We start from the raw sequence: 144,179 nt of genomic DNA, 5'->3' as shown, positions 1-144,179 counted from the left end.
GTGGTTGCCAAACTCTACTTGTATATCCTCAAGAGCAGCAATGTGCTCCTGTCATGCGACCCCCTGAAGCCTTGGTGAGCCTCTTCACAATAAGTGTCCAAAACTGACACTCTCTTACAATGACTACAGATCTGAATGAATGAGGGATCCATTTGAAGTTCTGATCAATTTATGGAATTGTCAAGGAGAAAACTGGCCTAAAGAGGTTGCTGAAAACACCATAGATGCTGGAAAGAAGTCTTAAAGAAGAAGAAGAAGAAGAAGAAAAGTTTGCTCTCTAAAGCCTCTTCACAGCCTTCAATAATGGTGCTCCACTTGTTAAGGATGAAGAGTAAAGAAAGTTTCCAGCATGAAATGCCTGTAAAAACCCCATGGCTGAAAGCTAAGAGAAGATCTCTGCTGCAAACTCCATGAAAGCTTGGCCAAAGCTTGGAGAAAGAGGAAAGGAATACCTCTTTTGAAAAGTAACCACAGTTTAACCCCAAACTAAGCCCGATTAACTCTGGTTTACTCTAGTTACCTCCAATTTTGCATGAAATTTGATGATTGGCGACATGTCACTTAAGCCATCCTCCGCCATATATGACCTTGGATATCTCTAGATGTAGTCTCTTACTAACTGTAGATGATCTATAGCACTCCACTAGTCACACTGTCTTGTACAATTTTTGTCTGAAATTGATTTTGATAGAGGAAAATAGGACTGAAAATAGAAGAAAAAGAATGGATCAAAGACCAATGCTCTAATACCACTTGTCAAAGAGTGAACTAGGGAGAGAGAAAGAGGAGAGAGAAGACTGTAGAAGAGAGAGAAAAACTGCAGGAAGAGAGAAGAAGAGTGACGAGGAGAGAGAAAGACTAGATTTTGAGTGAGAAAGACAAGAAAGAGGGAGAAGCCATAGAAGCTGTGAGCAAGATGGGAGAGGACTGTAATTGTATTAATGTGTCAAAAAGATATCTGAAAAATTACATATTCTCTTCTTTATACCAATATCAGTGTGACATGGCAATACACACTAAATTCCTATTCTTGCTAGCTTCTTACAAAGATATAGGTCTTATACCAACGTTAAAAGTAAGGAAAATGGTAGTAAAGAAATTTGCCCCCGTCGTCGCAAAAAGCGTCGTTATTGGCGACGCCATAGAACAGTCAGTATTAGCATTGTTATCAGCGTCGCTATTTGCATCGATATCGACACAAATAATGACACTGATAACGATATTTTGTGATGCTAATAATGACGCTAATATCGACGTGTGCAGTAAATTTGCGACGCTAATAGCAACGGTAACAAGGGGAAAAAAAATTGTCTTGCTGCCCTGTCACATATAGAACTCTGCTATGTAGTCTGAGCTTGACTCATTGCATAAGAATCAGACTTGGGATTTGGTTTCCTTGCCTCAGGGTAAGAAGGCTTTGCCATGCAAGTGGGTGTACAAGCTAAAAAGTACCCCTAGACACCCTAAGCCGGCATATAAGGCTAGATTGGTTGCTAAGGGTTTTAAGTAGGAGCATGGTGTTGACTTTGATGAAGTCTCTTCTCCTGTGGTCAAGATGACCACCCTACGCTTAGTCTTGGCCTTGGTTGCACAGCTTGACCTAGACTTGTACCATATGGATGTCAAGATGACTTTTTTACATGGGGACTTGCATGATGAGATTTACATGGAGCAGCCTATGGGTTTTGCCGACCTTGGCAGGGAACATCTAGTGTGCAAACTAAAGAAGAGTATATATGGCTTGAACCAAGAACCTAGGGAATGGTACCATAATTTTGATGCATTCATACAGTCACAGTGCTATGGATCCGTGCTTGTACACGAAGAAAGCCCATGACGGTTCTTTACTGATTTTGGTACTCTATATGGATGACATGCTTTTACCAAGGACGGATCATAAAGAGCTAGATGCTCTTAAGGCTCAGCTCAAGAAGATCTTTGAGATGAAAGATCTGGGACATGCCTCTCATATACTTGGTATGTGCATTATGCGCGATAGATCTTAGGGACTACTCTATCTATCACAGAGGGAGTACATTCATAAAGTCCTTGAGCGCTTCCGTATGCAAGATGTTAAGCCTATTAGTTGTCCATTACCTTCTCATGTAAAGGTTTCACAGGCCAATTGTCTACAAACAAATGAGCAGAGGGCCAAGATAGCCAAGATTCCCTATGCATCAGCCATGGCAGTCTTATGTATATCATGATAGCCACCCGTCCAGATATTGCTTTTGCAGTTGGGGTTGTGGCACATTATATGGCTTAACCTGGCAAGAAACATTGGGATGCCGTGAAGGGAATCATGAGGTACCTAAAGGGCACAGTAGATATGTGTATTTGCTAAGGCAGCCAGGATACAGGAGTTGCAGGGTACACTGACTCTGATTATGCAGGACATGCAGATAGTAGGAAGTCTACTTCTAGCTATGTGTTCACTTATGCTGGAGGGGCTATCCCTTGGATATCCAGGGCACAGAAGTGTACAGCTCTTTCTACTACACAAAGGTCGAGTAAATTGCAGCCCACAGAGGCTTGCAAGGAGGCTATTTAGTTAGGTCGTTTGATTGCAAACCTTGGTATGACAGATGTTATGCCTACACTGCATTCGGATTCTATGAGTGCCATTCAGTTGGCCAAGAATCCAGTCTTCCATACGAAGATGAAACATATTGAGGTGACGCATCACTTCATTCGCGAGGTCATTGAGGACAAGTCTGTTGACCTTGTCAAGATTCTGACTCCGTAGAATCCTGGAGACTTGCTCACGAAGAGCCTCACTACAGAGTGCTTTGCCTTCCTCAGGAGATTGATGGGCGTTGGATGAGATTATATCTTTTTCCTCATCCTGTTGTACATATCTACATGTTGTACTGTCTTTTATTTTCTTTTATCTCTCACTGGGGCAGATTTGCCTTTAAGTGGAAGGCTGTTGGGGGTAAAGGCGCCTCCACCTAGCCACTCATGTATTACTACACTGACAGTACCCGCCACTGCACACTGCAGATGGCAGGCACCTGTCAGTCACTTATTCTCTATTCTTTTAGTGACAGTTTGAATAAAGGAAGGCCTGGCCACATATTGTGGTTGTTGGAGCTCCCACTTTTGAGTTTTGCTCTCTCTTGCTCTTGCTCTCCATCCGCCATAGCTCTCACCGCCAAGCTTATTCCTCCTAGGTTGTACTTCCCTTTCAACTGGATCGGGTGAATAAATGCACCCATAAACCCAAAGGTCCATGTTTTTTTTCCCTACATTTCTTTCTTGTTGCATCCTGTATCTTATTGCATCATCCCTTTCTACAATTCTTTTCAACATTGGTGCATATTCATCCTCCAATTGAAAGTGAATATCTCTCTTTCTCTTGGTACATCCTACACCTGCATCCTATAAAGAAAAATATATGCCAATTTTAACATTACACAATTACACCCCTTTGATTAATAGTAGCTAAGAAGTCGATGCCAATTTTCTTATCAATAGCAAGAACGTCCAAATATCTGGGAGCAGCAAGTCAGCATCAATCCAGCAGCATGCAACTAATTCTGGATTGGCTCAAATCACACAATTACACCACATTTAAAGAAAACTCCAATAGGATTAAGAGAGAGAAATAGACCATTAAAAAATACAACTAGCTTGTGTGAGAGAGCAAAGAAAAGAAGATTGAATCTTGCAAAAAAATATGTCTCTAACATGTCGGGTATTAATATTCGAGAGAGTGAGGAGAGAATCAGTTTTTTAAAAGAGACCATGAATAAGAATGATATTTTGAGGATTCTACGTCACCTCAGAATATGGATTTGAGAGACCCAACTCTCAAAGAATTAGTAAAGGACTTAAAGGACACAGTAAAACCAAAGGAAATTGTAGAGACATGTGATACTGTGGGCATTAGTCGAAAAGGTTATCGGACTATCTCAAGATTATGGTTTAAAAATCTAAAATGTAATAGAATAACTGCATTTGGGTTACCTCGAGCCCTAAGAGTATCGGTTGCAAGGACTTCCATGAGTCATAAGATTCCACAATTTTTTGAGGAATACATTCATATTGAAGCATCTATGCCATATTAAAAGACAAAAAGAAAATCTAGTTTTGAATACAATATATTTAACAATATATGGGTTGATCTAAGAAGAGTGTAGATTACAATGGTTCACATGTATAGATTCATGTTAGAGGAATGTCACGATGTTTTGAAGTTTTCCTTGAAGTTAGATGAAGCACAGTTTCAAAAAGGAAAAAAGATGAAAAGAGTTTGCATTTGCATCATGAACAGGGCATTGGAATACAGCAATGGTGGGGGTCAAGCACTAGTGCATAAGTTCCAATATGAGATAGGGATTTGGTGGGTTGGTGCAGCTTAGGTGCCAATTGAGAATCATCAAACACTAAAATGGTTGTTTACTCATACAGGTATTCCAAACATTATTAAGTCTCAAAGTGAAGGAGAAATGTTGGTTGTTCATGGGGTTGGTAATTTTAATGTGGAATGGCACATGAGCGCTGACTTGAAAACTATCAAATGTATGCTTAGAATATGTAATGGGACAAATGCAAAATATCCTTGTATTTATTGCATGGAAAGTGTTGGGTCTAAATATTGAAGCAACTTGCGCCCTGTAAGAAGAGCCCCAACTAGAGACTCTATAGATCTAAGTTTTTAAAAAACAAGGAAGATATATGGGATCCAACTCTTTCAATTCCTCTTGCCAATGTTCATATATGTACTTTGCATGCAAAGATTAGAATTTTTGATAAACTTCTCAGGTTGCATCTTGACTGTGCATACTCAATTAAGCCTTTGTCTTTATCAAATGTGTGTATTGACAAATGTGAGGCATTTCTCCAAAATGGGTTTTCATGGAGATCAAGTTCATTTAAAAAAAGATCCAACACTTTTAGGGAAAACAAGAGATGTCTTGGTGGCTGATGTCTCAATGGGAGGCTCAAAAGCTAGACATTTTTTAGATAACCATACAGGAAAACAAGTGAGCGTTACTTGGGAGCATTGGAGAGAGTTGTGTGGGATAACAACAAACATTGCAACCACACCATGACTTGCATTTCTAAGGATGGAGATTTGGAGACACCTCGATGTCTTCCTAAAGCTCCTCAAGCAACAAACAAAAACCTAGACGTATTCAAAAGAGTTAAAATGTTCGATTACAAATCTTGTTTAGGCAATAAAGTAGGCATGGGGAGAAAAAGATATCACTTTTTATTTGGTAAGAGAGAATGTTTAATCCAAGCTTTCTTCGATAAAATTTCCATTGGCATAAAATGATCGTTACTCTTATGAATTTGCAGCATATCCTTCATATCCATGGGCCTTACTTTGTGGAGGAGCAAGGCCCCCTCGCAACTTATAGCGGCCAAGGCATGGAAAAATCTCACTATCAAGCACATACAAGTTTTTTTCGAAGCACAAGACATGGAGGTGGAGTTACAAAAAGCAATGCTCTTGAGGAGCTATTCAATTGGTTTTTTTTATTATAGCTTCAAAGAATGAATACTTCAACTTGAGAATTCAAGGAAAAAAAGTACAAAGCTAGCTCTCAGGAGCCTTTATATCATCCTCCCTTTTTGGGATATTTCCTCTATAACGCAGAAATTTTCTTCTCTTGTAGCCAACTCTTGATTTTATATCAGTTCGCTTTGCTGCCAAAGCATAAGATGAGAGGGCCAGAAAGTATCCTACTCTAGAAGCAAAGAAACCAGGACCATAACCAAAAATCCTAATTGACGCAGTCTTCTCCAAAAACATCACCTTGCGTGCATTGTATTGTAACCTGGAGAAACCAAGTAGCCTTGTAAGTGCCTTGATACACAGTATAGGCCATGTTGCTTCCTCTGAGAAGATGTTATGAAATACCAAGAAAACGTGCGGATCAATCCTTGGTAAGTAATGGCCAAGTGCAACATCTTTTAGTGAACTAATACCAACTCTTGTCCCTTTACCCCGTCCCAAGAAGTTATCAAAATCTTCAATCTCCAACTATAAAAAAAGATAAATATCAAATGAATGTTGAAATCAAACACATTAATGTATATACATCTTACAAAATTCAAGATAATAGTACAAATTGATTTTCATCATTCTCTAGCTTAGTTGGATTCCATATGTTAATTGATGATTGTGCCTCATTGGTATCTTCCAATTCTTTAACATATTGCAACTTTTCTCTTCCAAAATGGAAAATTCCAAGTCGGTCTTGAAGGACATGGAACTCCTCTTCAGTAATCCCATACTCTTCCTCAGCATTATTTGCCTTACGAAAACAAAGAGAAACGGCACCCCCTACTTCAATAAACTTGTTGTTTGTAATTTCGGTGTCAAGTTTAAGTAACTCTTCTTTTGATTCATTTTCGACGTCAACAATGCCACTTGCAACATCAGAAGCCTCTGCAATGATGGCTAAACAATAATCCTCCCTAAGATTGAAGAGCCTTTGGATGTCTACTAGCAGTATGTATTCCTTGTCCTTGATAGGGAAAGTTGGAAGTGAAGCAACGGTATAAAAAGAAGAGTCACATACAAGATCTGCATTTGCATGGTTTTCTTCAATAATGGTCTCAGCTTTGAATTGGGCAACATCTAGTTTGCCATCAATATTTGCTTCTTGCTCAGGTCCAAACATTCCTCTGCATCCTTGTCATTTGCTACCTCGTCCAAAAGGCAAAAGTTGGAACATTTTGGACCTTCTAATTGTTGTTCATCGAATTTCTCAGGATATTTAACAAGAGTAAACGCAATGAATGCAGTTGTTTTGGACATAAGCCTACATTTCCTAGAATGAGAAGAACAAAACAAATCTGAGGTACAAGACCGGTCAAGAGAATGAGACGTACACTTTCTTGAAAACAAAGCCTTCTCTGAAGGTGGGCTCCCAATAAGTATGTGAACATATTCCTTTGCATTCTTTTCAACTACCGAAAATGCAAGACTTTCAAACTCAACAAACTCCTCCATGAAAAACTTCTTACATGAGTTCAATACATGGTCAATATCCCAATTAGGGTTAAAAATATCTTTTGCAGTTTCGTAATAAGATAACTCCATGCCATTCTGAAGAAGAAAGTCTAAGAGCCTTTCTGATGGAGAAACCTCTGTAATCTGAGACAATCCAGAAACCCTCAATGGTGACTTGCCTTAATTGGAGACTTCTTAGGAATTCCCACACTTGTTGCTGAACAAGGGGAGGAAGCTATGGGAATTTTAGGGGAGAAGTCTGCACAACCAAAAGCCCTTGTTGACCCTGATGACAATCTTCTTCTTTTTTTAGAAGGGGTTACCTGCTCTTGGGAGCCTGCAACATCCTTAGGTTCAAACATGAGTGAAAGTACGATACGGTGCGAAAAAGTGTGCATCGGACTTCACGAGCAATGCCTTCTCGCTTCATATTTACTGATCTACGATATGGCACGAAAGTGGCCAAACAACCTCAAGAAAAATATCTCATCGCTTCATATCAAGGGGTACACGAAATGGCGCAAATTCACATAAGAAACACTAAAAGGGAACCTCAACTCTAAACAGGCTTGTAAATTTGCAAAAAAAGTCATAAATGCCTAACCATAGTGTTTATATACACTGAAAAATATTTTCCACGTGCAAAGCCACATGTAGATAGCCATGTGGATGGCCCATGCAAAACCTAGTCAATTAAACACTGCCACATGTTGCATAGTCCGCAGGTATAAAAGATCGATGGTAGCTTACGTGGCTCACTTTTCAAATCCATGAGCACGAATACACTGCCACATCGAGATCAACTTCGCCCTATATCGGTCATCACAATTATGGCGCGAGCAAGTGCTTTTTAAACCTATGCCTCAACACATTCACGTCGTATCAGTCACTGCACATACGGTGCAAGCATATGCTTTTTTAACATGTGCTTCACTATATTCGTGTAGTATCAGTCACTGCAAATACAGCGCGGGCAAGTGCTTTTTAAATCTGCACTTCACTGTTTTCGTGTTGTATCGGTCACCGCAAATACAGTGCGAGAAGGTACTTTTTAAACATGCGCTTCACTATATTTGCACCGTATCGGTCTACGGCGCGAGAAGTAGAACCATGCTTTAGTCCTATCGCAAATACTACGCGAGGAGTTAAACCGTATCGGTCACCACAAATACGATGTGAGGAGTAACATTTTAGACCCACGGTTTTCTCATATCGTGATGTATTAGTCATCCGCAAATACGGCACGAGGAGCTTCATTTCAAACCCGCACTTTTTCTCCTATCGCACTGTATTTATCATTTCTGTTTGGGGTTTAGGGTTACTTATGGTTTTAAAATGTTCTAACTAGTCTCATTTTTTACTTATGGTTTTTAAATGTTCTAACTATTCTCATTTTTACTTATGGTTTTTAAATGTTCTAACAAGTCTCATTTTTATGTAGGTTCATGGCTAGGACAAAGCAAATTGCAAGAAAGGTGTATATAGACATCAAAGAGAGCGAGGAGGAGACAAGGCCATTAGCTCCTCAATCTTTCCATCCTGAGATCCCACCTACCCCTGGTTGCCCTCAGTCTCTTGCCATGGAATCTAAGCAATCTAGTGCAGAGACAGTGTCTTCTCCTGCCCAGAGTAAGCTTCATCATGTACAATCCCCTACAACTGCTAAGTTTCCAACCTCCCTTAGAGCCCCTATTCAATAGACAGAGCAACCTGGACCCTCTTATGCCCATGGAGAAGAAGGCCCTTCCAAGTCCAAGAGAAAGAGAAAGTCTAGATCTTTTTATGTTCAGAAATGTTTTAGTGAGATAAGGAAGGCACAAAGAGCTACACAACATGTGATTCCATAGACAGCATTTATCAAAGTTGTTAAAGATATTTCTTTTAGATTATCAAGGGTGTCCACTGAAGTTGGCACGCAAAAAAAATGGCAGCCTCCAAAATTGTCTAGGAGAGCGAAATGGCGAGTGATTGAGGACGTGACACATTTATACCCTGCAAAGACCACCTCCGAACAAGTGTCTGCCTATCAAGAACCTGAACAAGACCCCCATCAAGAACGACCACAAGAGACCATAGAGTCAGAGAATGAAGTTTGCAAGAGAAGAATCGATGTCCTTGGTCTTGTCAATCTAAAGAGAATGGGGGAGGTATATGGGCAAATGGTTGTGAACGTCTCTTGCACTTCTTCAAAAGACTATCTTAGTATTTCCCCTGAGGACAAAGGAATGTTTGTTAAGAAAGATATTCAATTGTCAGATTCAGTAGTCTTTTGTTGCATAAGGTAAGGCTTTTTGGCTCACTTTTTTGTAATGGAATGATAGTGTTTTTTTGTTCATTGCAATTGACATTCATTTGGTTTTGGTATTGGTTTTAGGGCATTGATTGCTTCTCTTAGCCAAGAAATCTCTAAAACTATATTTGTCGTTGATCCACTGTTATCAGTGGAATTGTTTTCAAGATCTCATTCGAATATAGAATTATTTTTCAGATCGTTTGATCCAATTACAAACTTCCTTGTTTTTTTCCTTACATCGAAAGGTATGCAATTTTGCAAAGAGTTTAATGTATACTTCTTTATAGTATGCATTTCTTACTAACATTTTACTTTGCAGAGGACATTGGAGCTTAATATATATTGATATTCTCACTCGAGAAATTATCCTTATGAACTCTCTTAGGGGTATCCATGGTCAACCAAAAATGTGCATTGAATACAAATCCTCACTTTTTTGTTTATTGTTTATTTATTTATTGTCCTTTTTTTATAATATGTTTCCATTTACAGTGTTAGAAGGTTGGTGGTAACCTTTTTGGACACTACATATGAGGATATTACTGATCCTTAAAAACCATATAGCTTTCTCGTACAAGAAGTGCCTTGCAAAATTATGTGTATTCTTGTGGATGGAGAGTAATTTCAAATGTTTGTAGGACAATAGATTCAAAGATTCTCAATATAGATAGGGTTAATGTAAGTATCTTTCACATTCTATTTTGAGCAATGTTATTAGTTTTTTGAGAAACAACATTATAATCAAATTTTATAACCATTCCATTTCTTTGTTTTTACTCCCTACAAGTACGAACTATCACTGCCCTAACAACTTATTACAATTTTCCTTGCAGTGCCAAGATTACCCCGATTCATACACATGGTGGATAAGAGAGAGATGTATTGAGTTAATTTTGGACAGGGCAATCACGCCAGTTGACCCCGACTCTCCTTCACTTAAATCCTTAACTAAGAGTAAGGCAAAAGGCAATTCATCTGGAAAGACAAGTAAGGCAAGCTCCAAAAAGATAGAAATGCCAACACTTTCTCATCCATCTTCTCATCTACCCCCTCAAGAGAAGAGGGCCCCTGTCCAAGTTAAATTCTTCAACCAACCAAAAAAAAAAGCCACTACAACTGCAAGATCTATCTTTTCAAAGAGTGAGAAGAAGTTACAACGTCAAAAGAAGACAAATAGATACAGATGGCAAGATCTTTATATATCTACACTTCAATTTTGTAACTCTTCATTCAATGAAAAGCTTTTTGTCCAGTATAATGTCATCAATGTTTTCATTTTTATGGCTCCTCGAAGCTTACAATTGAAGGAGGCAAGCAACTCGTACAAGAGAAAGAGCGTTCAGCTCTTTTCCCTACTATTTACCATTTACTTTGAACTTATATACTGGGGATGTACAGTCTAGCATCTCCAAGGTATCCCTTACATCTTTAAGATTCCAATTGGAAGTGATATTTACCTCCTTTTTTATAACTTGCACCTTGATATTGAAGGGTGTGCAATCTGTATCTAAATCCAAGGGAATCCAGATGCCTAGTTTAAGTTTGTATCTCCTATAATCAAAACCCAAAGCAAGAGTTTGTCATGCTATATTATAACACAGAGACAAGGATTGGGGGCATACAATACACCTCATGGTGTCGCACTTATGGTCAACCTCTCTAGATTTCCAAAGCTTCCCTATAATATTATCTAGTTCTGTGCTTGCAAAATTTCTACTTAGCCAATATAGTTTTGTTCTTTATAAGTTTGCTATTTTGAAGCAACCCACAAAGATATGTAAGGGGATAAACCATGACAAGCGTATTCTTCTTGAGATCCTTCCAGCTGTCATGGACTTTTGAATATCTTAAAATATTTTGAATTTAAAACTATGCATGGTTGCCTTATTAGGAACCTCCCAAATAAGAGATGAGAGACTTGGCAATGGCAAATCCTCGATATGTCCATATGTACCCTCTTTAGACAGAACCACATATCGTGTGTAATATATAAAAATTCTTCTCTCACTGAAAGAACCGACGGTCTCATCAGCATATATAATGTCTGCTAATGCCTTATGAATCGCATTCAAAGTTCCACTCAAACTCTCCACAGGTTGCCATTCAGTACTTGTTGATGGAAATATATCTACAACAAAGAATTCAATATTAATACTTGCTTAAATGAAAAAAAAATCATATATGTTATCAACTTAAGACTTACAATGTGTCTGCTGGCAAACACGTTCGTTAGGAGACAAGTGCATATCCTTGGCCATGTAAACATGTTGCACTTTGACTAACCACCCTTCATGCGTAATTTTGAAAGCAATGATACGCCCTTTCCAATGATGTTTTATATCCTCTCTTTTTCTTCTTTTGACCTTGTGAGAGCCTTTGCAAGAGGGAAACATGTCACCCAATCGTTTATGCAAAAGGTTTTTGGCTCCCAATTTCCGTCTACTCCTTGGCCATAGACAATGCAGGAGTTTATTAACTGAGATGGGTACCTTTTGGATGCCATACTTAGATTGAAATCATAGAGAAAAGCACTCACTAAGAAAGGAAAATGAGCAAAGAAAGAAGCTCACCAAGAAAGACGAATGAACAAAGAAGAAATACGGAAAAGACCAATGAAAATATAGTGGGGGCACCAAAAGCTCTCGACTTTCAAAAAAGTTATTATTAACTTCACAACATCGTTATCATTACCGGTTTTGTCATATTTTATAAGAAAATAAGGACATCGGGACCATGAAAACATGTCAGAGTTTGGAGATTTTGGCTAAAAGAGAGGAGAGAATCACGAAGTGGACTTTACTATCTCCAAAAAGGATGAGACAAGAATACCATATTCTTGCACACGTGGCAAACTCTCTTTGGCCTTTCCTTAATCCGTGGTTAACAAAAGTGCATTTTTTAAGCATTTTTTGCCCTAATAAGTTTTTGGGGATACAATTTTCATCCTTGGACTTTTGAAGATTTGGTTCAATTACAACATTACCTCCATGCAAACCAATTGTAGATAAAACTTGCTCGATCTTTGTTATAGCATCTTGTGTAGCTAATAAGGGTTTTAGCTTCCAAGCAAACCCTGTGTAAAGATGAACAAGCTTTTGAATTATTCTGCAAAGTGCATGAAGTGTACATATATGAGAATTGACCAAAGGAATATCTAAAATTTGCTTGAATTGTGGGTCTTTGACATACCTGGGAGGGCGCTCTATTTCAATTGCTTAAGCTCAACTACACAACTAGAGATATGCAATATAGGCAGGGACATCTAGAGTTTGCTCCTTTAGACACATTATACATGCATTTGAGTGACTTTAAGTCACCAACTATGTGCTATTTGGCCTTGTAGTTTCCAAATCCATTTATAAATAGCTCTTATCCTACTAGTTGGCTCTTAATCACATTAGGTATTGAAGTTTAATGGAAAACCCAATACAATAGATCAAAATATTCTATGTCTACTTCGAAAGCTCCTAACCACCAGATATTGTGTTCAGATTGAACACTAAATAACATTGAATCATTGCAATGACTTTATAAAAGTGCTCTATTCATCAAAGTAATGGAGACCCTCTCTAATTTTATACACTTTAAAATCTTAATTTCATCAAGTTTAATCACAAACCTAGCTACTTATGCCTCTTCTAAAGACAAATCATAGAATCTAATCATCAAACATTGTAGGGTAGGCAAATCAAGGAAAATGTTATTAAATTCATTATAAACAATCTCTTTCTTCTTACTCTTGAAGTTGGCCTTCATATGGAAAGGCTCACACAAAACTTCCATCACCTTGCCATTGACTATTTGTCTAGTAGTCTTCGCCATAGATGGTCTTGTGGAAGTAAACAATTTCATATATAACCATGTTTTATATTTGATTGCATTAGCTGGAAGATTTATGTATATGCATAATACCAATACTATCTAAAGTCTTTTGCACTAGCTCAAAAACTAAAGAATGATGCCTAATAAAAGAATCCAAGCATTGGCTCTTTACTTTTTTCAACTTCTTTTTCTCAAGAATATCCTTTGGCATTGTTGAGGGTAACATATGATAATAAAACTCGGATGCCTTTGAAGCATCTCTCTCACTTAAATTTGATTGAAGAAGAGACCTAAAAAAGATCAATATCATGACTCAAATACTATTAGAAGCAAAGTTATATTCAACATTTCTTAGGTGAAAAGATATACCTTGCTGCTTTTATTCTTTTACTACAACCATCTCCTCCTCTCGTTTGAGATGCTCAATATTCTTAGGACATCTCTGTCGATTTCGAAGGCCTAAACTAGTTTATTTTCTTTTGTATGCTTTGATGCATTTCTCCAATGAATAATTATTCTCTTGACAATCATGTAGTTTTTGCAACAACTCATCTCTATGTTTTATTAGCAAGTAATTCTCCAAATGAACATCATTCTCTGTAATAAAATTTAAAGTATAGCCCAAAAATCCATTACAACCATCACCAATAAACCACATTAGTGAAGAGCTATTATAAGAAAGAGGAGTACTAATTTTGATAGTATCTTTGGGGTATAATCTTCCATCCAACCAAAGATCAATAATTTTTTTCCCTTCAAATCGAAACACATGTTTTATAGACTTTGAAACGATGTTTTGTTTTGTTCTTTTTTTGTTGCTTCATACTCACATTCTAGCTCAACATGAAGGCAATACAAAGCACTTTTACCTATGTTACAAGGATCATTAGATGATTGATCCATAGCTAAAGATGTGATTTGCAACTCTGAATAACAATACTATGTAAACTCACAAAAGTCAAAAAATGAGTAAGTAACCAACAATAAGAAAAAGAAGGAAAAGAGATAATGAGAATGGAGAAAGGTAACCAGATGTTTAAAAAAATTCAAATTGAATATATGCTTTCACTTCTATCAAGACAAGGTAGGATTCTTATTAAATCAGTCATCATTATCTTTACAGTAGGCTACATTTCTAGGTTTGATGCAAGTCACGATAATATTATGATAATGATCTTTTAACAATTTTAGATATGTTTATTTATCAAAATATAAACTTTTTTTAAAATCCAAAATATTTTTTATTTTCCTAAATATTTTCTCTCTCTCTAAGATCTCTTACATGGCATTTTTAACACCTCAAATCTCCCCTAATGTAAGATATCACTATTATCATCGCTACACATATAGCAACATAAATAGCAACATGAGGGGAAAAAAAATTTGTTACTGATTTTCATCACTATATTGCCAATCCCTTGTAGTGATCCAATAGTTGTGGACATTCAAATCAAGCTTCTCTCAACCTACCACTAAGAAGAGCTCCATCTTTTGTCTCTTCTAGACTAAATTCCATTACTTTAATTATATATGCATGTTAAAAGACTCTCAAAAAAAGACTAAAAATGTGTATTTAATTTGAACTATTTTTTGGTAACTAAATCATACATTACGAATATAATGGTACATTATAGGATATTAAAACTTATGCAATTTCAATCTCTTGAAGAGCCTTAGATGTCATGAAGAGAAAGCATTGAGTTGGTACATTTGTAGCCAAATATCAAAAATGGAAATACTTATATTAGTGCCATAAAATATCTAAGTTGATTGATGACAATGTTTAGTGTTATACTACGAAAGGATGTTTAATAAACTTGACATGATTTGACATTAAGAATCTAAATCATGGATAAGATTAAATTTTTTGTGATAGGTTTAATCAAAAATTTAAATCATGGATAGTAGCCAAAAAGCTAAAGCAATGTGTATCTATTCTTCTTGGTGTATAAACAATTATTGCAACTTATATTGAGACCCTTTGAGAATGCAATTACTTCTATGGCTCAACATACTCTTTATTAATGAAAAAAATAATTTGATGACACAAAAAAAATTTGTGTGTGTGTGCGTGCATGCGTGCATATAGCCAGGAAGAAGTCCACGGAAGAGAGCGTGTGTGAGTGAGATACCACTTCTTAATGTTTTAGGGCATGACACAATGGAGGTTCAAGTTCATTAACATCAAGGAGTAGCCTCTGTGTGTGTGTGTGTGTGTGTGTGTGTGTGTGTGTGTGTGTGTGTGTGTGTGTGTGTGTGTGTGTGTGTGTGTGTGTGTGTGTGTGTGTGTGTGTGTGTGTGTGTGTGTGTGTGTGTGTGTGTGTGTGTGTGTGTGTGTGTGTGTGTGTGTGTGTGTGTGTGTGTGTGTGTGTGTGTGTGTGTGTGTGTGTGTTATATAAGCTAGCAAACAAAGGAGAAGATACTGGGCCTCATAAGAAGTTCCACTCTTAAAGGCACCCTAGGATAAGCTACAAGGATTTTATATATATTGCAAGAAGAAAAATCACACATTTCTTGACTTTTTGGCTAGTAGTTTCTTCATACTAATTATTGTAAAGTGTCATGCTCACTACAAAGAAAAGTGTAATTATGTGCGAGTAAAGCTATCATCATGTTTGTAAATTTAATTATATATGTATATTGGATTGAACATCATGTTTGTAAGATAGGAAGGCTTACAAGCACCACAAATACTTAGATTTTAGAAAAAAGAAACACAACCACATAGCCATGCATCTTGGGTATTTAGAACTTGAAATCAATGAAAAACCTCATTTCTCATGCGTGTAATTTCATGAGTCCTTAAGTCTTATCTTCTTTTTCTCGATCCTCCATAGCAACAAAGCTTGAGAGATTGAGAGTGTGAAAGAAGCACCTCTTCTTCTCTTCTTTTTTATTGTGCCTACCTTTCTTTTTCTTCTCTATGTCTCATCCTTTTATTTCACGATGGATCCTATGGACTAAGGAGGTTGCTATGGATCAAGAAGGGCACTCTTGGTTTGTACCTAAGGATCATTGGACTGCCATTGTATTGTTTATAAGATGATTGGAGCCCAATAAGAAAATTAAAAGCTATTGTGAGTTCTCTTATTTGCATGTGAGTTGTTCTTACTTTCTTTGTGCATTAGGAAAAGAGATAGCATAGAGAGCTTGGAGAGCTTGGAGCTAGGATTCAAACAATCCATGTGAGAGGTAGGTGACATGCTCAAGTGCAGAGAGCACATGAAGCAATATGTATTTGTCTTGTCCCATCCATTGAGCTTCTTATTTAGGCATAACATTTTGGTTCTATTTTCAAGACCAAGATGCAACTTTGAAAGAAATTGACATAAATGCTAGTGGAAGAGTGTATTTCCCTCTCCCTTGACAATGAGCCTCGGGGGGTTCACTATCTATATATCCTCTACACCATGTGCATTCAAGGCCTACTTATAAATATCCTTATTTGTGAATTTTTCTTGAATAAAGCATAGCCCTTTTCTATTCAATATGTAAATAAAACCCCTTCTATATGTAAAAAATATATTAAAATACTATTTTAAAAATACCTTATTTTGAACTCACATTATGCACACATATATTTGTTGGGGGTAAAGGCGCCTCTGCCTAGCCGCCCGTGTATTACTACACTGACAGGCACCGCCACTGCACACTGCAGGTGGCGGCGGATGCCCGTCACTGTCCCTTTATTCTTTATTCTTTATTCTTTTAGTGACAGTTTGAATAAAGGAAGGCCAGGACACACATTGTGATTGTTGGAGTTCCCATTTCTTGTCTCTCTCTTTCTTGCTCTTGCTCTCTCGCCATAGCTCTCGAGTGCAAGCTTCAATCCTTCTTACCTTTCAACTGGTATCAGAGCATGGCTTCCCGACTCTTGAGCTTGGCTCGTGGCATTCTCAGCTTCCCATTGACTCCTCACTCGCATTAGGTCTCCTTTCCGGCAGCCATAGCTTATTCTCTTGAGCTTTCGTCACTCCCCGACTTCTCGAGCTTCTTCCTGGCCTATTGAGGCACCATCAGGGCATTGACATTGAGGTATTGCTTCATTATTTCAGAGTTTTACTTCAGTCCACAGGTCTAGGTAAACAGGGTTTTCACAGGTTATGGGCAGCCATACCTCACACCTCTTGGAGCTTCCTTCACCTGGATCTTGCTTCCAGCCTATCAAGGCTTGCTGAGGCTTGGTGTAGGCCTTCTTTGGCCCCCATTTGTGCCCCCTTTGGGCCCCATTGTTGACACGTGGGATAGCAGACCCTCCCAGCTAGCTCACGTTTTTTGTGCCCATGTTTCAAAATCTGGCCCAGAAATTACTTTTTTTGTCATATCTCGGGCATTCGGAACCCGATTCAAGCAAGCTAAGAGTCTAAGTTGGAGTTTTGGCACGCTTTAGACGCGATGGTGATGTCGGATTTGTCAATTCTAATGACAGAATATTCTGCAAAAATTTTCAGGTCTGAGACGGCATGTATTTGCATGCCTATGGCTTATGTGATGCTTCTATTGATGTCTATTGATACCGGATCACTTGTGGATATTATGCCTCTTATGTGAGACACATTTGGAGCTGATTTAGCTCAGCCATTGACTGTTTTGAACAATCCCAGATCTGTCCAAAACAGAGCAACCACCTGTTACTTCAATTTTATGCTTACAGGTCTTGGCATTTGATGCCCAATTATGCCCGGTTGGTGCCTATACATACAGGAATGTATGCCTATGGTTTGCCTATGGATTTGAGCTTAGATTGAGCAATGATTTACTCACTTTACAGAGGTTATATGCCGCTGGAAAATTTAGGGCTGAAGCTATTTATGCTACAGTTGGGTTATGCCTATTGGTCTCAGGGGTGCTCCTAGCTACTCAGTATGATGTCTTGATGTATTTGGACTATGCCACATGTCTTGTTTATACTCCGGAATGCTTTTGAGCTGAGATTAGAGCTCGATTTGGCTTTGACTGTCACTTCTTTGCAGCTAGCATTTCATCTATGACATGGTTTATGCCTAGGCTACCCAGTACGGGTTATGATGTCTTGGCGAATGCTTTATGCTTTGGCTGTGGATGGCAGTTGTTTGAGCTCGTCTCGACATTCATTTGAGCATTCCCTTGAGCAGTTGGACATTGACTTTGGATTTTTCCGGTACGACTTGGCTTTTTCCATTACGACCTTGGATGCTATTGTTGAGGCATTGTCTTGGTTACCTATCTTTGGTACTCTTACTTGGTTTGATTGAGCTGTTGAGCTCGTTTATCTACCTTTTGTGCCAATGGGAGCATCTTGTATGCTTGACCGACATTGAGCAGGAGATTTATGCTATTTGAGCATTTTGCAGATACTTGAGACTTTGGGATCTCTTGCACTTACATGTTGCATGGTTCATGCACTGATATCTTGGAATTGCTTTTGACCTGAGCTTGGGCTTTGCACTCTTGTGAGCATGCACCTACTGGTGTCAAGTCTTGCCAGTGTTATGTATACTTTGCCCTATTGTCCAGGGGGTATGCCTACTCACTAACGGATGCTTTGGTGACATGTTTGGGTGTTTGCTCAGGGTCTTGATGATTTTTTGGTATTGATTTATGCCCGTTTATGGCCAGTCATGTCTTGGCTATCATTTCTTGACTTGGTGCAGTGATTTGGTCAACAATTGCCTCTCACAGTACCCTGATGTCATTTATTACAGCAAACATATAACTCCGGACTGACATGGATTTTTCACACTGAAATATTCTAAAATGATGTACTTTCACTAGTACTTGGTGGACAGCAACTTTGGTTACACTTTTCTCACCATTTTCTCTTGATTTTTGTGATTTTCTTATCATTTTCTGCAGTAAACAGCAAGCAGTTTTGAATTGTCTACAGTTTTCCAGCCTGCATTATGGCGAGTTCGTCCACTAATCACGCTATTTTCAACCACCAAGCTTGATGGTATGAATTACTCTTATTAGAAGAGCCAGATTTGGTAGGTATTGGTGCAGAAATCGCAGATCAGACCATTGAGGTTCAGCGGGGCGGGCAGTCGCCTGCAACTATACCAAATGAGAAATGGTTTGAGCTTGATGAGTTATGCAAGTCCACTATTGTATTATCTCTCATAGAACAAGTTCATTACAATGTATTTGAGGAAGAACAGAGTGCATGGCAGTTGTGGGATAACATCAAGAATCTCTATGACAAGAAAAGTCCAATGAGTCAAATGTATTGGTGGCTGAAGCAGCTTATGGATCTGCGCATGAAGGAGAATGTGACCATGTCGGCTCACTTGAGCCAGTTCCATGCTATACTCAAGAACTTGACTTCGCAGGACATCACTTTTACAGAGGATGTCACTCCTCTTTTCTTGCTTGGTACTCTTAATGAGTCATGGGATGTATTCCACATTGCATTATGTGCCTCTGCTACTACCCTGAAATTATCTAATGTTGAGAGTGCTCTTCTGCAAATCGTAAGAATTTGGATGCCTCTCATGTGTCGCATGCTATGACAGTTAGAGGCAGGAATGATGGATATGGAAAGCATGGCTGTGGCTGTGGCTGTGGATGGGATTCTCGGAAATTTTGATCCAAGTCTCGTGAGAAGTCACGTAGCGAATCCCGTGGCAGGAATGCAGGTGTTACTTGTCACCATTGTGGGAAAAAGGGCCATATTAGGCCACAATGCCATGAACTATGCAATGAAAGATGCAAAAATAAGGGGAAAGACAAAGTGCAGGATAAGTCTTCTGATCGCAGCATAGTGCCTGCAAAGTCCAGTGTTAAAATTGAAGAGATCAATGTTATGCAACCTGAGGATGTTGATGATGATTATATCCTTGCAGCTTCTTCTAGTGCTTCGTAGATGACAGAGATACTCTATATATGCACAGTGTTGGCTCTTGGACTCAGGTGCGTCCTTTCATGTGACACCTTGCCGAGAGTGGTTTCATTCATACCGTACTGTTTCAGGTTTTGTGCGCTTGGGTGATGACAGCTCTCTTGATATTGTGGGCATTGGTGATGTTAGGTTGCAGTTTCCTTATGGCAGCAGTTTTATTATGCAGGATGTACGTCATGTACCTTCTTTGACACGCAGTCTCATGTCAGCTGGACAGCTTGATGACGGAAGTTATCATGTATCTTTTGGAGACTTTGCATGGAAGATCACTCGTGGCAGACTTGTGATTGTGAGAGGTGCCAAGGTTGGCAACCTCTATCTCTTGATTGTATCCGCTTCTTCCCTTGATCATGTTTTGTTTGTGGGTTCTATCCCACATGTATCTCTTTGGCATGCCTGTTTGGGCCATATATCTTTGAAGGGAATGAAAATGCTTTTTGGTTTGCAGTACTTACCGCCCCTTGATTATACATGTTTTAATTCATGTGAGCATTGTCTTTATGGCAGGCAAACTAGGTCTATGCATAAGAAGTCTGGTAGGCCACGCACCACGTATGAGTGAGCCCTTGGCATTGGTACATTCGAATGTCTGTGGGCCCATGCCTTGTCAGTCTATGGGTGGTGCAAAGTATTTTGTTACTTTCATAGATAATTTTTCACGGAAATTTTGGGCTTATCCCATTAAGCTAAAATCCGATGTCTTGGCTATGTTTCAGAGATGGCTTGCATTGGTTGAGAACCAGTCTGGGTATCAAAATGCCTAAGGACAGATAATGGGGGTGAGTATGTCTCACGTGTTTTTTAGCAGTTATGTGATGAGAGGGGTATTAAGCATCAGTTGACCGCCCCCTACACCCCCCCCCCTCAGAATGGTTTGGCTGAGCGGATGAATCGAACCATCCAGGAGTGTATACGTAGTATGCTTAGCCATGCAGGCCTACCACAGAGCTTTTGGGCTGAGGCAGTTAGTACAGCTGTGCATGTCATAAACAGATCACCTTCTAGTGGTTTGGATTTCCAGGTTCCAGAGGAGGTATGGACTAGAAAACCTCCCTCTTATGTACATCTCCGTGTCTTTGGATGTGAGGCATTTTGCCATGTGCCCAGGGACAAGAGAAGTAAGCCGGATCCTAAGAGTGTCAAATGAATTTTCCTTGGTTATGGGGATGCAGGCGAGATGGGTTACCATCTCTAGGATTCGCAGGCGCGAAAATTCATCCGCAGTCATGACGTAGTCTTCCATGAAGACAAGATGTATCGGCAGCCTGAGAGAGTTGTTGAGATCTGCAGGGTCATATTTCAGGAGGAGCCGAGAGCTCCCGCACAGCCAGTTGGACAGCCTACAACTGCAGAGTAGATGCTCATGGTCAGGGTGTTGGACAGTTAGCTGGGTAGGCAGCAGATCCTACCGTGAGACGGTCTACTAGAGACAGACATCCACTTGATAGATTTCAGCCCTCGATGCATTATGTCTTGGTTACAGATGCAGGAGAACCTTTCACTTATGATGAGGCTATGCGCAGGGGTGACAGTCACTCCTGGGAGAGGGCTATGTAGTCTGAGATAGACTCCTTGCATAAGAATGATACTTGGGATTTGGTTTCCTTGCCTATGGACAAGAAGGCTTTGCCATGCAAGTGGGTGTACAAGCTGAAAAGTACCCCTGGATGCCCCAAGTCGGCATACAAGGCTATACTGGTAGTAAAGGGTTTTAAGCAGGAGCATGGTGTAGACTTTGATGAGGTCTTTTCTCCTATGGTTAAGATGACCACCCTGCGCTTAGTCTTGGCTTTGGTTGCTCAACTTGACTTGGATTTATACTAGATGGATGTCAAGACTGCTTTTTTACATGGGGACTTGCATGATGAGATTTATATGGAGCAGCCTAAGGGCTTTGCGAAACCTGGCAGGGAGCACCTAGTGTGCAAATTGAAGAAAAGTCTTTATGGCTTGAAGCAAGCACCTAGGGAGTGGTATCATAAAGTTGATGCCTTTATGCAGTCACAGGGCTATAGCAAAAGTACTATGGATCCGTGTCTTTACAGAAGAAATCCTGTGATGATTCTTTACTGATTTTGGTACTCTATGTGGATGATATGGTGATAGCAAGGAAAGCTCATGATGAGCTAGATGCTCTTAAGGCTCAGCTCAAGAAGAGCTTTGAGATGAAAGATCTGGGATAGGCCGCTCACATACTTGGTATGCGCATTAGACACAACAGGCATCAGGGACTCCTCTACTTGTCACAGAGAGAGTACATTCATAAAATCCATGAGCACTTTCGCATGGACGTAAAGCCTATTGGCTGTCCATTACCTTCTTATGTGAAGGTATCACAGGCTGATTGTCCGCAGACAGATGAGCAGAGGGTCGAGATGGCTAAGATTCCCTATGCATCCGTAGTGGGCAGTCTTATGTATGCCATGATCACCACTCGTCTAGATATTTCCTTTACAGTTGGTTTTGTGGCATGCTATATGGCTACACCTAGCAAGAAGCATTGGGATGCCGTGAAGGGTATCATGAGGTACTTGAAGGGCATTGCATATATGTGCATATGCTATGGCAGCCAGGATACAGGAGTCGTGGGGTACACTGGCTCTGCTTATGCAGGACATGCAGATAGTAGGAAGTCCACTTCTGGCTATGTATTCACCTATGCTGGAGGTGTTGTTTCTTGGATGTCCATAGTGCAAAAATGCATGGCCCTTTCTACTACAGAGGCCAAGTATGTTGTAGCCCACTGAGGCTTGCAAGGAGGCCATTTGGTTGGGTCATTTGGTTGCTGACCTTGGTATTGATGCTATCCCTACATTGCATTCGAATTTTATGAGTGATATTTAGTTAGCCAAGAATCTAGTCTTCCATGCGAAGACGAAACACATTGAGGTGAGGTATCACTTCATACGTGGGGTCGTTGAGGACAAGTCTATTAATCTTGCAAGATCTCGACTGACCAAAATCCTACAGATCTGCTCACGAAAAGCCTCTCTACAGAGCGCTTTGCCTTCCTCAGGAGGTTGATGGGCGTGGGATGAGATGATGTCTTTCCTCATCCTGTTGTGCATGTGTACATGTGGTACTGTCTTTTTTTTTCTTTTTCTTTTCACTCCTCACTAGGGCAGATTCGCCTTTAAGTGGGAGGTTGTTGGGGGTAAAGGCGCCTCCGCCTAGCTGCTCGTGTATTACTACACTGACAATCACCGCCACTACATACTGCAGGTGGCGGGCACCCACCACCGTCACTTTATTCTTTTCCTTTTAGTGACAGTTTGAATAAAGGAAGGCCCGGTCACACATTGTGACTGTTGGAGTTCCCATTTCTTGTCTCTCTTTCTTGCTCTTGCTCTCCCGCCATAGCTCTCGAGTGCAAGCTTCGATCCTTCTCACCTTTCAATATTCATGAGTGACCTCCCCAAGACAATGAGCATAGCCTACATGAGATCCATATGAATAGAAAAGGGAGTAATCAATTCAATAGATTATGTGAAAAGAAGAATATGTCAAAGTAGGGCTAGAGTAGAATTATCAAAAACCAATGAAAAATATCAAAGACCATAAATAAAATATTGTTGTTTACGCAACTTTCATTGCTTAAGCTTCACAATCTATTCCCTATGCATGAACTACATCTTAACAAGATGTGGGAAGAAGAATGTATAAATCCCATGAAATTTGCTCTTGATCATGTCATCAACCTCATCTAGACTAGATCTTATCTTCTACTCCTCATTTGGATTTATCTATTGCGTAATGAATTGAACTATGTTTAGTATTCAACTTATAGTTAATCCGTAGCATTGACATGCATAGTTGGATGCAAAAGAAAGGGATCGCACAAGATTTGACATTGACCCTAGTCTTGTAATTGGCACAAAAGTCGATTCAAGCCACTTAAGTGGCTCATGTCCTATTTAACAATATTTGGAACATGTGCATATGATATCAAAATTAGATGAGACTTTACCAATATTATTAGATAGTAGAACAAAATTTTCAAAATAAGTTTGGGTGAAAATTCATTATCTATAAAAATTGGACTTCCAAAAGTGCATCAAAATTGGTGAAAATAGCATTCGCCAATGCTAAGCTAATTGCTTTTTGTTAATTGCAATTCTCTTAATGGGAATGCATGCATACATGCCAAAGTATTTTTCATGAATGTGTTAGCCTAATAAAAAGTGTTTTGAGATGGTATTGATTAGAAGCACTAAAAAATTTTTAATTTTCTATTGAAATTGTCCCGAAGATGGATATCTAAATAAACACCCTCTATCATTTCTTGACCCCTTCTATTTTATGTCAACTACTATCTTGTGTTGACCACATTTTCCCAAAACCGTTTCTTGTTTAACCTTATCATCGAAAAGAAATCGAGTTTCCTGTAGAGGGTCCAAATTGCCACAAAAATGCCCTTTTTGCAACAAGAATACTCTTTTAAGAAAAGAATCAAATATGAAACTTCTTGCAATTTGTCTTTTCTTAGTCATGTGACAATGTATTTTGGTTGTCTATCTTGCATTAGAGGCTTCTCTTGAGTAGTACCGATCACACCAAAGGCAAGTAGAGTAAATAGAGTAGCTTGAATTTTGCATAAGCATCTTAGGAGTGACTTTCAAGATCCTCAAAGGTATAATTTTATGCACTTTTTTCGTTGGATTAATTCTTGATGACTTTTGAGCTTTGAGATGCGAGTACTCTAGAATTTAACTAATTATGACTACTTCGCTTTTGATAGCATAGTCGTGTCTAAATTTGAGTATTGTGGGCTTAAATGGACTTGTTTTTTATATTTACAGTCAAAAAAATTTCTTTGATCAATTATTGATGGATTTTGAGCTCCAAGTAAGATGGGAATGCTCTAGAATTTGACTACTTATGACTAGTTGCCTTTTGATAGCATAATCATATCTAAATTTGAGTATTGTGGGCTTAAATAGAATTTTTGTTGGATATTTATAGTCAAAACATACTCATGAACTTCTCTCAAAGTTTAAGAACCATCTCTTGCTTGAAGCTTTAGAGCTTGATTCCAAGTACTTTGATTGAGCACCTAGTAGACCTTTAGACATGCACTAGGATTTCTGAAGTATTGTCTTGCTTACTAGATGAGTCATGCAAATATTTCTTTCCAATTAGATTTGATCTATTTTAGACCTTTTAAACCTATTATAGGAGATCTATGAGTTATTCATTGATCCAACAAGTAAGAATTTTGGGTTCTTAAGCTGTCGTGTAGGTTGTTGGAGAGAGAAGGTAGATTGACTCTTGTATTGCTCTCACAAAAGACATGTTTCCTTAAACACTAGATTTGATCCCTTCATTCTCATTTGGATTCATATCTTGCATAAGTGGATTGACCTATCTCTAGCTTTCAACTTAGAGTCAATTGCTAGCATTGTCAAGCATAGTTGGACACATAGAAGAGAGGTTGCACAAGATTTGACATCAGAAGAGACTAGAATATGCAATGCTTTGTAATTTATCTTTTCTTAGTCATGTGAAAATGCATTTTGGTTGTCTAGCTTGTATTGGAGGATTCTCTTGAATAGTATTGATCACAGATAGCAGGTACATAGAGAATTTCGCATAAGCATCATAGAACCAACTACCAAGAGCCTCAAAACCTACGACCTTATCATATTTTTGCTCCTAGGATCAATTCTTAACAATTTATTAGTATGAAATTTGACTAACTATGACTAGCTGGCTTTCAGTAGCATAGTCATGTCTAGGTTTGAGCATGTGGGCTTAAAATGGACTTAATTTTGGTTTTAGAGTCAAGCATACAATGACTTGCTCTTGAAGTCTAAGAACTACCCTTGGCTTGAAGGTTTAGAGCTTGATTGTCTTGTGTACATTTCTCTTTCCAATTAGATCTAGTTTAAGTCATACTTTTACCTATTGCATGAGGTCTTGGAGTCATTCCTTGCACCAAAATGGAAAAAAAAATTGGAGCCTTAAGCTCCCACGTAAATGCATCAACTCATAGGTAGGTTATTCGAGACAAGCTATATCTTGACTAGAAGTCAATTCTTATATTGCTCTCAAAAAAGTGCAATTTCCCTTAAAGAAATACCCTTAAGGTATTTTACCTCAATGATGTATACCATAGCATTGGGCTCTTAGCCCCTCTTCCAAAGCAAGTTGAATCTCATGGCATTAGCCATATAAATACTAGACTTGTGTCGATGATTTATTGGCTTCAATGCATCAAGTGACTTGACATTGTCCCTACAATCCTTGAAAAGACTCGTATTTGGCCTCAAGTGTACCCTCAAGGTGCGACCTTTTTTAGCTTGGGAGTTCCATCCTCAACCAAAATCTTCATTCTTCCCCTCAAGCAAATTGCCCTTGAACCAAGGAGGATTCTTGATGGCTAGAAGCCAATTTGGTTCCACAAGGGCCATTCAAAAAGTTCACTACTCAACAAAGAAATACCCCTTGAGGTGTTTTACCTTGAGCGGAAGCGTGCATCATCTTTTGACTTGTAGGCTTCACACTACTCAAACTAACTAGCTCCATCTCTAAAAGCTATCATATTTTGGACTTGTGAGACTCCTTTGTGACTCAAACCGTGATGCTCCCTCAAAAAAAACTTCCTAAAAAGTTGAACCTAGACCAAGGGATACACTCCACATATTTTACATCAAGCATGTTTTACCATTTGTATCCATTTTCTTAATCTACCACCTTAGCAAACAAGACAACTTGGGCTTCTCAAGGCATTACCTACAAAAGAATTGGGAAGACTATATGAATTTGTCAAAGAACACTTTGAAGCTCATTTGCATCTCACAAACTACCCTCAAGGATAAGTTTTTTAGTGGAATTTTTTGGCTTGTCCACCCTTCAAAGCAAGCACCTTAGCAAAGTGATCACCTTGGTAAGCTTGAAGTGTATCCCCTTGACTTTGGCCTTCAAGGATGAAGTGTATCCCCTTGGCTTTGGTCTTCAAGGATCCTTGAAAACCTATCAATGCATCCAAATTACTGTCAAGGCATAATACTTGGAGAGTAAATTTCAAGCCACTAAACATGTCTACTTGCTTTCCTTGGATTTTAGCACCCACCGCTACTATCCCAATAACCTCTCACTTGAATAGTGTGGTGATCCTATCCTTGCTTGTGCCTTAAGACCAACTTAAGTATCATATTTTCTTCAAGTAGCTACCCTCCAAGCAAGATACCTTGCAAATAAGCTCACTAACATGTGCTTCTCTCATACTCTCTTTGAACTTGGATGCCAATTTGAGGACTTCAAGTTTTCCATTGAACCCTCTACTTTGCTTAGAGCTTGCTTGAGTTGTGTAAAAACCCTCCAACATAACTTAACTTGTAACTACCTATTCAAAAATGGGCTTACTATATATTGCCCTTAAAGAAGGCGTAAATGTACCTCTTATGCTCCATAAAAAATGCTCACTTTCTTTCTAAACTCTGACCATATCAATGGCTAGCATGAATACAACATATAGTTCAAGCAAGAGGCTAGACATGGCAAAGTTACTTGGTAGACCCACTTGACCTTGCTACAAAAACCTGATGACCAAAACTGAACCAACATTCAAGGAGTGGCTAGAGTTGATAGAGCATTGTCAAAGATGCAAACCAAAACATCAAGACTAAAGCTAACAAGTATTCATGTCTCTTGTTCCTATGTGCATAAACCCTCATATAGACCTTACCATTTGTATGGTTAATTTATATTTTCTCAAGAAAATGGCTTTATTAACGAAAACTTCAATATGCTTACAAATATCTTCTCAAATGTAGAAGACACTTGGATATCATTATGCAAAATATAAGCAAAGTCACAACCCACCAAAATTTAGCTCATGTGTTAAGAGCCTCTAAAACAAACCAATGTATGAGAACTGTTATGTTACAAAACAAACATCAACTTCAAGTTGTATGACTTCCAAGCAGCAGCTTTATTACTTAACCTGTTAGCTTTGGACTCCATTAAGGACCCGAGTTTCTTTTTGTAGATAGATCTCTATTTGGTATAGCCTTCTTACTACTCACCCAATAAGGAGATCAATTATCTCATTTGTTGAGTTAACAAATTAACTAAAAATACATCAAGAAAACCCAAATTGTTAACCCAAACTTGGTCATTATTATCAAGCATCTATCTCATTGATCCAACTTAGCATGATGGCTTGTTGCTTCTAAGGCTCCACTCTTTACCTGTTCCCAACCACCAGTAAATATTGGTAATAATGAGATGATCACAATCTTCTGGGCAGAATCATACACAAAGGTAGAGTCTTACATGTCAACATTCCCCTATTTCTATTACTTCCATGTTAATAATTGTCACATCCTAAGATTCAGAACTTAAGAGACAGCCCAAAAATTTTGAATGTTCTGTATGTTCCCAAGGAGAGAACATAAACCCAAATTTCTGGAAGTTCTGTATGTTCCCCCTATCAATGCCACTTCATATAATGCTGGTTGCCTTGACCTTTCAGAGGAATTATATCTAAACACATCATTGGGAAGCTGCAAAAATATACAGAAATAAAGGAACTACATGAGAGAGATTTCTTGTGCATCTGACTGGAGTTCCTTTCTAGTCAACATGACAATTTACTTCCTACAAGCTCACGACCATTTCAAGAACCTCCGGTACTTATCTGTTCTCCACTCCCCTATGAAGGGGTTTGTAAAGCACAACAGTAGTGTATTTTGCTCGAAAACGATGGGTTAATCCCAAAGCAAGGACTGATTGTGGAGCTCTCCCCTTTTCAACATACAGATGGTTCAGAAGCACATGCTGTGGGCGTGATAGGGATCCCTGACCATCAGCATTCTCAAGTGAGTCAAGAAGAGCATAGTGTAACTGAGGGGGCAACGTTGGTGGTTCTTTACTGAAATCCTCAACAGTTGGAAAAGGGCTATCATAGCTTGCACCAGGCGACCTGGGAGGCTCAAAGCCAGAGATACTGTCCACATTTTCAGGAACATGTTCCTATCATAGACGGAAAAAAAGTGAATAACTTACCAAAACAGCATTCAATTTTTTGGTCAAAACATAAACAAACTTAATAATTGAGAACTGAAGATAGAGGCTTTTTGAACTGCATAAAAGGCAGGAAAGTCTTGGATACAATGAAGTTGTAATGGGTTGAATAAAATTTTAAGAGCATCAACAATGCATCAAGATTTTCTGGAAATTACCTGCAAATCCAAGATGTTTCTGACATATCCCCTTTTGTCAGAAGTGAATGGGAAGTCCGGTGAACACCTTGGCTCCCCATTCACTATAAATCTGAATTGATATACTCCTGGCGGAAGGACTTTCACAGTAGAAAACTCATTACCCACTTTTTGCAGGCGGACTCTGCACACCACAAACTCCAAGTTCAGCTTGGGAGGAACTAACACGAGCCTACTATAGATTTTTCACAAGCAGAAAGGTTCCTGTACCTGTTAGACCAACCATCCCAAGAGCCTTCTATGTAAACATCATCCCCATCGTAAGCCCACTGAAACAAAGCAGGAATGCCTTGTTCCAATGTGCTACCATTTTGGTTCTGTGATTCATAGTCCCGTCCAAATAAACCATACCCAATTTCATTTGCTTTGGATATTGGTATCATGGGAACCTGTACAAAAAGGATTATTTTTCATCTTCGTTTCTTTCTATCCTTCCCTCACACTCTTGTTAAATAAAACAGGCATATTGTATAATCTTTTTTAGGTTCCGAGAACATAGTATAGAGTGGTTTCAGTCCAGTATATACTGAATACCAAATCAAAATATCCATATGCCTGTAGCTATCATTCGCTGCACAAGGAACTAACCCATATACAAGAATAACAAAGAAATAAACAGCCATTTTGGTTTTGGTGGTCTTTCTTTTCTTTTTTTCCTCTTTTTTTTTTTGGTTTGGGGGGGACGCACTTGTTTTGGGTGGTGGTGCCTATGAATTTTGGAAACAGGGGGTTTTGTATGTAGGAAACCGTTTTGTACATGTTATGACACAGCAAGAAACAAGTCATTTAAAATTTAACGTGCACTAAATCTTAAAATATGTTAATAAATCATATTCCATACAAGGAACCAATCCATATAACAAGAATAACCAAGAGATAAACAGCTTGATTGTTCCGCGAGTAGAAGCTACACCTTCCCGTGGAACAAGAGGCCAAAGCAGTGCCAAGATTCAGGTACGGGGATTTCGTATGTACGAAATACTTTTCTACAATTTATGACACAGCAAGAATTAAGTTTAATACAATTTCACGTGTACTAAATCTCAAAAATCCTATTTCATACAAGGAACTAATCCACACGCGAGAAAAACAAAGAAACAAACACGTTGACTGTTTTTAAATAGTTGCAGAAAGTTAGGTCTTTCCCCTTGGAACAAGAGGTCAAATGTCTAAGAAACTTGTTTCATGCACAAGAAAAGTTTAGAAACATTCGGTAGATTTGGAATCATATGGTGTTAGGGGATAGTCAGTCGGTGGGTCAGTGGTGTGTGCACACATGATGAAAGGTGGACAATGAAAAGGCTTTTGGATCAGTTAATTGGGATTACATTACACAAACCTTGGCAAAATTGACTTTCGATCCCAGATTACAAAACGTTGTGTTCTAGCTTTATTCAAATAGTAAAGCCCCCATAATTTCCTGAGATAATTAGGAGACTGAGTTTTGCTCTTACACTTACCACTTATGCCAACAATCCATGCTTGCACTTGCCCTTAAAGGCAAGAAAGGATTGCCTCCTCATACCCACATGGTTAAAACAAGATATCTCCTCTTAGAGCACCTAGTGACACCAACTCATCAAGATTCAAAAGAATACAAGTTGGGATTGCTTTTTGCAACCAAGAGAATGGTGGTAGCAACGTTATGGAAAGAATATAGCCCGCCAAGCACAATAGAGACAAGTGATGCATCAAGCATAACCTCACCAATACTAACATCTGACCCAAGTACACCTAATACAAAAAGCAAGTACGCCCGATATAAGCTTTGGCTACAATACATGACCGAACATGTAATGTATCTTTTGCATGAGAAGGCAATCAATGCATATACCCACGCATCCCTTTGTCCAATCGCATTTGCTTCACTAGGGGAGAAGCAAGTGGAGTAAGAGCAACCAATGAACTAGACACATTTGTATTTGTGCCAAAGCTTGACAACTAAGCAATCAAAGACACTAGAATAAATCTCCCCCCATCCATATAACCTCATAATCTTGTAGTCACAAGTTCATGCCTTATTATGTAAGCCCACATCAAATAGTTGGTCACAAGCAACAAGTCATTGTTGATAGCAAGTTGAGCAAAATCACTATTGTTTGGAGCAATTATTCCAACTACTTATGCACAAAAACCAACCCAACAGCTGCCAAAAAGATCCCCTTTTTTTTGTTAGACAATAAATACACACACCCAAATGCCCACAAGGGGGAGGCACCTCCCCTCAAGTGCATTCGATGTACCTGAAAGTAAAAACATGATGGAAAAAAGAGCAACATGGTGGAAGGAGAGCATGAGGGTGAGGCGAAAGTGGAAAGAGTGCAATTCTTAAAGCCATTAATAATGTGTGGCGGAGCAGATCTTCCCATGCAATACACTACATAAGACTTGGCCAACGAGCTCCTGAGAAGGGCAAACCAAGAAATAAGAAATGAGGAAATGTTCGAATACAGTATTAACCAAGAAACACGGTTTCCCAGCACTGGCAAAGACACCAAAAACACACACAAAAGAAAGAGAGAGGGGGAAGTAGCTGATAAAGACAAAATTAAATATATAGAGCCACTTCTGTTAGTGCAGGTTATTCCCAATGGACATGGTGATGTTCATATATCAAAGGTCTTATATGTCCCCAATCTTGGCTACCATTTACTCTTGATGAGCAAGATGTGCAGACTAGGCCTTATAGTAGAATTTGAAGCTACTTCCTTCAAGATTCTAGATAGTCAGACTAGACATGTGGTTTGTCAAGGGAAGAAGGACATGTTAGAGATCAGTGATCATAGCCTGCACAGTCGGACCAGCAGCTGCACAGTCGGACTGTGCAGTCGGACTGCCACGTGGCAGTCCGACTGTCTGCAGCCCAGTCGGCTGCATTTAATGCAGGCGACTTATTCCAGGCTGCGCCCTATTTTCTGGCGCCCCAGTTCGTGGCAGTTTTCGACTATTTATAGTCGACATTTCCAGCAGTCTGGCCAGTCTTCTTTGTCGCAGATTACAGACCGGTGCCGTGCAGTTTTCTGTCTCTGTTCACAGATTTCAGACAGCAGACAGTGCAGACTGCAGCAGACTTCGAGGTGGACAGCAGGTCGCATCGTCGAGGTGGAGACACGCAGTCCAGCGCACTGCGCCCGTGTATATCTTTGTATTCAGCATTCTTTATACAGCAGATCTTCATTGTCCACTGTCTCTTTCTCTCCCTTCTCTCTCTGCGTTCTCTCTCTCTCAGTCCTACGCTTCCGCACCGCTGCACTCTGACATGGTATCAGAGCAGTGTTTGAGGGCTGACTGAGCGCAGAATCAACCTGAAGTGGAGTTTCCATCGCGACACAAATTTGCGTTTTTTGCGTTTAAGGGCAGACAAGAGGGCTGCGCCTTGGAACAAGGCTGAAATGAGTGTGGGCGCACAGGAAAGGAGTACAGGTGGTGGATTTGCTGCTGTTTACTACTGTTTGACACGGAGGAAGTTTGAGTTTTCAACCTAAAAGTGCAGGTTTTGCTTTTTCATCGCCTCCGGCGGGTGAAGAAGCTTTGGGACGCGGAAGAGCCTTAGCAGGCTGAGTTTACCCAGTCAGAGGGGGCTGCTTTTGCGTTTGAGAAGGCATTGCAGGTGAAGATGTCTACAGAGATGGATCTGGAGTTCCAAGCGATTATGGACCGGAAGGTGCCTATCTTACCGGCTCTTCCTACAGATCAGAAGCTAGACGGCGACAACTACCGCATTTGGCGCGTTATGATGTTGGCTATCCTTGAGTCCTATGATTTGGCGGAGTTGGTACAGGAGGATATTGACCGGCCTTCGGTAAGAGATGAGTCCAAACTCTCTTCCGATGCTCGTACGGAGTTGGCCAGGGCCCAGTCTCATTGGGACAAACTGAATGCCAGGATTCGATCCTTTCTCTTTCTATCATGCACTACAGCCGTGATCGCTCACATCGAGCACTTGACGGTGGCTCGTGAGATATGGCTGGAGCTTGATCAAATGTACAATCGGATGACCCTGATGAAGAGGGTTTCTTTGGAGGTACAGATGCGGACCTTGTCCGTAAATAAGTCTTCTTCGCTAAGGGAACACATTAACAAGCTAAGGCAGCTACAGATGCAGGTTCAGAATGCGAGGAAGCCGATTTCCTCCGAAGACTTGGCGATCACACTATTGTCCCAGTTGCCGCCACGATTCGGTACATTTTACTCTGCCCTTATTGCTTCGGGGCGAGAGTCTACTCTTCGCTGGGAAGAGTTGGTTCCTATGGTCTTGGACCAAGAGGAACAGTTAAAGGGACAGAATGCTTCCAAGACGGAGGCGTTGACAGGTCAAGCCTCTCAGAAGAAGGGGAAGGACCAAAAGAAGAAGAAGGGGGATAACAAGTCCAAGAAGGACAAGGACAAGGACAAGGACAAAGACTCCACATGTCATATTTGTGGAAAGACTGGCCATTGGAAGAAGGATTGCCCTGACAAAGACACGAAGGACACCAAGAAGAAGGATACCAAGGATTCTGGAGCGGTGGCTGCACCCTCATCAGCTGCATTTCTACATCTAGTTGTCATTGAGGACGCTTCACCGAATGCTTCTGATGCTGCGATGACGGCTCCCCAAGCTCGAGAGTGGATTGTTGATAGTGGTGCCTCACGGCACATGACTCCATCAGATGGTGTTGCCCAGCTGCGACCTTCGCGTGGGCAGGTTCTCATTGGCGACAGCTCTTCAGTTTCTGTTGCAGGTCGGGGTAAGATGCAGCTTATTCCGGATGGACGAGGTGGCACCCATACCTCAAAGGTTTTGCATGTACCAGGATTAGGGTACCATCTCCTTTCAGTTCATAAGATTTGCTCCCTTGGTCTTTTGGTGGAGTTTGACAGTTCTACTGTGCGAGTCCTTGATCGTGGATCGAGGAAGGTTCTCTTATCCGGATATGAGGAGAACGGCATTTACAAACTGAAGTCTTCCACTGCCCTCTCTACTCTTCTTCTTACCTCACAGTCACAGTCTGAGTTATGGCATGCTCAGTTTGGTCACCTGAACTATCACTATCTTCGGAGGGCATCACGTGAACAGCTTGTTCGAGGGTTGCCGGGTATAGTGGTGAGCCAGCAGCCATGTGTCTCCTGCATACGGGGGAAGCAGCATAGAGATGCCATTCCCCACACCGCTTCGCGGCGGTCTACTTCACCGATGGAGCTAGTATCTACGGATCTATGTGGCCCTATGAGGAATGAGTCCCTGCGTGGGAGCTCGTACTTCATGTTGATCGTGGATGACTACAGCAGGATGACATGGGCCTATTTTTTGGCACTAAAGTCAGAAGCTTTCTCGCACTTCAAGGATTGGCTTCTCTTTGAGGAGAACCGATCAGGCCGGAAGTTGAAGACCTTGCGATCCGACAAGGGAGATGAATTTGTGTCTAATGAATTTGCTCGGTTTTGTGCAGATAGAGGAATTCACCAGGAGTTTGCCAATACCAATACTACCGACTGTATGATCCCGACTGTATGATCCCGTCAAGCGGGATGTGTACACTAGCCGTGGTGCGGTTTGTGGAGGTTCCGGCTACTTCAACGGGTGAGGAGCATCCCGTTCTTGGAGATCCAGGGGAGAGTTGGACTCCTTCTACAGTTCCACTGGAGCCCGTGCCTTTTGATTATGATTTTGTTTCTGACACAGAGTCTACTGTTCCACCGGACACCTCTGAGGAGTTACCACCGGTGGATATTCCAGAGTCTTCTGCTGATGGAGAACGACGAGGGGAGGTTCGGCCTCCTCCTCGCTGGGCCCGTGACACACTCCGTGATTCAGGGATCGAGCGGGTTCCTGAGGAGTGGGGACCGCAGGATGGTCCACGGCGGTCACGGAGGCACCAGGCGCATTCTTCGGAGCTTGTTTGCTCCAATTATTGTTTGATGTCCCGTGTTATGCAGGATTGAGAGCCCACCTCCGTGAAGGAGGCTTTACAATCCGCCCCATGGAAGAAAGCTATGAAAGCTGAGTTGGAGGCTATTGAGAGGAATGGCACTTGGTCACTTGTGCCACGCCCCCCGAAGAAGAAGGTGATTGGGGTCAAGTGGGTCTTCAAGACCAAATATCTCAGTGATGGTACTTTGGATAAGCACAAGGCTCGCCTTGTTGCTAAGGGTTTTGCCCAGCGCCCAGGGATTGACTGTCATGACACCTTTGCCCCCACAGCTCGTATGGCAACCATTAGAGCTGTTCTTGCTTTGGCTGGCCATAGGAGATGGCCTGTTTATCAGTTGGATGTGAAGTCGGCCTTCTTGAATGGTGATTTGAAGGAGGAGATCTACGTTGAGCAGCCTCCTAGCTTTGGTTCTTCAGATGGGCAAGTCTACAGGTTGAAGAAGGCCCTGTATGGCCTCAAGCAGGCCCCGCGAGCTTGGAACGAGAAGATTGATTCGTTCCTCCAGTCTCAGTTGGGATATCGGCGGTCCAAGGCCGATCCGCAGCTGTATGTTCACACTTCCGAGGATGGTTGTGTGCTGTTTGTATTATATGTTGATGATTTGATTGTCATAGGTGATGATGCACAGCAAGTCCAGGAGACAAAGTTAGCTTTACATCGGACGTTCGAGATGACGGATTTGGGGCTACTCCATTTTTTTTTAGGCCATGAGATTTATCAGTCTCAGAGGGGGATCTTTCTCTCCCAACAGAGATATGTACAGGAGCTCTTGATGTCTTTTGAGATGGAAGATTGTCGGGCCCTCTCTACTCCTATGGATCCAAACTGGAAGGCCACTTGCCATTCAGCTTCTCCTTTGGCGGATGCGTCCCGCTATCGACAGTTGATAGAGTCCTTGATTTGGCTTCTCAACACCAGGGTTGATCTATGTTTTGCTGTTGGGCTCTTGGCAGGGTTCATGAGTGAACCTAAGACGGTGCATTGGCAGGCTGCTCAGAGGATACTTCGGTATCTGAGGGGGACGTCTGATTTGGGGATTCATTACCCCGCAGGGACAGATGGGTCAGATCTTGTACTTGCAGGTTGGAGCGACTCGGATTGGGCCGGTGACGTGGACCACAGGCGGTCTACAACAGGTTACTGCTTTACTTTGGGTGCAGGTGTTATTTCATGGAGTAGCAAGAAGCAGCCCACGGTAGCCCTTTCGTCTACTGAGGCGGAGTATCGGGCCGCGTCTTCCACCACATGCGAGGTTGTGTGGCTTCGGAGATTGTTGGAGGAGCTTGGGTCCCCCCAGACTCGTCCTACATTGCTGCGGTGTGACAATGAGAGTTGCATTGCCTTGGCAAGGAACCCTGTTTTTCATGCCCGGACGAAGCACATTGAGATTCAGTACCACTTCATCCGAGAAAAGCTTCTGGATGAGACCATCACTGTGGAGTATTGCAAGACGGAGGACAATCTTGCGGATTTGTTTACGAAGGCGCTTCCTCAGGCTCTACTTCGGCAACATTCCAGATCCCTCAGGCTTCTGCCCTGTCCAGGCTCTGAGAGGGGGTGTTAGAGATCAGTGATCATAGCCTGCACAGTCAAACCAGCAGCTGCACAGTCGGACTGTGCAGTCGGACTGCCACGTGGCAGTCCAACTGTCTGCAGCCCAGTCGGCTGCATTTAATGCAGCCGACTTATTCCAGGCTGCGCCCTATTTTCTGGCGCCCCAGTTCGTGGCAGTTTTCGACTATTTATAGTCGACATTTCCAGCAGTCTGGCCACTCTTCTCTATCGCAGATTACAGACCGGTGCCGTGCAGTTTTCTGTCTCTGTTCACAGATTTCAGACAGCAGACAGTGCAGACTGCAGCAGACTTCGAGGTGGACAGCAGGTCGCATCGTCGAGGTAGAGACACGCAGTCCAGCGCACTGTGCCCGTGTATATCTTTGTATTCAGCATTCTTTATACAGCAGATCTTCATTGTCCACTGTCTCTTTCTCTCCCTTCTCTCTCTGCGTTCTCTCTCTCTCAGTCCTACGCTTCCGCACCGCTGCACTCTGACAGGACAATGGTGTCTATAAGCTTCAAAGTGCAAAAGCTCTTACTTCTTATCTCCTCTCTTCTCAATCACGAAATGAGCTATGGCATGCTTAGTTTGGTCACCCATCAATCTCATATATGCATTACATGCTGATAAGCCTCTTGAACAGACGGAAAAATGCTTATTTAATGTAAAAACCCTAAAAGGGAGAGTGGTTTGAGAGAGGTAAAATGGGAAGTTGTTCTAAACTGTTGAGGATATGAAACTTTCTATAGATAGACATGCTACCCTCCATTAAGCCTCAATCTTGTTTTTGTAGATCGCATATGATAGAGCTTTGATGTCTACACCCCATTCGCGAAGGATACCTCAATTGGAGCCGCCCATCATCATTTTCTATCATTATGTGCCTACTATCTAGTCTTTCCTCACTATTCGACACTATTTCCAGCCCTCTTTTTGATGTTGTCGACCAAGCAATGAAACCAACCTTCCTTCTCAGAGAGGGTGGTAAAACATGATCAAGCACTTAATTACAATAATTAATAAAAGAGCATAAACTGAAATACACACTTTAACTGAATATTCTTGGGAAAACATGTGAGAGTGCGCTGCGGAAGAGGAAATACGAACACGGAGGGGGAGAGAGAGAGCAGAAAATAAGGAAGAGAAATTTGTACTGACTAAAATGAATGCTGAATACAAACGGGAAGGCAGAAAGAGACTGATCAGTCCCTGCACGCAGCCCACAGCGTCAGTGAGGGCACCAGATCAGGCTGATGATGATGGCAGCACCACCACGGGGGAGAAGGAGTGTCGGAATCTACAAGAAGACAAGTGATCAAGTGGGGAGGGGGGCTGCCTATAAATAGGCAAAAGGACAAACCCTAACCCTAACCCTAAAATGGGTGCAAACCCTAAAAATGCCCTAAAATGGGCGCCCCACATCAGTGACCAAAAAAGTGGCCGGGCAGCCAGTGGCTGCCCACTAAAAGAGGCCAAAAAGAAATACACGTCCTAAGACAGCCAGTCAAGAGTGACTAGCCTCCCCCATCATAACATATGACAGACATGTCAGAGCTCCTAATGTCCTCGTTTGACTCAGACTGAGGCTCACAGGCAGGAGATGACAAGGCATGACAAACATGACTGCTAACACCCCCTCTCATATCCTGGATGTGGCTGAAGGCCGAAGAAGAAATAGATCCTGGGGTGGCAAGAGGAATGCCAATGTCGATGAAGTCCGTCGATGTAGACTGCCGCTGAAGGAGCTCCTCACGATCCTGGGAATCCCCCTCTAAAACACTAGGGGCCAGGAAATCCACAACCGCATCACCGAGATCGTCCCCCTCTGAAAGGGATGGAGGGTACGAGGGAACCACCGGAGGAGAAGGTGGGGGATGGGAAGGAACCTGTGGAATAGAAGGTGCACAAGCGGGAACGGGTGTAGCAATAGACTGCCGCGGAATCAAAGAAGGGGAATGGAGCCCGTAAAGCGCGCTCTCTTGCCAACCGGTAGATAAGACAGCTCCGGTAAAAGAATCCTCAATAACAACGCCATACTCGGTGAAGATCACTTGTGTGCCAAGCCTCGTAAGGCCATAAACTGAGAGGAGGGGAAGGCCCAAATCTCGAACATGTAGGGCCTGTGAAAAGGAGCTCGAAGGTCGGTCGGCAAACAAAGGCAATGTGCCAACACCACTAATAGGCACCGATAAAATGTCACCAACAGTGACTGAATCCTCTGATGGACGGAGATCCTGTAACAAATCACCTCGGGGAGTCATATGACTCGAAGCACCACTGTCCACTAACCAAGGCTGCGCAGAAGACACTGCAGCCACGGAAGAAGGATCCTTCTCCAAAGCATGGATATGAAGGAACACTGACTCATGGGTAACAACTGGTGTAGAGGTAGAAGAAGGCTCCGATGTAGATCCACCCTTCGCTCCCGGACGAAGGTGAGGGTACTTCTTCCAGCATTTCTCCTCGGGATGTGTCCCTTTCCCAGAGTGTGGGCACTTCGGTCTCTCTGAATTTGAGTCAGAGCCTGAAGAACTATCCTTCTTCTTAGCCTTTGACTTCTTCTTCTTCTTCTTCTTCTTCTTCTGTCCTCCCGAACCTGTGACAAAGGCGCTAGTGGAGTTGGATGCACATCATGCTCCAAGACAAGCGGGGATAGCTCCTCCCATAGAAGCTTGGCACAGGTTCTCGAAGTAAGAAGGCTAGTGTAGAAGACATCAAACCGAGGCGATGGTAGCTAAGTCAAGAGAATCATAGCCATGTCTTCAAAAGATATCATTCGACCGAGGGATGCAAGCTCATCCCTCATATCCTATAATCTGTCGATGTGGTCCTTCATGGAAGGACTATCATCAATAGCGAGCATCCGCAACTTCTTTTCGAGAGATATCATGTGGGCAAACGTCTTTTGTTGATAGAGAGACGCGAGCTTTCTCCACACGTCTGCTGTGGTCTTCAACCTGTGAACATGAACAAGGACAGAATCCTGCAAACTCAGAAAGAGGAAAGATCTGGCTCTAGAATTGAGCCGATCCCATAAGGTTGCACGATCCATAGATGTCCCATCTGCGGGATCCACTTGAGGCCAGGGAATAGGAACAGAAACAAGCTCCCAAAGATCGAAGGAGTCCAAGATACACTCCACCTTGCAGGACCATAGAGAAAAGTTGGAGCCATCCAACCGGTCCTCTTTGGGCAGCTGAGGAAGTACGGATACCTGTACAAGGGATACCAAAGGCCGCATCTTTGGCCCACTGGAAGGGGCTCGCCGAGATACATGAATAAAAGGGGGACGGCAAAGAGGAATAGACTCCTGACGACGGTCCTCGTGATAGAAATCACGCCTCCGTTCAAATGAGTATCGAGACAAAAGTGTCAGAGTGCAGCGGTGCGGAAGCGTAGGACTGAGAGAGAGAGAACGCAGAGAGAGAAGGGAGAGAAAGAGACAGTGGACGATGAAGATCTGCTGTATATAGAATGCTGAATACAAAGATATACACGGGCGCAGTGCGCTGGACTGCGTGTCTCCACCTCGACGATGCGACCTGCTGTCCACCTCGAAGTCTGCTGCAGTCTGCACTGTCTGCTGTCTGAAATCTGTGAACAGAGACAGAAATCTGCACGGCACCGGTATGTAATCCGGCTGCATTAAATGCAGCCGACTGACTGTACAGGTCGGACTGCCACGTGGCAGTCCGACTGTGCAGTCCGACTGCTGCACAGCGATCTGATCTCTAACACCCCCTCTCAGAGCCTGGGCAAGGCAGAAGCCTGAGGGATCTGGAATGTTGCAGAAGTAGAGCCTGAGGAAGCGCCTTCGTAAACAAATCCGCAAGATTGTCGTCCGTCTTGCAATACTCCACAGTGATGGTCTCATCCAGAAGCTTTTCTCGGATGAAGTGGTACTGGATCTCAATGTGCTTCGTCCGGGCATGAAAAACAGGGTTCCTTGCCAAGGCAATGCAACTCTCATTGGCACATCGCAGCAATATAGGACAAGTCTGGGGGCACCCAAGCTCCTCCAACAATCTCCGAAGCCACACAACCTCGCATGTGGTGGAAGACGCGGCCCGATACTCCGCCTCAGTAGACGAAAGGGCTACCGTGGGCTGCTTCTTGCTACTCCAAGAAATAACACCTGCACCCAAAGTAAAGCAGTAACCTGTTGTAGACCGTCTGTGGTCCACGTCACCGGCCCAATCCGAGTCGCTCCAACCTGCAAGTACAAGATCTGACCCATCTGTCCCTGCGGGGTAATGAATCCCCAAATCAGACGTCCCCCTTAGATACCGAAGTATCCTCTGAGCAGCCTGCCAATGCACCGTCTTAGATTCACTCATGAACCCTGTCAAGATCCCAACAGCAAAACATAGATCAACCCTGGTGTTGAGAAGCCAAATCAAGGACCCTATCAACTGTCGATAGCGGGACGCATCCGCCAAAGGAGAAGCTGAATGGGAAGTGGCCTTTCAGTTCGGATCCATAGGAGTAGAGAGGGCCCGACAATCTTCCATCTCAAAAGACACCAAGAGCTCCTGTACATATCTCTGTTGGGAGAGAAAGATCCCCCTCTGAGACTGATAAATCTCATGGCCTAAAAAGAAATGGAGTAGCCCCAAATCCGTCATCTCGAACGTTCGATGTAAAGCTGACTTTGTCTCCTGGACCTGCTGTGCATCATCACCTGTGACAATCAAATCATCAACATATAATACAAACAGCACACAACCATCCTCGGAAGTGTGAACATACAGCTGCGGATCGGCCTTGGACCGCCGATATCCCAACTGAGACTGGAGGAACGAATCAATCTTCTCGTTCCAAGCTCGCGGGGCCTGCTTGAGGCCATACAGGGCCTTCTTCAACCTGTAGACTTTCCCATCTGAAGAACCAAAGCCAGAAGACTACTCAACGTAGATCTCCTCCTTCAAATCACCATTCAGGAAGGCCGACTTCACATCCAACTGATAAACAGGCCATCTCCTATGGCCAGCCAAAGCAAGAACAACTCTAATGGTTGCCATACGAGCTGTGGGGGCAAAGGTGTCATGACAGTCAATCCTTGGGCGCTGGGCAAAACCCTTAGCAACAAGGCAAGCCTTGTGCTTATCCAAAGTACCATCACTGAGATATTTGGTCTTGAAGACCCACTTGACTCCAATCACCTTCTTCTTCGGGGGGCGTGGCACAAGTAACCAAGTGCCATTCCTCTCAATAGCCTCCAACTCAGCTTCCATAGCTTTCTTCCATGGGGCGGATTGTAAAGCCTCCTTTACGGAGGTGGGCTCTCGGTCCTGCATAACACGGAACATCAAACAATAATTGGAGCAAACAAGCTCCGAAGAATGCGCCTGGTGCCTCCGTGACCGCCGCGGACCATCATGCGGTCCCCACTCCTCAGGAACCCCCTCGATCCCTGAATCACGGAGTGTGTCACGGGCCCAGCGAGGAGGAGGCCGAACCTCCCCTCGTCATTCTCCATCAGCAGAAGACTCTAGAATGTCCACCGGGGGTAACTCCTCAGAAGGGTCCGGTGGAACAGTAGACTCTGTGTTAGAAACAGAATCATAATCAAAAGGCACGGGCTCCAGTGGAACTGTAGAAGGAGCCCAACTCTCCCCTGGATCTCTAAGAACGGGGTGCTCCTCACCCGTTGAAGAAGCCGGAACCTCCACAAACCGCACATCACGGCTAGTGTACACATCCCGCTTGACGGGATCATACAGTCGGTAGCCTTGGGACTGGGAGCTGTAGCCAACAAATACCTATTTGCGGGAAGCCGCTTCAAATTTATCACGGTGAGCCTTGGGAATGTGAACATAGGCATCACACCCAAAGACTCGAAAGTAAGAAACATCTGGCTTCGTCCCAAAATAAGCCTCAAATGGAGTCATCCCTTCCACGGCCGAAGTAGGGGATCGATTAAGAATGTGGACTGCAGTAGCCATAGCCTCGGCCCACAGAACCTGAGGGGTCTGTCGGTGCTCTATCATGGTGCGCGCCATCTCGATCACACTGCGGTTCTTCCGTTCTAGAATACCATTTTCTTGAGGAGTATTGGTATTGGCAAACTCCTGGTGAATTCCTCTATCTGCACAAAACCGAGCAAATTCATTAGACACAAATTCACCTCCCTTGTCGGATCGCAAGGTCTTCAACTTCCGGCCTCATCGGTTCTCCTCAAAGAGAAGCCAATCCTTGAAGTGCGAGAAAGCTTCTGACTTTAGTGCCAAAAAATAGGCCCATGTCATCCTGCTGTAGTCATCCACGATCAACATGAAGTACGAGCTCCCACGCAGGGACTCATTCCTCATAGGGCCACATAGATCCGTAGATACTAGCTCCATCGGTGAAGTAGACCGCCGCGAAGCTGTGTGGGGAATGGCATCCCTATGCTGCTTCCCCCGTATGCAGGAGACACATGGCTGCTGGCTCACCACTATATCCGGCAACCCTCGAACAAGCTGTCCACGTGACGCCCTCCGAAGATAGTCATAGTTCAGGTGACCAAACCGAGCATGCCATAACTCAGACTGTGACTGTGAGGTAAGAAGAAGAGTAGAGAGGGCAGTGGAAGACTTCAGTTTGTAAATGCCGTTCTCCTCATATCCAGATGATAGAACCTTCCTCGATTCACGATCAAGGACTCGCACTGTAGAACTATCAAACTCCACCAAAAGACCAAGGGAGCAAATCTTATGAACTGAAAGGAGATAGTACCCTAATCCTGGTACATGCAAAACCTCTGAGGTATAGGTGCCACCTCGTCCATCCGGAATAAGCTGCATCTTACCCCGACCTGCAATAGAAACTGAAGAGCTGTCCCCGATGAGAACCTGCCCACGCGAAGGTCGCAGCTGGGCAACACCATCTGATGAAGGAGTCATGTGCCGTGAGGCACCACTATCAACAATCCACTCTCGAGCTTGGGGAGCCGTCATCGCAGCATCAGAAGCATTTGGTGAAGCGTCCTCAATGACAACTAGATGTAGAAATGCAGCTGATGAGGGTGCAGCCACCGCTCCAGAATCCTTGGTATCCTTCTTCTTGGTGTCCTTCGTGTCTTTGTCAGGGCAATCCTTCTTCCAATGGCCAGTCTTTCCACAAATATGCCATGTGGAGTCTTTGTCCTTGTCCTTCTTGGACTTGTTATCCCCCTTCTTCTTCTTTTGGTCCTTCCCCTTCTTTTGAGAGGCTTGACCTGTCAACGCCTCCGTCTTGGAAGCATTCTATCCCTTTAACTGTTCCTCTTGGTCCAAGACCATAGGAACCAACTCTTCCCAGCGAAGAGTAGACTCTCGCCCCGAAGCAATAAGGGCAGAGTAAAATGTACCGAATCGTGGCGGCAACTGGGACAATAGTGTGATCGCCAAGTCTTCGGAGGAAATCGGCTTCCCCGCATTCTGAACCTGCATCTGTAGCTGCCTTAGCTTGTTAATGTGTTCCCTTAGCGAAGAAGACTTATTGACGGACAAGGTCCGTATCTGTACCTCCAAAGAAACCCTCTTCATCAGGGTCATCCGATTATACATTTGATCAAGCTCCAGCCATATCTCACGAGCCACCGTCAAGTGCTCGATGTGAGCGATCACGGCTGTAGTGCATGATAGAAAGAGAAAGGATCGAATCCTGGCATTCAGTTTGTCCCAATGAGACTGGGCCCTGGCTAACTCCGCACGAGCATCGGAAGAGAGTTTGGACTCATCTCTTACCGAAGGCCGGTCAATATCCTCCTGTACCGACTCTGCTAGATCATAGGACTCCAGGATGGCCAACATCATAACGCGCCAAATGCGGTAGTTGTCGCCGTCGAGCTTCTGATCTGTAGGAAGAGCCGGTAAGACAGGCACCTTCCGGTCCATTATCGCCTGGAACTCCAAGTCCATCTCTGTAGACATCTTTACCTGCAATGCCTTCTCAAACGCAAAAGCAACCCCCTTTGACTGGGTAAACTCAGCCTACTAAGGCTCTTCCGTGTCCCGAAGCTTCTTCACCCGCCGGAGGCGATGAAAAAGCAAAACCTGCACTTTTAGGTTGAAAACTCAAACTTCCTCAGCGTCAAACAACAGTAAACAGCAGCAAATCCACCACCTGTACTCCTTTCCTGTGCGCCCACACTCGTTTCAGCCTTGTTCCAAGGCGGAGCCCTCCTGTCTACCCTTAAACGCAAAAAACACAAATTTGTGTCGCGATGGAAACTCCACTTTAGGTTGATTCTGCGCTCAGTCAGCCCTCAAACACTGCTCTGATACCATGTCAGAGTGCAGCGGTGCAGAAGCGTAGGACTGAGAGAGAGAGAACGCAGAGAGAGAAGGGAGAGAAAGAGATAGTGGACGATGAAGATCTGCTGTATATAGAATGCTGAATACAAAGATATACACGGGCGCAGTGCGCTGGACTGCGTGTCTCCACCTCGACGATGCGACCTGCTGTCCACCTCGAAGTCTGCTGCAGTCTGCACTGTCTGCTGTCTGAAATCTATGAACAGAGACAGAAATCTGCACGGCACCGGTCTGTAATCTGCGACAGAGAAGAGTGTCCAGACTGCTGGAAAAATCGACTATAAATAGTCGAAAAACTGTCTAAACTAGGGCGCCAGAAAATACCCTGTCGGCTGCATTAAATGCAGCCGACTGACTGTACAGGTCGGACTGCCACGTGGCAGTCCGACTGTGCAGTCCCACTGCTGCATAGCGATCTGATCTCTAACAAAAAGCTCGTCATCTAAGTCATCAAAGCCCGTAAACTAATGATAAGACATCTTCGATATCTGCAAACACCAAAACACAACAAGGGAAGGTTGCCGGTGCCAAAGCACAAACACCAAAAGCTCCTGAGCTGGACGCCTTGCACAGAACGCAAGGATGATGTCAAACGCAAGTGCTAGCGATGCAATCACCACAAAAAAACAGCCTCCTGCCTCAAAACGGAAGTAGGAATGAGGTCGCCAGCTTGGAAGAGTGCCGCCAGAGGTTAAACGCAGCCACAAAAGCTGAAAACGCAGCTTGGTGGAGTGTCGCCCAGTTAGAGGAGGGCCGCCCAAGCTGAAAACGCAAATAGGAAGAGGTGGTTGATGACGTGGCAGCCACTGGAGAAGGCGCCAGCAGCAAACGCAAATTTGGGGATGACACCAGCAGCAAACGCAAGTAGGTTGACACCAAAACAAGCCGCCTTGATCAAGGAGATGGTGCAAAAGGTGACACCTCAGCTGTTGGAGACGTCTTGACCAGCAAACGCAAGGTTATGGGTGTTCTCCCGTGTAGATCTTAGCTCCGTGTACTCTCCTTTGGCTCTGATACCATGTGAGAGTGCGCTACAGAAGAGGGAATACGAACACGGAGGGAGAGAGAGAGAGAGAAAGTAGAAAATAAGGAAGAGAAATTTGTACTGACTGAAATGAATGCTGAATACAAACGAGAAGGCGGAAGGAGACTGATCAGTCCCTGCACGCAGCCCACAACGTCAGTGAGGGCACCAGATCAGGCTGATGATGATGGCAGCACCACCACGGGGGAGGAGTATCGGAATCTGCAAGAAGACAAGTGATCAAGTGGGAAGGGGGGCTGCCTATAAATAGGCAGAAGGACAAACCCTAACCCTAACCCTAAAATGGACGCAAACCCTAAAAATGCCCTAAAATGGACACCCCACATCACAAAAAAGTGGCCGAGCAGCCAGTGGCTGCCCACTAAAAGAGGCCAAAAAGAAATACACATCCTGAGACAGCCAGTCAAGAGTGACTAGTCTCCCCCATCATAACATATGACAGATATGTCAGAGCTCCTAATGTCCTCGTCTGACTCAGACTGAGGCTCACAGGCAGGAGATGACAAGGCATGACAAACATGACTGCTAACAAAACAAACACCTTGTTGGCCCTAAAATTGGCACCCCTTTCGGTATTTCTTTAACTTGAATTGCCAATCTCCTTTGTTGATCCAAAAGCCCCTTGTTGTACAAACAATCAATAAGCAATTTGGGCCAATTGACCCTTGAATTTTACCTAGGACTTGCTCTAATTGAACAACCAATTGGCCAAATGCGACCCCAATTCACAATGGATGAGTTGGCATCTGAAATCCTTGACAATTCCTTGACTTTCAAATACTGACTTCAATGTGCGATGCCCTTGACTAAAATGGCACAAGTACCAATGTGACTGCTAAACCCTAATTTCTACAAAAATTTAGAGTTTACCGCAGAATTCTCCTTGTTGTCCACCAAATTTGGCTGAAATTTGCTCTAAATGACTAAGAATTGCTGAGAATGGCTGAGCACAAGCTGGAGAAGGTGAGAGAATGCTAAGATGAGAGAGAAATCGAAGATTCTTTGCGAGGAAATGCCCAAAACTGATAGCTGGTCTGTCAATTCTACAATTAATGCAGTCACCTGCTGTCCTGAGGCCTCATAAATGCCATCACTTGATCATTCATGCTATCACCAGCCCCTTGAGAGAGTCTCTTTGCTGTCGCCTACCTCCTAGAGCACTTTCATGGCTATTGCCTATAGCAAAAGCTGATTTCTGCATAGGAAAATGGACCAGCAGCGCCTCCCCCCCCCCCCCCTCCTCTCTCTCTCTCTGCCTGCAAACATTCAATGGCTCCCTCTCACCCCCCAAACAACCTTCTTCACCATTGAATGGGTAATTTTGCCAAGTGGCAGCCTTCTAATCCCATTTTCCAGCATTTTCAGCCATTAAATTAATTTTTAAAATTAATTAATTTGAAAATTAATTTCAGCCCATTTGACCCTGCCCAAAATTAAATGTGCCCATCCAAGATTAAATTGGCTAGGTCATTTGCAACTTGGAGTGATCCCCAACCTCAATTGACCCTTAGACTGGCATTAATTAATTAATTTAATTAATTAATCTCCCACCCATCCCTCCCTCATCTTCTGTTGACAGTTGCACACTCCTTTCCACCTCCATTAAGTGCATCTCATTACACTCTATGCACCACATCAGGGATTCCTTACACTTAGGCACAACCTTTAGGATCTCTCATTTCTCATATTAGAGTATATCTGTGATGGAGGCTCATCCTCCCACCATAGTCACAGGGAACAAGCGGGACGGACCCTTGGGACGCCAAAACACCATCCTCGAGACGGATCCGTGACGAGATGCGTCACTTTCAGATGTGACGTCACTTTTCTATTTGTCACAAAGTGACGGAGTGAGACGCAAGATGTAACGCCAGGTCATGTGATGGAAGGTTGGGACGGATTTGTGATGGCAGGCAATTGGCTCACGAAAGTTTATCAATAAACTTAAAAGGCTTAAGCCTTATCCAAATGAAACATGACGAACATTTGCGATTAAAATATTTTGTATGAAGGCAAGATGATACATCGGATTAAAAAACGAGGGCTTTGGCAGCTAGTTGACTCACCTTGTGACACATGGCCCATCAAGTTAGAAACCAACCGACTCCCTTCTCTCTCTCTCTCTCTCTCTCTCTCTCTCTCTCTCTCTCTCTCTCTCTCTCTCTCTCTCTCACACACACACAACCTATTATAATCTTCCTCGTCATCTCAAATTCTCATGGCATCAACATCCTGAGCACGCGCTAACCACTCTCGTCGAGGTGGTCATCATGGAGGAAGTAGGAGGACTGACACATGGTCTTAGTTGGATGAAGTGCATGCATCCCAAAAGTGAGTTTAAACAACAAATTTAAAATTTTATGGTTAAGTGATTACTTGCTTTGGACTACCCATGCTTATCATAGACCTCATCATGCGTAAGTTAGTGCAACAATAGACTAGCCACTCTAATTGCCGTGTGCTAAGTTGATAACGAATCTTCGTGTGAATGAGAGAATAGGCACTCCAATTCCTCTCACATGCACCCCACGAGTAATCCTGAGCAAGGACTCTCATAGCTAGGGACCGAAAGGTCTTCAATGTGTATCCAAAGTTTTGCCACTAAAATAAAGGCTTCACAAGTGACTCTCTCCTCCAACAAGTGGAAGAAGCAAAAGCCACATGCCTTCTCTGATTCGTATAGCACCCTAGCTCCCCCAGCACTGCATTGTGGACATCCACAGGGACCACACAAGTCAAATAAGCAAGCTAGTTAGAACCTAGCTCTCTATCATCCATGACCGCCAGCGACTTCCAAGCCAGATGTACCAATGCAATAAAACCATGGATGGGCTTATGCATCCATGTCCATCTCTTCTCTACTATCTCTAGAACATGTGTATCTTGTGTCTCTATGATCACCGTGCAAGCACGCGCCTCCACCAATGTCGCTCTAAAGAAGTGAACGAGAAGACCCAAGGAGGACCCCTCGCAATCACTCATATGTAACACCCTATAAAAGAGAGTCATGACAATGACAATAGAATGGACATTCTATCCTAAATGCTCATTAAGGCATCAGTGTTGCATGGCTTTGGCCTCCTCTGTCTCATGCTCATCCCACTCATTCCATAGAGTGGATACCACTATCTAATGCAAGGCGGACCGCACCTCATAAAGACGCTCAAGCAACAACCACATGTAAGCAAGCCAAGTCGAAGAAGCAACAACCACATGTAAGCAAGCCAAGTCGAAGAAGACTTCTTCGACTTGAGCGTGCTACACTCACGATACATCACAAGCACCTTTATCTTTACCATGAAGAAGGTGACAACTAATGTAGCTTTGCAGACCGCCCTCTTCACCCACATGAGCTTCCCAATGTCATCCATAAGCAAGTTCAAACAATGACTTACACATGGAATCCACACAATCATGGGAAACTCGGAATCAAGCAAAATGGCCCATAGACTAACAATTCAATGCATTATCGATAACAACTTGCACCACATTCGAGGGACCCACCTATAACCACGGATTACAAGTAACAATACTTGGAGGTTAGAGAGAGAAAGAGAGAGTTGAATCTTTCAAGTTTCAACTTTCAAGATTCAAGAATGAAGAGAAATGGAGGTTGGAGGGAAAGAGAGAATCCAAATAGATATTAGAGAGAATAGGGAGAAAGATAGTTACACATAAATTATAATGAAAGAAAGTGAAACAAATTTAAAAGACAATGTATACCTCAATGATAACTTGTCAAATGTGGTGATAGATAAATGCACCCATCATTTTCTCCCCCTCTTGGTGGTATCTAAAGCCCACAAAAAGTAAGTGCCAAGTGGGCATAAGACAAGTATGTTGATAATGCCCCGTTTCTTACGATCACTCCATTTGTCTGTGAAAATAGAGCAACTATATTTTATCCATGCGGCCCGAATACAATCAAGGGCTCTATCAATCCTCTCCTCTTCACCAATCTTTTTTGTCCTCATGTCGTTGTATGTGACACCGGTCCATCCTTCACATGGACCAACATTGGCAATAGCTTTTATCATCTTCTTTCATTGCTCTTGCTTTGAGAAATTGAATGCAAGATTACACTCAATCACTGTGTGTGCAATTTCAATGTCCGAAAGTTGTTGCCTTTCTCTAAGAAAGACAACTGATCCACGCACATGACCGGAAGCTTAAGAGAGAGAGGATTGTCTCTCCAGTGCCACATGAGTCTCTACTCTGTCTTTTGCTGGAGCTGGATGCGGATATGGAGCCCCCACCACCAATGATAGAGACCTCTCCCACACTGATTGAAGATACGCCCACATTCGATACTTTCTCATTAGTAGATATAAGAGTTGGTGCTAATACGCCACTTCCTCCTCTCATGGATCCCCCTCTCATCTTGGTGAGAATCTCATCCATGATATTTTAAGGGATTTCCTTGCATAGAGCAACTTGCCCCCGCTCCCCCCCTACCCCGTCTTGGAAATATGTTGTAAAGCCGAGTTGTATACTTGTATGACGCTTCCCGCAATACTTGCACATCCAATGGTGGAAGTTGGACTTCTTTGTGTCCCTCTCAACATGGATCACATGCAAATTGAAGGCCTCGTGCATCTCACGATTCATGATACCAATGACGGATAGACACGCCTAAGGGAGAGAAAGTGAGTGAGTGAGTGAGTGAGTGAAATGCTTAAGTCTTGATCCTTGAAACTTGAAACTTGAAACTTGAAAGAGAGAGTGTTGAGGTAAAGTTGAAAGAGCAAGAGTGAGAGAGGGGGATGGGAGAGGCTTAAGCCTTGAGCCTTGATAGGGTGCAGGAAAGAGAAGAGAGTGAGAGGCTAGAGCTTCACGAATCACAAATCAATTCAAAATCCAAGAGAGGTAGATAAGAATGGCAAATACTTGCTGAATTGCTATGGAAGCATGGAGAAGAGAAGCATCTTTTGTAGATGAGAGAAGGATCAAACAGTCAAAGAGGGGTCAAGAGTCAAACATGGCTACTAGCTAGATGGTGTTGATGTAAAGTTCCTTCTATTGAGCTAAAATTGCATTAACTTTACTTAAACAGCCCCAAAACATGCTTAATTAATGAAGAAACCTTGTTTTAAAAGAAACATGATCCTAGAGAGTTTCTGTGTCCCATAAGCACAAACCCACTTAGGAGGGCCCAAACTTTCTATAAATACGTATGCTGCCCTCCATTCAACCCTTCATCTCGTTTTCGCAGATTTCAAGTGTTTCAACTTACTGCCCATGTAGGGACTGGTTAGACACAGAGATCGAGAAAAAATGTCGCTGCGTGCAGTGAGAGAGAGAGAAAGTGAGAGAGAGCAGAGTAGAGTGTGAGCACGTTTTCAAGTACAATGACGAGAGTGTACCTTTAGGTTTTTAGATAGATATATATGTGTAAGTACAAGTGCTAAGGGTGTGTTCACACCCGAGCACATTTAAAAGGCACGAAGGCTTTATTCCCAATAACCTCCCACCTAAAGGCAATGTGCCTTAAAGAGGAGAAAAGAATCAGCTAAGTCTAGGTATGTACAAAGCTGAAATACATATATCTATCCAACTCCCATCATCTGTCGGCAATGAGCAAACCGCTCTGTTGAAAGACCCTTTGTGAGAAGGACAACAGGGTTATCATCTATATGCACTTTGACAAGCTCAATGCTTTTGTTGTCAAGTACATCTCTAATGAAGTGATACTTCACTTGTATGTGCTTTGTCTTTGCATGAAAGACAGGATTCCATGCTAGCATGATAGCACTTTGACTATCACAATGGAGAACAGGTAACTCTATGATGCCAAGCTCTCCCACCAGACGTGAAAGCCATAAAGCCTCCTTGCATGCCTCAGTGGCAGCCACATACTCTGCCTCTGTAGTAGACAATGCAACACACTTTTGTAGCCTGGAGATCCAAGAGACTGCTCCTCCTGTGATAGTAAACACATACCTGGAAGTGGACTTCCAGTAGTCCGCATGACCAGCATAGTCTGCATCCGCAAAGCCAACAACAGATGCCTTCTGCTTTCCAAAGCAGATGCACAACTCCTTTGTGCCTTTGAGGTATCTCATAATACATTTCACTGCATCCCAATGCTTCTTGCCAAGGGTTGCCATGTATCTGCTAACCACTCCCACTGCAAAGGCAATGTCAGGACGTGTAGCAACCATAGCATACATCAAACTGCCAACAGTTGAATCATATGGTACCTTGGCCATTTCAGCCTTCTCATCATCAGATGTAGGGCTATCCTCTGCACTAAGTTTCACATATGGAGGCAACGGAACCCCAATTGTTTTCCCCCCCTCCATATTGAAACGCATAGAGTAAGCCTTTCGATCTATCTCTGAGTATTCGCATGCCAATAATGTGATTTGCATCACCAAGATCCTTCATGTCAAAGCTACCATGAAGACTTTGCTTCAATGAATCCAAGGCACGAGTATCCCTGTCAACCTTCAGCATGTCATCAACATACAAAACCAAGATAGTCAGGCTACCATTTGCTACCTTCTTGGTATACAAGCAGTGATCCACTTGACTTCTATGAAACCTTGGGACTGCATGAATGTATCAAACTTATGATACCGTTCTCTTGGTACTTGTTTCAGCCCATACAAACTCCTTTTGAGTTTACATACCATTTTTTCATTCCCTTGTTCAACAAACCCTTCAGGTTGCTGCATATATATGTCTTCATGCAGATCACCATGTAAAAATGCAGTCTTTACATCCATTTGTATGAGCTCCATATCCTCAACTGCAACCAAGCCCAAAATGGTTCTCAATGTAGTCATCTTGACTACAGGAGAGAAAATCTCATCAAAATCAATTCCATGCTCCTGCTTATACCCCTTTGCAACCAATCTTGCTTTGTACTTTGGCGAGGAACCAGAAGTGACCTTCATCTTGTAAACCCATTTGCATGGAAGGATTTTCTGCCCTTTAGGCAAATGCACCAAGTCCCAAGTGCCATTTTTTTCAAGAGATTCCATCTCTAACAACATGGTTTTATATCATTTCTTGTTGTCATGTCTGTCCATTGCTTCCTTGAAGCAAGACGGTTCACCACAGTCTGTCAACATGACATAATCAACCACATTAATTGCACCAGGAACAAACCTATCAGGTTATCTAGTAGCCCTAGACGATCTCCTAACCAATGGTCATTGTTTGTTGGCTGTTCCTGCAAATTTCCATTTTCAGCATGCTGTCCTGGCAATTCAGCCTGCAAATCAACATTAACAACTTGCTGTCCTGGCTGTTCCTCCACATGTAATGGCTCATTTTCATGGGCAATAGCTGGCTGATCATTTCCAGCATCATTTCTTGCATTTATAGTTTCATTTGCAGCAGGTATTTGCTGCTGTACAGCGAGCACATTTTGCTGTCCAAAAGGTATTTCTTCCTGGAATACAACCCTACGGACCTCCTCAGTCTTTTCAGACTGTTTGTGCATGCGATCTTCCCGGAAGATAACGTCATTACCGCGTACTTTCCTTTTCTTGGGATTCCACAATCTATACCCCATTTCACCTTCGTTACCATATCCTAGAAAAATGCATTTACAAGACTTTGGCTCAAGTTTGTTGCGTTTTTCTTTACGAATGTGCACAAAAGCCTCGCAACCAAACACTTTCAGATGAGCATATGAAGGCGGCTTGCCTGACCACGCTTCTTGGGAAACTCCCCTCCCCCCCCAAAAAAAGGAACTATTTGGTGACCGATTAATCAAGTGAACCGCTGTCATAACAGCCTCCGCCCAAAAACCATAGGGTAATGCAGCATAAGACAACATCGTACAGGCCTTGTCCTCTACGATCCAATTCATACGCTCTGCACCTCCATTTTGGGACAGATTATGAGGGGCAATGAGCTCCCTCTTTATCCCTTTGCTGTCACAAAATGCCTGAAAGGCCTTGGACACATATTCCCCACCATTGTCAAAGCGAAGACACTTAAGTGTCTTATCTGTCTGATTTTTAGCCAATGCCAAGAATTTTTTAAACTTATCAAGCACTTCATCCTTGCTACGAATGGGATAAACCCATACCTTCCGTGTAGCATCGTCGACAAAGATGACAAAATATTTCTTTCCACCTAAAGATAATCCTGGCATTTGACATACATCCGAATGTACTAACTCCAGGGGAGAAGATTTCAAAGAAAGAGACTTTTTGTGAGACGTCTATGCATGTTTGCCATAAATGCACTGATCACAATGCTCAAAATCAGCATAACGAAGACAAGGCAAGTAACCCAAACGAGAAAGCACTTTCATTCCTATTTGACTCATGTGTCCCAACCGGCCATGCCACAAAGAAACGCTTGGCTGCTCGGTCACGGCAACAACATAGTCACGCACACTAGATACATGAAGTGGATACAAAGTATCACTCTTGCAACCTCTGGTAATAACCCTAGGTCCCTTACAGATCTTCCATTTTCCATCACCAAAGGTGGTATGAAAACCATCATCATCTAGCTGCCATGCATGACGAAGTGTAAAGACAGAGCCATGCTGAAACTGTAACTGCACACTGCCAATACCTGCAATCTCACATACATAGTTATCCCCAATATGGAAAAGACCATGTCGACCCCCTGTATAGACGGAAAACCACTCACGATGAGGGGTGACATGAAAGGAAGCACCTGAATAAAGAATCCAAGTATGCATGTCATCATCTGTATCTGCAAGTAAAACATGTGCACCAAAGTGTGAAGAGACAAAGAGTACATCACTCCCACTGTCACTGTCATGAGTGACTACATTCACCTCTTCAAATTTTACACTGCTCTTCTTAGGCTGATTGTCCTTCTTTCCCTTGCTATCATCAGTCTTCTTGCCTTTTCCTTTCTCTTTCTTCCATTTGTAGCAGTCACGTTCAAAGTGACCCTTCTTGCCACAATGATGGCATTCAACATCTTTGCCACGTGATTTAATGCGTCCCTTGCCATCATATTTTCCCTTTTGCTATGATCTACCCCTAGTATGCAAAGCACTAGAAGACTTACTGGATGCATTGTTTTGCCGATTCATCTCTTCCATAAGTAGACCACTCTCTACATCAGCATACAAAAGGATTACATTAGAATTGCTCATAGCAGTCCTGAATGTATCCCAACTCTCTAGTAGAGTGCAAAGCAAGAAAGTAGCCTTAAATTCCTCATCAATCATGAACTTCAAGGCAACCAATTGGCTGAAAATTGAGTTAGACTCACTCAAGTGAGTAGGCATTGTTGTACCCTCTTTCATACGCAAATCCATAAGCTTTTTCAGCCAATACACTTTGCTTGCAGCACTCTTTTGTGCATACAGTTCTTCCAGTCTAGTCCATATAGCATATACAGAATCCAAACCTTCAATGTTGAAGAGCAAGGCATCAAAAATCGATAGCTCTATGGTTGAGGGTGCAAGCTCATTTAACTCATCCCAATCGTCCTGATCCATGTCCGCGGGCTTTTCCCCTTTGGTTTTGATCGACTTTGCCTGCTTCTTTTGTAACAAGACATTGTAGCACAGCTTTTGCCAAACTGCAAAATTATGTGCGCCTTCAAGCTTCTTTATATGCATCAGATTACTGCTCTCATTGCTGCCAGCCATGATTTTCAGCCCAAATGTGACCAAAAAACCAGCAAATGCAAGCCCAAATTGTCACCCAAGTGACCAAGGTACAAACAAGTACCAATCAGCAACAAATGACCATGCAGAAGCACAAATTTCAGATCTGTAATTAAATTTTCAGGAGCACCAAACCATGTGCTACAGCATTATCCAACTGATTACAGCTGTTCCAAGGGCATGTGCATCACATTACATGAGGAATCCCAAAATTTCAGCTGCAATTTCTGTTGTACATGTACCCACGGGCATAAAATTTGACACGAACGGTCAAAAGCCCCAAAATTTTGTGCTCAAAACATCAAACACACATCTGCATTTTCTCTATCATGCATAGAACAGTCCAATTTTGCCAAAATAGAGCAATTTTACAAAGTCTTGATGTCCGAATTGAGTGGAATTCAACCTGCATGTACATAAAATGACCAAATGCCGCACAAATTTTGCCCAAACTGCAAAAGCCCCAAATTGCACGGGGTCCAATGTGCATCAATGTCGAGAAATTGGGTAAATTTCAGCCCAATTTGTGCATGTACATTAAAAGCCCCAAATCTCAGGGACAATGTGTCACAAATTCCTGCAATTTCTGAGACAAATTTGTTTGTCCTACATCACATTCGTCAAATCTGGAAAAAGCCCCAAAATTTTCTGGCCAAATTATGCACAAATCTGAATTTTGTGCTTATGCGCACAAACCTTGGTTAGAAGGGAGAGGACTTTTCCAAAAAAAAAAAAAGGGAAAAAAGGAATAGATAACAGGTCCGTTGACCCGTCAGTCGAGCGCCGTGAGCCCCACTGCTGGTTCCGTCCATGCTAGTCGCGCTCGTTGCCCGTGCAGCCTGGCACCCTATCCCTGTTTCGCACGAGCCTGCCGTCGTGTCACGCAGCAGCAGCCTCCTCGTTCATCAGCACTGCAGTCGTCAGCTCGTTTGTAGCGTCGCCTGGTGTTTGTCAACTTGCTGCCCGTCACACGCCTGGTCCATGCCTGCTGCAGTCGACTGCTGCTCCCGCTACCCACTGCATGCACGTCACGTCTGCTCGAGACACCTGTCAACTGGTCGCTAGTCCGCCACACTCTCCTCGCTAGAGCCTGGCCCTCTCACCTATGAGAGGCAACACGAAGCCTACAACTCACGCCTGTGACTTTCCTACTCACCTTTGAGTTGTCTCGTCACCACGCTGGTCTTCTGCCTCAGTCTGACGATCATCTGCAGCACCTTACGCTCTGATACCAGTTTGTAGGGACCGGTTAGGCATGGAGATCGAGGCAGAATGTCGCTGCGCGTAGTGAGAGAGAAAGAGAGTGAGAGAGAGCAAAGTAGAGTGTGAGCACGTTTTCAGGTACAATGACGAGAGTGTACCTTTAGGTTTTTAGATAGATATATATGTCTAAGTACAAGTGCTAAGGGTGTGTTCACACCCGAGCACATTTAAAAGGCACGAGGCCTTTATTGCCAACAGCCCACACCCTATTTGCAGAGGACATCTCAACCGAACCTGTCCATTGCTATCTCCATCAGTTCACACCTAATTTCCAGCCGTCTTCACGCAGTTTGGAGCTGATTCTAACCAGGTGATTATTGTTCCTGTGCAGACCTGCTGTCGTACAGCCTGCCACATCATCACAGCCCTACATCTGGCAATTCTCTCTCCTACAAGCTGTCCTGTCTACATTTTTAGTTTTTCTCTCTCCTACAAGCTGTCATGCCTGCATTTTTAGCCTTTCTCTCCTGCAGCCTACGTTTTTAGTCTTTCTCTCACCTGATGTCTGTGTTTTTAGTCTTTCTTTCTTCTCACTATTGTCTGCATCAAACCCAACTTCTCACTACTATGTTTGTTGGTATTCGGCATCCGAAGGTTGCCTTGCTATGATTCGAGATCCGTTCAAAGTACGACACGCTCTCTAGCTCATTACCCCTGCCTTGATCCTTGAGATACAAGAGTTCAAGGTACAATATTCATTCACTGCATACTTTGTTTGCTACATGAGCATCGTATATTCAGTAGTCATATCACTTCATTCATTCACTGTGTTCATTGTCTCTAAGCTACCCTAACCCTAAATGTGTTCCTTTATCAGACTATGCTTTGTCATACGGTTTCTGTTTATGTTTTTGTGTTAGGGTATTTTCTTTACATGGTATCAGAGCCTGGTACTCTCGGAGAAACCTAGGCCTTTGATCTAAAAGCTCTACACAAGAAGCAAGAAAAACAATAGGTTCAAATGACTTCGAACACAACAACACCAATTCAGTCTTCAAAACCAACTATGCCAAGAACTGAGCGAGAGTGGACCGATCAGCTTGCTCCACAAAGTTCTGGCATGGTGGAAGACACTTCTGATTACATGGAAGAAAAGCTAGGCAAGCTGACCTCTAAAGAATACAAACTGATCATAGCTTATAGATGAAAGAAGATTGAGGAGCTCAATTGAAGGATTGCCCTTCAAGAAAAGCTTCTAAATGAAGGTATGCATGAATTTCTCTCTTCAGATGTTATGCGTAAATCTGATGATGTTGCAGGGCCGTGGAGACCTCCATCAGGAATGGGCCCCCCTCTTAGAGAACAAGACCCAGAGTATATTCCTTTCTTTCATCCTCTTCCGTCCACTCCGGTGCAAGGTACTTTAGATTCGTCTTTTGTTCCTTCTTTTTTTACCTATTCTGCTTTGCAATATTCTACTAGAGATCATGTGAAAGAAAGAATCCAATCTGTTGACTGTGGAAAAGGTCTTCTTGAGGAGCAATTCTTATATGTTAACACATGTCGTGGGGATTATAAGAAAAAGTCAAGTATCTCTTCTTCTAACCTTCCTTCTTTTCTACTTCACAAAATCAAAATGAATTTGGTGTTTCTTTTTCTTCATTGCATGGTGCATCATCATCTTTACATTTTCATTTCCAATCAGTAAATGATAAAATTGAGCAAAATGCATCTACACCTCACACACCACATTTTCAAAACCCACCTATCCCACCACATTCTTCCGCTACTTCTCCAATTCCATTCACACCATTTACATTTCCATTTTAGACACCTCATGTCGCACCACACATCACACCGAGGGGTTATGGAAACATAGACACATCCTTTAGGAGCTCATCCTTCCCTCAGTCCGGTGGTATTCCACCTTCTTCACATACATTTTCAGAATCATTGCAGCTTGGGTATCCCCCCAAGTCCCTCCCAAGTGTGGATCAGTTGAATCCACAGTTTGCCTCCATGGGTTTACCTAGTGGACCTTCTAGTCATACTATTGTGCCCCAGCCTCACTTTGGACAAGGCTTCCGGGTCCTAGTGCCTCCACCTACACCGACACCTTATGAAAACATTCATGTTCCAATGCCTCCGCCTCAATTAGCACTCATTGGACACTCAGCCTACTTCTACCTACCCACCTCTACCCCTCCTACCTATTAGACATATCCACCTCCACCATCTTATCCCTCACATCCATCTTACCCCACCTACCTGACACCTCATGGTTCTAGCTCATCTTCTGTCAAGCATGCATTTAATGACAAGACACATTTTAACGGGTCAAACTTTACCACTTGGTCGAACTTGATGAGACATGTCCTTGACTCCCAGAACCTATGGAATCTTGTGCAAGGGTTGGAACCCCAACCCAATCCCGCACTTGTCCCATACGAGGTTGTCTGCTCATGGAAGGCTAGGAATGCCTCCGCTATTGTTGAGTTGATGCAAGGCTTATTGCCTGAGTTTCATTCTCAGCTTCAGCATTTTGACTAAGTGTCTAAGCGATGGGCACATTTGACTAACCGCTATGCAGCTCGAGATAGGACCTATCATATCAATCTTGACCATGAGCTCCAACTTTTCAAAATCACTGACCAAGATGACTTGAAAGTCAAGTTGGCTGAGTATCGACGTCTTCTCACTGAATTTTCCACTACGTGGACTCCCAAGTCCTCTGACAATCAAGTCACATTGTTCCTAAATAAACTCCCCATGAAATATTTCAATTTTGTGGAAGGTATAGTTTCAAAGCCTACCATGCCTACATTCTATAAATTTGAGTGTCAGCTATTGCGTTACGCACAGTTGTTCGATCTGTTTCATATGAATTTCTCTTTAGAGGGGGCTCTTGTTGCTCATTCTCAGAAAGGGCACGGTGACGGCAAGGGACAATTTAAAGGTCAGACTCATACTGACACCACTCAACCATCTTAGTAGACAACATTCTCAACTCCAAAGGGCTTGTCTGATTGGTCTGCAGAGGCCCACATCGTTTCCATAGAGACATCCGATGTGAGTCTCATCCACATCTATGAGTTGCCTCCTGATGAGGTTACCGCAGAGGCCCACTCGTCACAGCCGAGCACTTCAGCTCCTGTTTAAATTGTGGACAATGGAGCTACACATCATATGACTCCTATAGCGGACATTTTCCATTCCAAGCCCCTGCAACTGAACGGGTCCGCATCGGAAACAACTCCTCAATCAAGATTTAGGCTCAAGGTTGCATTAGTTTTGCTACTGACAAGGGTCCGGATCTGGCTTCGCTGGACAATGTATATCATGTCCCTCAGCTTGGGGTGACCTTGTTATCTGTTCAGCAGCTTTGCTGGTTGGGGCAAGCAGTCTTCTTTACAGCGATCACAGTCAAGGTCCTTGACTCTCAGACTGGTTTAGTGATTGCTTGCGGTAAGGCATAGCCTAATGGCCTATACCACATGACACATTTTTTGACCGAGCCGACAATTGCAGGCTCCATGCTCCATAGCTTCCACGCCTTAGCCACATCTCACGAGCCTATGAACAATGAGCGCCTTTGGCATTTTCGCTTAGGGCATCTTGGTTATGACTCTCTTTATGAGTTGTCACGCCGTGAGCTGGTTAAGGGCCTTTCACGCCTGAAGCTAGCTCAAGATGTCTATAAAGCATGTCAATTCGGGAAGCAACATCGTATCACATTCCCTTAGCAAACTCACATTGTGCTGAGACACCTCTTAGATTGATTCATGTTGATCTTTATGGGCCGACATCCACTACCGCCTTGAACGGCGTGTTGTACCTCTTTTTGATAGTGGATCATCATTCCAAATACACGTGGGTGTGTTTTCTCAAGCATAAGTTAAATGCTTTCACATATTTTTATGCTTGGGTGCTGCTAGTTCACAACCAGACCGGTCGTCGTGCCGGTTGAATGAGTAATAGCGGTGGTGAGTTCATCTCCCACGAGTTTTCTGAGTTTCTATAGCAACATGGCATCTCCTATCAGCTCACCTCTATCAACTCCCCTTCTCAAAATGGAGTCATAGAGCATAGCAACCAGACAGTCATGGAAATGGCACACTCTATGACATTCCCAGCAAAGCTCCCTAAGCGTCTTTGGGTCGAGGTTGTTAACACTTCAATGTACATCCTCAAACAGTGTCCGACTGCGGGTCTTTCTCAGAAGACCCCCCATGAGGCGTTTTTTGGCTCTGGGCCTATCATTTCCCACTTCAGAGTCTTCGGGTGCTGTGCATACACACACAAGCCTGATGACAAGATAGGCAAGCTCACTCCTTGAGCTGATCTCCTTATTTTTGTGGGATATTCCTCTGAAGCAAAAACCTATCATTTGTTTGATTCTCGGACAAACAAGGTGATCATTAGACGGGATGTCGTCTTTGGCGAGAGGGATATCATTGAGCCTCGTCTACTTCCCACTCCTGACATTTCCGCAAATTCTTCCGCTCCCAAGTCCCCCTCCTCGAGACCCGTTACCTCGCTGGTCCCAACAAACCATGCGGATTTAGGGATCCTACCACTAAATTCCACTCCAGAGGGACCTAGAATATCTGCCTAGCTTGCTCCTCGGCATCATTTGCATTACTATTTACGGTTGATTATATAGCACATTCTGAGCCGGATACATGGCAAGAAGCTCTTCAGCACCCTCAACGTGGTGAAAGGCCATGGAGAGGAGCTAGAGAGTATTGACCAAAATGAGACTTGGACATTGGTGGATTGTCTGAGTAACAAGAAAGTCATCGAGACAAAGTGGATTTTTAGGACCAAGCTAAAAGTTGATGGGACTTTAGACAAGAACAAGGCTCGCCTTGTCATGCAAGGGTTTTGACAGAAGCATGGCATTGATTATGAAGAGACCTTTGCCCCTACTGCACAGTTGACTTCCTTTCGATGGCTACTCATGCTAGCCGCTCACCACAGTTGACTGATACATTAGTTGGATGTCAAGAGTGCCTTCCTGAACGGTTTCTTGGAGGATGAAGTCTATGTGGAGCAATGTTATGCCTTGAAAATCAAGAGTATCATCAAAGCTCTTGGATCTATCAGTGTGGTAGTTGATGATGATAATGTTGTGCATGCATGCTTAAATGGACTTGGAGATGAATATAAGAGCTTCAAGTCATCTATAAATATGAGGAATGATATCCCTAATTTTACAGACTTGATTTCTATGATGACATAGGATGGATGAGTTCTTGCAGACACATGAATACAATTATATCCCTTATGACCCGAACTTATATGTTCGATCTACTACAGAGGGGATTAGCTATATCCTGCTATACGTTGATGACTTACTTATCACAGGCTTAGATTCTGCTGCCATAGCAGAAATCAAGGCTAAGCTTAAAGCTACATTTCAGATGACAGACCTTGGTTTATTGTCCTATTTCTTGGAGATGGAGGTAGTTCATTCTAGGGGCTATATTTTCGTGTCACTAGGACACTGTCCCGGCGGCACCATTGCATAGTATATTGCATGAGCATGATATCTTGCATCTCCCTTTGCATTACCCCATGCATTGGCATTTTATTCATGTAAACATGCATTTGTGCGCATTTATCCCTTTTCGGTCGTTTGGAGTGGTCGACTCTAGGATCCACTATATTCGTACCATTGCACATGGCAGTCTCCAAGGCAGTCTTTCCTAGCTTGCTTGCTTGCTTTGCTTGTCTTGCTTGCTTGACATATTTGCTATACACACACTTTAGCCATTTTCTTCGTCACCGCCACCCAGTAATGGTAGGGATAGTATGCTTGTTTTGTAAAGGTCGTGGGTCTGACCATCCCTTATCACTCTGCCGTTTGGGGCACGGATACTCAATAGGATGAAACCTGATTTGAAACCCTCAGTTAATTCTTAATCTATCAAACCTAAAAAGCCCTATATTAAAAAAAAACAAAAACAAAAAAAACCCATAGCTGATTCCATCCGCCTTTGTAGGCCTTGGTAGACCATTGGGCAGCCGACATGCACCCTTTGTCTGATGCCCTGTCGTCTCTGGGGTGATCACTTGGGCTTCCTTGGTAAGATAACCATAGCCTCTGTAGTCTTAGTGGCCACTGGGCAGCCAATGCGCACCCTTTGTTTGATGCTCTGGCTACTTTGGGGTGGGACGCCTTGGGGTAAAAGATAAACCAAGAAAGGGATTGGCTGTCCTCTATTCTCGTGGCACCATTGTTGGTGCCTCAGAGGGGGCGTTGAGCTAAAAATGCATTAGCTTTACTTAAACAGCCCCAAAACATGCTTAATTAATAAAGAAACCTTGTTTATTTAAAAGAAACGCGATCCTAGAGAGTTTCTGTGTCCCATAAGCACAAACCCACTTGGGAGGGCCCAAACTTTCTATAAATACGTATGTTGCCCTCCATTCAGCCCTTCATCTCGTTTTGTAGATTTCAGGTGTTTCAGCTTGTTGCCCACACCCTGTTCGCGGAGGACATCTCAGTCAAAGCTATCCATAGCTGTCTCCATCAGTTGGCGCCTGATTTCAGGCCCTCTTCACACAGTTTGGAGTTGATTCCAGCCAACCAACCGCTGTTCCTGTGCAGACCTATTGCCGTACAACCTACCACGTCATCACAGCCTTGCATCTAGCAGTTCTCTCCTGCAAGCTGTCCTGCCTGTGTTTTTAGCCTTTCTCTCTCCTGCAGTCTGCGTTTTTAGTCTTTCTCTCCTGCAGGCCGTCCTACCTATGTTTTTAGTCTTTCCCTCTCTTGCAATCTGCGTTTGAAGTCTTTCTCTCTCTTGCAAGCTATCTCGCTTGCGTTTTTAGTCTTTCTTACCTTCTGCTTGCGTTTTTACTCTCTCTCTCTCTCCCTCTCTCTCTCTCTCTCTCTCCTCACTGCTGTCTGCATCAAATCCAACTTCTCACTACTGTGTTTGCTGGTGTTCGGAATCCGGAGGCTGCCTTGCTATGATTCGGGATCCGTTCAAAGTACGACACACTCTCCAACTCATTACCCCTATCAAAAGATGACATACCAACGAGACAATAGGGTTTGCAGCGAGGAACACAAAGTGAACTCGGCAAACACTGAGAATGGAAGGGAAGAGAGAAGAAACTCTAATGAATGGAATGATGAAGACCTAAATCATGGAGTGAATGTGATACAAGGAAACAAGGGTGCCGTAGCACAAGGAAGATGATAAAGACAACCACGAACCACGAACCACAAACCGCAATGTCCTCCTGAAGGGATGTGTTATATTACATGGAATGTAATCTATGGGAAACACTCGAGGGATGACCGTCCAAGGTCCTTGGGTGCCTAAACAGGGTCAAGGGGAGCCTAGAAAGCTACTTTATATTACAAAAAGTAAAAATGTTCTGTACAGAAAGGGACCATAACATATATACCTCACAAGCTTCCTTCTTTATCAGCTTCTGAACTTCAAGGAAACACATCAAAGGATTATCAGATACTTCATGTTCACCTTGAATCACAAAAGTCTTACCATCCCTTTCAAATTCCAGTGTATTATGATGATAACTACGCTTTAAGGATGGTTCTAATCCCCATAGCCACTCCATTGCTAATGCAATATCGACTCTTTTCATATTCATAATTTGGAAATCAAGCTTATCTTTATATCCTTGGATCTCAATTTCGAAATTGGATACCATTGTATCCCATATCTTATTATCCTGACCTTGCATCATACGAACAATATATTGATGCTCACTCTTTTGTTGGGGAAGTTACAACTTTTTGACAAGTGCATAACTTATGAAGTTGTGGGTGGCAGAGTCATCAATCATGACTCTAACCCTCTCCCCACCTATCGATCCATGCACTCTAACTAAATCATGTGGCCCAAATGTAGATTGCCGCATAGAAGTTGACATACAACACCTGTGTTGTACATCCTTGTGCAAGACCTCTAAAGATTTATATTTTTCATGCTCCTTTAATTCCAGGGTCTACACTACATGGATTTGTTTCTCTTTTCCCTTGCCCTTGTCCTTATCCTTTCCTTTATCTTCCCCCTTTTTCCTTTGAGGGCAATTCCAAGCAGCATGGTTAGGGGATAGGCAATTGAAACACAGTCTCTCTTTTTTTGCCGTATCAAAGTCATCTTGACTTAACTTCGGCCTTATATACTGTTTCTTTTCAAAGGATTGTTTCTTACCCTTAAGGAATGGCATTTTCCTTTTAAATTTCCCTACAAATTTTGAGGCTTCAAATTCCTTAGTCTTGGGCTCCGTATCAGTGAGACTAGTGAGTGCACCTGGACGCGTATTATCTTCATTGATTAATGCAAATTTAATTGCCGCTTCAAGCGTCTTGGGTGAACTCTTTTTCACTTCCTTTTTACAGGCCTTATCTACTCCCCTTATGAATCCTCTTGTCTTTGAAATCCATCTATTCCTTCCAATTTGAGGATTATCTCACGATACTCCTCGAGATATGTCAACAAAGGTCTTCCCTTTTGTCTGACAAAATCCCAATCTTCCCAATTTCTTTCCATTTCATTTTCAAGAAGGAATTCTTTCAAAAAGACTGATTCAAATTGAGCCCAAGTTTCAGGCATTTTATTTGCCTCCTTTAAAGTTCTCCAATTTATATGCCTTTGGCCCCAAGGTTAAACTAGCCTCCAGCGCTTGAAGATGTGTTGGAGTATTCTTTAATTTGTGCAAGTCTTCCCATTTTTGGAGGAAATTAAAGATAGTGTCTTTATTTCTGTCTTTTTCCTCCCCATGAAACTGAGGGGGTTTCATATCTTTTAACACTGGGTTATCCCTCAGCTTTTGGTGGGGTTCCCTAGGGTCTCGCATAGTCACATCTAGATCTTTCGATGAAGATGGAATATCTGAGGTCTCTACCTTACCTTTATCCCTTTCTAGTAATAAGGCTAATTGAGATTTTATTTCTGTGAGTGCTTGAGTTAGCAACTCCATTCGAACCCCCTGTACTTGCACACGAGCAGTTACATCATCAAATTGTTCTCCTGTAGCAGAAAATTCTTCCCATTGTTCTTCTTGTATTTCAGTTTCATGGGGATCCACCATAGGGTGGTCCCCGGAACTAGAGCCTTCGGTTACCCCCTCTCTCTCTTTCCCCTCCATCTATATACTGGAATTGGAAAGCAAATATAAGAAATTTGCATACAAAGATGAGGTACTTCCCTAATTACAAAGGTAGGACAAACGTCGATGGCCTTTATATCTCAGTGGTAGAGACAGCGCAAAGATCGATGCAGTTTTCCTCAGATCTGCATTGGTTGCGTGCAGGTTGCCTGGCACACAAAACAATGCCTGTCAGGTAGTGACAAAACAAGTCCTGTTTTCCCTGTGTATAGCTCAGCAGTAGAGCAATCGGCTGCAGTCCAATAGATCACCAGATCCTGGCTGGAGTAGTTGCTAGTGTAATCGGTCTTAAAGTGGGACATAGCCAGCATGGTGATTAGTGTCGGCCATATTCGGAGCGTCATGCATGTCAGCTCTAGCTCGTCCCTACGGAGAAACATTGGGTCAAGTCCGCATGAGTGCAAGCGACAGCTTCCATGCAATCAATAGATCAATGCAAGCAACGACAGGTCAGCACAGTTCACACCGGTCAGTTGCAGGCAGCACAGGTCATGCACAAGCAGAATCAGCGCAAACAAATCAGGTGACAGGTCTAGCGCAGGTCACACCGGCGCAGGTCCGCGACGCAGGTTCGGCGCAGGTCATGCACCAGCGCTCAGCACAGGTCACATCAGACAGATATAGACAGCACAGGTCATGCACAAGTAGAATCGGCACAGACAAATCAGGTGATAGTTCAACGGTTGCTCATGTCACGTTTTTCAAGCCAGATTTGTCAATTTTTTTAATATATTGGCAAGCAAGCCCCTGCTCACTGACAAAGGCATGCGTATAAGCATGGTTTAAAGATTTATGCAGATTTGTGTCTGAAATTCGGGGGTTTTCCCAAAGTTGTTACTATTCATGTATAACAATGACATTTGACCCGAAAATTGCAAAGATTGTGCACCTTCCTAGGCAAGGTACAAAGCCCACTTCTACTTGATTCTCGACATAGAAAGTATCGGACATTGAAGTGGTATGGAAGTATTTGAAGTCATCTTCCCTCTGATAGTTCCTATTTCTAGTGACGAGCTTTGCAATCAAGGTCGTAGGTTTCTTCACAAAGTACTTAGCTCTGATACCATGTAAAGAAATACTCTTCTACAAATAACAAACACCATTATACTACAAAGCACAAACTAATTTGAAAAACTTAGTAGGGTTATAATAACTCAAAGATAATGAACACTAAAGATGAATGAAAAATAGTTAATAAATACAATGCTCAATGCAACAAATACACTATGCAAGGTGAATATTGAACATTAAACTCCCATGCCTCTTAAGACCAAGCATTGAGGCAAAGAGTATGAGCTGGAGAGTATATCATACTCTAACAAATCCCGAACAAGCAGCCTCTAAATGAGATCAGCAACAAAAAACCCAGATCTACAAAGTCTAGATGAGATTGAACACACAGCTGCAGCTCCAAATAGTGGGTGGGAAGATGGAGATGATATGTAGGATCAAGGCAACAATAGCTCACTGAAAAATGCAGCTATCAGCTATCCTTGGAGAAGTGGGCGACTAGTAAAAACTGTCAAACACAAGCTGGAAGTGCATACACGCTGGAAAGCTGTCGCTTGTAGCAAACACAAGGTGTCGAGGGCAGTAGGCTGATCACCAAGTGTTGAAGAAGGCTCGTCACTAATACAAACTAAGGTATCCACCAAGGGGTGTAAAGAGCAATGGAGAAGTTGGCGCCAACAAATGGAGGACCTAAAAATACCACATGGGGTTAGAGTGGTGGACAATCTGTCTATTTATAGATGAGTGGATCCTTCCAAATTAGGGTTTTGGCTTATGGGACACACTCTCTAGGACCGTGCACCATTTAATGAAACTTAGGTTAATTTTAGATTTGGGGCTATAATAAGGAGCTAATCAATCTATAATGCATTTTTTACCTCAACAACTCCTAGGAGAAGAAGTTTCCTAGTGAAAAGGCTGCAGACAATCATTTCCTATGACTATGGATCCAACAAATCAACACTAGATCTTAAGTAAGTTTTTATTTCAACTTGAATTCTGCAATTTCCTTATCAGCCCATGAAAAAAAACTCCATTCTCCAACAATGCATGAAGAGGTGAAGCAATTTTAACAAAATAGCATATAAACTTTTAATTGTATGAACACAACCCTAAAAGGCTGTATACATTATGCAAGATTCTTAAATGAGGTCAGCCACATATTGCTTCAACTTGTGTTGGATCCATACATCTTTTCAAATGATGTGGCCCAAAAAATAAATCTCTTGCATAAATAACTCAATCTTTTTTGCATTAATGACCAAACCATGCTTTTTGAGCTTTGCAAACAAGGCGGCCAAATACTTCTCATACTCTTTGAATGCATAATCATGTCATCAAAGATGGTGCCTAGTGAAAGTAGCAAGAGCATTTGTAAGTCCAAACAGCATAGAACTCATATAGACCAAAGGTAGTCCTGAAAGCTATCTTGTGCAAGTCTTCAAAGCCTTATGTGAATCTAATGATACCCACTCTTAAGGTCTATCCGGCTTAAACTTAACACTTCTCTCTAATTGATCAAGGATATCATCAATCCCCGATATAGGAAAAAATTATTAACGGTGTTACACAATAATCAATACAAATGCACTATAAACCATCCTTTTTTGGAAGCAAGAGTAGAAGTGAGCAAAATCAAAAAAGGGTGATGAACTTGGCTAAATCAGCCTCCCTTCTACCAGCTCATTAGCCTGACTAATGATTTCTTGCTATTGGGTAGCACTTACTCAAGACGATGGCTAATGCAACAGTCCACTAGCACGCATTGGGCCAATAGCATGACCCCTTGGCCCCTTAGGCTATAATTCAAAAAGAAGCAGCATTATCCTCCATGTCAAGAGGATATCACCTTAGACTCTCCAAAGAGACAAAAGCAATATAAGAATTGGAGAAGATCAAAATACAATTTTGCCAAAAAGGATGAGGCCTACTAGAATGAGATGGTTGACTACAATAGAGGTGAGTCTGAAAGCTAAAACAGACACCATAGGTGGCTGGAAAAGCTAACACAACTCTACACAATCCTAGCAACAAAGCCTGGAGGGAAGGAGCGATGAGAGAAGCCAAAACACAAAAGAAGTGATGCTAGCAATAGGCAAAAACAAGGAATGGCAGCAAAAGTAGGTGCAAATGGAGAGGGAGGAAGTTGGCTATGATGGAGATGAGAAGATGATGACAATGATGGCAATGATCATATGAGATGGCAACAAGCAAAGGTTGGAAAGTTGGCACTAAGTGAGACAAGATGAAAATGGCACAGACAATGCAAAAATGGCGCAAACAATGCTTCCCTTTGAGCCAATTGTTCTATCAAAGTTCTAGAAACTTGAATTCAATGAAATGATTATTTTTGGGATTGTTTCGGGAGCCAAGGTAGTGTGATATATTCATAGCAATTTCTAGGTCACTTAATACATCCTTGGACTATCTAACTTTTAGTAACTAAATGCTTAGTCTCAATGGCCAATGTTGTGGCTGCCTATCTAGGACATCCAAGGATATAACAAATAGAAGGTTTGACAAAGGAATAGTGACTTGGGCAATCGGCAATTTTACATAGGTAGATCACCTTCAAGACTGCTTGTTTCATCACTCTTCCTCTTTGAAGAAAGTGCATTTAAAAAAGTCATAAACCTCCATACGTTGGACACAAAGAAAATCATTTAATAGCAGTTGAAGACTTTTTTTATTGGCCAAACCCCCTCCCCACAAGCTTCTGCCCTCCACTCTTTCCCTTTAGCGCACTAAGCCCTGCTATACCCCGCTGACTATGTATGGATCCATAGAGAGATTCATAAAAGAGCTGCTTTCTAGTGATCAATTGAGGCAAGCCTTCTTCATACAAAACCTTGTATCATTGGAGAAGACTTCTAAAACTTGAAACCTTGCAAGACCACAAGGTAGGGGGGTGTGCAATTTCCAACAAAAAAGCTTTTACCTACCAACTCCTTTGAGTAACGAATGTTTCACGTTTCCACCTTTTGCTCTTAACCCTTGGCCATTAAGGTGAGCTGGGTTTGTATTCCTTGTATTTCATGGTGAGTTTTCACTCAACGAGATCAAATATCAAGGGAAAATAAGAAAATTTGTGGGAGAGCCACACACGCATGATTTAGGTAAAGATTAATCTCGCTTTTACCAACTCATCTCTTTTTACCTACTTGCAAAAGCTTCCGTCACCGGTTTGATTGTAAATCATATAAATAGCTCCAAGTGCACATGATTAGCAAAACGGTTGAACGGATTAAGCTGTAATTTGTATGTGACTAAGTCACTTGCCTGTGGGGCGAACATCAATGGCATCCGGGCAGAACCATTGGGCGACTCTGGAGGGGTGTTGCCCATGGACTCGGACGAATCAGCATGGCTAAGCCTCCTCCCACCTCCAGCAGGTGTTCCTCTGCCGTCCACGTCCTTCTCATGCGGGAAAGGGGTATCGAAGTTCCCAAAATGTTGCTGGAGCTCGGATCTCACAACATTACCATATCCATCTAGAGAGGTTCCTTGGGCGCCTGCACCTGCATCTCTGGCACTTACATTCCCCATGGCTCACACTGTGCCCCCGCAAACAAAGAACCAGTACAATATGTACCAATATGAATATGTACTAAAAACAGAGAGAAGGGCTCTGATTGCACAAATTTGGGAATCTAAAAACTGCCCATGACTTCACTGGACCGCGGATCCATGGCTTCCAGGAAAAAGAAAGCTGTTGCTGAGCAGACATCTGAGAATCGCCCAAAACCCCACTTAAGACGAGGGTGGTCCATGGCTGTTGTCTCGATCAATGGGACAAAAGAACTGCTGATACCACTTGGGCCGTCGAAAACCAGCTGTTCTACCGCAGAGAAATGCTCTGTGCTTTCAAAGGCATCAAAAAAACCTGCACAATTCTGATCAGAGCCTTGATTGAAGTGGACGGATCGCACACATCGAGGCTCTATTTGAGGTGTAAATTATGGAAACAGGGGATTTTGGGGCGCCGGGGGGGGAAGGAGGAGGAGAGAGAGAGACACCAGGGGGGCGGGGGGGTTGGCTTGGGAGGTTGGGTTTAGGGGTGGAACAGGGGGCTAGGAGTGGGCGAGAAATATTTCCCTAGTCTACAGGTTTATTGGCTTGAACCCTCTCTCTGTCAGCGATGGGTTCCTCCTGTTCACCTGCCCCGTGTGGTATATCCTTGCTCTTTTGAAGTCCGGTTTCGCTTTTGCCTGGACAAACCTGTGGGCAAATCTTTGTATCCTCCTTTTGAATGTGCCCCCCCACCCCCCCTTTCTTCTTGTTTGGGGAAGTAAACCAGTCATGTAAATATTAGAAAGACAAAAGAATTAGAGGGTAGAACTTAGGCTGGTTTCACATATGAACAATTTCCGTGTGCACAAACACATATGTTGACATGTTGCAACATGAGACATCCAGAAAGTTGTCCGCATGAGTAAAAACTCATCTGGCATATTCCTACTGCCTAGCTTGATTTCAAAGCACTGCATGCACTGAGGGAGATTTGAACTCGATCACTATCCGCCACGTGCCAAGCCCAATTTCTTATAAGCCCCAATTGTCGTTTCATAATATAATTGTGAATGTAAAAATAGAAAATAAGGTGGTTCCGATGGTGTGAAACCATATGACACCTTTTTTTAAGGTGCACCTGGTCCATCTAGATTAGTGTGCATTGGGCTTGAGGATTAGCCAATACAAAAACTTAAGTGTGACTTGGAAATTCTCACGTCATGTTATTGAATGTGAATGATATCTCATGCCATCTCATATTAATCATAATAATTATCTCCAATAGTGTAATCTACCTATGTAACATGCATGTGTAGTTATGTAACCATAAATCAAAACTCAAATACATCTTCGTTATGACAGGTGGTTTTCAACTTTCTAATAATTAAAATGTTATGCATGCTTTACAAGGGCAAATTTGGATACCCACAGCAATATATTATTTGGATGTAGTAAGATACAATGTTTAAAAATCAACTTCTGCACACGTTCATCACAAATATACACTGAGCAACTTACGAAACAAATAGTTATGTACGTACAAGAGAAATATCACCAATCTATGCAAGGCAAGAAACATAAATTGCTTTGTGATTGGAGCCAAAAAAAAGTGGTGATCTTCTATCAAGATGATGTTTTACCTTGCTCATTGACTCACTCATTGAATGCACACTTTCATCACTAACATTGCAAATATAAGATGCTTTTTCCAAAACTTGCTCGATTTCTTTTGTGCGCTTGAAACACATTGCTCGGATAGTCAAATTTGCCAATTATCATATTCTGTCTATATCCCGTGTAGCCTACTACTTATGAACTCGGTCCTAGAATCAATCTTGAGCCATGTAATTATCAAACAAGCTTTGCCTAAGGTGTCGCAAATAGCGTCTCTCTACTCTATGTGGTGCAATCAAAGTCATTCCACTTCATCCACCAAATCTTTAGAGATCTAAATACAAACAAAAGAGAAACATCTCTATTTTATTTTTTAAAGTATCAAATGGTATTCAAATTTAATGGAATGGATGATCTAGATCAAGTGCTATGTAACAAGGATTGTGGCACATAATCTTGTGATATACAGAAAACAAGATAATGTAAGATTTAAAGGAGGAGCTCATAAGACTTACACATTCTCTTTTTCTTTTATAAAAGTGGTGTTGTGTAGATCTAGCAAGGGTTATCATCCTTCCTTAAAAAAGATGTTGTGCCTCCTTTAGGTGCAAAGGATGCATTGTCTAGAGTCTTATTAGTGGTGGCCAAAGTTTTCATGGAGTTGATCCCAATGTTGCTAAGGTGACTGCACAGAGATGCTATAAGAGACTCTTCACGTGTGAGCCCATTGTCACATTTAGCATCTTCCCTCACTACATACCGATCATGATTCCGATCATGCCCACCTATGACATACAAGGAATAGCGAGTACAAGATGAAGCATGTACTAGATATTTTTCTTGGTCATACAGCTACTAATGATTATTGAAACTATTCTCCCACATCACTCGAAAAGACTATGCACTTGTGTCAAAAATACAACTTGGATTTTTTCAAAATTGGCACGTGTCACAAGTTTAGAGACCATGATTGAATTGTCAACTACCCTCATTACTACAAACTTAGGACTCACTCTTTCTAGCTTGAGTTTTCTAAAATCTAGAAGGTAGAGCTCCCACAGCTTGTGAATAACATAAAGTCAATAGTGTTGTTTCTTTGTGATTATATTATCAAGCTAGTTACGGGTCTGTAAATTTATTAGCCCTTCAAGAAGATCGGGGTCCTTTAACTTCACCAAAAAGTTGTTCGTAAGTATCAATGTATGAAGCTTTACCTAAAAGGCTCCAAAACTTTAACATGATGGAGCTATCCTGTTGTTGTTAACTAGCTCATTATTAGAGAGTTTAATAGTGTCAAATTGGTCCTCAATAGCTCCCAAGTTTTCCACCGCAACAATCTTGTTCCTTGAAGGTCTACTTCTCTCTCTCCCCCTTGACGATCTACTTCCCTTAAAGGTCTATTCGGTTGAAGAATTGAGGAGCGATTTTTATAGACCTCTCAAAGTAGCTACATATGCCCAAAAAATGGGCACCTTTGCTAGCATCAAGCCAAGATCATGTTCCTCACATAACACATGCAAGATCCCTCCAAAAATATTTCAAGCTGCATAGCCTAGTGTTTCCTTGGGTGGTAGTGCCATCCAAGCTTTACTAGGGAAGTATCAAGCATAGGTTTGAAGAGAACATTTGCATTGGAAGAATCTACCAAGGAAGGGGCATCTAAGAAGGAAGGGACTTTCAGAAAGCTCTTTAACAAAATATGAGTTAATTCTAGTATCAAAGTGGTAGTATCCACTAGTTCATGGTTTTATAATTTGCATATTAGAAGAGCTTGATGAAGCCTTTTGATGATCTCACAATGAATTGGCATGAAATTCGTTCAGTTTTACCTTCGTCTAGTTCTAACTCCCAAGTTTTGATCATTGTCATTCTTAATCCCACATTTGCTTGAAAGTGGTCAGGCATGTATATACATACTTGTATCGATATTCTTTCAAGGCAAATAATAAATCTCATTTATTTTAGGGATTCATATATACTAAATTGTTTTAGTAGTTTTTTGTTCCACAAACAATAGCAAATGTGCCAAATCTATCAAGAGAGCATTGTCATCAATTTGTTTATTTTTTTGAGCTTGCTTGGGACCGTTCTCTTCTTTTCTCATACCCACAAAGGCATAACATAGTAATAAAGTGTCCTCACTTGGTGAGAACCCCTTATGACTTCCTTTACGACAATAATAAGCAAGTCCCCCTTGCTTGGAAGATCAAGCAGTAGCACATATATGGCATCACAATGCAAATTTCCAATTGGATTGCACCATGCCCGAGAGAGAGAGAGAGAGAGAGAGAGAGAGAGAGAGAGAGAGAGAGAGAGAGAGAGAGAGAGAGAGTAGAGAGTAACCATGATGTTAAGAATTTCCATTCTTGCCGGCATCTCTCCTACTCTTGAGCTCACACACTTCCTTCAGAGACCAATAAGACAAGGAGTACGCATGAATTGAGAATAATTGGATAACATTGTACATCTTATATACATGTCATCTTGACAACAAATATTTATTGAATAAGTTTAAAAATATATCTCTAATTTATCATCATTACATACATGTGATCTATAAGGTAGATTACTTCTCTCTTCACACCCAATTCCTTCTCAAGGTCTGTTGATCCAAAAGTCCTAATTTGACTACGAATGTTACCATTGAATGATCTAGCTTTGCTATGTGGTGCTAATATCAACCTTATAGAGTCAAAGAGAGTGGATTGATTTATTTTTGTGATATGAGACAGAGATCATGTGATATTGACCATCTTGGAAACTCTTATATGTTGTGTAAGTCTCAGGAGTAGGGTGTATTTAGGAATAGTAGAGAGAAAGACAAGTGTGAGGCATCTCTCTCTCTCTCTCTCTCTCTCTCTCTCTCTCTCTCTCTCTCTCTCTCTCTCTCTCTCTCTCTCTCTCTCTCTCTCTCTCTCTCTCTCTCTCTCTCTCTCTCTCTCTCTCTCTCTCTCTCTCTCTCTCTCTCTCTCTCTCTCTCTCTCATATTTGCCCAAATAAGGGCAAAGATTGGACCATTGCGTCTCGTTGTGTGTGGACATCTCTACTAAGGCATTGGATGCCTGAGTAGGAGATAGCAATCGAGGCTGCACATCAGATCATCGACCGACGAGTTAGCTGATGTAGGATGCGAACTTGGCGTCCTTCATGACTACTTGGACGGAGCCCCAGGTGTCCATTCTCTCCTCCCTCAACAACAACTACATCAACATGCACGAATGGGCCCCGTCGCCACACCCAATTCTAGAATCAATGTGTAAACATGATTGCTAGGCTTTTCAATGCTCCATTGGACAATGGAGAGCATGCCATTTCACTTGCTCCTACAAGTTCTTTAGAAGCTTTAATGCTTGCAGGTCTCACTTTCAAAAGAAAACGATCAAACAAGTGCAAAACAAAATGCACACCTTATGACAAGCTCAACATTGTTACATAAGTCTATCTTGCTGGTGGACAAGAACATTATCTCCGTGCACACCATTTTGGGTTTCACATATAATGGAGAGCTTATGTGCGAGCTTATGTGAAGCATCTCTTGGAAGCAAAAAACAAAGAAACTAGATAGGAACTCCAATTTATGTAGTTACTGCTAGCGAGGATTTCGAAGCACCATTTATGTACCTAGACATTGAGTGGGATTTTTGGCTATCGTGTGGAAGGAACATCAATGCTAGTGGACACAAATACAAACTAGTGTATTCAAATATTGAGTGGGTCATCTTGAAGAGCAAGTAGGGCTTGCCAAAGGAGCTTATATTTAATGTGAGCTACTTTCATAGATGATCAGCCTACCTTCACCCTTAATTTCTTGAAGGGAGCTTACAAGATTGTAGCTCAATATTATCAACTTATCAAGTGCGGGTTTCCAAGGAACAAGCACATGATGGAGAATTGCCATCCACATGCCAAGAATCTCTCTCTCTCTCTCTCAAAAATAGGGCACAACATTGTGCCCTGTTTTGGGCAAGAGACAAAGATAAGGAAAGAGAGCCCTCTCCATCCTGACTATGGCTGAGTGCTACCCTTGGCATAAGCACCCATTGTCTTGCCTTTCACCCCAAATTTCTCAAGAGGAGCTAGCTAGACCATAGCTCAATACTTAGGAGCTAATCAGTTTACCTTCATCTTGAATTTCTCGAAAGGAGCTAGCCACATCATAGCTCAATATTATCAAATTATTAGGCATGGGTTTGAAGGGAAGAAGATCATAATGGAGAATTGCCACGTGAATACCCAGACTCTCTCTCTCTCTCTCTCTCTCTCTCTCTCTCTCTCTCTCTCTCTAAATAAGGCATGGCACCATGTCCTATTTTGGAGAGAGAGAGAGAGAGAGCTTCATCTTGACTTTGGCTAAATTGTCTATCCCCACGACCTAAGCACCCATTGTCCTACCTTCATCCTGAATTTCTCAAAATGACCTAGCTAGACCATAGCTCAACGTTATTAAGTTATTAGGCATGGGTTTGAAGGGAATAAGATCATAATGGAGAATTGCCACTTGATGCCAAGAATCTCTTTGTCTCTTTGTCTCTCTGTCTCTCTATCTCTCTCTTTCTCAAAATAAGAAACGATGTCGTTTCTTATTGTGTGTGTGTGTGTGTGTGCGCGCGCGTGCATGCGTGCGTGCGTGCGTGCGTGCGTGCGTGCGTGTGTGTGTGTGTGTGTGCGCGCGCGTGTGTGTGTGTGTGTGTGTGAGGAAGCTCTCCATCATCCTAACTATGGTTGAATGATGTCCCCCATAGCCTAAGCACCCATCGTATATGCCCCACTATGCTATAGAGAGAGAAAGAAAGAAAGAAAGAAAGTTATATTAACGTCTTCTAAAGACCAAAATTGGCCTATGAGACAAACTGTGATACAACTGATGAGGTCCAGCTATCCAAAATAAAAGTGCTGAATGAAAAGCTAAAAACTGGAAATTGAAAATACGGTGCTGTGAGTGTGATAAGTGTCGTGTATGTGTATGTGCGTATGTAGCTCTAGTACTCCAGATAATGGCTACAAAAGGGGAGCAAATATCGGCTGTGATAGGGGAACAACTGTCGGCTGTGATAAAGTGGTGTGATGTGTATATGTAACAGATGCAGGGAGATATACTATCTTGGGATGTAGTAGCAGTTGTCGAAGTCGCTAATAGCAGGTGATCCCTCCTGGATGTAGGATGTGGTACATCGGCGGTGGAGAAAGAGCAAACTGGAGGTCTGAGATCCAATGTGTCGAGTGTCGTCGGATCTCAGTCTGCTGTCGAGAGAGAGAGAGAGAGAGAGAGAGAGAGAGAGAGAGAGAGAGAGAGAGAGAGAGAAGCTCTCCATTATCCTAACTGTGGTTGAATGATGTCCCCCATAGCCTAAGCACCCATCGTATGTGCCCCACTATGCTAGAGAGAGAGAGAGAGAGAGAGAGAGAGAGAGAGAGAGAGAGAGAGAGAGAGAGAGAGAGAGAGAGAGAGAGAGAGAGAGAGAGAGAGAGAGTGTGTGTGTGTGTGTGTGTGTTGAGTGTTGAAATGACTTGTTTTTTGGTTGATTTTTGTTGTTTTTGAGAGCTGAATGGTTGATTTTATGAGATGATTGATTGGTTTAGAAGTGGTTTGAGAGTGTTTTGGATGATATTGATTGTGTTTTGGAAGTTCATGATGTTTATCAGTGGAGATATATGGTTCTGTGATGTTCTGATAGGTTCTGATTGGTTCTGTATACCTTCTGGTTTTGTTCTGATTGTCTTCTGTAAGGAGGGATAGAGTATTGATTGATGAAGATTGAGATATTGTGAAAAGCTTATTGAATGGTTTGTGAGAGTATGGAATGGTTTGAGTATAAGTTATGTGGTTTTGATGACCTTCTGTAACCTTTTGTAGGTCTTCTATAGAGCCTCTGTCTCTGTTCTGTTCTATTCTATTCTGTACTGTAGCTGTTCTGGTACTATTCTGTAAGCTTCTGTATGTGTTCTAATGGATGAGAGTGTAGCTTGGGAAAGTTTTCTAGCCTTGGAAAGAGGTGAATACAAGTGCAAAAGAGCTGAAAGAAGTGAAAGAAGTAGCTGCTGAAGACTCAAGTAAAGACTGGAGTGAAGTAACAGTAGTGAGCTATGAAAGGACACTGTAGTGGCTCTGGTGACTCTTCATATCAGACATACCTCTTGGGAGGGGTATCCACGACCTAAGAAGGATTATTGAGAGTGATTTTTGAGAGATTGTAGTGAGGATATGATGTATTATTGATAGAGAGAGAGAGAGAGAGAGAGAGAGAGAGAGAGAGAGAGAGAGTCAGAGATAGCCAATTCTACTAAAACAGAGTGATTGTATATGAGAGATTGAGAGAGAAGACTATGAAGATATTGAAGATGAATACTATGTGATGTATTTCCATTCAAAGATGGTGTATTCCTTTGCTTTCTTTGTTCTATTGATGGATTTTGTGAAGATATTGAAGAATATGGTTGATTCTATCAAATCCGTGGGAGATCTACATGATGCTGTATGAAGATTTGTTGTGCCTGGTGTTCTTTTCTTCATTGTGATCATATGAAACATGATAAACAAGCTTGTTGATGTTACAAGATAGATTTTCTTGCAAGAGAATTCCCTTTTCCTTGGTGTTCCTCTTGGGGCTCCATGTTTTTGGTGCGCAATTGGGGAAACTTGCCATCAACAAGCACCAAAAGAGGCTGAAAATGAAGAAAATGGCATTGCCAAGAAGAGAAGAATTCAATGGATGTTTGTAAAGTTCCTTCTTCCACTGAAGAGTTGGAATTTCTCATAATCAAAGCCACTTTCTACAAGAAGTTCATCCCACAATGGCGGAAACACATCACCATCATGATGCATGCTCTATGTGGTGGACAGTTTCCTCTTCCTGTTGAAGCAGCAGAAACTTGCATCTTGGTGGCAAACTATATGGGAATAAACTGAAGAGCAGAAACAGAGAGAATGACCATCCATGGAAGATTTGGCATTCATTGAGAAGTTTCCAGACAACATCAAGTGGGAGATTGTGAAGAAGCTTTAGGAGTCTTGGTCTGTAGAGGTTCACAAAGACAAGAAGGAAAAGAGTTGGAATTTATTCGTGGATGCTCAACAGCAAGATACATGGGATGCTTGGTGCACTGATAATCTTCTATTTGTTCAATTGGCAACCCACTGGAAGTTGGTAGACAGAGTGTTCTTTACAACATACACTGTTGAAACTATCAGAAGCTGGCATTACTATGATGATGGCACCACCACAATGCTCAGACGTATGCATTTTGACACCTTCAGAACCAAATACCTTCCTTTGTGCAGTGGCATGAAAGCAAAATTCAGAGATATTGAAAAGAAAGAAGTAGGAGAAATGTTGGCAAGGGAGTCCTCCAGAGACTGAAGCCTTCTGTTAACCCTCTGTGGAGCACTAACAACATAGTGGAGCCAACCCCCTGATGAATGACGCAATAAAGAGGCAAGCGTTAGAATGAGTCCAGAGGTACGTGAGAAGAGAGAAAGCAAAAATCAGAGCCGAGAACGAGCTCGCAGCAGAAGTCGCCTTTGACGCCCTTGCGGAACTCTTTACAGAAGCCCCAATGGCACATCAAGCCCTTCCTCCTCCTGTTGGAGGTCCACTTCCAAGCCAGATCCGTCCTGGAAATATTGATGACAGGCCAGTGAATGTAGTCCCATTGCCAGTTTTTAAGGGAGAGTACAATGAAGACCCCGATCTTCATGTAGCAGAGTTTATGGTAGCATGTGTGGCTAACAATGCCAGAACCCCTGAGCATTGGTTAGCAATATTCCCCGCCACTTTCAAGGGCCCGGCGTTTCAGTGGTATGAGAGACAAGCAGCAGGAACTTTTGGCACATGGGATGACGTGAAGTTGGCCTTCCTCACTAAATTCAGGCGTGAAGGTTTTGAAGAGCGGATGAGAGAGGAATTTATGAACCTAAGTCAGCCCTCTGGAGAAAGAGTAGAAGCTTATGTCTCACGAATGGAATCCATCTTGAAGAGATGGACTAACCATAATTTAGATGATGGTATTTAGAAGGGGGTGTTTCTCAAAGGATTACAACCAGAAGTCCGTAAGTTTGTGGAGCTGCAAAGACCAGCCACACTGCAAGCTGCAACAGAAGGTGCAAGACTGTATGATGAAGTGGAAGCTAGATTGGCAATGAATCCAGAAAGAGGAGTCCTACCTCCTCTGATGCCAAGAATGATGTACCCACCAAATGCAGTCCCAGGGATTGTTCCCTACCCCTACCAACAGATGCCTTCAGTATCACAGTACAGTGCACCAAATCCACAGTGGCCACAATCAATGCCTCACATGATGGTTCAACCACAACAACAATGGTCCCAACCAATTTTTCCAATGCCAAATCAGCAGCAACAGTGGAACCCTACCAACTGGAGCCAACAGCCAACAGTTCAAACAGGAGCTCTGAATCAAAACTAGAACAGAGACCCCTCTGCACCAGCCCAACTTGTTTATGCAGTGATTACAGAGACTCCTCAACACCCTCCTGCCAGTACCTCAGAAGGAGAAAGCTTGAAGGACTACTTATCCAACTCAGTTGCAAATATAAAAAAGGAGTTTATGGATGTGATTACAAAGCAGCTACAAACGCTGAAAGTGAATACCGCTAGCATATCCAATGTTGCAGGAGCAGGAAGAGATGTGATGCGGTCAAATACTTGGTGTGGTAAGTGCCATCAAGCAGGCCATTTAGCCATTGAATGTACACGCAAACCAACTATTCCTGGGGCCTTCTGTTCTTACTGTTTGCGGAAGAACCATATAGAGGACATTTGCTCTCCGAAGGAGATGCATGATAGGAGAAGGAAGGAAGAAGACACAAGATTCAACTTGCTGGAATCCAAAATGATAACATAGAATATTGGACCCAAGCCTAGAGAGTTTGGTCCTAATTTCGAACCTAGAAGGTTTCCCTCTCAAAGTTACAGAGAAAGACAGTCTGGCGGTGGTCAGAGATCAGAAGTGGAGTGTTATAGATGCAGAGAAAAGGGACACATTTCACCAAATTGTCAAAATCCCAGAAGGTCAGTGGATTACAAGCCCTTATGCAGTCGATGCAAAGGAGAAGGCCACACTGCAAAAGACTGTCCAAGCCCAGCCCCAGTGAAAAACAGTGCTACTGACAATCCGGCCAAGGCCCAAGAGCCTATCTCCAATTTAGTGGAATTGGAAGTTGCTGCCATCACTCGTGCAAAGCAGAAGGAACCACCTATCCAGAAAGAAAATAACCCTCCTGCCAGAACAGTGAAGTTCAATCTTCCACCAGAAGAACAGAACAGAACAGAGCCTGACAGTGCGATACAGAGCCCTACAGTGCCACAGAGAGTTACAGAGATAGTTACAAGATAAGGACTAGAGGTCCAGGAGACAGAAGAGGAGGAAGTGCCACAAGTGACAGAAGAAGTTCCCATGATGCCTCTATTGGAAGAAAGAGGGAAAATGAAAATGGGTGTTGCTCCATTCCCTAACCGGTTAGAGAAGCCAGTGGATCCTATTAAGGAATACGATCTGGTTAGAGATCTAGATACCTTTAAACCAAACCTCACATTTCGACAATTATTGAGGTTGTTTCCTAGTTGCCGAAAAAGGTTCAAAAGTATACTGACAAGAAGACGTGGATTAAGGATTGCTCCCTCAATAGCAATAAAATCCAATAAAGCTCCAGAGCCTGTAAAAGAAGTGGATGTGGCTAACACCTTCCTAGATCCGGGTACTCCAGAGACTGGCGTGTGGATAGAAGGCTGCTTTATTGCCAATGCACTGATTGATGGAGGTTCATCAGTGAACATTATGACGGATGTGACAATGAAGGATCTAGGCCTACAAGGTGTGCAACCCACCCAATGGCTTATCAGACTGGCGGATCAGAGCAGAATCAAGCCTTTGGGCATTCTCCCATATGTGAAGACTATAGTGGCTGGAAAAGATTATTGGCTAACCTATCTGGTGGTGAAGCCAAACTCTTATGGTACATCCTACCCTCTGTTACTGGGCAGACCATGGCTTTTTGAAGCCAGAGCAAGGACGGATTGGTTCAAAGGAACCTTGACCTTGGGACGAGGACCCAACAAAGTGGTGCTGAAGCTGTATGGTTCTCAAAAAGGACATGGATCCACCTTCTTGGAATTATCTTCTGACTCCCCTAATGAGGCTACAGATGGAACATCAGCAGACGAAGATGCTGTCAAACAGATCCTTCCCAAGAAAACAGTGGCACGTTCCTTAACAGTGCATACTGTAAGCTGACTTCCAAAAGATGCAAAGCCATTATCAATGGGTGAATACTTCCTGCATGAACCAGGAATGACTTCTGAAATCACTTCTGACAGTGAGATAGAAGCATGGATGTATTGCTCTCCCTGTTACATGGCCATAGCAGAGCCAGAGATAGAGGCAGAAGACGAAATAGAGAACCTGTTCTTCTCTTACAGAGCTCCTACAGAAACAGAAGCAGAAATAGAGACAGAGACAGAGACAGAAGCAGAAGCAGAAGCAGAGACAGAAACAGAGACAGAAGAGGATGGATATGATATGGACGAAGAAGGTTATGAAAGTGAGCCAAAAGAATCTATCCCACCCGAAGAGGACACATTTGGAGAAGAAGTTGCAGAAGCATCAGTAGCAGACGAGCTCATGCTATGGGACAGAATGGTGATGGTACCATTTGGTCTGGTAAATGGATCTTCTCATATGCAAAATCTTTATAAGAAATGGATTAAGAAGAACAAGCCGTCTTTCAGCAGTGGCTCATGTCGTCCTAACCCATCTTTGCCAAGAAAAGATGATGAGGATGCACCGTGCCAACAAGCACCAGTCCCACAAACCCAATAGGCATCAGAGGGTCCCTATTATGTGACATTCCTAGACATGTCATCAGAAGATGAGTCTTCAATCCAAGAGGTAATTAATTTTGAAACCAAACCCGAAACGGCTCTAATCCCATTTCAACATCTTAAGGAGCAACCTAAGTCTCCACCAAAAGAAGAAGTTGGTTCTAGCGGGACATCAGAAGAGGACATCACTTCCTTGAAGGAGTCGGATCTGTATCCAGAAGCAGTCCGCGGGACCTTCATCCGTGAAGTAGAAGGTGAAAGGAAGTTAACTTTTGTGGATGCAGAAGGCATTGAACGCCACTTGAAGGTGGGTAGCAGCCTCCCAGAAGAGGAGTTGTCAACCTTGTACAACTTGTTGAAAGAAAATTTGGACGTGCTTGCGTGGTCCTACAAAGACCTAAAAGGGATTGATCCCACAATATGTCAGCATCACATTGACTTGGAGCCTGATGCCAAGCCAGTACGACAACGACAGAGGTGAATGAACCCTAATTATTCCACATTGGTGAAAGCAGAGCTGCTGAAGCTTTTGGAAGCCGAGTTCATCTATCCAGTGGCAAATAGTGAATGGGTTTCACCCATCGTGGTTGTACCTAAGAAGAATGGCAAATTGTGAATCCGTGTTGACTTCCGCAAGCTCAATTCCAAAACGAAGAAGGATCACTTTCCTATCCCTTTCACAGACCAATTGTTGGACACAGTGGCAGGACATGAGCTTTATTCCCTTCTGGATGGATTCAGTGGATACAACCAAGTCCAAATTGCAGAAGAAGACCAGTCCAAAACAACCTTCACCACAGAATGGGGGACCTACGCTTACTGAGTGATGCCATTTGGGCTCTGCAATGCCCCTGCTACTTTCCAGCGAGTCATGATGGCCACATTCCAAAATCATTTGCATGACTTTATTGAGGTATATTTGGATGATTTCTGTGTCTACAGTTTGATCCGTGAACACTGGGGACATTTGGAACAATGCTTTGACCGATGCCGGGAGTATGGGATTTCCCTCAACCCCGATAAATGCATCTTTGGGGTCTCTTCTGGAGTTCTGTTGGGCCACATTGTCTCTGTACAAGGGATATCAACAGACCCTGCAGAGATCGAAAAGATTGCAGCTCTGATCGCACCCACCAACCTCAAACAGTTGAGGGGATTCCTAGGCCATGTGGGTTACTACAGAAGGTTCATAGCCCATTTCGCAACAAAGGCAACCTCCTTGCACAAGCTTCTGAGGAAAGATGCACAGTTTACTTGGACGGAAGAATGTGACAAAGCCTTCTACACTTTGAAGTAGTGTCTGATTGAGGCACCCATTCTGCAACCTCCTGATTGGACGAATGAGTTTCATGTACACACTGATGCATCAATTGAAGGCTTAGGCGCAGTTCTCTGCCAGAAGGGTTCCTCGAAGCTGGATCAACCGATCTATTATGCAAGCCGAAAAGTCACTGATAGGGAACAAAACTATACAGTGACAGAGCTGGAGTGCTTAGCAATGGTGTTTGCCCTAGAGAAGTTCCGCCATTACCTCCTATCTACCCACTTTAAATTTTATGTGGATCATGAGGCCCTGTCCTTCCTGATGAACAAAGCAGATGTGAAAGGACGAATGATGAGATGGCTCTTTCTATTTCAGGAGTTCGACTTTGAGGTGATTACTAAGCCTGGTCGTTCCCATGTTCTGGCTAATCATCTGTCGCGTATCCCACAAATAGCAGACGAGAAGCAGGATGATCCAGACCTCCCTGATGCTTCCCTATTCTTGGTAGAAACTGTAACTCCTTGGTATGCAGACATTGCCAATCTGCTAGCAACCCAACAGTACCCTCCTGGTATTTTTAGTCGGGAGAGGAAGAAGCTTATGCTAGAATCAGCCCCCTACACCCTGTTAGGCGGTGCACTGTACAAGAAAGGCAAAGATGAAGTGCTCCAAAGATGTGTTGCAGGAGATGAGATTGGGATTGTTCTGAAGGCTTGCCATGACGAGCCATGTGGAGGTCACTTTGCAGGAGAAGCTATAGCTAGGAAGGCTCTGCTAGCAGGATATTGGTGGCTTACCATCCACAAAGATGCCTATGATTATTGTAAAAGATGTGATGCTTGTTAGAGAATGGGGAAACCCACCAAGACAAGTGCCATGCCACTGCAGCCTATTCTTTCTTTGAAGCCGTTTGAGAAGTGGGGCATTGACTTCGTAGGTCTGATCGATCCTCCTACCAGAAGGAAGCAGAATAGATACATCCTCGTATGTACGGATTATGTCACAAAGTGGTGTGAAGCTAAAGCCCTAAAGCGGGACGATGGTAACAACGTGGCCTTGTTCATGTACGAGAATATCATCACCCGTTTTGGCAGTCCCTTAGAGCTGGTAAGTGACAGAGGCACTCATTTCATTAACAAAGTCATGGAAGAGTTGACAGAGTTGTATAAGATTTGCCATCGCAAGTCCACTTCTTATTACCCCAGAGCCAACGGCCAAGTCGAAGTCACGAATCGCATCCTCTACTCGATTCTGACAAGAACGATTGCCGCACATCGTCGTGATTGGGACGATTGACTTACAGAGGCCCTCTGGGCATACAGAACGTTCCATAAAGCTGCAACAGGACAGACACCATTCCAGCTGGTGTATGGTACAGAAGCTGTTTTTCCTGTTGAATTGGAATTACCCTCTTTGAGAGTGGCCATCAAAGAGCATTTGGGGGACGATGATTCACTGCAATGCCGTCTCTTGCACCTGGAATGTTTGGACGAAATTCGTAGGATGGCTCTACAGTGCATGGAAGCCACGCAAGCTCGACGTAAGGCTTACCATGACAGCTTCATCAAGCACAAGGAGTTCAAAGAAGGTGATTTGGTCCTAGCCTATGATTCACGATTTGGCAAGCTTCAACAGCGGTGGATGGGGCCCCTATAAGGTACTTGCCGTCAACCCTAATGGCTTTGTCCAAGTGCAGACCGTTGATGCCTCTGATGATCCCTTCCTGATCAATGGATATCGCCTGAAGAAGTACTTCCCTCCTTGGGGATCTTGACAATCATGGTCACTTGATCTTTTCCCTCGTTGGCACAGCACTGTACTTCTTATGCTGCTACTTTTGATAGCCGTTCTTCAGCCACTCCTGATGAGGTGGTCACAACCCTCTGTCCCCTCAACTCTACCTTCCAGCCTTGATCTCTTATCCTCTATTTTCCACCAGCGAGATAGTGGCGAGGTTGGTCTTGATACATGGTCTTTCTACCATTCCCTTGCTTATTTCGAAGAAAAAAAGAGAGAAAAAAAAACATATCGGTCATGGGAGAAAAGGACTTAGGTCCCTGTCATGCTGACCTATTCTTCGAGAATAGGTGGAAACGCCCTCGGGAATAAGGGAAAACAAACAACAAAAAAAAAGAAGAAGAAGAAGAAGAAGAAGAAAATAATAATAATAATAATAATAATAAGGAAAACCAATCTGTTATGAGAGAAAAGGAAGCAATTCCCTGTCATAGCAGGCCTCGTTCTAAGAAAAGGTGGCACACATCCTTGGGCGAGAAGCTGGCTGTGGAAAAGGTGGTAACACCCAGCAGTCCAAAAAGTGGATTCATCACTTGAAATTTTCAGGATCCAGTTCCGAAGCTGCCTCCCTTGGTACGCTGTGTCCTGGGTCTCTCTACAACGCGTCTAACTGTCCTCTAGCAGACGACATGTCCTATCCAACACAATGTTCGATTTGATGGCTACCTCCCTGGGTACGCCTCTTCAACAACTGATGATGCGATCTTCATCGACACACAATCGAGTGACGTGAGCTTTCATCCTAACCGGATGGGGATGTGAGTATGGGTTGCCCTCTGTAACTATCCACAGAGAGTGAGACAGAGGATGGGGCGAGTGACCAGTCTTTTCCCTTCAGATCAAATGAGAGGTGAGTAGTGTGAATGAAGTGTTGCACGCACGGGATGGGCCTCTCAATACACAAAGCACAATTTGTTTCTGTGCACTGCACCATAAGGCTCCCTTGCCTTCCTTCTCGCACCGTATGCCGGCACAGGGCGGGATGCACCGTTGCACCATCAAATACGCACAAGGCATACAACCTTTGCACAAGTGACTGTGAGGATTACATCAATGGGTTTCAGGAAAAGGTTGCTCTCCTGTATCTATCAACAGAGCGTGAGACAGAGGGTGGGCTGAGTGTGACTAGAGTTTCTTCAATCAATTACCGAGAGGTGAGATTGAGGGACGTTACAACACTTGGAGTCAGGTATGTTTTCGTTTTCTTATGCACCCACGGGATGGGTCTTTACCGTCATCACAAGACACATCCCCCTGTTCTGTACACTGCACTGTAAGGCTCCCTTGCCTTCCTCCTTGCATTTATGCCAGACGGGTTGGACGCACTAATGCACCATCAACTGTGCACCCTGGCATACTCCTTCTGCACCATTCCCCTGTTGATTTCTAAACCGGGTATGAGATATGGGTTTCAATCATTATTCCTCGAGTAATATTAGTCATGGGGCAAGTGACAGTTCTTTCATTCCATTTGAGTGACTGTGAGTTGAGTGCAATATCCCTCATCATCAACAATGAATTTCCTGCGATTCTTTCCATCAACTACCTCCTTGGGTGCTGCCACATGGTCCTTGCCATGACGAACGTGTGCCGAGAAGATACCTTGGTACCTCCAGCAATCGACAACAATATAGGACGTGCCATCGACACTCAACCTTGATTCTTGACAAAATGGGCCAAGTTTTTCTAACCCTACAACTTCTGATTCTCAGTGACGTTCATGTTTTAAGTGTGGGGACGTTAGTGGGTGGTCTGTGGCGTGGTCCTACGTCCCTGTTGCTCGGTTAACCCTATCCATTAAGGTCTTAAGTGTGGGGACGCATCCCTGCGCGTCTACATTGCATACCCCTCTGCATATGCCTTAACCTGTTCATGCATGTATGCCATGCCTTACTGTTACCCTGATAGGGTCCCTTCCCACCCACTCGTTCATGTTCCACCCACCCTTGGGGCTATTCCCTTGCAGTTTTCCTTCATTCCCTAATTTTGAGGTCCTGCCATGTGAATGCACCCTACGTTCACCGAACTCCAAATCCAACCTTATAGCCCTGTTCCTCCCTCTGAACCGACCATTTTTCCTTTTTAGCTACCCCTGTTCCGGTGTACGGTTGTTGAGTTATTAATTTTTGAAGCATTTTACGCAAATTAGCCGGTTTTCCATATGAACGCACTTTTCTTGCCTCGGAACCATGATCTGACATCATAGCCCTGACAATTTTCCCCTGACATTTTTCCTTTTTATTCTGAGTCATTCTGATGCATAGTTTGTCCAATATTAATGTTCCGATTTTTACGACTTTTTCGTGCGTCTTTTTGACATTTTTCCATGTGAACATGTCCTGTTTGCATCGGAATTCCAATTTGATTTGACAGCCGTGTCCTCCGTGTCTTCCCTTGCCTTTTTCCTTTTTTCTCCCCCCTCTTTCGCCTTCTGGATTTATTATTATTAATTTTTAAATGAGTTTTCGGGCGTATTTTTGGTGTTTTTCGAATGTGAACCCCTCCTATTTCCACCGAAACTGCGGTTTAACATGACAACCATGTGTCGTTCCTTCCTACGGACATTTTTCCTTCTTACTGCATGTCATTCCGGTGCACGGTTCCTCCAATATTAATTTCTGATCCCATTTTTGGATTTTTTTTGCATTTTTCCCACGTGAACGCGTCTTATCTCAGTCGGAACTATGTTTTGATGTGATAGGATTGTCAGGCATGTCTTTCTGCATAGTATTCCTTTTTCCTGCACCTCGTTCTAATGCATGGATCTCTCGATATTAATTTTTAATTGTATTTTTTGATCCGTTTTTTGTGTTTTTTGCATGTGACTGCCCTTTACCCCTCCCGGAACCTCCGTTGCATATTTTTCTTGTCTTCCTCCTGTCGTCCTGCCCACTTTTTATTTTTACGTCATTTTGTTTTGATGTCCGGATTGGGAGTTCTTAAATTTTCTTTATTTTTATGAGTTTTTACGCGCTCCGTCCCGCGCGCGAACGCACCCTTTTTCAATTTTACATGTTTTAACGCGCCCTGGTCGTGTCCGCGTACTCTGTCCCCACGTCCAGGCGCCCTTTTCCTCCCGTCACCGCAAATTTTTTTACCCCCGCCCCACGCATGCGCGCGGGACAGGGGCGTCTCACCTCTCCTTTTTTAAAACTAATTAATTACTTAATTAATTAATTTATTTTTTTGAATTTCTTTTAACCCACCCCTCCCCCCAACAGACACCCTCTCCCCCCCCCCCCCCCCCCCCCCCCCGAATCTCAACCACCCTCCCCCTCTTTCTCTCTCTCTCTCTCTCTCTCTCCTTCCTCTCCCCTCTTTCTCTCTCCTATCCCTCTTTCTCTCTTCCCGATCCTCCCCCCCATCTCCCCCACCTGCTGCCCCTCCTTCTTCCTCTATCGTGCCCTCCCTTCTGCTCCCACCGCCTTCTCCCACCTCCATCGCCTTCCTTTCTACCTCCTCCTCCCTTCCCATTCCCTCCTCCTTCGCCACCTCTCCTCCTTCCTCCCCTCTCCTTCCCCTCCTTCCTCTCCCTCCTGCCCTCGTCGCCTGGTTTGCAGCTGCCTGGTTCCGCCATACCCCACGCCTCCTACCCCTCGCCTCCTACTCCTCGCCGCCTGGTTCCGCTGAAGCCCCCGCAGCTGCCGTCGCAGCAGAAGCAGCCGCCACGATCCGCCGAAGACGCCGCCCGCCCCGCCTCCTCACCACCTCTTTTGCCGGCCGCGCCGTCACTCCCCTCTCCCTCCTCCTCCTAACTAACCCTTAGGTTAGTTATACTAACTTGCATTCAGTTAATTAACTTAATTAGGTCAACTAACCTTAATTCAATTACCCTAACCCTAGTTAGGTTAGACTAACTAGGGTTAGTTAACCCTTACCCCACTCAACTAACCTAACCTAGGTTAGTTAACCCTTACCCCACTCAACTAACCCAACCTAGGTTAGTTAACCCTTACCCCACTCAACCAACCCAACCTAGGTTAGTTAACCCTTACCCTACTCAACTAACCCAACCTAGGTTAGACTAACCCTACCCCCTAGTCAACTAACCCTCCCTTAGTCAAACTAACTTTAGCCTAGTTCCACTAACCCACCTTAACCTAACTAACCCTAGGTTAGTTAGTCTACCCTAAGTTAGTTAGAATCTGCCTTAGTTTACTTACCTGACTTTGCCTAACCTAACCTGACTTAGTTCCATTTGATTAACTTGACTTGACTTAATCTGACTTACATGATTAACACAGACTACCATGCCTTAGCTGACTTAATTTGACCTCACTTACCAAACTAAGTTGATTTTCCTGATTTAACTGATTTAATTAATTTATAAATTAATTTCCACTCCAGAAAATTTCAAAAAAATTTCTAAAAATTCCCTTCGCTTTTTGCAAATTTTTGGAAGTTTGTCAGCTGGAAATTTCCAACCCCAAAATTTTTGAAAATTACATATTTCCCAATTTATCCCCAAAATTACCAAAAAATGTAAAACAATTCATTTAAAATTAGTAAAAAATACCCAAAAAAATTCTAAAAATTTCCACTCATCCCCCTTAACATTTTTCCATTCATTTTTCATTTTAAAATTCATTTTTCACTTTAAAATATTTTCATACATGGAACCCATATTATAAAAAAAACTAAGAAAAAAACAAAAACAAAACACAACAAAACCAAATTAAACAATTTAAACAAATAACAAATAACAACACAAACACAAAGCATACTAATAACTCGTCATATAATATTAAACACTAATAACAATCAACAAACCCACTAAGGTGTTGTCTTTGTTGTTTCGTCAGTGGTCTTTACTTTTCTTTTACTGGATTCACTCCTTTTGGGGGACTCTTCCGTGCGTATTTAGGCATTACATACACACCCTTCCAGGTATTTATTTTATGTGCTTTATTTATTTTCATTTTTCTCTTAATCACCAATTAATTGTTAAAATAAATTATTTATTCACCCACAGTTTCCACGCGCATTCGTGCTAAACACACCATATTCTTTAATTAAAATAAACTCGCCGTTCACTTAGCACGCGCTACGTGCGCTACAGAGGCACTTTATTTTTTAATTAAAATGAACAAGCCGTCACAAGAGCACGCGCTGGCAAAAAAGCGCTCCACATCACTTTAATTTGTAATAAATGAATTTGCATTTAGAGACCCAGTCTGGGTGTCGAAGTCCGGGATTCGACTTAAAGCGTCGCTTTCACCTAATAATTGGTAATTAAATTTATAAGAAAGAACCGCCGTTTTCTTGCTAAGGTTTATCACTTAATAAAAATTCACCCATTCTTAATAATTTCTTAAAATAAACCCTTCATTAAATTAATCCCCCCTCACTGCACTTAATTTTTCTTTTTAACGAACCCGTTTCGTGGGATGGGTATGCGTAGTCATTGGAGTTATTTCCATAGTCAAACACTGGTTTATCAACGATGTAGTCTTGATATGTGTCAGATGTGGTATTGTTTTACTTTACTGTCTTTGTTACGTTAAGGGTACGGTATGTAGTTTTTTTTTCTTTTCTTGCCTGATACGGGGTTCTGGGTGTTTGTCTGATGCATAGCATGAAGCTTTCGGTCGCATATGTCTAGAGGTCATGTCGAATTTTTTCTAGGTTGTGGTTTGTTTGGGGTTAGTTGGTCGAGTCACGTTTTATTGTTTTGGTTGTTCTCTTATCCTTGGATTTTTGTCTGTTGCTTTGCAGGCATTCTCCTTGATTGTCTGCGTTTGTGGTGTGTGTGTAACCATCTGAATGGCGCCTTCTCACGCTCCTCCCCCTATCCAGTACATCCCATTAGTTAGTAGGGATTACTCTTCCCTACTCACTTTTGAGCCTCTCACGAAGGCATGACTCGTTGCTTTTGTGGCTACTTCTTTTCCATTGCTTCCCGAGGATCCGTTGTTATGTGATGAGTTTCTGGCCTCCTACAGCAAGAAGACAGGACTAGTCCAGGGAATTTCTATGACTTTGACACCTCGAGGCTTAGGGAAGGCTCTGTCTCTACCCTCCAAAGGTGAACCTTTTGTTGCCACTCGTAAGCTTTTCTCTAATGAAGAGATTCTGAAGCTGTTGAGCAGACACAGAAAATGCTGGATGTTAAGAAGGTGATAAACTCTTCAGGAGTTTCCTTTTCTATGATCACTGATCCCGTATGGAAGATGGTCTGTCAGTTTCTCTAGGACAGGTTTATGCCTGCCAAAATGCCATCCCAGTACTTGTCCAAAGAACTTTTCGCAGCTTCCAGGATGGTGTTGAAAGGAGTTGCTATTGATTGGAGCACTTACCTCCTCACTAAAATGGATCAACATTTCGTCAAAGTCACCAAGGGTAATATTACCAATGTCACATACGGATCATATTTGTTTGCCTTTTTGACCTATTCAGGTTTACAACAGACTGTGCCTCCACCTCCTCCATCAGATCCAGTACCTCCTCCTCCACCTTCAGATGAGTCAGAACCTATTGACATAGAGGATGATGATTCTCCGCCTCCCCTGGTCATCCAGCGCAAACGCTTGAAGCGGGTCGTGGATAAAGCTCCTTCAGTACTTCCTTCAGTGCCCATTCCTGCTACCTCTGGCAGTGATCTCCCTGGGTATCTCACTTGTAATAACCTGTTCAGAGCACATCGTGAAGGATCATTAGACATATCAGTTCCCTCACTGAACAGTCTAGTCTCGGGAGATGCAATTCCTTTCCTTTGTAAAGACATTCAAAGTTCCATTGAATTGTCAGTGACAGCCTGTGTTCAACAGCTGTACGCAAATTGCTCCTCCATATCTTTAATTACACAAATTGCTCCTCCATATCCTTTTGCCCTTGTATGAGGCTTGAGAAATTTGTTTTTTCTAGCCCCATTTCTTCCTCTATCTTTTCCACTTGGTTCTTCATTCTCTATCTCTATTCTCTTCCTTGCTTCTGATTCCTCCTTTAGGTCGTTTACCTGCCTCTGATAGAGGGTTATCTGCTTTGTATTCTCTAGTTGATAGGTAGTGAATACATAATTTTCCTTCTCCAATTTTGCCATGGCATCGTTCCTGTCTTCCTTCATCTTTTCAAGTTGGCCTAGGAGCTCCTGCATGTATTCGTTGTAGTTGGTCATTGTTGGCATGGCCAATGGCATAGACGTCATGGATGCTTCAACCTTTGAATTCTTTGGATTCTTTCTAGATTCTGCATCCACAGCAACATGTATCTTTGTCCCTATTATTCGAGCTCCTTCACTAGGTGTTGGTCCAAGGTGCTGCACCGTGTTGACTAGGTATTGCACCCAAGCCATCACGTTGCTTTGGTCAATAGTGGCATCCATGGTTTCTTGGGTGGTAGTAGCGGTGGTGACCATGACAAGTGGGGGAAGTTCTAATGGGGCCTTCCCTTTGCCTTCCACCACCACCACCGGTCCTGTGGTTGCTTCTGTTGTTGTGGACCTAGTCCTAGGCACATCATCTAGGCTCCTTCTAGTGGCCATCTCTTTTGCGTGGGAGGGTTGTTCAACCAATAGCTTGATGGCGAGGGCCATTTGCTTGTCCTCTTCTCTCCTTGGCCTTTCCTCCTCCTCTTGTTGCTTCTTTCTTCGTTCTTTCTCCCTCCTTCGGGATTCTTCTTTTGCCTTTTGCAAGCATTCCTCCTCTTCTTCATGCTTCTTCTTCTTGCTTGGGATTTTCAATAAGATTTGCTTTTGCTCCCCCTAGCTTGATGGGACCAAACCCTCCCTGCCTTGCTTACTCATAGTCCTTTCACTAGACTCCTCTTGCTACTGAGCTCGAGGTTGAACTCCCTTCTTTCTTGCAGCTCGCTCCACCTTCTCTTTTTGTGGCTTATTGGCTTCTTTGTTTCCCACTTTTCTTGCTTTTGGAGATGTTGATGGGCTTTGTGGAACTAGGGAGAGGTGCTGCTCGTGGGTGGGAGACCTCTCCAAAGTTTCCCCTACTTTCTCTTTCCTTTTCGTCTCTCCCATTGCTTCTTGGATGATGGCGGTCAGCACCCCCCAAACCCTATCGGGGATGCTTTTGGTGCAGGTGTTTTCAGGTCTAATTTGAATGTGGTGGCTAGTGGATCATCTCCTGCAAGTCTCTCATGCAATGATAATGCCTTGGATGATGATTCAATTATCTTGTGGACATAGGCATTCAGGTTTACTTCATCTAGGGTCCCTACTACAATACTTTCAAGCATCGGTACTGGAATTTGAGCCATGTGGATATTGCATCAATGATTGGAAAATAGGGCATGCACCATCTTGGCTTGTAACTAGATGATAGGTTTAGGGATGTTTGCTAGACTGATTCCATCATTGGTGTGAACCTTTGTTTTGAGCATCTTCAACATGCTATAAACGTCCATTTTTGGTCTCTTCCCCTGTGTGTTGGTCAAACCTAAGGCCTTTTCCACTATCTCTAAGCTAAGCACAACCTCTATTCTTTTAGGGGAGCCTTCCTTCCCGACAGTTAATGTGCCACTCTTCTTTTTTGTGTCAAAGGTTCTCAGGAATTCCGTGCATCTACCATGGTCGATCTTTTGACCCACCTTCTCTATGTATCTACAGAGATTACACTGGCCAACTATTTGTCTCACCACTCCTTTCTTGTTTACTAGCTCTTCTAAATTGCTTACACTATGGTACTTCAGCTGGTTGTAGACTTGTGTTTCAATGGCTAGTCGGTAGCTCTCGATCACCCTCACTAGGAAATGAGAGAGGTGAGCCTCCACAAATGTACTACTCTGTCATAGATGTTGGTGGTATCTTGCATAACCCTTAGGGAAGGGAAGTGATAGCCTACTTGAGGAGTGTCGTACATACCACATACAAAGATTATATGATTCCCTTCAAGCACCAAAAAAGTCATTTGAGAGTACTTTTTTCCAAAAAAAAAAAAGGTTTAAGATCCAACATCATGGAATGGTATGACATTTCAATAATAAATGTAAACTTTTTATACTTCAAGCAATCCGCAAATTCGTGGACGAGAAAAGCAACCGCAATAATTTTTGGTTAATGGTAACTTTGGTACAAAGAAATTCAATTCTAACTTCCAAAGATTCAATCAAAATCGCTTTGCTCCTTCTTCTTTTCGTAAACCCTGGACTCAACCTCTTGCTTTACCATCAATTGCTAATTCAAACCCTAAGCCTTCTCTCCAGTCAAATCCCAATATACCCAAACTTTTAGCCCTTACCAATAATGTTTCCAAAGCAAAGCCTATGGTTTGCTACAAGTGTCATCAGCCTGGACACGTAGTAGCGAACTATCAGTCCAAGAAGCAAGTTGTTCAAATCAATCACTTGGAAGCAATTGATGGTGAGGACCATGAAGATATGCTAGACTTCAGTGAAGATGATGATGATATTAGTGATGCTTCAGATACTTTACCAGGTATGCCAAATTCTCACTCGTTATTAACAATGAAATGTTTTGTGCATGGTCAAGAAAATATTGTTTTGTGTAATGATGGAAGCACACACGATTTTATTTCTACAAAGTTGGTAAAAGAATTGAATTTACATACTATTCCAACTCATTATTGCATAAGGGCTACATTCTTAGGCACTAGATACAATGGTACACAAGAAGTGCATGATTTAGAGATTAAAATTGGTGATTATGTTGAGCGAAAAAATTTATTGGTTGTGCCTTTGCAAGCTAGTGATATTATTTTAGGAATGCCTTGGCGTCACAAATATAATCGTGACATAGACTATTCCACACATTCTATGAAAATTCATTTTAACGAAAACCAAATCACATTATCTGGATTGCACACCTTTGATAATTTTACATTGCTTAGTCATATATATGCTAAACATGCATTGAGAAAAGATAGTAAACTATACTTAGTATGGGTGAATGAAATTGAAGCTAAGGAAAACCAGATGCATCCTAGCCATGCACAATTTCTTTCACAATTTAAAGATTGTTTTGCTGATAATTTACCACTTGGTTTACCAAGTACACATCTTGAAGATCATAAAATAGATTTAATCCTAGGTTCTCAACCACCATGTAAAGCACCTTATAGACATGATCAGATTGAACAAAAATAAATCCAAACACAAGTTGAGGAACTGTTGAACGGAGGACTCATTATGCCCAATAGTTCTCATTTTGGTACACATGTCCTATTAGTTAAGAAGAAAAATAATACCTATAGGATGTGCATTGACTGTTGTGTCCTAAACAAAATCATTGTTAAGAATAGATATCCGATTCCTGGGGTAGACGACCTCATGGATAAACTACAATGAGCCACTATTTTTGGCAAGATAGATCTCAAATCTGGATATCATTAAGTACGCTTGGATACACCTGACATTTTTAAGATTGTATTTAGAACTCAGTTTGGTCATTATAAATTTCTTTTTATGCCTTTCGGTTTGACCAAGGCACCAGCTACATTCAGTCGTATGATGAATCGTATATTTTTGAAGTATCAGAATTGTGTGATTGTTTTCTTTGATGATATTTTGGTTTTTAGTAAGGATGAGAATGAGCATTGTGAACATCTATCTTTAGCTTTCAAATTGTTGAAAGAGAATCAATTATATGCTAACCCTAACAAGAGTGAAATTTTCCAAACCCAGATTGAATACTTAGGTCATATTGTTTCTTCTGATGGTATTCACGTTGATCCTAAAAAGATAGAGGCAATTTTGAATTGACCAATCCCTAAAAATTTGCATAAGTTATGTTCTTTCTTAGGCCTTGCCAGATTTTATAGAAAATTTGTGAGAAATTTTTCATTATTTGTATTGCCTTTGACGAAATTGTTAAAGAAAGGTATTGTGTATCGTTGGTCTGACAACCAACAAAAGTCTTTTGATTTGTTGAAACATGCTTTAACACATACACCTTGCAATTACTTGATTTTAGTCGACCATTCTTCTTAGTAGTCACTGATGCTAGCGGATCAGGAATAGGAGCTGTCCTCATGCAAGATTAACATCCCATAGTCTATTCTAGTTGCAAACTTAAACCTTCTGAGTTAAAGTATTCCACCTATGATAAAGAATTGTTACATGTAGTTCAAGCCTTATGTAAATGGAAACACTATTTGATGGGATCCAAATTTATGATTAAAACTAACCAGCAATGTATCAAACATCTCCTTAGTCAGCAACAAATTTTTGACAGTCATATTAAATGGATTGCTTTCATTCGAAGTTTTCATCCACTTATTCAATATCAGCCAAGAAGAGAAAATGTTGTTGCCAATGCATTGAGTAGAAGTCCAAGTATCCATAATATTTATGTTCTATCTTTTGATTTCCTTACTCCTATGAAGAATAACTATGACTATAATCCCATTTTTCAAGCTAATTGGAACAAATTAGTTGCTAATAACTGGATTCCAATTGATTCTTTATCTTATTCTGATGGATTTATGCTTTATGAGAAAAGATTGTGTGTCACTGTTCAATTTAGATTATTTGTGTTGCACGAAATTCATTGTCCTCCATATCAAGGACATAGAGGCATTATTTTCACTTTAAGAACATTGGTTGAAGATTTTTACTGGCCGCAAATGGAATCTGATGTTTCTAACTTTATTTCTGAGTGTTTAGTTTGCCAAAGAGTCAAGCGATGCCATGGTAAGCAATATGGTTTGTTAATGCCTTTACCAATTCTTGACTATCCATGGAAAGATATTTCAATGGATTTTATAACTGGTTTGCCTAATACACAAGCTAATCATGATATGATTTGGACTAGTAGATAGATTTAGCAAACAATCATATTTTTTACCATGCAAAAAAACATTAACTGCATCTCAAGCTGCACAATTGTTTTTGAAGATTGTTTTCACTAATTATGGTTTGCCAAAAGTTATTATTTTTTATCGTGATTCTAGATTTTGTAATAATTTTTGGACTACTTTGTTTGTTAATTTGGGTACTAAGATTGATTTCTCATCTACATTTCATCCTAAAACCAATGGGCAAACAGAAGCCACTAATAGTACAATTCTAGATCTTTTGCATGCATACACAATTTCAAAACCACAAACATGGGACACACATTTGAATCTACAATTTGCATATAATAAAACACCACACACAGCTACACATAAATCACATTTTGAAATCATTTATGGACATAGATTGCCTACACCTGCCACATCATTGTTGAACAAAGTTAAAGTTGTTGATGATATTGCCAATACACATGCTACTATTTTTGCTCAAGTTAAAGACATGATTGCGAAAGCTCAGCAATCATACACTAAACAAGCTAATAAGAAAAGAAAAGCCATGAATTTTAATGTTGGTGATTATGTATGGTTACCCATTGAAAAGAGAAGATTGCAAAGTGTTGAGAAACACCCTGTTGTTAAATTGGCACCTAGGTTTTATGGACCTTTCAAAATAATTCACAAGATCAATGACAATGCATTTAAATTAGAACTACCCAAACATTGGAAGATCCATAATACTTTTCATATCAGCTCGTTACGACCTTTTAGAGGCCAATTACCTATCCACCTTGTCTATGAAAACCCTCCTTTGTTAGAAGAAGAAATTGAAATCCTTGAACCTCAAACTATTCTAGACATTGACTTTATGACCACTAGAACTGACCGTAGATATTCTAGATATTTGGTTAAGTTTAAAAATCCTCCTGTTGAAGAGGCCCAATGGATGCATGCCTTCCACCTAAGTGCTTACCCCTCACTGCTTGCTCCACATTAAGCTAATAGCAATTGAGGACAATTGTTATCCCACCTCGGGGATATGATGCTAGGAGGCATATTCCATGGTGAATTCTGTGATTATATTTATTTGCTGGGTCTCGTACACAAGGTGGATTCCTTGTGTGAGAAGTTGACGGGGACACTTGTCCTTTTTGGGTGTCAGATTAATTTAATGTGCACGTGGGTGATTCCGCAAAATACATATCAAATTAATGGACATTTATGAGTTTAGAGTGTGCATTCGAATTAAATTAATGTTAGGACAAAGTTTCAATCTATTTAATTATTTTGTAGCTGAAGATTGCTAGGTTTTCACTTTTTTTGGGTTTTATCTAATTATTTTCTAACAATTGTGAATGCTTCAGTTGATGTGTAGAGCAGGCGGCGATGACATTGGGTATCACCAAGCGATATTGTGAATCCAAATGCCTAGAAGAATTACTATTTTTGATGGGTGAGAGCCTTATCACTAAAGGCATGGCACCAATATTTATTTAAGCCAGCTTATTTATTAAAGTGTTTGACAAAACATTTATTATCTTGTATGTGCATAGGCACTCGGTTAAATATTTCATTATTTGATATTTGTATTTGGGCACAGCCTGACTTTTGGACGCCCAAACGCCTTACTCTATATTTGGGCAAAAGCAAACACAAAAGCAAAAGCATGCTATTTGTAAAGTGGCCTATTTTTGAGCTTAAAGATAAATAAGTTTGTAAATACATGCCTTGTGAAGCACTCATACAAGACATGGGGGAGATTGCACCCAATTTATCTTTTTGGTCTCGTGTCGTGCAAATTCCCTTTTACTTTTATGAAGGTTTTGTAGAGTTCTTTGTTCTTGGGGACCTTTCGACATTCACTACGCATGCATACAACATCTGATTTGCACACCAAATATGCAATTCTTCCTCATCAAGATTCAATTGAAATAGGGGTGGGCCATGATATATTCCTCTAAAGGTCATTTGCACATGATGGCCAAGACTCTAAATTAGATAGAAGCCACATAGGTAGGGTCGTACTCAGCAATTTTGATTGCATGTCTCTGCTTGGCGTTGGTCATGATTTGTGGTAGCTTTGTCAGCTCTTCTAGTCCCTGACTTGTTGTAGAGACTTTGCTCCTATGAGTGATAGGATGTGATCAACCGTTGTGTGTAAGCTTGCTCTCGAGAGATCTCACTGTCAATCAATTTCTTGGCTACCTCAAGAATCTTGACGAACATGAACTTATAGTCCTCCCATGTGCATGGCAAGGAGCGCACTTCCATTACTAATGTCTTGTCGCAGAGGCATAAGTCAAAGTCCAAAAGTTCATAGTTCCTGGCTAGCATGGTTAATGTGTCATCTAAGCATCTAATGCAGGTGACTAAGTCATTCCCAGTATTCATGACTAGGTCCATGACCAATGTAAGGATAGATCTACGCTTATAGGAGGATCTAAGGCCTGTAGCAGGAGGTTGGGGTTTGGTTGAGCTAGATAGCTCAACTATTGATGCGTATCTTTTTGGATTGTTTAATGGGGTGCATGTTGGCCACTTGTGCGATAGATTGGTCTTGTGGCTTAGTTGATGTGCTACTTTTGGCGTGGAGCAGTTGGGACACTGAAAATATTAGGTTGAGTTAGCCTAGGGCTGGTTGGTTGTAGCTTTGGTCGATAGACTCGTTGAGGTTCCATGGATTTGGTGATTTTTGAGTCAATGGATTTCTCATTTCTAGCTAGCTCACTACTTTGTGGAGATAGACTGGAGGACTTGGATTGAGGAGCGCACGTATTGCTCCTAGTCTTGGGCAACCAGATCCAGTTGTTGCCTTTGTAGTAGCCTTGAGCGCGCAATAGGTCTTTGGGTACCCATTGCGGCTTAATTGTTCGTTTGCTTTGGTAGCGCTAGCTTTACCTACTAGGCCTAGGACATGATATTCTGTGGTCACGAGTTCATGAGGGTTGGCTTTTAGGCAGCTATAGTTGTCATTTGGGCACCCATTTGAGCTATTGCTCAATGGTCTTAGATGTGTCTCATTTGGGTTGTGATTGGTTTGTCTTGGTAGGGTGGGACATATTACGAACCTGCATTAGGTTCCTCTACAGATGGCATTGCAAGCTTTGATGGAGCTACATTACCCTTGCTGAAAGCTGTCATTATCCGAACATTACCAATGGTGAGGTGAATGCACTGCAAGTCATAGTTGACATTGCAATGTGCTTGATTTTTGAATTCACATCCTAGCAATGATTCCTTACCAATGGCCTTGGTGTTAGGCATCACATATAAAATCATAGGTAGGCTTTCAATCTCAATAGAGATTGCTATTTTGCACTTTCCCAGTAGTGAGTGGGACTGTCCCCGAATGGGTTGAGTTTGGCATTGGTATGTTGCAGCTGGGGTTGACCAATGAGGATCCAATGATCATGCACAAGGATATCATAGTCAACTTCCATGTCACTGTGCATCAAAGGCATGTGTGTTCTGGGAAGTCACTAATATACATTTGTAGGTAGGTTCTACCATTTCCTCATTCTCATCCTCAATCTTAGTGATGGTGGCTACTTTTATGTTTACATGCATGTTCAACATTGGAGGCTTGTGTGGTAGGTGCGCTAGCATTGGTCAATTACTAGAGCTCTTGGCCATCATGTAGAGTGGTACTGATAGTGAGACTCTACTCTTCGTTGACAGCTGAGATGATGTGACTTTTTGGGACTCACCAGTTGCCTTGACAACCTGTTTATAATCCTCCTCTTCATCTGAGAACGACAGATAGATGGTAGCTAGCACATGCATTCAATCTTGCTCGTCTTCGGGGCAAGGGATATACTTGGTTAGTGGCCCATAGGATTCATTGACTTGTGAGTCTGCTTTCAACATAGCAAAGATGGCATCTAGGTTGACCAGAGTGGTCTTTCAAGTATCCATCTCAACTCTTATAGCCTCTGATTTTTTGTCTAAGAATATGAGACCATTGTCCCAATCTTCTGTCACTCGTATATTTCGCATCCAAGGTCAGCCTAGCAGGATATCGTAGTCCACTCCCTTCATGATTATGAAGTTCAGTGAGAACTGGACTCCCAGTATCTTCAAGGGCTATTCTTTTAGCACTCCAAATGATCTGATCTTCATTCCGTTAGCCAATATGACATTAAACCTTGCGGTCTCCACATGTGGGTTACCGCAAGCCTGTAGGACTACATGGCTGAGTACATTGATTTCTACTCTTGTGTCTACAATTCCCTTTCTTGTAGCATCTCCTAATGCATTGATAGGTAAGACTGTGTGCATCTCTGTGCCTTCCCAAAAAGCATTCACATACAAAGACTTAGGCACTGAGTTCAAGGTTAAGCTTGGTATGTATGTTATCGCATCATGGTCACGCAAGATAGTCGCTCCAAGCTCATCATGTCATTTTACCCACTACTTCAACCCTTGCCATAACGTCGGGTTCTGAGGCAGTAGTTCTCCCAAAGGTACAGTCATAGGGACTGATATCAATGTTGTGAGCAAGTTGCCAAACTACCTACTTTTTGTTAGGTTGCTTTATATTCTTTTGCCAATGATCTTGGACAGTCTACCAACTTGTGGCATCTAGGCTTTGTTTATGCGGTGTTACATGGGGTATGTATGCATCTCTTGATCTAAACTGTGTAGGTGAGACCTGTGTGCTCACACTAGAGAGCTTGTTGATCTCATCTTTGATAACGGGTTTCGCATCTTTTAGGTGCGCTTGGTGGGCTTTTGTCACCCAGAGGATATTCTCCAATCTTGGCACTTTCCTTTTTTGTTGACTTAGGAGCAGATGTCTCTACTTCTATGTCCGTGACTTGCTTCTCCTTTGGTAACGTGGTGGCACTATTTGTCTTAAGTGTAATCCTTGTCTCATCTTGGTTTTTTCTTCTTCTACCACTTCTCTTCCCTATTGATGCTGCATTGAGGTTGCTAGGTCCTAGTAATGAAATACCGGCCTACTTTGCCTATGCTCGGGCCATGACATTTAGTGGAATTGGTGCGTGTAGAGGGAGCTCATGCTCAACTGCCAAGACCCATGGGCCACTTATTGTTCAAGCGTTTCAAGCAAGAACCTATGGTTATCTCTCACCTAGCCAACACACCTTCAATCTTGGTGGGGTGTAGTGAGCTTATCTCGATGTCCAAGTTGCCTCCTCCCTCAAGCATACCGCTAGCTCCACGTTCATGATGCAAGCTCAAGCATCCTCAAGCCTCCACCTCCAAGCTCCATCCTCCATAGTCATGCGCAAGACGAGAGAAGAGAAGAGAAGAAGAAGAAGAAGAGAGGAGGTGATGGAGAGCTTCACCTCCAAGTTTCCTCACCCTCACACACTCTCTCTCAAGTACTCACAAGCAAGACAATAGAGGAGAAGAAGATGAGTCCACTTTTGCCACACACTAAAGAATGAGCTTCTCTATTCACTTTTTGGCTTTTATACATAACCCTAAATCCCTCTCTTAGGCTGTCATCCCTTTTTTACATGACCGGCCATTGTGGCAAGGTCCTCTTTTCTATTTCTTCCTATCTGCCTTATCTCTTTACCTATGCCTGCCTACGTTTTACAATTTTGCACAGGAGGGAGCTTGACACTCTCTTACAACAGCTTTAGGGGTGCCTTGCATTTAAAAATGTGATTTTGCCTTTGACTTGATTTTTGAGGCAGCCCTCGCACTTTCGGCCGTTTCCTGTCTTGGTTTTTTCGTTGTGTTTGATTTCCTTCTAGGTCACCTCTTTTAGGTCCCAACTTGCACTTTTCCACTTTTGCTGCTTTCTTCTTGTGCTGAGGTTAACATTACCCCCCTCCTAGCCTAGTGCTAGTTTGATGGCGCTGATGGGTAGTAGTTGGAAGGTGGGATGCGTATAGCTCGATGGCTTTTTTTTAAAAGTTTGAAGAGAAAATAAGGTGCACTACCTGGGGTTGTGACTACCTTACCGTATGGTGCATTATGCTTGTGCTAGTGGAACTGGGAGTTGGGTCAAGTCTATGTGGTGTCCCACACTTGAGGACCTAGTTCGTGCATAGGGGAGGTTCGATGGGTGCGGCTTAAGGAGACAGGTCTGACCTCCCTAGGTATGTCGTGCCCTTGATGTGCCCTAAGCATATGAACGGGGAACCAAAAGGGCTAGGGGGTTAGGGGCGGATTCTATCGATTGAAGCCATTGGATGCACCAAACTTGAGAACCCCTAGATGCAGTGCTTGTGGTCTATGTGAAGTGAGGTGGTCCAACTGCTTGCTCGCGAGATGCTTCTCTTTTCCTCTTTGTTCTTCTTCTTCCTTTTCTTTTCCTTTTTTTTTGGTATTTTTTGTATTTTGTTTGTTTTCTAAACTTTGACCTTTGAGGAGTAGTACAAAATAGAGGATCTATTCCTCGGGCTCTTGAGTGTGAGATGGGGAGGTAGGGGGGCTTCAATGATTTACTAAGGAAACTCCTACTTAGCAGGGATTCAATGATTTACTAAGGAAACTCCTACTTAGCATATACCCTTTTTGGCCTATCCTGGAGAGGGGTGGTGGACAAAAATGGATGGCTACAACTAGTAAAATGGCTGTCGTTCATGTCCTCAAGGAGGTCCATGCAAAATGATAGGAGTAGAGCAGTACGCAGCATCAGCCTAGCACAACTATCTAGTCTCGCATTAATGCCAAAAAAGAGCAGTGGAAGATGATACTCTGCCAGTGCAGAGGGTTGCTTGAGGAGTGTCCTAATAAGTAATCTAATATAGTTACATGTTATTACAAAGGTGGGGTCTGGGCGGGAAGATAATTCCATTAAGAAGTGGGCTATGGAGTCCCATAGATCTTGTCGAGTGCTTCCCGGGCTTTGTGGCATTGACGTTGTAGATCTTAGGGAAGTCATATCGGCCATGGATGTCAGGATCAAAATCTACTCCTACTCTCCGAGGATACGATAGATAGGTTGGATCATTTTGCATGAAGGGCAGGGAGCCAAAAACGACATCCATGCATCTACATTACCATCTTAGACTCTTCTCCTCCATTTAGGTTGGGATTCATAGCCCTTCACCATGTGGGGTACCTCCTCAACCTTATTTTCCCAGTAGTCTGGAGATTCCATCCCCCATGCAGTTGGATCCTTCTCTCTTTTTGTGAGCCATTGGTCACCAAGCCTTTCTCCCATGGTGATCACTTCCTTTACCATTTCGCTGGATAGCACTTTGCTCAGGGCTGCTGGGTATTGAAAAGTGAAATCAAAGGGTTGGCATAAATTTTCCCATTGCTCCCATATACTGATAGCTCCATGTTCCAGCTCATGGGTGAGCAATCTTTCTTCGATGGGATGGGAGGTTCTGGAATTGCAGGTGGTTGTGCTTTTGCCCTTTTGCGTGCCTGTTCAAGCATTCTAGCTCTTTTCTATTTAGCCTCTACTTTTCTTTCTGTTGTGGTATCTTGCTCTTGAGGGGGTTCTAACTGTGGTGAGGGAGGTGGTGGAATCCACTCCTCATCTCATTGTGCCCCGATCTTGTTGCTGCTTTTTGTGGTTGTTCTTATTGGAGTCCTAATATGTCAACCTCGCGCCGTCAAGCCTGCTTTCAGTAGATTTTCTTGGTGAACTTGCCAAGTCAGATTGAGGCTTGTATCCTAGATTTGGGAGCACAACCCTTGTTTTATCGCCTTGCAAGCTATTTCCAGTTTTCTTTTTAAGCGCATCAACTTCCTCCTCCTCTTTAGAGAGTGTGATGTCCAAGATTGTGCTAAGGAAGGCATGTTGTTGGGAAGAAATGAAAAAGAAGGCCTCCCATTCCTTTGCCTTCTTTTTCATTTCTCCCAAGCCCTCCCTTTGCTTTTGTGATAGGGCCACTATCGTGGGCTCCTGCCCCTTCCATTTCTGTGCAATTTCTTCTTTCTCCTTTGTTAGGCGCTTGATCTTTCTTTCCAATCTTGCTTGTTCCTCTCTTTCCCTTTGCACTCTATAATCCACTTCTTCCCTCTCTCTTTGACATTCCTCTTGCTCTTGCACTCTCTTTGCCTCCAGTGTGGTGAGTTCTTCCATGTTCTCTTGGAGCTTTCTCATTTGTATTTCGAGCTCCTCCTGCTGTAGGACCACGAGCTTGTACTCCCTTTGCATTCCAACTAGCTCCTGGTTCTCTTCTTCTAGTCTTTTTTGCCAATGTTCCTCCTTGTCTTCATTCGTCTTGAGTTTTGCTTTTAGATCCTTGATTTCTTTTTGCTGCATGGCCACTTGGTGTGTTTTTTCTAGTTGGAAGGTAGTTGTCATTTCTCTTTCAGCCTCTAGCTTTGCCACTGCGGCTCTCTTCTCCTCTTTGGCTTTTTCCAATTGAGTGTAAAGCTCCTTGACATGCCTCATCTTGATCATTGGGTTGCAGCCCTGTGGTGGTGGTGACCTCGAATCTTTGTTGCTTGGGCCCCTGTTGGGGTATTTGGCTTGCGAGTACTGTGCCATAGGACTAATCAGCCCAATGAAGTCAATTCCCCATTTCTCGAAAGACTGTCTTGCAATGATATGGGTTAGCTCCATACAATCCTTGCAAATTGGGACTTTAGTCCGTTGGCACTCGTCACAGTCTTACGACTCGTGCTACATCGCAAAAAAAGGTAGGCCACCATAGTTGAGACTGCAGCACCTTCCAGGCTATTGTATCTCCGCTGACCAAACTTTGACTTGGACTTAAGCTTCTTCTTATTTGACATCTTTATCAAACTTTTTTAAGCATTAACCATCTTTGTCATGTAAAATATTTAATATTTTGGATTTTGTAAAAACCTTTAAACAATGCATCCTTGAGTATCACTCTGTTGGTCCCTTATTGTCACTTTTTTGTGAACCTTTTTTTTATAAGTAAGCCTACTCAACAAAAATATCAGAACGCCCTAATTTTTTTTGTTTGAGAACCAAATGATGTATGTAGTTCAACTGTTAAATTATTTTTAATAAATCACTTGGAAAAAATATATTTCAGGGGAAACTATTAGATGACACTATGTTCTCCCCTTTATCCTAAGAGGTTTCTCAATCCAAAGAAGAGAATGGTTTGAACAATGCAAATCTTGAGAAAGAGAATTATGTTAGCTAGTGATTTAAAAGTGACTCCCATGATACCAAATAGATGAGATTGAGATTAATAAATGCATCACTGAACTATTTGGCAATTGAGAGGCCAAAAACACATCTCATTTTTACATTTGGCTATTATTTATTTTGGCAAGTTTCCAAAGCTTTCTTGAATATTTGTTTTGATAAGTTTGTCATAAGCTACTTTAGCCCAGTTTTGGTAGAGGCAGGTGGGTGCATTATGAACAATCATGAGGCAATACCTCCCAGTTGTGCACAGTCTCTGTGGCACCTATAATCTTTCAAGGTGATGATCGGGCAAAATCTCATAATAATATAAAGACATTTGGCACTGTTGATGTTATAGAGGCACTAGACTATGCTCGAGAGACTAGACTAGATGCAAGATTTATTACAAGAATTTTGATTACAAGATAATCCCACGTAGGGGCACAAGGTACAATGATAACTTAACAAGTTATGAAAAATCCCACAATTCGGGACCGTAGGTATAGACAACAAGACTCAATAGGACATGAAGGATCCCACAACCTAGGACCAGAGGTATGGATACAAGGTATTAGAATTACAAGATCTCCCTCAATAGGGGATGAACAAGATACACGATAGTACTAGACAAGATCTCGTACTATGAGATTACAAGGTGACAAGACAACATGAGTATAATGGAATACAATACAAAACTAGAGACCATGACTAGACAAGAATGAGAAGTGGAACTCAAAGTTACTAACTTGGAGGTCTTGACTCCTACAGCTCCCAAGACTGGCATTGGCAAGATTGAGAAGCTCTATGATGAGCCCCTCCTTTTATAAGTGTTGGAGGGTGGCTAAGGATATTCTAGAATGTTCCATAATGACATCATCCATGATGCAAGTGATGACATGGCATAGCTTTTAAAAGGTTCTATGATGATATCATTGATAATGCAAGCAATGACATGGCATATCTTCTAGAAGGTTCTTTGATGACATGGCAAGGGTGGGTCCGCATGGTTGGCTCAAGGATGTCCTGTTAAGGGTGCATTTACATGGGGTGTAGATTCATATGGCATGCAATGAGTTCCATGAGGAGTGGCTTGGTGGCTTGGTCCAAGTTTCGTTGGATTCCTCTTATGAAATTCTTTAACTTTGAGATGTGCTCTTTGCAAATATTATGCAAGTCCCCAAGTGCAATCATTGATGTCATATCCTTTCCAGTGAGAACAAGGTATTCCAATCAACCTCAGGAGATCCTCAAGTCTAAGACATGCTCAACCTCAAATCCTTCATGATCTTCAATCTAGATAGGTGGTGAGGGATTCGATCTCTTCCCCCTCAGTGGGTTAGCTATATTATGGCTTGAGAAAAGAAACATGGAAGACTAGGTGGATCTTCATGATGCTGGGGAGTTGGAGTCAATAAGCAACTAGATTGATCTGGGCTACGATAGTGAAGGGCCCAAATCTCTGGTGGTCTAGCTTGGTGGAGGGCCTTATTGTTTGGAGGTTATGCATGAGTAACAATACTTTAGCACAGACTTTGTATGCTAGATGTTGGAGACAATATCGATGCACATTAGTGCTTGTACTGATTTAGAGACTTTTGGATTTGTTGCTTGAGATCTTGGTGTATATCTACTCGGTGTTGAGCTTTATCTTGGGTAGCAAGCTTCCTTACTTGATTAGAGATGTACATCCATCCTTGGATGCTAGCCATAGTTTACAAAGAAAGGAGTTTGCTTGGTAGATGCATGGATACTATCATTATAAGCAAACTTTGCAAAGGGCAAGAGCTCACACCAATCATTCTGATGGTAGTTGGTGGTGTAGTGGAGATATTGTTCAAAGACTTGATTTACCCATTCTGTTTGACCATCATTCTATGGATGATTCACTATGGATAACTTAACTTGGACTCTAAGGAGGTTGCAAAGGCTCTTCCAAAAACTAGATATGAATTGGGGACCCTAATATTCACAGATGATGTCATCTAGGAGTCTATTGTAATGTGCCTGCTTGAGCCGCTTCCTTGTTAGCACATTCTTAGTAGTCCATCAAGAGATGTCCTAGAAAACGCCATCTGGGATTTGATGAAATACCTCGGAGTTTGCTATCTAGGCATGCTTGAGTCTACTCCATAGTGGAAGTTTCGGCCGTCCCCACGAGGATCGACCTCAGTCTTTGGTTCCTATTATGAGTCAAATCAACTTCTAATTGTTGATTAGTGTCAGTAGTTTGAGTTTCCACTTCTTATAGAAATTTCCAATTGAAACAGACTTGCATTGCACTTGGTTCAAAGAAAATGGGAGTGTGGCATTTCAATCCCTTCTTCCCATGATGCAAAATCCCATTCTGGGCCCTAAAACGATGCAAGTCAGGCTTCTTGATCTCCAATGGTCATACATTTACCTATTAAAAAGTGTAATTTCTTTCCCTTTTTAGGAAAGCTCTTGGCTCACTCAGTCCACCCAACTGTAGGTCTGGATCCGCCATTGGGGATCCATCCTCCCACTTCCCTTGAAAGAGTATTTTTAATTATCTAATTGCCTACCACCTTCGATTCAACATATAAAAACAACTTCTTTGATTATCTCCTGATACAAATTCATTAGATGCCTTTATTTGATGACACAAAGATAGAGTAAAGCAATTCCTTCTCGATAGGTCCTTTAAGAAAAATACCTTTACAATGTTTTCTATTCTAGCTAGATATGATGTCAACCCGAAGGTGTTATTCTCTCCAAGTTCAGTTCCTAAACTAGTATTGGAACTTCTAGGATACTATCTAGAATTTGAAGGGTAGTTGGCAGTTTGTAAGAGTTTAAGGAGTTTATGACCAGAGCCCCTTGGCATCCTCATCTCCTCCTGCCAACTAGAGTTCCCTATGATAAGACCTTTCGCACCATGATTGGTCTATACTCGCTAACATGAAAAAAAAAACCCTTGGAGTAGGTTTTATCCACTATGGCCTTGGGAAGGTCTAGCGCCATCAAAGAACATTGCCTTAGTTGTCGGCACTCTATGTTCTTTAGCCTGATGATTTTAGGAAAGATTACTACCTAGCTTACAATCACAAACATCTTATTTCGAAAGATTATATGTAAAATTTTAATAAATTTAGGGATCTTTGCTCAAAAAAAAAATCTTGGTTAGTTTTATTATGAAAATTACACTTCAAAACCCTTTTTTTATTTTTCATACAAAAAATCAGTGTCCATGTTTATCCATCAAAGGTTCCATTAGTTCAATACAGATCAAAATTCTCAAGTCTTTACAAGAATACAATACCTTCCTTGTACCTCTCCTTGGAACATCTCATACAAGCCCAAATTATCCCTTGGAATTTGTGGTTAAGAGTTTCTTTTAAAGATTTTATGCAGGAGATTTAAAAAATCCTATTTTACGAATGCAACTTTTTGTTACCAACTCATAGGATGATGATCTGCTAGTTGCCTTTACAATCAAAATATGGTACATAGGGATCTACGATGAGTGCTTGATTGAAGGTATTCGCAGCTTCATTTGTAATCCCATCACTCACTATTCCATTTGTAATGGTCTTATTTGCAGTGTTATTGGCAGCTCATGCCTCTACGACCTTCATAATTTTCTTCTTTGGGGCTCCTTATGCTCCATATTTATAGTTAAATTAAAGAAGGGGTTTATGGATTGTGGCCAAGAAGAGGAGCTCTTTCTGGAGGGTATCTTGGCAATCTTAGCAATTTGGAAGCTTTTAAGATGCAATCTAATGTTGGCAATCTAATCTTTGAGGTCCAAAGAGGCTGCTAGAGATGCCATGACTGATTTGCCATCTTGCTCCAATCCAGGTCTCTTGTCAAGAATTGAGAAAAGGGGGAGATCGCTGGAGTCTTCTATTGAGATCGAGGGGGAGAATTTAGGCTTTGCTTCATGCTTTCAGCATCTCCCAATTTGGGGGGAGAGAGAGAATTATGGTGCCATTTTTTCTTTAAAAAAAGGAGAAGGGGGGGGGGGGGTTGTTGTCTTCTTCTTCCATAAGCTTTCTTTTTAAAGCTTTAAGATTTCTCTTACTTACTAAGTTTTAAATGTGCTTTGTCAATTTTGACTTATGGTTCATGACTATCGTGCATATGGTGATTTTTGTGAAGGATGTCTACAAATCTTATCAGCCTTGGAGGGTGTTGGGTTACAAATTTTGGATTTTTTTATTCGAGACTCCCTCTATTTAGTGGTCTAAAACTCTCCAAATCTAATTGCGAGAAGAAGATTGAAAATAAAAGCTAGAATATCACATCTATATAATATGAAAATGTATCTGAGGAAGAGTCTAGCAATGGTTGCAAATGTGATGGTCTTGGTGGTACGGATGAAATGTGCCATTTTTGTGAACCTATCTACCACAACAAGAATAGAGCCATATTTGTCTGATTTGGGAAGATCTGTTATGAAATCCATGGACAGAGAAGACCAGGGTTGCACTGGAATGGGCAAGGGTTGCAAGAGGCCATGTGGTTTATGATGAGGTACCTTGGTTCTATTGTAGGTATCACATGACTTTATATATTCCTTAACTTCTTTCCACATTTGGGGCCACCAAAAATCCCTCGAAATAAGCTCTAAGGTCTTATTAAATCCAAAGTGACTTGCTACTAGGGTACCATGGCGTTGTTGGATTACCTAGAGTCTCGGCTTTCCTAGAGGGATATAAAGTAGATTCTTATAGTATAACAATCCATTAGTTTCCTGAAACTCACAAACTTCATTTCCTTTTCTCTCTTGATTTTATCTTTTGATATTGTTGGCCAAATCATCATGTGGCAAGGGGGTTACCTTGTTGTAGTTTTTGAAGTTTTATTTCTATTACTCAACCAGAGTCTACATCTCCAAATGTGAAAGTGAGCTCACAAAGAAATGTCTCATAGTTATGAAGTACTTGCATATTTTTTTCTAAGATTGGGGCAAACCATGATAAAGCTTGTCCACAAAGCAAAGTCCCAATGAATCCCATCTTAGAAGCATGATCTGGATACCTATCCAATTGCATGTGGATATAGAGCTTTATTTGTTGCAATTATCCCTTGAACTTTGAATGGTCACCATTGAACTTCTTTGGCATGCTGATCTTGGATTCTCTTGTTGGGGGTTGATAAACACATGAAATCATATGATCACTTCCTTTGTTGTTTTGCAAGTCTCAGATATGGTCTTGCATCTCTTGGAGCACGAGACCTAGATGCATAGCATCTTCTATTTGAAGTTGCGCTCATTGCTCATTCAAGTATTGAATTTATTATTGGAGGTTTTGAAGGGAGGCCACGATTCTTTCAAGGGTCGCCTCCATGGTGCTCTATAGGGCTAAAAAGTAGTCTTGCGAATTTTTATGGGAGCACTAGACTGTGCTCAAGAGACTAGATTAGATGTAAGATTTGTTATAAGATTTTTGATTACAAGATAATCCCACATAGGGGCACAAGGTACAATGATAACTTAACAAGATATTGAAAATCTCACAACTCGGGACCATAGGTATAGACAACAAGACTCAATATAGGACATGAAGGATCCCACAACTCGGGACTATAGGTATGGATACAAGATATTAGAATTACAAGATCTCCCTCGATGGGGATGAACCAAATACATGATAGTACTAGATAAGATCTCATACTACAAGATTACAAGGTGACAAGACAACATGAGTATAATGGAAGACAAGACAAGACTAAATATCATGACTGGACAAGAACTAGAATTGGAACTCAAAGTTACTTACTTGGAGGCCTCAACGCTTGGGACTCCCAAGATTGGCATTGGCAAGATTGAGGAGCTCTATGGCGAGCCCCTCCTTTTATAGGTGTTGGAGGGCAACTAAGGATTTTCTAGAATGTTCCATGATAATACCATTGATGATGCAAGCAATGACATGGCATATCTTCTAGAAGGTTCTATGATGACATCATTGATGATGTAGGCGATGACATACCATATCTTCTTGAAGGTTAGAGATGACATGGCAAGGGTAGGTTCACATGGTTGGCTCAAGAATGTCCTATTAAGGGTGCATTCGCATGGGGTATGGATTCATATGGCATGGGCAAGAATTGATCCGTACACTTGATCATGGCATATCTGTGACAGTTGAAGCCTAGGGTTGAAGGTCTACCATAGGGATACGAGATAGAAGGCTATAAGGAGATTCAAGGATGGAATGAGAAGAAAGAAAGAATCAAATGAGAAAAATAGAGAGACAAATCCCAATCATTCCATTTCATATGTTCGGCAAAGTTGATATCTTGCAATACATCTCATAAATCTACTACAATAAGAGCAAACTTATACACTTGGATGATAGCCCGACACACCTAGACTATAGCTCAGAATCCACACTAATAAATACTAAATATCTATTGAACATAATCCATGTACAATAGGAAAGACCTCATAAGTTCATATAAACATCATCAACATACACCTAGTATTGTAGGTAGTCATGTCGAACGCCTATAGGGGCCTTCAAATGTACTTCAACCTTGTAACTCCAGTTTATTTCAGCAGTGAATAATGAGGCCTATACATCCCCAAATCCAAGAAAAACTCTATCTTTGCTACTTATAGTATGTCTACCAAAAGTATAGATTAAGAATCAAGCGGTAGAACTCAAGGGAAGCCTTGTTTGAGCATCAAATCTCCATTACTAGCGTGTTTTCCTATTTTTAATTGTTATTTGCATCGCAAAATAGTCTAGATGAAGACCATAAACTCATCAAAACTCCTCTTTGATGATCAAGAAAGGTTCCTCTGAAGTTCAAGACCAAGAATCAAGTGAGAGATTGCCTCAAAGACCCTGTAGTAAGAGATGAAGATCTTCAAGGATAGCTTGCTACATTATCTTCCCCTATTTTTTCTTATTCTAAAAATCCCCAATACTCTCATCTCCCCTCTCCAATGTGTGAGCTTCCAATCCCCTTACTTTCTTTGGATCTTCCCCCCACCTTTCCCTTGTGTCCTCTCCCAGTTAGCAAACCATTGCCTTAACCTTTGTGGCCACGTTGGACAACCACTCTATTAGTCCTATTGGTGCCCCTAATTTTATGTTGAATGGTCTTTTGATCTCAAGCTCCATTCTCCACCACATAGCCCACAAAACAAGTCACTTAAGGGACTACTAATCACTACTCAAAGCTATATGGTCATTAACTCCCAAGACTCCACTTGACTAACTCTTATTATCATAACAATGAGAAAGTTAGAGAAGTCCATTGACCAAGAAGTTTGGTCACTTACCATTCTATAGACAAAGCATGAACTCTTTCATAAGACAAAGCATATCCTGCTTTCACTCTATATTAAAAATCCCATGACATCCATCCCCTCTGAGCTTGCATATCCTCTGGAGGTGCCACTTAGGTAGCCCATTGAGATAAAAAACCCAAACACCTATCATCGTTATGTTGCGAGTCCAACTACTCCCAACTGAATCGTAAGACATCAAGAGTGCAAACATCCCATTCTGCATATATCCTCAATCTCCATCCTTGGCAATGATAGCTCTTGTAACATTTCAATCCTTGTAAATTCACTAAGCATTCCAAGTTCATGTCAACTGCATCTTCAATATTTGCCACTTCCTATTCCTCATCTTTGTCAATCTGCTCATCTTTTACCAAGCTCACTAGTGTATAAACCACTTTTACCTTTCTCTTTCTACATATTGAGATCCTCTTCCCTTTTCTAGGTACCCATATGTTAGTCTTATGAAACTTTGTCAAAGCATATGTCGCATACAATAGATTACACCTATCATACTCAATCTCTTCCAGACTAATTTTTTTTCCTATAAGGCCACCTTGAAGAAAGTTGCTTATATAATGCAAATCGTAACTCAGATTTCCAAGATTTAAAAAAAAAAGTATCTCTACTTGCAATCTATAACTTTGCTAAAGACGCCAATACCAAATTTTGAAGGTATTAGCCCCTAATATTTTCAGTGCAGCCTGCAACTATTCTTTATAACATGCAGTCCCAACCAACCATCACCCTCCAATCCTGTAACTTTTGCATATGAAGCTAGATGTCAATCTAACTTTGTAGGGGCCTTCCCTAGGTATCAAAGCCCATTGTGGATGCAAAAATCACCATTATTTTGCTTCTGATTAAAAGAGTTTTCAACGTCTTAAAATTTTCCCTACCTGTTCCCCCACTGTAGTCTCTTACAACCATTTTGTTTGCTTGGGTCTCCAAACCTACACATCCTTTGGCATATGCAAGAGTATTAATGTTTAGAAGATTTAGAGTCTTCCTCATTCATATCCATGTCATCCTCTTCTTCTTCTTCCACATTGTCAAGGTCAATACATGTATCCAACTCATCCAATTTATATGATGCAGACTCCCTTTGGTTAAAGAGCTTGATTTGATTACTAGCTATAGGAATGTACAATGCTATCCCATCTAATTCAACAAGTGAATAAATAGCATTGTCAAATACCTGCCTTACCACATATGGACCAACCCATCACTTGGACATTTTCTAACTAGTACTATCCTAATTTTCCAAGCTATTTTCATAAGTCAACACCCAATCACCTTCCTATGTGGTTCTTGGCCAAAATCTATGTCTCTTATTGAACTGTCTCTTGCTATAAAGCTTGGTTGCCTTTAACTTCTCCACTGTTGTCCTAATATCTTTTGGCCTTCTTTCCAACTGCCTTATGTGTAAAACCAATAACTCCTCTCATTCAACCCCTCTTTTCAAGGTATCACACTCCATCTAATGGTATACATCCTATGACAACACTATGACTTGTTCTATTAGCCCACAAAGCATATGGAAGTAGCTATAGCCACTCTTTCATCTTTCCTCCATATGGCTTGGCCAAGGCCTTAATGTAAGGTGGATGTCCACATTCACTTTTTCCATTGCATTTCAGATTATAAGAGCTGGCTTTATCCCCAAGCGAGAGAAGAACTCTCATGCTTCATTTGCATCCAATTCACCCCTATCTACTACACACTACCTGAGTAGTCTTTGTCCTAAATGCTTTCCCTTCTACTTGATTCATCTCAAGACTTCATGCGCAAGCATGAGAGAGAGACCGCATCTGCCATAAACCTGTAGGCATAGTAACCAAATCCACTATCCATTTAAAATGAAGAGACAATAAATAAATTGGTTGTAACCCATCCTGATGTCTCATTGATGAATACATCCAACAAATAGCACAAGATTCCACAAAGTGAGCAATGTCCACATACATCCCCTACCACCAATATCTTTCTTTAATTTTCTCAAAGATAACCCACACACCTCTATGACCAACCCACAAGCTTTCATGGAACTCCCACATAACCTATACCTATGTGGCTCAATCTCGAATAACTCATAGTGGAGCTCCCCTCTTCTTCTTAGCATGCTTCCATAAATATCCATCCTTCAAGAAGAAACCATATGTCTTTCTCTTGATCCTCTTGAACTCCTCTCGTGACTCTTCTTCCCTCTTGGAAAGGATGTTGAGATATTGGCCTATTCTTAGCCATTTCCCTTCATATTCCTCTTCCAAAAACACCTCCATAGCTAAAATATTATATCTATGATGTTTTCTTCCTGTTGTGCCTAGTTTTCCCATGATTGAAACCTCCTTCTTTGCTATTGAATTCCCTACAATAGCAACATTCCCAAATAGTGTACTCCTTGTACTTGCTAAATTTATTACTATTCTAGCATTTATAACAATTGTACCAACACATATACATGCATATATAGTAGCTGTACAATTAGCCCCTACTATAATTTTATCATTTTCAGCAAGAAACTCTTGTTCATCCTCATCCTCATCCATCATGCCATCTTCATCTTTATAATGTGCTGATAACATATCAGCCAATTAGGGTTGAGTGACTTAATATAAGCTATCATACAATGTGGCTATGTTGGGAGTAGCACAATTGGTTATCATACCCAATAACAATAGACAATCTATCTCCACCACTACATGAGTATCCATAAAATACTCTCTATCAGCTTTAAGAGTTGTAAGCACTCCCCAAAGCTCCCTCTTTACTTGCGAATACCTCTATTGCCTCTCCTTCAGAACCTTTGCTTTGAATCTAATAGCATATATATTCCCTACAGCATCATCATGCTGTGCCATTGCCAATCCAATACCAATAGGGCTTGTATTGACAATGAGGATACTAGGCCTTCCATTTGAATAGTCTACCTTCTTCAAGGTTGGTGTAGAATTCAACAACTTCTTTAGCTTTTGAATAGCCTTTGAATGCTACCTTCCCTAATGAAACTTTTGCTTTGTTTTGAATAACAGATAAATGCTTTTAGCCACATGCATGAAATGAGGGATCCATATCAAATAGAAGATGCATGCACCCAAAAACCTTTTGAGTTTTGATAGATTGGATCATACCTCTTGCATTCTACTAATCCCATCAATCTTGACAAGTGAAGACTTTTGACCACCATAGAGTCCACATATATGCCCTACAATTAGCACCTCCTCAACATCAAAGAAAAATTTTGCACCCAATAGAGTGAGATGCACTTTCTCTAACCAAATCAAAATCTTCTTGCAATCGATTATGTGGTCAATAATAGACATATTGTAACCCTTATCATCCAACTCTTGATTCTTTTCCTACTCTTCATACACCTTAATAATAGAGACAACGTCAAGAAGGGCATTGTGAGCTCTAGGATATAGTCTCTCAAGACTTCATACATTGCATTCATCATGTTGGCACCTGAGTTAGTTGCCCCCTATGAAAGGGTACACATGTGCACTAAGCCAAGTGGTGTTTTTGTAGTAGTGATATCTCGGCTCTCTGATGCAAGCTGAAATTGATCATAGCTAGGGTATAAATCCCCCATGGAATAAATATGCTTGCCAGTAAAGGCTTCTACAAACTCATCTACAATAGGCTATGTACCTACCTTCCTTATCATGACCTTGTTGATTGGCTACATATGTTGTATAAACCACAATGCCCCATTCATCTTTGGGATTGTAAACTAGCGCGATTAGAGTATGGAGCTGAAGATGGTTCCAAAATCTTTGTCATGGTTTTCTCATTTAAGAGCTCCATCAGCTTAGACAAGTATGTGTGAGGCATAGAAATCAGTTTAAGATTCCATGGAACATGCGACACTATAAAGATACCCATTGGAGCCACAATAGTTAGATCCACGCAACCAATTTTAGCAAGTTAAAATGTAAAAGTCTTTCCATGCTTTACTAACATTTGCATAAAACAATCCCTTTCTACTCTGGCAAGAGAAACCCATTGCATCCAACCTTTTGCTCTTTCAATGTTTCTGTAGTCAATTTGTGCCCTATACCATTAGGATCATGATGAGGACTTGGTCATTTAGACACTATCTCATTCATCCCATCACTATTAGGGGGTAAATGTAAAGTCATGGACTTACCTTTTTGTTAGCCATTTTATATTTTGCTACCACCAATGCTTCAACCCTATTTTCTGTAGCCTTTTATATTCATGTTCAGCAAATTCACTTATGACATCAAACATCTCCAAAGTACATACATGAATGGCATGCTTTTTAGTCTATTTTTAACATTAATTAATGCAATAATTCTAGCCAATGTATTAGTAAAATTCAACCTTGCAAATAGCCCCAAAATATAGTAATATGTAGCCAAAATACCATATTTTTTCAAGTCTTTTTCACCCTGATGTACATAACCCTTTTCAACCCTACACATGGTTGCAATACTCTTGAATCTACCTGCATTGCTTGTTGTCCTTCTCAAAAAATAGCCACAAAGATAATTTTGCATTTTTTTAGAGGCAAAAACATATTCTAAATAGCACTACCATAGGCTCCATTTACAACAATGTTGTCTAAAAACCCTTGAATTATCTAGCATTAGACAAAGTGAGATAATCTCTAAGCATATCCCCCAAGATAACTGGATAATTGTATGAATCTTTTGCACAAAAAAGTGATATTCATCTTGGACATTTCCAATAGTTATAGGAACACTCAAGCATGCATCATAGAGCTCATGATGAGTTGTTTGGAGCTCTCGTACTCCAGCCCCACAGGATCCACATCCAGCATTGGCCATCCACCATTCTCATACAGACTACATGCCACTACATTAATTTTGGACCCATGGTCCAAAAGAGCAATACATGGCATCTCCCACTCACCTATCTTCACAATAATTTCAATTGTATCTCCTGCCCAATGTGTATGAGAGTAGTAGTTGTTAGGAATAAAAAGTGAGCATCCTCTTCTTTATGAACCTGCTACTACTACACAACTCCTTTATCTGTATATTACCCACCATAACATTTTTAGGCATAACATCATTCTTTCCACCCTTATACAGCTCGTTTTCAATAACACCCTATTTTATGACAACAACAGAATCATCAATAGATTCCAACTAAATACCCTACAAACCCATGTCTTCTTCAACCTACAACAGTGCTTGAGTAGGTTCTCTTACAAACTGCCTTTTCGATTTGATGATATCTATTATTTCATCTTGAAAGTAATGGTTAACAATGCCAAGAATCTCACCAAGCATAAATTCAACCCTACTTCCAAGAATGCATTCCTCAAACACTTTCTTTATGTTGGTTGTTGTCTTTATGTTAGACTACAACTTGTAACCAGGCTGCTTGCTTATCTTTTTTCCCTCTTGCTTCTTTTCATGCGAGATATCTTCCATTACATGTTTTGGACTAGCTTTTTTAGCAGCCTTCTATTGCTCCATCTTGCTTTGTGTCATGCGCTTGAAGGACTTACACTCTGGAAGAACTTGCATCCTCATCCCTTTTTCTCTTTTCCTCAACAATAGAATCCATATCATGCACATTAACCAAATATACATAGGTAGTAAATGAATTAATGGGAGAATCCCATCCAGTTTTATCATGTATACTCTGACTAGCACCTATTAATTCAACCTTAGTTGTCTTTCCCTTCTTTGCACAAGCCAAAGTACATGATCATATTGAAGATTTTGCATCAACTTTACATGCATGCAAAGAACCATATGATTCCTCAAGTTCCAATCCATATGTGGCACATGTATGGCCACAAATGCATTTGTTGCTGCCAATTCTTCCAATCACTTATGCATATCCCCTTGGCTCAAGATCCAACCATGTTTCAATTGCATGAAAATTTCCATTTTTTTCAAAATACCAAGTTCTTTGCTTTTACATCATGATAAGCCATATACTCCCACTTTTCTTGCTACAAGCTATCACACCATATCTCTTACCCTTTTCTAACAGGCCTTTGGGGTGCTACCCACCCCTTCTCTTCCAATTTCTCATTCAATTTTACAATCCTAGCTTCTTTTGTCTTGTTGGGCTTGCTGTTGTTATGACTACAATAGCAAGACCAATTGTTGCATGATATCTCATGGACCAACACCTGATGAATTCCCATGATTACACTACTTCCATGGACCTTCACACCAGGTTTACCAATGTCGAAGCATATAGGATTGAAGGTCTACTGCAAGGGCATGAGACAGAAGGGTGTAGGAATATTCAAGGATGGAATGAGAGGAAAGAGAAGTGATTTAGAAGAAAGAAAGAATTAAAGGAGAAAAATAGAGGCGAATCCCAATCATTCCATTTCATATGTTCAACAAAGCAGACATCCTACATTACATCTGATACCTCTCAACATAGAATTGCCACAACAAGAGCAAACCCATATACTTGGGATGATAGCCCAACACATCGGAGACTATAGTTCAAAATCCATGCTAATAAATACCAAATCTCTATTGAACATAATCCATATACAATAGGAAACACTCCATAAGCTTCATACAATCATCATTGACATACACTTGGTATTGTAGCTAGTCCTATCAAAACCTTGTGTCGAGGCTTTCCAATATACTTTAGCCCTATTATTCTAGTTTATTATAAGAGTGAATAATGAGGCATGTGTATCCCCAAATCCAACAAAAACTCTATCTTTGTTGTCTATACTATGTTTACCAAAAGTAGAGATCAAGAATCAAGCGGCAGAGCTCAAGAGAAGCCCTGTTTGAGCATCAAATCTGCATTTCCAACTTGTTGCCCTATTCTTGACTATTATTCATAGCCCACCAAAATAGTCCACATGAAGAGCATAAACTCATGAAAACTCATCTTTGATGATCAAGGAAGGTTTGCCTAAAGTTCAGAACCAATACCCTTATTTTTCCTTATTCTAAAAAAATCCCAATACCCTCCTCTCTCCTCTCCAATGCATGAGCCTCCAATCCACTTTCTTTCTTTGTCTCTTCCCCCCACCTTTCCCTTGTGTCTCTTCTAGCTAGCATGCCATCACCTTCACCTTTATGGCCATATTGGACAACAACCACCCAATTAGTTTTGTTGGTGCCTGCAAATCTGTGTTGAATGGTCTTCTTGATCTCACGTTTCATTATCCACCACATAACCTACAAAACAAGTCACTTAAGTGACTACTAATAACTACTCAAAGCCACATGGTCATTAACTCCCAAGACTCCACTTGATTAGCTCCTATTATCATGACAATGAGCAAGGTAGAGAAGTCCTATGACCAAGAAGTATGTCACTTACCATTTTGTAACAAAGCATGAACTCTTCCACAAGACAAAGCATATCCCGCTTTCACACCCTATGTTAAAAATCCTATGACAACACAAAAATGCATTACAAAAGAAAAGGTCAACTTCGTCATAAAATGAAATAAAGGATTGATTGATGTATATTTTATTCCTTGCAAAAATCCTAAGGATCCTTTCAAATATATTCTTACATATTAGAGCCTAAAAGCAATATATTTTTTAAGTATTATTATTGCATTGTATAGAAATTGAATCTTTCTTATACTACACAACTCACATGCATGCTAACATGTGCACATGCATGCAACACATAGAGAGTCCGTGTGCATATCCGCATGTGTTCATGTGTGCATGTAAGTTTGCATGTATATGTGTGTGTTGTATGCATAGACATATGTGTGTTCTCACCTACATAAGCAAAGTGGCATTCTAAAATACATACATGTGGGGTGTATGTTTGTCTTAAATAGACATTAAGGCTTGAGAGAGGAAGTGCATGCATATGTGTGTGTGTTTCCAAGAAGCAAGATACATTTGTGTGGTAAGACCATATGGTAAGAATACAGCAACAATGACATGAATTACTCAAGTTACAAGTAGCCTCTTGGGCTAAAAGTTTTCTAACAAAATAGTGTCAATCCAAACTTAGGAAACTAATTCAAAAGGGAGGGGCATCAACTATTACCTATAAAAGCAAACAATGAGAATATCATAAGGACTAAATATTCTATCATGCATTGCAGATGTCATAGACAGTGCCCAATTGCTATCATTGTCACCCACAATGAACAAGGTTACCTTGTTTGCATCCATGATACTATTTAGCAAGGTACTATCCACAAATTTGCACAAAGAAGAAAGAGAGGGGCGTATGTTTTTGGTGGGTTTCGCTCCAAGGCATAAATAGGCCAAAGGTTGAGCTCTGTGGCTAGTAGGGTAGCAAAATTATAGCCCATTATCGAGCACTAGAGGATAAGAATATACTTATCCTCTTTAGAGATAAGAAACTAGGGTGGTAGTTTCATAGAGTGAAACTTTATAGCATATGTGTGCGCACACACACATGCATGCTATAAAATTTTAGGTATTATCCTAAGATTCAACTAGTTCTTTTCTTTTCTCTCAAGGATGGTTCCCATGTTCCTATGATCTCAAAAATGTAAGCTTATGGGCTCAAATCTTTCTCTTCTATGCTACATCTTCTAGTCCGCACTCATTCAATGGAGAAATTCTAGAATGTCAATCAAAAGTAGAGTAATGTGAGAATGAAGCTCTATCTTTAGAAAACAAAAATGTGAACCTGTCATTAAAGGGCATGATTGATGAGACTATTCACCAAGAAGCAATAAGATGTTGCTCACATAATTATTCTTCAAAATAATGGTCTCACACATGCAAATGGCATTATGGTCACATAAAGACTTAGAAATATGTAAGAGTTTTTGTAGACTAGTCACACTATGTAATATCTCCCCCCCTGTGATCATTGCAAAGAGAGAGAGAGAGAGAGAGAGAGAGAGAGAGAGAGAGAGAGAGAGAGAGAGAGAGAGAGAGAGAGAGAGAGAGAGAGAGAGAGAGAGAGAGAGAGAGAGAGAGAGAGAGAGAGAGAGAGAGAGAGAAAGTTATATTAACGTCTACAACAGGCCAGGTTGGCCTATGAGACCAAAATGTTGCATACAAATGTCTGGGAGATTTCAAAAGTCCCAGTGAAGCTAACATTTATGCTATGTTGAACTAAATTGAGTAGGTACAAAATGATATCTGGACTAGATACAATCTAGAGGTACTCCCACTGCGGTGTGGAACTGCTCCTGGGGTGTTCATCCTAAGATGTCCCGCATGGGTCAGTCTAGCATGAAGAGGCTAAAGCGGCGGGGCAGGGCCCTCCGATGGCGGCGTAGTATCCATTGTATCTTCGACCAGTGTCTTCTGTGGGGACGGGGGCCGGTGGGGCGTGGTCGCCGGGCTTTACCTCTCGCTGTGGCTATTTCTAAGGTGGTCCCCGGGGGCTGGGAGGCCGGTTGGGCTGGTGGGGCCTCGGTGGTGGGGAGGGTAGCTGGTATTTGGTAGAAGTCGTTGAGTGTGCATTGGTTGGTGGCTCCTTGTCTTTGCTCCGTGGTTCGTAGGAGGTGGTCTATGGGGCATCATATTTCTAGTAGAAAGAGCCCCAAGCATCTCTGGTCTTTGAATTCCATCACCTTGGAGAGTGGTCCGAATCCTTCGTTGAATAGGCAGTGGAAGCATCCCCGGATTTCGTAGTACACTGGGCATCTACAGATATAGTGTTCCTCTGTCTCTGGCTCGAGATGGCAGAGCTGACAGATTCAGTCTTCTGGGGGGAGGGGGTTGGCCCCGTATCTGCCCATTTCGACCCGTAGTTGGTGTGAGGACGTGCGGATCTGTCCGATGGCACTTCTGACCCCGTGAGACAGGTGTGTGTCCATGTAGCTTGGGCGGGTGATGAAGCCGTCTGGGGAGATATGCAGGAAGTGTTCTCGGTAGAAAGCCTTCTTGGTTCCTAGTTCCGATGTGGGGGTCACCCATGTCCTGGCGGTGTCTGTCTGGATGATATCCATTCTGGTGATGCGATTTACCTCCTCTCAGCTGAGCTCCAGGTGTGGGCAATCTAGGCTGTATTGTAGTGGGGGGAGGTGGTCCATGTGCAGACCATGGAGTCGTAGCCAGGTCTCTGTTCGGGCATACTAGCACTCAGTGTCCCCTTGTGTTGCTAGCTGTTTGGATGACTTCAGGGCGAGTCTGGGGTACAGGTGCCGGGGTAGGTCCCATATTCGGCGCAAGAAGGTCACGGTCTGGAAGAGGGCCTTAGCCACGAGGGGTGGTGCCCCCAGCTCTGCGCGGATGATCTTGTGTGGTACGAAGGGCTTGCTTCGGATCATCCGTGAGATCATAAGTACTAGGGGTCTCTCCATCTGGTCCCATCCCTCATAGGTGGCCTCCTCCTCAGGCAGTGGCTGATCCTGTGGGGCCCTCCGCATGTGGTAGAGATTGGACCCCCATATGGGAGCCCCGTACAGGAGGGTTGGTGTGACCAAGGTGTCAAAATGCCAGAGTTTTGTCCGGGGTTCCTGGAACTGTATGCGGGCACATTGGTTCTCCATTGACCCGAGGGCTGCATAGCCTCGGGTTAGTCTATCTTCCACGGCTTTTCTCAGGGTAAATCTTGGTCCAGAGAATGTAATCCCCAGATAGACGTATCTTTGGACCACGTCCATGGTTTCTCCACTGTATGTGAAGGGGGATACCGACCGACGGAGCCATTGGGTTGATGTGTTGAACACCATGACCTTGGTTTTCCCCAGGTTCACAGTTAGGTCTTTGTCTTGGCAGAAGGCCTGTAGTGCATCCAGTTGGTGCTGCAGCCCTTCGGGTGTGCTGGAGATGAGGACTATGTCGTCCGCATATAGTAAGATAGGTATCAGTGTCCCTCCCAGGCTCGATCCCACCTCGCCCAATCTATCTATGTACTCTGAGTTCTCATCAATGTAGAGGCCAAATAGGGTGGGCGAGAGTGGGCATCCCTGCTTGACTCCGATGGTGCTGATGATCTCCTTTGACAGCCCTCCCGATGCCCGAACTTGGCCCCTTACCGATTCGTATAGTGCCACTATCCCCCATCGTATTTCGGTTGGTACCTCCAGTTCCTGTAGTCTCTGCGTCAGCCTCGCTCGTGGGACTGTGTCAAAGGCCTTGCGGAAGTCCACGAAGCAGCAGTACACAGAGAGAGAGAGAGAGAGAGAGAGAGAGAGAGAGAGAGAGAGAGAGAGAGAGAGAGAGAGAGAGAGAGAAAGAGAGAGAGAGAGAGGAAAGCTTTGGAGGGTTCTTCTTTCCGCCCTCCTTAAAGGGAGGTCACACACCCCTCAACATTTCTGAAAATACACCCCTCCCCTTCATTATCTTTCCTCCACTCAAGGAGAGGCGGCAAGAATTTCGCATATGAGAGTGCGAGAATTTTATCACTCGTACACGCGTCTTCGAGTATGGCCCTGAAGCGTAGTTCCACAAGGATGGCCGGAAACCTTGCAAGTGTGGATGGTGGTTCGAATCAAGATAGCACCGCAACCACGAATGGTCAATCATCAGGCATAAACACCCCTGGAATCAAGAATTCACTCCAAAACCAGGTTGCTCTATTATTAAATCATAGATTATAATTATCATGGTGAAAATCATATTCACATGCATTACATTAATTACGCGATTGATAATTTCCTAGGTATGAACTTAGTTGTGATGTATGTAACAAACAAGATAATTTCCGTTGTAAGATGACATCATAATAGGTGAAATTGATCAGATAATTGCATTGTAAATGACCAAAAACGTCTTGCATGAATTCTTGCATAAAGTGCATTGCTCCTTGCACAAGTTCTTGCAAAATACATTTCAAAGGACATCAGAAGAAGGAAAGTGCATCTCCATATCACAAGATGGATTCTAAGGTACATGTAATAGATTGCAGAAAAGATTAAAGTGCAGCTAGACTCATACAATAATCACATAAAGTTATAAAGATTAGATCATTCAAGAAGGTTATAGATCATGTAAATAATTACATAGAGGATAATGTTAAGATTGCATGCATAGAAAATACATTTGGATGTGTGGTATAAAATATCATATGGATTATATCAAAATTGTAAGCATTGAAATGAAGGCATGGCATTACGTTGCATGCATTAAAGTTGTTGGGAAAATTCAACGTTGTTTGTAATTTACCAAATGGGAATGAGATCCATGAGTCCCATGTCAAAGTCCTTGGTGACTTTAAGAGGGATAGGTAAAAGCTTAGTGCATGTGAGCATTATTAAGAGGACTTAAGAAGATTATACTTAAGACGGAGTAGGAAGTGTTCTAAACAGAACCATCTTGACCAACCAAGGTCATGGGGATATACAATCTTGATGAATTAAGATCAAAGTTAAAGGTACATAGGTACTTCAAGGGATCTAGGAGATAACTAGCAAGTAGACCAACTGAGGACGACGGGGTTGTCCATGATCCATCTTACAAGGAGACCTAAGGTAAGGATAATTAGGGTCGGTACAGTACAAACCCTAACCCAAAGAAAAAGGGGAAACAAGCAACCTAGCTTGCAAAGCCCCTTGAATCTCGCCAAGTCACGAACGACCCAGGACCAAATGCTGGGAGCATTTGGGAAGAAGGAATCACACCTTAGCAGTTGGTCGTACGAAGGACCACTGAAATGATTGTGATTATACTATTAGGTTCATTGTTTGAACTTCTTTGCTCAAGGAACTAACTCAAGGCAAAACACTTAATGCTTCAGGTTAAAAGCCTGGAGGGAGAGGCAGGTTCAGTTACCTTTGATTGCCTGCCTAGACCTATCCAAGGGGGTTGTTAGCCGCGCTGGGTATATGGACCGAACCCGCCACGAAAGGTCTCTCAGTGGGTACTGCTTGGAGCAGGAGGACGCTTGGGTGCCAGGGGAGGCTGTGGTTGTAAATTCCTTGCCTCCGAATCCCGCACAAGAGGCCGACGTGACTCGAGATGGGATCTTGAGGTCCGTGTACTAGTCCATGGGTAAAACTTGGAGCAGCAATCTCGTTGATTGCTGGTTTAGCCTTCGGGCATGATACTTGATGTATTCTAGGACTATGATAAATAAAGATAAGATATTTGAGAAAGGAACTTGCTTGACATTATTTTTGTGTGAGTGCCAAAGTTCTATGAAGGAACCTATGTTTAAATTGGTTAATTAAGGAAGTTGCTTTTGCATGTCAAACATAATGTGGTAGGTAATTAGATATCTAAGAAAACCGAGGAAAGTGCGGTGGACGAGACTTGGGTTCGTCCTACGGAAAGGTGGTCCCGGTTAGCTGGGAACTTTTCTCAAAAGGCGTGATAATGAGACTGTGAAGACCTAGCATCAGTAGAGTTAGAATCCCGAGTTATGTTGTTTTAGGGGAGCGGAATGGGACTATGCCTTTTTGGGCAGAGAGGTTGAGCTTCGCATCCCTCTCGTTTCCCATTCTTCATGAATCAAGTGCAGCATAAATCTGGTTCAACTCTGTTGTTCCTACGCAAAGTGTTTCATCTGGAGCTTGACGCTAGCTACTTCTTAGAGACTTTGATGATAGGAAAGAAACCCTGACTTCAGGTCGGTCGTAAGTGGGAATAGCTGGATACTTCCACTCGGGGCAGACTTGGGAAGACCTAGATCACAAACCCTGTGACATTCCTTGCGAGTGCCAGGTGGCGCTTTCTAGACTCTCTTCCCGATGGGTTGCTAAGACGTGTTCCACAAGTGGACGAGCGAACACGTCACAATTGGAATTGGTATCAGAGCGAGCCAACGAGATCCAAGGATTACAAGGGAACTTAATGGAGGATAATAAAGGGAATAAGGGGATAAACATGGGAAGGTGAGTAGAATAGAGCAGTGTTTTCTGTTGAAAAAATTTCTTTACTCACTTATGGATGCTCGATTGGAGAGTCACGAAGCATGGAGCAAGTTCTTGGTGTTCTAGGTCATGTTCATGACTGCAATGCATGCTTCAAATTATTGTCAGAGGCTTGGCATGATGAATATTCTAGACTGCATTTATAATCCTTCGCCCCTGTATGCAGAGCAGAGATGGACATGAGATTCAGGAATATACTACATAGCAGCCCATCGACTCGGGTACCTTCAGACCAAATTGAAGAGAATCAAGCGGATGGAGGATTTAAAGATCGTGAAGCTGTTCATCTTTGTCGAAGCTCGTGTAAACACAACTTTGCATGTTAGCAGTCGACAAGTCAAGCAGAAGAAGTATGTCTATGAAGAAGCGACCTGGGTAATCTCTACTGATGACAGAATCAAAGTGTTAGGGCGCTATGAGGAGAATGGGTATCAAAGGAAGGGATACCCCAAGCTTCCTATGACTTATCGTTTTCTGAAAATGCATAACCCCACTCCATATTATTATTCCTTCCCTGTAGCTGATTGTAACACAATCCTATTTTCCCCAAACTCATGTATCAATTAGCATGTCCTACTTATCCAAAATAAATGTAGTCAAAGGGTTATGCCTTCATGAATCGATAAGACTTTTTACAATTGTCTATCTTGATCATAAATGTTAACTGAGGTGTTAAGTAATTAAATCACTTAGCTAAAAAACCGTGCTAGTCATATGAACATAATATGGAAACGTATGGAAACGTATGGAAACGCACTAAGTCAAGAGAAGAAATTCCTTCTCACTTAAATTAAGCCACCTGAGTTTGATGGCAAGGGAAGGACTGTTGAAGCCGACATTGAGATCTGGATTGAGTCCATGGAGGACTATTTTGAGGCAGCAGGAACTGCACCTGCTAACCAAGCCATGCTCGCCAAACTTAAGCTAAGTTAATAGGCAAAGCGAGACTTTGGTGGAAACAGTGGTGCAGAGACCAAGTGATCTCGGAGGGGACAGTCACTTGGGATAAGCTTAAGGAAGCCGTGAGAGGGAGGTATCTGCCACCTGCCTACCACACACAAAAGATGAATGAATTCTATGACTTGAAGCAGCTAGGATTATCCTTGGAAGGATATTATTCCAAGTTCGTTTCACTCCTAAAGTATGCATCCCCAATGGATATGACACAACATGTGTCAAAATTCTGTGTTGGGTTGAATCCACCCATAAACACTCGATTGGAATCGATGCGCCCAATGGACGTACAAGATGCACTCATTCGAGCTGCTCCAATAATACAAGAGGTGCAGACTAAACCAAGGAACAACAGGATTTGGCCTTACAAAGATCAGAATCAGGGCATGTCTAAGGCTCAGACTAAGAGAACACAGGGTCAGAATCAGGGCCAAAGAAAGAAAGCTAGGGTCAATGCTGTTAACAACTTTGTTCCAACATAAAGCAATGATCGCAACCTACGTTGCTTCCATTGCGACGAGCCCGGACACTTCAAGAGGGAGTGTCCCAAGCTTGGCAGAGGGCATCATTAGGGGCAATTCCAAGGTCAAAATAGAGCCACTCATGGCCAAGGAATCACTGTTATGGCCAGAGGGAGAACCTCTAGTGTCTCCAACAAGGAGTTGGACAATGAAGAAGATCCATCCATGGATGCTGACATTGAGAGGGCAACGGTTCACGCCACTCTTCACAAGAAGGGTCCAAATCGCCAATTCTCGGTGATTCAAAATCCATCATAATATCAAGGTAAAAGCTTTAAAACCTTGATTGACTGTGGAAGTATACATTCCTTCATTTCACCAATCTGTGCAAAAGATTAGGGATAGACACAATAGATGCACCTACTTTACTTATGGAATTAGTAAATGGTCATGAGATCACTTGTACTAGGCAAACTGCTAAGGTGAAATTCCTACTGGGTGGGAAGCCAACTTTTGTGAGATTCAGTGTAATGAACCTAGGGGTCCACGAATGTTTACTCAGAATAGATTGGCTAATACCCAATGATGCCCACATCCACTGTGGAAAGGGCCAAGTCTCCTTCCGAATTCTGAAGGGGAACTAGTCACAACTCAAGGTGAAGCTGGTAAGCCAAAAATATAGTTGGCAAAAGCAACATGGATAATAAAAGGTGTTCAAAAGGGTCTACCTGTCTATGTGATTAAACTGAATAAGATAGATTAGAATTAGGAATCCGGAGAGGAACCTTCATGGATAAAGGAATATGCAGATGTATTCCTTGAAGATCTGACGGAACTTCCTCCCCAAAGGGAAGTCGACCATGAAATCAAACTTATGCCAAGAGTTGCACCGATCACAAAGAGGCCGTATAAGATGTCCATCTCGGAAGCCATCGAACTGAAAGAGCAACTCAAGCAACTACTAGACCAAGGCTACATCGGTCCTAGCAGTTCTCCATGGGGAGCTCCAGTGTTGTTCCAAAAGAAGAAAGATGGAACACTTTGCCTATGCATTGACTACAAAGGGTTGAATCAAGCAACCATAAAAACTAAATACCCCATTCCAAGAATAGATGAATTACTTGACCGCCTTCAAGGGGCCAAGAACTTCTCAAAGATAGATCTCAGATCTGGATATTATCAGATAAGGATCAAAGAAGAAGACTACATTCAGTACAAGGTATGGACACTTCGAATTCCTAGTGATGTCATTCGGGCTGACAAATGCTCTTGCTACCTTCAATAGGTTAATGGAGGATATCTTTAGGCCCTATCTTGATGGCTTCGTACTCATCTTTTTTGATGATACCCTAGTCCGCTCAAAATAGGGAAAGGATCATGAACCCTAGCTTCTCATTGTTCTCGAAATAATGAGAGCACACAAGCATTATGCCAAGAAGAAGAAGTGCGCATTTTTTAAGTGACAGATTGAATATCTGGGACTCATTGTATCAACAGAAGGAATTTCAGTAGATCTAGCTAAGGTGAGAGACTTGGAATGGCTAACACCAGCTTCTGTCAAAGAAATACGTAGTTTTCTTGGGTTGACAGGATGATACAGAATTTTCATCAAAGATTATGCTTTGATTGCAGCTCCTCTAACTAATCTACTAAAGAAGCAAGTAGCAATTGCATGGTCACCTGCTGAACAGACCAACTTTGACAAACTAAAGCAAAGCTTAGTAACAGCACCCATCCTAAAACTTCCTGATCTTAGTAAGGAGTTTGAAGTGGTAACTGATGTTAGCTCACTTGCTTTAGGATGTGTACTTATGCAAGAAGGTCATCTCGTAGCATATTCTTCAAGAAAATTGAAGAGCCATGAAAGGAATTATGCTACCCACAACCTGGAGCTGTTGGCTGTCATCCAGGCTTGCAAACTTTGGAGACATTACTTGCTAGGTAACAAAATTTCCTTAGTAACAAACCACAAGATTCTTAAATGGATTTTCACCCAGAATGAGCTCAATATGAGGCAATGTCGATGGATCGAAGTGCTGGAAGAATATGATTTTGAAATCAAATATAGGCCTGGAAAAGAGAATGAAGTTGTCGATACACTTAGTCGCAAGGCAATTCTAAAATCTCTCATTTTGCAAGATCCATCAACAACAAAGTCTCTAGCCACAAAGGTATCAATGCCAAACAACCTGATTCTTGAGCTAGCAAAAGAAGGGGTATATCATGACCCAGTCTATCAGAAAATGCTAAGGGAGATCCCCATCAAGGATCAAGACCCGAAGCTAAAGACGAAGTATCAAGAATTCTCCATTAGTAGTGGGCTGGTCTACTTTAGCCAAACTCTCAAGCAGAAGATACTTTGGGAAGCCCATGGCTCCCCTTTCTCAGGACATCCTGGATATGCCAAGACCCTTAATACGGTCAGAAAGAGTTATTATTGGGAAAGGCTGAAGGGAGATGTACTCAAATATGTCACGGAATGTTTGTCTTGTCAACGCATTAAAGCAGAACATGTCAAAAGGCCTGGGAAATTGCAATCACTTGATATTCCACAAATGAAATGGGAGTTCATTAGTATGGACTTTATTGTTGGCTTATGCCAAGTTCAGGGAGGATATAACTCTATTATGGTTGTAATAGATATGCTCACCAAGGTCGCACATCTCATCCCTGTCAAGAGAAACTATAAAACCTCAGACATCGCAAGATTATTCATCATAAAAATATTCAAGCTTCATGGGTTACCAAGAAGAATCATTAGTGATTGTGACTCTCTTTTCACATCACACTTCTGGAAGGCTATCTTTGAGGCTATTGGAACTCAACTCTGTTTCAGCACAGCTTACCATCCCCAAACTGATTGTCAAACAGAAGGAGTCAATCAAGTCATTGAAGGTATGCTTAGGGCATACTGTTGTCGCGAACCCAAAAAGTGGATTCAATACTTACCACTGGTGGAGTTTGCCTACAATGCTTCTTACCAACGGAGTATTTAGATGACCTCTTTCCAAGCATTGTATGGGCATGATTGTCGTACCCCTTTGAACTTCCCGGATCCAACCTTGAGGGTAGAAGCTTCAAGGCAGATGCTGGAAGACATGGATGATCAAATCAAATCAATAAGACAATACATTCAAGCTGCCAAGGATAGACAAAAGGCTTACACTGAAACGGCAAGACAGATCCTTCGTCGAAGGTAATATGGTCTTCATTTGTGTACGCCCTAAAAAGAGTTCACTATCCTTGGGAGTGTACAAGAAGCTAAGTCTGAGGTATTGTGGACCTTATCAAGTGCCTAGGGCCTAATGCTTACAGACTACAGCTGCCCGCAACTCTAAAGATTCATAATGTATTCCACGTTAGCCTATTGAAAAAGTATCTACCTAATCTGAATCATGTACTTGATGACTAGCAAATTGGGATATCTTGATTCCTCTAAGGGGGAGAGGATTAAGAACACCCCCCTTCTTAAATTTTCTAAAATTAACTTAAATTTTTTTATTCTCCCTCTCTCTCCCCCCACTGACAGCATGTCGGGGAGAGAGATGAGAGAGAGAGAGTGAGTAAAGAGAGGGGACATGCAGCCCCCCAGGTGGAGGGTGGCGGCCGTTCAACGGCCGTCTCTCCCCCTTGTGAAGCCCTTCCTCCTCTACCATATAAGGGGAAGCCCCCCCTCTCCCTGGTCGTCAGCATGCAGCGCTCCCCCTCCCTGGTCATCAGGTAGCAGCCCCTCCTCCCCGTGGTCTTCAGCAGGTGCCTCCCCCCCCGTGATCATTTCACAAAAAGAGAGAGAGAGAGAGAGAGAGAGAGAGAGAGAGAGAGAGAGAGAGAGAGAGAGAGAGAGAGAGAGAGAGAGAGAGAGAGAGAGAGAGAGAGAGAGAGAGAGAGAGAGAGAGAGAGAGAGAGAGAGAGAGAGAGAGAGAGAGAGGGAAGCTTTGGAGGGTTCTTCTTCCTGCCCTCCTTAAAGGGAGGTCACACACCCCTCAACATTTCCAAAAATACACCCCTCCCCTTCATTATCTTTCCTCCACTCAAGGAGAGACGGCAAGAATTTTTCATAGGAGAGTGCGAGAATTCTATCACTCGTACACGCGTCTTTGAGTATGGCCCTGAAGCGTAGTTCCACAAGGATGGCCAGAAACCTTGCAAGTGTGGATGGTGGTTCAAATCAAGACGACACTGCAACCACGAATGGTCAATCACAAGGCATAAACACCCCTGGAATCAAGACTTCACTCCAAACCTAGGTTGCTCTATTATTAAATCATAGATTATAATTATCATGGTGAAAATCATATTCACATGCATCACATTAATCGCACGATTGATAATTTCCTAGGTATGAACTTAGTTGTGATGTATGTAACAAACAAGATAATTTCCGTTGTAAGATGACATCATAATAGGTGAAATTGATCAGATAATTACATCATAAATTACCAAAAATGTCTTGCATAAATTCCTGCATAAAGTGCATTGGTCCTTGCACAAGTTCTTGCAAAATACATTTCAGAGGACATCGGAAGAAGCAAAGTGCATCTCCATATCGCAAGATGGATTCTAAGGTACATGTAATAAACTCTAGAAAAGATTAAAGTGCAGCTAGACTCATAAAATAATCACATAAAGTTATAAAGATCATATAATTCAAGAAGGTTATAGATCGTATAAATAATTACATAGAGGATAATGTTAAGATTGCATGCATAGAAAATACATTCGCATGTGTGGCATAAAATATCATATGGATTATATCAAAATTGTAAGCATTGAAATGAAGGCATGGCATTACGTTGCGTGCATTAAAGTTGTTGGGAAAATTCAATCTTGTTTGTAATTTACCAAATGGGATTGAGATCCATGAGTCCCATGTCAAAGTCTTGGGTGACTTCAAGAGGGATAGGTAAAAGCTTAGTGCATGTGAGCATTATTAAGAGGGCTTAAGAAGATTATACTTAAGACGGAGTAGGAACTGTTCTAAATAGAACCATCTTGACCAACCATGGTCAAGGGGATATACAATCTTGATCAATTAAGATCAAAGTTAAAGGTACATAGGTACTTCAAGGGATCTAGGAGACAACCAGCAAGTAGACCGACCGAGGACGACGGGGTTGTCCATGATCCATCTTACAAGGAGACCTAAGGTAAGGATAATTAGGGTTGGTAGGGTACAAACCCTAACCCGAAGAAAAAGGGGAAACAAGCAACCTAGCTTGCCAAGCCCCTAGAATCTCGCCAAGTCGCTAACGACCCAGGACCAAATGCTGGGAGCATTTGGGAAGAAGGAATCACACCTTAGTAGTTGATCATACGAACGACCACTGAGATGATCATGATTGTACAATTAGGTACATTGTTTGAGCTTCTTTGCTCAAGGAACTAACTCAAGGAAAAACACTTAATACTTCAGGTTAAAAGCTTGGAGGAAGAGGTAGGTTCAGTTACCTCCGACTGCCTGCCTGGCCCTATCCAAGGGGATTGTTAGCCGCGCCAGGTATATGAACCAAACCATCGCGAGAGGTCTCTTCGTGGGTACTGCTTGGAGCGGGAGGACGCTTGGGTGCTAGGGGAGGCTCTAGCTGTAAATCCCTTGCCTCCAGATCTCGCACAAGAGGTCGACGTGACTTGAGATGGGATCTCGAGGCCCGTGTACTAGTCTATGGATGAAACTTGGAGCAACAATCCTATTGATTGCTGGGTTAGCCTTTAGGCATGATACTTGATGTATATGATAAATAAAGATCAGATTTTTGAGAAAGGAACTTGCTTGACATTGTTTTTGTGTCAGTTCCTAAGTTATGTGAAGGAACCTGTGTTTAAATTGGTTAATTAAGAAAGTTGCTTTTGCATGTCAAACATAATGTGGTAGGTAATTAGATAACTAAGCAAACCGAGGAAAGTGCGGTGGACGAGAGTTGGGTCCATCCTACGGAGGAAGGGTGGTCCTGGTTAGATGGGAACTTTTCTCAAAAGATGTGATAACGAGACTGTGAAGACCTAGTGTCAGTAGAGTTAGAATCCTGATTTATGCTGTTCTAGGGGAGTGGAATGGGACTATGCCTTGTGGGTAGAGAGGTTGAGCTTCACATCCCTCTCGTTTCCCATTCTCCATGAACCAAGTGCAGCATAAATCTGTTTCGACTCTGTTATTCCTATGCAAAGTGGTTCATCTGGAGCTCGATGCTAGCTACTTCCTAGAGACTTTGCTGATAGGAAAGAAACCCTGACTTTAGGTTGGTCCTAAGTGGGAACGGCTAGATACTTCTGCTCGGGGCAGACTCGGGAAGACCTAGATCACAAACCCTGTGACATTCCTTGCGAGTGCCAGGTGGTGCTTTCTAGACTCTCTTCCCGATGGGATGCTAAGACGTGTCCCAGAAGTGGACGAGCAGACACGTTACATACTAGATATGCAACAAGACTAATTGACATCCAAGTTTCTTAACCAATGGTGATCCCATATAGATATGCTTTGGATTATCCAAGTTAAAAAAAAATGGAGATCTATCTTAAATTCAACAACAAGTGGGAGTAGTTAGTCTACAATAATCGCAATTAGAAGATGAACGTGTCAATTAAGATGAATTTGTCAATTAATATCCTCCATAAAGTCATTTGCTTTAGAAAATAATATCCTAAATGGGTGACTCTTGCAAGGTCTCTTTAAAACCCTTGCAAGAAAAACCATCATCCTTTGTTTTTTTCTTCATATACTTCTTCATTTCAACACTAAGGTGATGGTTCCAACCACAACCAAACTACTCATTTTTTGTCTTCAACCATTTTATCTCATGACAAAATTCCTCAATAAAACCTCACATGCCACTATCATGAGGAAATTGACCATTTTGAGTAGGATTGGCAAGGTGAAGCACTTTAGAACTCATGTACTAAGAAATTTAAGGATGTCTTAAAGATTTGGCACAAGGTTGAGCTTAGTAAGAGTTTGAGTTGGTCTACATGCAAATTTATTGGGAGATGTAAGAGATAGGGGCCATCAATACAATAAAATGCTTCAACAGTTCCATGTACATGTACATTAATATTTTACAGTAGTTTCACACAAAGACAAGGGCATACATCTATGCTATTTTTCAATACTCTGTATAGAATTTATGCAATATATAATAAATATGAATATCCTTAATTTTTGTTTCTCTTTGTCTCTCCCCTTAATTGAAAACTAATTGTGCTACCCAGCATGCATCGACCTACAAAAGCAAATAGGTCTTTTAGGAAGGCAAAGAAAAAATATAGATATATTAAATTCTTTTTCAAAATTTCAACTTCATGTTTAGCACTAGACTTTCTTCCATACATGTCTTATTTGTAAGACAATACCCATAGTTAATAATGCCTCCTTGGAATAAGATAAAGGGAAACTCTACTAAGTTGTATATTAATGAGGTATGAATCTAACATTATCATGCTTTTGAAAATTTATGAACCAATTTCATTATGCACCTTTAAGAGTCTCAAAATATGCTTCATTATTTTTAACATGAGCTTTGTTGGGAAATTTTCAATATGTTCTTAAGCATTTGCTATTCATGATAAAGTTCACTTTAGACTACCTCTGTTAACCCTTAGATGAACAAGGTGGAAAATTTGGAAGATCTAAAGTAGAAGACAAGGCCAAGGCAAAAGTGAAAAGGAAGACAAAGGCTCACCAAGAAGAATCTGGAAACACAAGAAGTACAGAAAAGTCCTAAATCAAGGAGAAAGGCGCACAAGAAAAAGTGCAAGTCAAGTACTTTTGTAAAAGAGCGCAAGGTGCACCACGGTTTATTTTAAGAGTGCCGGGCTCTCACCCATGGAATTTGTAAAGGTAGATGGGTGGTAGGAAGGAAGCTAAGAAGATAGAATGACAATGGGAAAAAGGGCCTAGCCGGCCATGTAAAAAAGGGGATAAGGGGATGACTGTCCAAAAGGGATTTAGGATTTTGTATATAAAGTTGAAAAGTGAATGAGAAGCTCATTCTTGTGTGTGGCCAAAAGTATCTCTCTTCTTCTTTTTCTTCTTCTTGCTTGCTTAAGCTTGTGCTTGAGAGAGGGAGTGTGAGAGAGTGAGGGAGTGAGTGTGTGAGGATGAGGGACCGTGGTGGAGAAGCTCTCCATCTTCTTCTCTCTTCTTCTCTTCTCTTCTCTTCTCTTGTCTTGCTCACGGCAATGGATCTTGGAGCATGGAGCTTGAGGATGGAGCTCATTTGAAGCTTGCACTTGGATCCTGGAGCTATCGGAGTGCTCGAGAGAGGAGGCAACTCGATCGGGCATGGAGGTAAGCTCACGACACTCGTAGAGATGGATAGTGCGTCGACTAGGTGAGAGGTAGCCATTAGTGCTTAGCTTGGAATGCTTGAACAATAAGCTGTCCATGGGTCTTGGCGGTTGAGCTTGTACTTGCCTCTATATTTTGGTTTCGTTGTCGGGACCAACGGATTCAAGATTTGAGTGCTTGTGTTCTCCGAATCGAGCATTCAAGTAGGGTTTTTCCTCGAACCGGTGCTTGAGCTAGATAGGTAGGAAGTGAGGGAGTTTGAAGAGGTATTCGATCTCCTTAGCAAGTAAGTTTTTGGTATTTTGGATTTGGAAAAGCATGTTGGAGTAGTGTGGGTGTTTGCACTGTGATTTGGATGCATTAGGATAGGAAAAAACAAAGAAAAGAAATGAAAAACTGGTAGTAGGGTTTCTGTTGTTATAACAAGGTAAGAGGGTTTGATTTGTTTACTGATTTGCAATTTGGAGTTTATTTGCTATTCTATGTATATACAACTCTTCCCCTCTACCCATAGATTTGATCTGGAGGTGTGTGCGATAGGCCGTGACCTAAATCGTGTGATTTTAGTGATTTATTGTTGTATTGGCCAAAATCGCACCGCGTTCGGCCCGTCTGAGTAATGGTGATTCTGGGCCGAGTCTTAGAATTGGCCCTCGACCCTCTTCTGTTCGGCCATTCGGCCACCACCATTCAGATGCTTAGGACTTGGCCTGGCTGAATCAACCATTGGGCCCAACTTACTCTGACACATGAAAATTCGGCAACTTACTCAGACACATGAAAATTCGGCCCTTGGCTCTGTTGACTTGGCCCAATCCCACTCGAACAAGCTGACTTTTACATTTGGCCTGGCTGAATTCACCATTCGGACCAACTTGGCATTCGGCCCACCTGACTTGGCCCTCACCCCGTCAATTTGGCCCACTACCGTTCAGCCATTCGGCCCTCAGACAACCACATTCCAACTAGCCAAATCGGACATTCCTCCCAGCTGCATTCGGCCATTCCCTCATTCGGCCCTCGGCCATTCGGATGGACCGAATCGGACATTCGACACTTGCAATTCAGACCTGCTGGGCCAAATTGGGATTTTTTCAAAATTTTAAGTTGTAGACCCTGAAATTGACCTAGAGACCATATAGAGCCGAAAGCACATCATAGATCTATCACTAGGCTAAAATCTAGATCAAGTAGTTCAAAACTTGACCACAAACAGTCCTTCAAATTGCGCATGGTATTTACCGTAACGGCCCTACGAGCCGAGGGGGATTGCCTCCCCTAGATCCCCGTAGAGGCGGCTTTGTCCCCTTCGCACCTCCCCTAAGTAGGTTGGAAAGAAAACACGTGGAGAGAAAATGCGTGCGTGACATGTACTCCAAATTAGATCCTAGTGTGGTATTGGCTCTGCACAAGCATAGATTCTCACTTGTAGAACAACAACCAAAATCCCATACCCAAACAAAGACGAATAGAGACCCTAGAATCTCAATGGACCAATCTAGCCAACAAGGGCAAAAAGGCCACACCACAAAAACATGAATATGTTGCATTCAGACTGCATCATGCTCTCTTGCTCGATCCTTCTCACCTTTTAGGCAAAGTCTAAAAGCTTTTGTGCTCATTGAGCAAGGTTTGTGAGGCTGTTCACCTCGCATACTTGCTTAAATTGCTCCATACAGTTGTATGGGTCATTTTTTTGACTGATACTTGTTGAGTTGCTTAGCAACCACATGTATCTTGGTTTGGCTCCTAAAGTTCAAGGTGATTCCTAGTCACGCTAGCAATGTAGTTGCTAGAGCTGCTCCACTCTGCTCCACAGCTATGTTGTCTAAGAGTCGCTTCATGAGAAGCTCGCTTAGCATAAGATCAACCTCTAAGGCTCTCTCCCTCTTAGAATTTGCTCATGTCTTAGCTCTATTGGCAAGAGTTAGGACACATTGAACCTCACACATTTTTGTATCTTGTCTCAGCTTTTGAGTTTGTTGCTCTTGGTTGTAGGTAGCCATGCTTTGCAGTGCTTTTCTTGTAGAACTTCTCTCCTCCCCTAAATTGGCTAAGATGTCCTTGACTGGTTTACGATGATGCTCCATTTTGCTTTATAGGTCATACCAGGTCATCAGTTGATGGGTCTCAACTAAGAATCCTCCCAGGTCAAGCTCATCATTTTTTGATGGGTTAGCACTGGTTCTTAGCATATTGCTAGCTTTTTGAGCAACTAGGGAGTCGATCAGATTGATCAAGTCGGGTAGAGATGCTCCCTAATCATGCTTGTCATTGTTGCTTCCTAAATGGCTTGACAGTTCAAGTCTCACAATGTTCGGTAATTGGGGTCCTTGGCCGTTGTTCAATGTCTGGGGGTCTCCTTCTCCTACTAGTGGGTTCATTTAACTTATCTCATCTTGGGTGAATTCCTTGTTATTAAAATAGTTCTCAATGTTACGAGCACTTAGATGGTGGTGTGCTCCTTAAAGTGTGCAGTGCAAAATTAGGCTTTTAACTTTTATGTGCACGTTAGCTGTTTAGTTGATGCAATGTGTGAATCCAATGAAAACAATACATTGTAGTATACACTTATCCTAGTTCTTTTGTGTGTTTAACAACAACTCTAGCTAGTTTGTTCTGGTCTCTATATGTGGCCTACACATGTGGTCTGAGGGGTAGCAGATTGGGTCAATTAGTTTGGGTCTCTATCAGAACACGAGGCTGAGAGTTGATGTCGCAGTCATTTTCTAGACCGTCGGATCTTAGCTCTCGAGTCAATTGGATCTATTGCCCCATTCATTCACTTGAGGATCCATTGGGGTGTCCCACAGCTAGGGCTTGGCCTCTACAGGGTCGAGTGAGGTCAAAGTTTATCAAAATTTGATGTTTTGTTTCTTGTCCGATTCCTAGAATCAAACGTCCTCTAGCTTGTCTGCTTTTGGACTATTCGAGTCTAAGTCAAGTGTCCGGTTTTGGCTATCTAAGTATGGACTTGTCGAAGTTTGAGTGGCCATTTGAGTCTAACCTGGCCAGAATTGTTTGATTGGACAATCCATTTGCATCCAATTTTGAAAATTGAACTACTTCAAGGCAATCGAACAGTTCGAACATCCAAACATGGTGGCAAAGGTCCTAGAATGATGAAAATCTCACTGAATCTCACATATGCCTAGATCAATCTTCCGACTATGATCCTAGAAGCAATTAACCAACACAAAGGCATAGTCAGAGCTTACCTATAGGGCTCGAAGGCATGGTGATGAAGATTGCCTATCACAAAATGGTTTTCAACCTTGTAGCTCTCTCCCTCAACTCAGAAATGACAAATGAACTCTCTCTTGCCTTGTTACTTTCCTCTTCTTTCTCTTTATGCATTGAAGCTCTCTTTTCCCTGTTTTGGGCATGCTATTACAGTAAAACCGTGCTATGTATTTCTCTATTTTTAAAATTTTTTTCCTTACCTAAATGCATTCAAATCACAAGCAACAACTTACACTACTCTAATCTACTTCCTAAATCCAAAAAACTAAAAAAAACTTACTTGCAAAGGAGATTGAATACCTCTTCAACTCCCTCACTTCCTACCTATCTAAAGCATGGGTTACTTCAATGCTCGATCAGAGCATGCGAGCACTCAAAGCTTGAATCTATTGGTCTTGGCAATGGAACCAAAATGTGTGAGCTTCTCTCTCAATCAGCAAGGCTCACAGACTGCTTATTGTTTCAAGCATTTCAAGCCAAGAGCAATGGCTACCTCTCACATAGCCATATGCACTCAACTCCCTCACTTCCTACCTATCTCAAGCATGGGTTACTTCAATGCTCGATCAGTGCATGCGAGCACTCAGCGCTTGAATCTATTGGTCTTGGCAATGGAACCAAAACATGTGAGCTTCTCTCTCAATCACCAAGGCTCACAGACTACTTATTGTTTCAAGCGTTTCAAGCCAAGTGCAATGGCTACCTCTCACATAGCCATATGCACTTTCACATCTACGAGTGTAGTGAGCTTACCTCCATGCTTAATCGAGTTGCCTCCTCCCTCAAGCACTTCGGTAGCTCCATGATCCAAGGTGCAAGCTCAAGCAAACTCGACCCTCAAGCTCCAAAGCTCCATGCTCCATTGTCACAAGGTGCGAGATAAGAGAAGAGAAGAGAGGAGAAGATGGAGAGCTTCTCCACCACAGTCCCTTGCCCTCACACACTCACTCCCTCATACTCCCTCTCTCAAGCACAAGATCAAGCAAGCAAGAATAAGAAGAAGAAGAGAAGATGAGAGCTATTTTGGCCACACACAAAAATGAGCTTCTTCATTCACTTTTTGTCTTTTATACAAAACCTTAACCCTGATCTCCTTTGGGCACCCATCCCTTTTTCACATGCCTACAAATTTTAGCCTAGGTCCTCTTTTCCTATTCCCTTCCTATTTGCATTATGCCTTCACGCATGCCCATCTATATTTACAAATTGCACAAGAGGAGCATGATGTTCTTTTACAAGGATTCAGAGTGCACTTTTATATTTAAAATGCACCTTTTCTCTTTTGCACTTTCCTTGAACTTTTAAGGTTGTCCTTGCACTTTTGACCTTTTTTCCTCCTATTTCTTTAGCTAGGGCTGCCTTTTTCTACTTTTCCTTGCATATTTTAAATTTTCTTTTTACTTTCTTTGCATTGGGGTTAATAGAGAGAGAGAGAAAACATCACAAAACTAGTAGCTTACACATGGGATGAGTTCAAGGAGTACCTTGCTATGGAGCCGAGCTAAGGTGGTCATGGCGAGTGATGCTCTAGGTGATGGTGGCATGCAATAGCTCTCTCTCTCTCTCTCTATGTGTGTGTGTGTGTGTGTGTGTGTGTATGTGTATGCACAAAAAAGGTACACGTTGAAAGTTTTAACTATAAATTATATGATATAGATGCATATACACACACAAATTACGATATAATTCAATAATATGTATGCAAATACACACTGGAAATTATAATAAGATCTAACAACATCCTCAAGTAATAATATATAAAGAATGTAAATAGTGCTATGACTTTCAAGGTATACGATGAAAAAATAAATAAAATAAACTACTCATTAACTTTATCATTACATAAATGGAATGTTCTTGATATATTTGAAGATTTTCCTTAACTAACTTAATGATAAGTTGGCATGTTTGATAGAATGAGAAGATTGTACTGCATTCAATATTGAACAATGTAAACTAGAGTCAATACAATTGATTGATGGTGGAGATAGCTTTCTTCTAGATCTTATAGACAACTAGTTTTATAGAGTTTACATCAATAATGCAACTAGTAAGGATAAAACTATTCTCCATGTGCTTGGTGATGAAGGTTGTGTAGAAGAGCTACATGAGCATCATAATATTAATAAAATGGCTTTAGGCTCCAGGTCTAAAACTAAGCCTTCCTCAATTTTGGAATTGATAAAGAGTATGCCTTTAACTAGTAGCTTGCATGTTGTTATGCAAAGTGTTAAAGATTTTCAAAACCTTCTTGAGCTTTCAAGGTGTTATGATGGTTATGTTGCATTTGAACTTTTTGCACATGTGATTCTAAGTGCTTTATGTTTGGTATGGAGCAAAAGAATGATTGCCACCATTAGATAGAATATGTTTGCTTCTTCTTCACTAGAGTTACATGATTCGAAGATTACAAATCCTCAAATTTATCCTTCTTTCCCACATCCACCACATGATCAAAACCCACATGCTTCCCATGCTCTTCAACAAATTCCAAAGTGACTTGCCTAGCATAGGTCTCTTGATACCCTACTCTTTATCACCCCCAAGAAGAGCATTTATATCCTCACTATCTTTACCATGGCTATTATCCTCAGTCATAGTATCTACATCACCTGCATTGGTTGAAATAGAATCATGGGTCCATTATTTAAGCAAGCTATCCATAGTCAAATTAGGAAATTGCAACCTAGCATACTCATATAGAGCAGCTAAAAAGCATCCCATATGAGACTTGTGAAACACTTTCGTTCTTTTCAACACTTTAATCTCAGTCATGAGCCTATCATGCATTACACAAGTCCAATCACGTATACCCAACTTTTCAGCATAGTATATAAGACCATATGTCTCCTGAGCAATGAAATCGATTTTAATAAACATCGTGAAGCATTCCATAAGCCATCTGAGCTGCATCTTCTTGGCTGCATCAATCCTCTTCAAAACATATGTGAGGTGCCTCCTCCAACAGACCCGGAGGAGTCCTCTTAGTAGTTGACTGAAATTCATATCCATGCACATCACCATCCCGTCTCCCCATGAGAAACCTTGGACTTAGTTAAACATGGGAATCTCAGTTCTACTTCACAAGGGAAGCATGGACAAGTGTAATATTTCCCCTACAAATGCCTTCCCGTGCCTCTCCCATAAGAACCCCCCCTTTCCAAAATTTTAAAGCTACCTTTAATTAAGATAAGTTCAATTTTTTTTACCTCTCTCTCTCTCTCTCCCCCTGCCAACATCGTGTCAGGGAGAGACAGAGAGAAAGAGAGGGAGTAAGAGTGGAAAAGGGGGCATGCACCCCCCCGATGTGGGGTGGCGGCCCGTCAAATGGCTGTCTCCCCCACCCATCAACCACTCCCTCCCCACTATATAAGGGGATCCCCCTCTTCCCCTCTGGGCGATCGTGGTCTTCAATGCCACCCCTTGCTCTGCCTAACACATTGAGAGGCTGCCGGACTGCCGCCCCCATACCTCCGTCATCAACAT

The 144,179-nt window shown here is 42.1% G+C and overlaps 1 protein-coding gene and 1 pseudogene across 2 annotated transcripts; one reads left to right on the top strand and one right to left on the bottom strand.

The window, feature by feature from the left end:
• Window positions 1-28,062: 28,062 nt before the first annotated feature.
• LOC148040075 (SNF1-related protein kinase regulatory subunit beta-2-like) lies at window positions 28,063-71,193 on the bottom strand. 2 transcript variants are annotated; one of them, XM_087696584.1, is made up of 5 exons: window positions 70,246-71,193; window positions 29,397-29,575; window positions 29,245-29,310; window positions 29,148-29,196; window positions 28,063-28,938 (listed from the first exon to the last, which is right to left on the bottom strand). In XM_087696584.1, the coding sequence occupies exons 1-5, from the start codon at window positions 70,510-70,512 to the stop codon at window positions 28,600-28,602; spliced, it is 900 nt and encodes a 299-aa protein (XP_087552710.1). In that variant the 5' UTR covers window positions 70,513-71,193; the 3' UTR covers window positions 28,063-28,599. The 2 variants fall into 2 exon arrangements, with proteins under 2 accessions (XP_087552710.1, XP_087552709.1); XM_087696583.1 differs by having other exon boundaries at window positions 28,065-28,938; window positions 29,148-29,310; window positions 70,246-71,192.
• Window positions 71,194-74,813: 3,620 nt separating this feature from the next.
• On the top strand, window positions 74,814-100,854 carry LOC148040074 (glutamate decarboxylase-like; annotated as a pseudogene).
• The last annotated feature ends 43,325 nt before the right edge of the window (window positions 100,855-144,179 follow it).

The sequence above is a fragment of the Lygodium microphyllum genome, chromosome 2, assembly GCF_053477565.2.
Source record: "Lygodium microphyllum isolate KBCC chromosome 2, Lygodium_microphyllum_v1.1.10, whole genome shotgun sequence".
NCBI classification, from domain to species: Eukaryota; Viridiplantae; Streptophyta; class Polypodiopsida; order Schizaeales; family Lygodiaceae; genus Lygodium; species Lygodium microphyllum.
Note: the sequence above shows the minus strand (reverse complement) of the source record. Positions and strands in the feature narration are given on the sequence as shown.

Coding starts and splice junctions, on each gene's coding strand:
- LOC148040075 (XM_087696583.1), bottom strand. CDS start 70,512: ATGGGGAATGTAAGTGCCAGAGATGCAGGTGCAGGCGCCCAAGGAACC. Junction 29,576..70,245: donor CATTGATGTTCGCCCCACAG/GCAAGTGACTTA, acceptor CTTTTTGTACAG/GTTCCCATGATACCAATATC. Junction 28,939..29,147: donor GAAACATCTTGGATTTGCAG/GTAATTTCCAGA, acceptor CGTCTATGATAG/GAACATGTTCCTGAAAATGT.